The sequence below is a fragment of the Oncorhynchus mykiss genome, chromosome 8 (genome assembly GCF_013265735.2).
Source record: "Oncorhynchus mykiss isolate Arlee chromosome 8, USDA_OmykA_1.1, whole genome shotgun sequence".
Lineage (NCBI taxonomy): Eukaryota > Metazoa > Chordata > Actinopteri > Salmoniformes > Salmonidae > Oncorhynchus > Oncorhynchus mykiss.
The window spans coordinates 29,004,688-29,148,866 of record NC_048572.1 but is presented as its reverse complement, the minus strand read 5'-3'; the positions used below and the strand labels follow the sequence as shown (position 1 = coordinate 29,148,866).

The following is a 144,179-nucleotide window of genomic DNA, read 5'->3' as shown; positions in this document are numbered from 1 at the left end:
GCTAACAGCACTGAAGGAGGAGAGACAGGAACATGGCTCAGCTAACAGCACTGAAGGAGGAGAGAAAGGAACATGGCCCAGCTAACAGTACTGAAGGAGGAGAGGAACATGACCCAGCTAACAGTACTAATGGAAGAGAGGAACATTGCTCAGCTAACAGTACTGAAGGAGGAGGGAGAGGAACATAGCCCAGCTAATAGTACTGAAGGAGGAGAGAAAGGAACATGGCCCAGCTAACAGTACTGAAGGAGGAGGGAGAGGAACATGGCCCAGCAAACAGCACTGAAGAAGAGAGAGGAACATTGCCCAGCTAACAGTACTGAGGGAGGGAGAGGAACATGGCTCAGCTAACAGTACTGAAGGAGGAGAGACAGGAACATGGCTCAGCTAAAAGCACTGAAGGAGGAGGGAGAGGAACATGGCTCAGCAAAAAGCACAGAAGGAGGAGAGAAAGGAATATGGCTCAGCTAAAAGCACTGAAGGAGGAGGGAGAGGAACATGGCTCAGCTAAAAGCACAGAATGAGGAGAGAAAGGAATATGCTCAGCTAAAAGTACTGAAGGAGGAGGGAGAGGAACATGACTCAGCAAAAAGCACAGAAGGAGGAGAGAAATGAATATGGCTCAGCTAAAAGCACTGAAGGAGGAGAGAAAGGAACATGGCCTAGCTAACAGCACTGAAGGTGGAGAGAAAGGAACATGGCCTAGCTAATAGAAATGGAGGAGGAGAGAAAGGAACATGGCTCAGCTAACTCTACTGAAGGAGGAGAGAAAGGAACATGGCCCAGCTAACAGTACTGAAGGAGGAGAGAAAGGAACATGGCCCAGCTAACAGTACTGAAGGAGGAGAGAAAGGAACATGGCCCAGCTAACAGTACTGGAGGAGGAGAGAAAGGAACATGGCTCAGCTAACAGTACTGAAGGAGGAGAGAAAGGAACATGGCTCAGCTAACAGCACTGAAGGAGGAGAGAAAGGAACATGGCTCAGCTAACAGTACTGAAGGAGGAGAGAAAGGAACATGGCTCAGCTAACAGCACTGAAGGAGGAGAGAAAGGAACATGGCTCAGCTAACAGCACTGAAGGAGGAGAGAAAGGAACATGGCCCAGCTAACAGCACTGAAGGAGGAGAGAAAGGAACATGGCTCAGCTAACAGCACTGAAGGAGGAGAGAAAGGAACATGGCTCAGCTAACAGTACTGAAGGAGGAGAGAAAGGAACATGGCTCAGCTAACAGCACTGAAGGAGGAGAGAAAGGAACATGGCTCAGCTAACAGCACTGAAGGAGGAGAGAAAGGAACATGGCCCAGCTAACAGCACTGAAGGAGGAGAGAAAGGAACATGGCCCAGCTAACAGTACTAAAGGAGGAGGGAGATGAACATGGCCCAGCAAACAGCACTGAAGAAGAGAGAGGAACATTGCCCAGCTAACAGTACTGAGGGAGGGAGAGGAACATGGCTCAGCTAACAGTACTGAAGGAGGAGGGAGAGGAACATGGCTCAGCTAACAGTACTGAAGGAGGAGAGAAAGGAACATGGCTCAGCTAACAGCACTGAAGGAGGAGAGAAAGGAACATGGCTCAGCTAACAGCACTGAAGGAGGAGAGAAAGGAACATGGCTCAGCTAACAGCACTGAAGGAGGAGAGAAAGGAACATGGCTCAGCTAACAGTACTGAAGGAGGAGAGAAAGGAACATGGCTCAGCTAACAGCACTGAAGGAGGAGAGAAAGGAACATGGCTCAGCTAACAGCACTGAAGGAGGAGAGAAAGGAACATGGCCCAGCTAACAGCACTGAAGGAGGAGAGAAAGGAACATGGCTCAGCTAACAGCACTGAAGGAGGAGAGAAAGGAACATGGCTCAGCTAACAGTACTGAAGGAGGAGAGAAAGGAACATGGCTCAGCTAACAGCACTGAAGGAGGAGAGAAAGGAACATGGCTCAGCTAACAGCACTGAAGGAGGAGAGAAAGGAACATGGCCCAGCTAACAGCACTGAAGGAGGAGAGAAAGGAACATGGCCCAGCTAACAGTACTGAAGGAGGAGGGAGATGAACATGGCCCAGCAAACAGCACTGAAGAAGAGAGAGGAACATTGCCCAGCTAACAGTACTGAGGGAGGGAGAGGAACATGGCTCAGCTAACAGTACTGAAGGAGGAGGGAGAGGAACATGGCTCAGCTAACAGTACTGAAGGTGGAGGGAGAGGAACATGGCTCTGCTAACAGTACTGAAGGAGGAGGGAGAGGAACATGGCTCAGCTAACAGCACTGAAGGAGGAGAGAAAGGAACATGGCCCAGCTAAGAGCAATGACGGAGGAGAGAGGGGAACATGTTCCAGCTAACAGTAGTGAAGGAGGAGAGAAAGGAACATGGCCTAGCTAACAGCACTGAAGGAGGAGAGAAAGGAACATGGCCTAGCTAATAGTAATGGAGGAGGAGAGAATGAAAAATGGCTCAGCTAACAGCACTGAAGGAGGAGAGACAGGAACATGGCTCAGCTAACAGCACTGAAGGAGGAGAGAAAGGAACATGGCCCAGCTAACAGTACTGAAGGAGGAGAGGAACATGACCCAGCTAACAGTACTAATGGAAGAGAGGAACATTGCTCAGCTAACAGTACTGAAGGAGGAGGGAGAGGAACATAGCCCAGCTAATAGTACTGAAGGAGGAGAGAAAGGAACATGGCCCAGCTAACAGTACTGAAGGAGGAGGGAGAGGAACATGGCCCAGCAAACAGCACTGAAGAAGAGAGAGGAACATTGCCCAGCTAACAGTACTGAGGGAGGGAGAGGAACATGGCTCAGCTAACAGTACTGAAGGAGGAGAGACAGGAACATGGCTCAGCTAAAAGCACTGAAGGAGGAGGGAGAGGAACATGGCTCAGCAAAAAGCACAGAAGGAGGAGAGAAAGGAATATGGCTCAGCTAAAAGCACTGAAGGAGGAGGGAGAGGAACATGGCTCAGCTAAAAGCACAGAATGAGGAGAGAAAGGAATATGCTCAGCTAAAAGTACTGAAGGAGGAGGGAGAGGAACATGACTCAGCAAAAAGCACAGAAGGAGGAGAGAAATGAATATGGCTCAGCTAAAAGCACTGAAGGAGGAGAGAAAGGAACATGGCCTAGCTAACAGCACTGAAGGTGGAGAGAAAGGAACATGGCCTAGCTAATAGAAATGGAGGAGGAGAGAAAGGAACATGGCTCAGCTAACTCTACTGAAGGAGGAGAGAAAGGAACATGGCCCAGCTAACAGTACTGAAGGAGGAGAGAAAGGAACATGGCCCAGCTAACAGTACTGAAGGAGGAGAGAAAGGAACATGGCCCAGCTAACAGTACTGGAGGAGGAGAGAAAGGAACATGGCTCAGCTAACAGTACTGAAGGAGGAGAGAAAGGAACATGGCTCAGCTAACAGCACTGAAGGAGGAGAGAAAGGAACATGGCTCAGCTAACAGTACTGAAGGAGGAGAGAAAGGAACATGGCTCAGCTAACAGCACTGAAGGAGGAGAGAAAGGAACATGGCTCAGCTAACAGCACTGAAGGAGGAGAGAAAGGAACATGGCCCAGCTAACAGCACTGAAGGAGGAGAGAAAGGAACATGGCTCAGCTAACAGCACTGAAGGAGGAGAGAAAGGAACATGGCTCAGCTAACAGTACTGAAGGAGGAGAGAAAGGAACATGGCTCAGCTAACAGCACTGAAGGAGGAGAGAAAGGAACATGGCTCAGCTAACAGCACTGAAGGAGGAGAGAAAGGAACATGGCCCAGCTAACAGCACTGAAGGAGGAGAGAAAGGAACATGGCCCAGCTAACAGTACTGAAGGAGGAGGGAGATGAACATGGCCCAGCAAACAGCACTGAAGAAGAGAGAGGAACATTGCCCAGCTAACAGTACTGAGGGAGGGAGAGGAACATGGCTCAGCTAACAGTACTGAAGGAGGAGGGAGAGGAACATGGCTCAGCTAACAGTACTGAAGGTGGAGGGAGAGGAACATGGCTCTGCTAACAGTACTGAAGGAGGAGGGAGAGGAACATGGCTCAGCTAACAGCACTGAAGGAGGAGAGAAAGGAACATGGCCCAGCTAAGAGCAATGACGGAGGAGAGAGGGGAACATGTTCCAGCTAACAGTAGTGAAGGAGGAGAGAAAGGAACATGGCCTAGCTAACAGCACTGAAGGAGGAGAGAAAGGAACATGGCCTAGCTAATAGTAATGGAGGAGGAGAGAATGAAAAATGGCTCAGCTAACAGCACTGAAGGAGGAGAGACAGGAACATGGCTCAGCTAACAGCACTGAAGGAGGAGAGAAAGGAACATGGCCCAGCTAACAGTACTGAAGGAGGAGAGGAACATGACCCAGCTAACAGTACTAATGGAAGAGAGGAACATTGCTCAGCTAACAGTACTGAAGGAGGAGGGAGAGGAACATAGCCCAGCTAATAGTACTGAAGGAGGAGAGAAAGGAACATGGCTCAGCTAACAGCACTGAAGGAGGAGAGAGAGGAACATGTTCCAGCTAACAGTACTGAAGGAGGAGAGAGAGGAACATGGCCCAGCTAACAGTACTGAAGGAGGGAGAGGAACATAGCTCAGCTAACAGTACTGAAGGAGGAGAGAGATTGACATGTTCCAGCTAACAGCACTGAAGGAGGAGAGAAAGGAACATGGCTCAGCTAACAGCACTGAAGGAGGAGAGAAAGGAACATGGCCCAGCTAACAGCACTGAAGGAGGAGAGAAAGGAACATGGCCCAGCTAACAGTACTGAAGGAGGAGGGAGAGGAACATGGCCCAGCAAACAGCACTGAAGAAGAGAGAGGAACATTGCCCAGCTAACAGTACTGAGGGAGGGAGAGGAACATGGCTCAGCTAACAGTACTGAAGGAGGAGAGACAGGAACATGGCTCAGCTAAAAGCACTGAAGGAGGAGGGAGAGGAACATGGCTCAGCAAAAAGCACAGAAGGAGGAGAGAAAGGAATATGGCTCAGCTAAAAGCACTGAAGGAGGAGGGAGAGGAACATGGCTCAGCTAAAAGCACAGAATGAGGAGAGAAAGGAATATGCTCAGCTAAAAGTACTGAAGGAGGAGGGAGAGGAACATGACTCAGCAAAAAGCACAGAAGGAGGAGAGAAATGAATATGGCTCAGCTAAAAGCACTGAAGGAGGAGAGAAAGGAACATGGCCTAGCTAACAGCACTGAAGGTGGAGAGAAAGGAACATGGCCTAGCTAATAGAAATGGAGGAGGAGAGAAAGGAACATGGCTCAGCTAACTCTACTGAAGGAGGAGAGAAAGGAACATGGCCCAGCTAACAGTACTGAAGGAGGAGAGAAAGGAACATGGCCCAGCTAACAGTACTGAAGGAGGAGAGAAAGGAACATGGCCCAGCTAACAGTACTGGAGGAGGAGAGAAAGGAACATGGCTCAGCTAACAGTACTGAAGGAGGAGAGAAAGGAACATGGCTCAGCTAACAGCACTGAAGGAGGAGAGAAAGGAACATGGCCCAGCTAACAGTACTGAAGGAGGAGAGAAAGGAACATGGCCCAGCTAACAGTACTGAAGGAGGAGGGAGAGGAACATGGCCCAGCAAACAGCACTGAAGAAGAGAGAGGAACATTGCCCAGCTAACAGTACTGAGGGAGGGAGAGGAACATGGCTCAGCTAACAGTACTGAAGGAGGAGAGACAGGAACATGGCTCAGCTAAAAGCACTGAAGGAGGAGGGAGAGGAACATGGCTCAGCAAAAAGCACAGAAGGAGTAGAGAAAGGAATATGGCTCAGCTAAAAGCACTGAAGGAGGAGGGAGAGGAACATGGCTCAGCTAAAAGCACAGAATGAGGAGAGAAAGGAATATGCTCAGCTAAAAGTACTGAAGGAGGAGGGAGAGGAACATGGATCAGCAAAAAGCACAGAAGGAGGAGAGAAATGAATATGGCTCAGCTAAAAGCACTGAAGGAGGAGAGAAAGGAACATGGCCTAGCTAACAGCACTGAAGGTGGAGAGAAAGGAACATGGCCTAGCTAATAGAAATGGAGGAGGAGAGAAAGGAACATGGCTCAGCTAACTCTACTGAAGGAGGAGAGAAAGGAACATGGCCCAGCTAACAGTACTGAAGGAGGAGAGAAAGGAACATGGCCCAGCTAACAGTACTGAAGGAGGAGAGAAAGGAACATGGCCCAGCTAACAGCACTGAAGGAGGAGAGAAAGGAACATGGCCCAGCTAACAGTACTGAAGGAGGAGGGAGATGAACATGGCCCAGCAAACAGCACTGAAGAAGAGAGAGGAACATTGCCCAGCTAACAGTACTGAGGGAGGGAGAGGAACATGGCTCAGCTAACAGCACTGAAGGAGGAGGGAGAGGAACATGGCTCAGCTAACAGTACTGAAGGTGGAGGGAGAGGAACATGGCTCTGCTAACAGTACTGAAGGAGGAGGGAGAGGAACATGGCTCAGCTAACAGCACTGAAGGAGGAGAGAAAGGAACATGGCCCAGCTAAGAGCAATGACGGAGGAGAGAGGGGAACATGTTCCAGCTAACAGTAGTGAAGGAGGAGAGAAAGGAACATGGCCTAGCTAACAGCACTGAAGGAGGAGAGAAAGGAACATGGCCTAGCTAATAGTAATGGAGGAGGAGAGAATGAAAAATGGCTCAGCTAACAGCACTGAAGGAGGAGAGACAGGAACATGGCTCAGCTAACAGCACTGAAGGAGGAGAGAAAGGAACATGGCCCAGCTAACAGTACTGAAGGAGGAGAGGAACATGACCCAGCTAACAGTACTGAAGGAGGAGAGGAACATGACCCAGCTAACAGTACTGAAGGAGGAGAGGAACATGACCCAGCTAACAGTACTAATGGAAGAGAGGAACATTGCTCAGCTAACAGTACTGAAGGAGGAGGGAGAGGAACATAGCCCAGCTAATAGTACTGAAGGAGGAGAGAAAGGAACATGGCTCAGCTAACAGCACTGAAGGAGGAGAGAGAGGAACATGTTCCAGCTAACAGTACTGAAGGAGGAGAGAGAGGAACATGGCCCAGCTAACAGTACTGAAGGAGGAGGGAGAGGAACATAGCCCAGCTAATAGTACTGAAGGAGGAGAGAAAGGAACATGGCTCAGCTAACAGCACTGAAGGAGGGGAGAAAGGAACATGGCTCAGCTAAAAGCACTGAAGGACGAGAGAAAGGAACATGGCCCTGCTAAAAGCACTGAAGGAGGGAGAGGAACATAGCTCAGCTAACAGTACTGAAGGAGGAGAGAGATTGACATGTTCCAGCTAACAGCACTGAAGGAGGAGAGAGAGGAACATGGCCCAGCTAACAGTACTGAAGGAGGAGGGAGAGGAACATAGCCCAGCTAATTGTACTGAAGGAGGAGAGAAAGGAACATGGCTCAGCTAACATCACTGAAGGAGGGGAGAAAGGAACATGGCTCAGCTAAAAGCACTGAAGGAGGAGAGAAAGGAACATGGCCCAGCTAAAAGCACTGAAGGAGGGAGAGGAACATAGCTCAGCTAACAGTACTGAAGGAGGAGAGAAAGGAACATGGCCCAGCTAACAGTAGTGAAGGAGGAGAGAAAGGAACATGGCCTAGCTAACAGCACTGAAGGAGGAGAGAAAGGAACATGGCCTAGCTAATAGTAATGGAGGAGGAGAGAATGGAATATGGCTCAGCTAAAAGCACTGAAGGAGGAGAGACAGGAACATGGCTCAGCTAAAAGCACTGAAGGAGGAGGGAGAGGAACATGGCTCAGCAAAAAGCACAGAAGGATGAGAGAAAGGAATATGGCTCAGCTAAAAGCACTGAAGGAGGAGGGAGAGGAACATGGCTCAGCTAAAAGCACAGAATGAGGAGAGAAAGGAATATGCTCAGCTAAAAGTACTGAAGGAGGAGGGAGAGGAACATGGATCAGCAAAAAGCACAGAAGGAGGAGAGAAATGAATATGGCTCAGCTAAAAGCACTGAAGGAGGAGAGAAAGGAACATGGCCTAGCTAACAGCACTGACGGTGGAGAGAAAGGATCATGGCCTAGCTAATAGAAATGGAGGAGGAGAGAAAGGAACATGGCTCAGCTAACTCTACTGAAGGAGGAGAGAAAGGAACATGGCCCAGCTAACAGTACTGAAGAAGGAGAGAAAGGAACATGGCCCAGCTAACAGTACTGAAGGAGGAGAGAAAGGAACATGGCCCAGCTAACAGTACTGAAGGAGGAGGGAAAGGAACATGGCTCAGCTAACAGTACTGAAGGAGGAGAGAAAGGAACATGGCTCAGCTAAAGGCACTGAAGGAGGAGAGAAAGGAACATGGCTCAGCTAACAGCACTGAAGGAGGAGAGAAAGGAACATGGCCCAGCTAACAGCACTGAAGGAGGAGAGAAAGGAACATGGCCCAGCTAACAGTACTGAAGGAGGAGGGAGAGGAACATGGCCCAGCAAACAGCCCTGAAGAGGAGAGAGGAACACTGCCCAGCTAACAGTACTGAGGGAGGGAGAGGAACATGGCTCAGCTAACAGTACTGAAGGAGGAGGGAGAGGAACATGGCTCAGCTAACAGTACTGAAGGTGGAGGGAGAGGAACATGGCTCTGCTAACAGCACTGAAGGAGGAGAGAAAGGAACATGGCCCAGCTAAGAGCAATGACGGAGGAGAGAGGGGAACATGTTCCAGCTAACAGTAGTGAAGGAGGAGAGAAAGGAACATGGCCTAGCTAACAGCACTGAAGGAGGAGAGAAAGGAACATGGCCTAGCTAATAGTAATGGAGGAGGAGAGAATGAAAAATGGCTCAGCTAACAGCACTGAAGGAGGAGAGACAGGAACATGGCTCAGCTAACAGCACTGAAGGAGGAGAGAAAGGAACATGGCCCAGCTAACAGCACTGAAGGAGGAGAGAAAGGAACATGGCCCAGCTAACAGCACTGAAGGAGGAGGGAGAGGAACATGGCCCAGCAAACAGTACTGAAGAAGAGAGAGGAACATGGCCCAGCTAACAGTAGTGAAGGAGGAGAGAAAGGAACATGGCCTAGCTAACAGCACTGAAGGAGGAGAGAAAGTAACATGGCCTAGCTAATAGTAATGGAGGAGGAGAGAATGGAAAATGGCTCAGCTAAAAGCACTGAAGGAGGAGAGACAGGAACATGGCTCAGCTAAAAGCACTGAAGGAGGAGAGAAAGGAATATGCTCAGCTAACAGTACTGAAGGAGGAGGGAGAGGAACATGGCCCAGCAAACAGCACTGAAGAAGAGAGAGGAACATTGCCCAGCTAACAGTACTGAGGGAGGGAGAGGAACATGGCTCAGCTAACAGTACTGAAGGAGGAGAGACAGGAACATGGCTCAGCTAAAAGCACTGAAGGAGGAGGGAGAGGAACATGGCTCAGCAAAAAGCACAGAAGGAGGAGAGAAAGGAATATGGCTCAGCTAAAAGCACTGAAGGAGGAGGGAGAGGAACATGGCTCAGCTAAAAGCACAGAATGTGGAGAGAAAGGAATATGCTCAGCTAAAAGTACTGAAGGAGGAGGGAGAGGAACATGGCTCAGCAAAAAGCACAGAAGGAGGAGAGAAATGAATATGGCTCAGCTAAAAGCACTGAAGGAGGAGAGAAAGGAACATGGCCTAGCTAACAGCACTGAAGGTGGAGAGAAAGGAACATGGCCTAGCTAATAGAAATGGAGGAGGAGAGAAAGGAACATGGCTCAGCTAACTCTACTGAAGGAGGAGAGAAAGGAACATGGCCCAGCTAACAGTACTGAAGGAGGAGAGAAAGGAACATGGCCCAGCTAACAGTACTGAAGGAGGAGAGAAAGGAACATGGCCCAGCTAACAGTACTGGAGGAGCAGAGAAAGGAACATGGCTCAGCTAACAGTACTGAAGGAGGAGAGAAAGGAACATTGCTCAGCTAACAGCACTGAAGGAGGAGAGAAAGGAACATGGCCCAGCTAACAGTACTGAAGGAGGAGGGAGAGGAACATGGCCCAGCAAACAGCACTGAAGAAGAGAGAGGAACATTGCCCAGCTAACAGTACTGAGGGAGGGAGAGGAACATGGCTCAGCTAACAGTACTGAAGGAGGAGGGAGAGGAACATGGCTCAGCTAACAGTACTGAAGGTGGAGGGAGAGGAACATGGCTCTACTAACAGTACTGAAGGAGGAGGGAGAGGAACATGGCTCAGCTAACAGCACTGAAGGAGGAGAGAAAGGAACATGGCCCAGCTAAGAGTAATGACGGAGGAGAGAGGGGAACATGTTCCAGCTAACAGTAGTGAAGGAGGAGAGAAAGGAACATGGCCTAGCTAACAGCACTGAAGGAGGAGAGAAAGGAACATGGCCTAGCTAATAGTAATGGAGGAGGAGAGAATGAAAAATGGCTCAGCTAACAGCACTGAAGGAGGAGAGACAGGAACATGGCTCAGCTAACAGCACTGAAGGAGGAGAGAAAGGAACATGGCCCAGCTAACAGCACTGAAGGAGGAGAGAAAGGAACATGGCCCAGCTAACAGCACTGAAGGAGGAGGGAGAGGAACATGGCCCAGCAAACAGTACTGAAGAAGAGAGAGGAACATGGCCCAGCTAACAGTAGTGAAGGAGGAGAGAAAGGAACATGGCCTAGCTAACAGCACTGAAGGAGGAGAGAAAGTAACATGGCCTAGCTAATAGTAATGGAGGAGGAGAGAATGGAAAATGGCTCAGCTAAAAGCACTGAAGGAGGAGAGACAGGAACATGGCTCAGCTAAAAGCACTGAAGGAGGAGGGAGAGGAACATGGCTCAGCAAAAAGCACAGAAGGAGGAGAGAAAGGAATATGGCTCAGCTAAAAGCACTGAAGGAGGAGGGAGAGGAACATGGCTCAGCTAACAGCACAGAATGAGGAGAGAAAGGAATATGCTCAGCTAAAAGCACTGAAGGAGGAGGGAGAGGAACTTGGCTCAGCTAAAAGCACAGAAGGAGGAGAAAAATGAACATGGCCTAGCTAACAGCACTGAAGGAGGAGAGAAAGGAACATGGCCTAGCTAATAGTAAAGGAGGAGGAGAGAAAGGAACATGGCTCAGCTAAAAGCACTGAAGGAGGAGAGACAGGAATATGCTCAGCTAAAAGCACTGAAGGAGGAGGGAGAGGAAGATGACCCAGCTAACAGTACTGAAGGAGGAGAGGAACATGACCCAGCTAACAGTACTGAAGGAGGAGAGGAACATGACCCAGCTAACAGTACTGAAGGAGGAGAGGAACATGACCCAGCTAACAGTACTAATGGAAGAGAGGAACATTGCTCAGCTAACAGTACTGAAGGAGGAGAGAAAGGAACATGGCCCAGCTAACAGTACTGAAGGAGGAGAGAAAGGAACATGGCCCAGCTAACAGTACTGAAGGAGGAGAGAAGGGAACATGGCCCAGCTAACAGTACTGAAGGAGGAGAGAAAGGAACATGGCTCAGCTAACAGTACTGAAGGAGGAGAGAAAGGAACATGGCTCAGCTAACAGCACTGAAGGAGGAGAGAAATGAACATGGCTCAGCTAACAGCACTGAAGGAAGAGAGAAAGGAACATGGCTCAGCTAACAGCACTGAAGGAGGAGGGAAAGGAACATGGCTCAGCTAACAGCACTGAAGAAGAGAGAGGAACATGGCCCAGCTAACAGTACTGAAGGAGGAGGGAGAGGAACATGGCTCAGCTAACAGTACTGAAGGTGGAGGGAGAGGAACATGGCTCTGCTAACAGTACTGAAGGAGGAGGGAAAGGACCATGGCTCAGCTAACAGCACTGAAGGAGGAGAGAAAGGAACATGGCCCAGCTAGGAGCAATGATGGAGGAGAGAGGGGAACATGTTCCAGCTAACAGTACTGAAGGAGGAGAGAGAGGAACATAGCCCAGCTAACAGTACTGAAGGAGGAGGGAGAGGAACATAGCCCAGCTAATAGTACTGAAGGAGGAGAGACAGGAACATGGCTCAGCTAAAAGCACTGAAGGAGGAGGGAGAGGAACATGGCTCAGCAAAAATCACAGAAGGAGGAGAGAAAGGAATATGGCTCAGCTAAAAGCACTGAAGGAGGAGGGAGAGGAACATGGCTCAGCTAAAAGCACAGAATGAGGAGAGAAAGGAATATGCTCAGCTAACAGTACTGAAGGTTGAGGGAGAGGAACATGGCTCTGCTAACAGTACTGAAGGAGGAGGGAGAGGACCATGGCTCAGCAAAAAGCACAGAAGGAGGAGAGAAAGGAATATGGCTCAGCTAAAAGCACTGAAGGAGGAGAGAAAGGAACATGGCCCAGCAAACAGCTCTGAAGGATGAGAGACAGGAACATGGCTCAGCTAACAGTACTGAAGGAGGACAGACAGGAACATGGCCCAGCTAACAGTACTGAAGGAGGAGAGAAAGGAACATGGCTCAGCTAACAGCACTGAAGGAGGAGAGAAAGGAACATGGCTCAGCTAACAGCACTGAAGGAGGAGAGAAAGGAACATGGCCCAGCTAACAGCACTGAAGGAGGAGAGAAAGGAACATGGCCCAGCTAACAGTACTGAAGGAGGAGGGAGAGGAACATGGCCCAGCAAACAGCACTGAAGAAGAGAGAGGAACATTGCACAGCTAACAGTACTGAGGGAGGGAGAGGAACATGGCTCAGCTAACAGTACTGAAGGAGGAGGGAGAGGAACATGGCTCAGCTAACAGTACTGAAGGTGGAGGGAGAGGAACATGGCTCTGCTAACAGTACTGAAGGAGGAGGGAGAGGAACATGGCTCAGCTAACAGCACTGAAGGAGGAGAGAAAGGAACATGGCCCAGCTAAGAGCAATGACGGAGGAGAGAGGGGAACATGTTCCAGCTAACAGTAGTGAAGGAGGAGAGAAAGGAACATGGCCTGGCTAACAGCACTGAAGGGGGAGAGAAAGGAACATGGCCTAGCTAATAGTAATGGAGGAGGAGAGAATGGAAAATGGCTCAGCTAAAAGCACTGAAGGAGGAGAGACAGGATCATGGCTCAGCTAACAGCACTGAAGGAGGAGAGAAAGGAACATGGCCCAGCTAACAGCACTGAAGGAGGAGAGAAAGGAACATGGCCTAGCTAACAGCACTGAAGGAGGAGAGAAAGTAACATGGCCTAGCTAATAGTAATGGAGGAGGAGAGAATTGAAAATGGCTCAGCTAAAAGCACTGAAGGAGGAGAGACAGGAACATGGCTCAGCTAAAAGCACTGAAGGAGGAGGGAGAGGAACATGGCTCAGCAAAAAGCACAGAAGGAGGAGAGAAAGGAATATGGCTCAGCTAAAAGCACTGAAGGAGGAGGGAGAGGAACATGGCTCAGCTAACAGCACAGAATGAGGAGAGAAAGGAATATGCTCAGCTAAAAGCACTGAAGGAGGAGGGAGAGGAACTTGGCTCAGCTAAAAGCACAGAAGGAGGAGAAAAATGAACATGGCCTAGCTAACAGCACTGAAGGAGGAGAGAAAGGAACATGGCCTAGCTAATAGTAAAGGAGGAGGAGAGAAAGGAACATGGCTCAGCTAAAAGCACTGAAGGAGGAGAGACAGGAATATGCTCAGCTAAAAGCACTGAAGGAGGAGGGAGAGGAAGATGACCCAGCTAACAGTACTGAAGGAGGAGAGGAACATGACCCAGCTAACAGTACTGAAGGAGGAGAGGAACATGACCCAGCTAACAGTACTGAAGGAGGAGAGGAACATGACCCAGCTAACAGTACTAATGGAAGAGAGGAACATTGCTCAGCTAACAGTACTGAAGGAGGAGAGAAAGGAACATGGCCCAGCTAACAGTACTGAAGGAGGAGAGAAAGGAACATGGCCCAGCTAACAGTACTGAAGGAGGAGAAAAGGGAACATGGCCCAGCTAACAGTACTGAAGGTGGAGGGAGAGGAACATGGCTCTGCTAACAGTACTTAAGGTGGAGGGAGAGGACCATGGCTCAGCTAATAGCACTGAAGGAGGAGAGAAAGGAACATGGCCCAGCTAAGAGCAATGATGGAGGAGAGAGGGGAACATGTTCCAGCTAACAGTACTGAAGGAGGAGAGAGAGGAACATAGCCCAGCTAACAGTACTGAAGGAGGAGGGAGAGGAACATAGCCCAGCTAATAGTACTGAAGGAGGAGAGAAAGGAACATGGCTCAGCTAACAGCACTGAAGGAGGGGAGAAAGGAACATGGCTCAGCTAAAAGCACTGAAGGAGGAGAGAAAGGAACATGGCCCAGCTAAAAGCACTGAAGGAGGGAGAGGAACATAGCTCAGCTAACAGTACTGAAGGAGGAGAGAAAGGAACATGGCCTAGCTAACAGCACTGAAGGAGGAGAGAAAGGAACATGGCCTAGCTAATAGTAATGGAGGAGGAGAGAATGGAAAATGGCTCAGCTAAAAGCACTGAAGGAGGAGAGAAAGGAACATGGCCCAGCTAACAGCTCTGAAGGATGAGAGACAGGAACATGGCTCAGCTAACAGTACTGAAGGAGGAGAGACAGGAACATGGCCCAGCTAACAGTAATGAAGGAGGAGGGAGAGGAACATGGCTCAGCTAACAGCCCTGAAAGAGGAGGTGAGAAGGCGGAGGTGTGACATATCTGAGGGATTATCATGCTATAAACCAGCAGAACAGCCAACTCAGACCCGGACCCGGACAACAACCTCAACACCACATTGGGACAGACAACGCAGGACCCACCAACCCAACAAACCCCACCCCCTCCTAATAGCCCCCTTCTCAGCTCCCCCGACAAACTCCACACATTCATTGAGGACACACAAAAGCCAGATATTGTGCTCCTCATTGACCTAAATGGAAATATATATAAAGTTACACAAAGTTGCTAAAATCGGTGCCCAAACAATATGCATGCCCTGGAGCTGTTGTCAGAGGACAGACTCGGGTCCCCCAGCCACATCATAATTGACACGGGCAAAAACGACCAGAAGGCCCAGCAGGATAGGGTGGCCACAGCAGACAAGGGAGTGATTGAAAAAGCTTTTTCTGCTACGATGAAAATACTTTCACCCTGCCACCATACAGTGGGTTGAATACAATAATTTCCTGGGACTGTGCCTCAAAACCTAATGTCTTCCTGGCCCACCACTCCACCCTGCAATTGAACAGCCCCAACTTTTGCCAGGACCCTGAATGACGTCACCCTGAACCTCAGCCCCAGCCCCTCACACAGGATCAAAAGAGCAACGACACCCCGCCCAGACAAGCGTGACACCCTCTCAGAACTGGGAGACCCCCTCCTGAAGGACCTGCACCTAGCGAGCCCACGCCAAGAGGACCTACACCCAGACCACAGCATCATCAGCCACATCCCCCCCGACCCCAGATCAGACCTATGCCCCTTCTGCCCCCCTCCCCATGCCCCCCGCCCCTGCAGCAAAGACCTCAACATGACAGCCGCACATATGCCCAAGCCGTGAGCAGAGCAACAGCCCAACCCCCACTAGTACATTCTCCCAAGTCCCATCCTCCTACCTAAAAGGTATGTATCAGATGTTCAACATGCTCTGCTCACACCTACTGGAATGGTCTGAGAAACAACCACACAAAAACAACACTAGACACTATGGAACACAAAGCTTCTACTATCTCATCCCTGGAATATGCAAGGTTTGGGGTCATCTGCCTTTGGCCTAAGGAGCAGGAACCCATACTTCCTCAAAGAAATTGGGAATACAGACATTGTCATCCTACAGGAAACATGGTGCAGAGGAGACAGACCCACTGGTTGCCCTTTAGGTTACAGAGAGCTGGTAGTCCCATCCACCAAAATCCAAGGTGGGAAACATCAGGGGTTCAAAATGTAGAACCCAGTTGCTACATTTGAATATAAACATGGGTTTTATCAAACAAAACTATGCTAAAAAATTTCTCTGGCACCCTCAGGATGACAAATCAGAGCAATATAACTGATTGTTAGTACATCATTTACCTTCAGAAGTGAATGTATCAAACCAGTTGCCGTGATAAAAGTGTTTTTGTTGATGTGCACTCTCCTCAAACAACAGCGCAGTATTTTTCCACTGTAATACCTACTGTAAAGTTGACACTGCAGTTAGATTAACAAGAATTGAAGCTTTCTACCCATATAAGACATGTCTATGTCCCGGAAGGTTGTCTGTTGATTACAACGTCATTCTAGTCACATAAGCGCAACCGTCCCAGTTTAGGGACACAGATCCTGTAGAGGATGACATTTTCTCCCTCCTAGAGGGGGAGATCTACCACTTCCAGTCCCAGGGACATGTACATTACTAGTCTATGGTGACCTAAATGCCAGAACTGGACAGGAACCTGACATTCTCAGCACACAGGGGATAAACACCTACCCGGAGGTGACAGCATTCCCTCCCAAATATGTACCCCTAAACTATGACAAAACAGCCAACAAAAACAGGTCACAACTCCTGCAGCTCTGTCACACGCTGGGTCTGTACATAGTCAATGGTAAGGCTTCGAGGCGACTCTTACGGTAGGTACACCTACAGCTCATCCCTTGGCAGTAGTACTGTAGATTACTTTATCACTGACCTCAACACAGAGTATTTCAGAGCGTTGTACAAAAGCTGAAGAACATACGCACATCCAGGTACTTTCCACAGGTGCTGGAGTTGTAGGCAAACTCGTGGAAAACAGAAAGGAAAACGAGAGTTCACAGTCAGCCCACTATCAGATCACAGCAAAATCACAGTCTACTTGAACAGAGCAATACTCAATCATGAGGCATCAAAGCCAAAGGATCTGCATAATATTAAGAAATACTATAGATGGAAGAAAAGTAGTGTAGTAACCTACCAAAAAACATTTAGGAAACAAGAAATTCATTCCCTTTTAGACAACTTCCTGGACAAAATGTTTCACTGTAAAAGTGAAGTTGTAAACTTGGCAGTAGAACACATCAACAGTATATTTGGCCTTTCAGCTTCCCTATCAGCAGACAACCTAAAAAATTGACCAACAATGACTAATAATTTGATGAAGAATGCAGAAACCTAAGAAAGAAATTGAGAAACCTATCCAACCAAGTACATAGAGACCCATAAAACCTGTGCCTTCACTATGGTGAATCACTAAAACAATACAGAAATACAATACGGAATAAGAAGGAACAGCACGTCAGAAATCAGCTCAATGAAATTGAAGAATCCATAGAATCTAACCACTTCTGGGAAAACCACTTCTTCTGAAACATACTAAACAAACAACCACACAAAGAGTTATCTATCCAAAACTGAGATGTATGGATAAACCAATTCTGCAATCTTTTTGGCTCTATAACAAAGAACAAACAGCATAAACATATACATGGTGAATTACAAATCTTAGAATCAGCCTTTACAGACTACCAGAACCCACTGTATTCTCCAATTACATTTTTGGGTATTTGGTATTTTATTATGATCCCCATTAGCTGTTGCAAAAGCAGCAGCTACCCTGGAGTCCACACAAAACATAAAACATGACATGATACAGAACATTAATGGACAAAAACAGCTCAAGGACAGAATTACAATTTTTAAAAATTTCAAAAAATAAATAAAAAAGGACACTTAGCTTACATATCAAAACCAATACATACACACAAACTATCTAGGTCAAATAGGGGAGAGGCATTGTGCCGTGAGGTGTTGCTTTATCTGTTTCTTTTAAACCAGGTCTGCTGTTCATTTGAGCAATATGAGATGGACCGGAGTTCCATGCAATAATGGCGCTATATAATACTATACGCTTTCTTGAATTTGTTCTGGATTTGTGGACTGTGAAAAGATCCCTGGTGGCATGCCTGGTGGGGTAAGTGTGTGTGTCAGAGCTGTGTGTAGGTTGACTATGCAATGCAAAACATGTGGGATTTTAAACACATTAATGTTTCTTATAAAAATAAGAAGTGATGCAGTCAGTCTCTCCTCAACTCTTAGCCAAGAGAGACTGGTATGCATAGTATTTATATCAGCCCTCTGATTACAATGAAGAGAACGATGTGCCGTTCAGTTCTGGGCCAGCTGCAGCTTAAGGTCTTTCCTTGCAGTGTTCGACCACACGACTGGACAATAATCAAGATAAGACAAAATTAGAGCCTGCAGGACATGCTTTTTGGAATGTTGTGTCAAAAAAGCACATATCTTTATTACAGACAGACCTCTCAGCATCTTTACAACCATTGAATCTATATGTTTTGACCATGACAGTTTACAATCAATCAATCAAGTAATTTAGTCTCCTCAACTTGTTCAACAGCCACACCATTCATTATTAGATTCAGCTGAGGTCTAAAACTTAGGGAATGATTTATATGAAATACAATGGACTTAGTTGTAGAGATGTTCAGGACCAGTTTATTACTGGCCACCTATTCCAAAACAGACTGCAACTCTTTGTTAAGGGTTCCAGTGACTTCATTAGCTGTGGTTGATGATGGGTATATGGTTTAATCATCAGCATACGTGGACACACATGCTTTGCTTAATGCCAGTGGCAGGTCATTGGAAAAAATAGAAAAGAGTAGAGGGCCTAGAGAGCTGACCTGCGGTACACCACACTTTACATGTTTGATATTAGAGAAGCTTCCATTAAAGAAACCCCTTTGAGTTCTATTAGATAGTTAGCTCTGAATCCATGATATGGCACATGTTGAAAAGCCATAACACGTGTGTTTTTTCAACAATAGATTATGGTCAATAATATCAAAGGCTGCACTGAAATATAACAGTACAGCTCCCACAATCTTCTTATTATCAATTTCTTTCAACCAATCATCAGTCATTTGTGTCAGTGCAGTACATGTTGAGTGCCCTTCTCTATAAGCATGCTGAAAGTCTGTTCTTAATTTGTTTACAGAGAAATATAATTGTATTTGGTTAAACACAATTCTTTCCAACAGTTTGCTAAGAGCTGGCAGCAAGCTCATAGGTCTGCTATTAGTACCAGTAAAGGCCGCTTTATCACTCTTGGGTAGCGGAATTACTTTGGCTTCCCTTCAGGCCTGAGGGCAAATACTTTCCTCTAGGCTCAGATTAAAGACAAGACAGATAGGAGTGGCAATAGAGTCAGCTACCATCCTCAGTAGCTTTCTATCTAAGTTGCCAATTTCTTTCATTTCATTAGTTTTTTTATGCAAGAATACGATGGCTCACTGTTTGTTGTTGGCATTTCCTGCCTAAGTTTACCCACTTTGTCAATGAAGTAATCATTAAAATAATTGCCAACATCAAATTGTTATGAATAAGCCATCTGATTCAATAAAAGATGGAGCTGAATTGTTCTTTCTGCCCATAATTGAATTTAAACTACTCCAAAGTTTTTTTGCCATCGTTCTTTAATTCATTGATCTTGGTTTCATAATAAATACAGTTTCTAATTTGTTTTGTTGAGTTTAGTGACATAATTTCTCAATTTGTCAGACAGGCAGATGTGCAGCCAGACCTATTACCCACTAAATCCATGGAGCCTTAACAGTTCTAACAATCAGTATCATAACAGGTGCATGTTTAACAATCATTTTAATGTTTATTTATTTTTTATTTAACCTTTATTTAACTAGGCAAGTCATTAAGAACAAATTCGTATTTACAATGACGGCCTATCCCGGTCAAACCCTAACCCGGATGACGCTGGGCAAATTGTGTGCCGCCCTATGGAAGAAGCAATTTAATAAATGCATCAAGTGCAGTGTCTGGATGCTCCTTATTAATTACATCAGACCAACAAATATTTTTACCTTGATCCACATGAGTCACAGCAAAATCTTTTGTATGATCTCTTATACAGTATTTTAGGCCCAGTTTTTGGAACTGTGGCTTTCCTGGATACAGCCACAATATTGTTATCACTGCATCCAATGGGTACGGATACAGCTTTAGAACAAAGTTCTACAGTATTAGTACATATGTGATTGATACATGTGAATAATAATGTCCCTGTAGTGTTTGTAAACACCCTGGTAGGTTTATTAATAACCTGAACCAGATTACAGGCAGTGGTTACACTGAGAAGCTTCCTATTGAGCAGACAGATTGATGAAAACCAGTCAATATTAAGGTCCCCAAGAAAGTAGACCTCTCTGTTTACATCACATACACTGTCAAGCATTTCACACATATTATTTAGAAACTGACTGTTAGCACTTGGTGGCCTACAGCAACATCCCAAAAGAAAAGGCTTTAGATGTGTCAAGTGAACTTGCAACCACAACACAAATCTTCTCTAAGCATTACAGGGATATGGCTCTGAATATATACAGCAACAGATTCCCCATAAGTTTTTCTGTCTCCACAATAGATGTTATATCCTTTTATTCCTACTGCTGTATCATCAAATGAATTATCTAAGTGAGTCTCAGAAATGGCTAATATATGACTGTTATCTGACGTTAGCAAGTTATTGATTTCATTAACATTATTTCTAAGGCTACATATATTAATATGGTCTTTTCAGCCCTTTTACTCGGTAGCTTATCAGAGATAGACATAATATGGAAAAGATTAAACAAAACAAGAGAAAAAAAAAATATATAAAATCAGCAGTCCATTATTAACCAATTGGTGTGTGTGTGTGTGTGTGCGCGCGCGTGTGCGTGCCGTGCGTGTGCTGCGGGGTTGAAGCTACGAACACATAGGCTTGGCTCATTGAATGAACAACAGAGCAAAATACAAACCTTCCAAACCATAAACGCCTGTGGTGTTGATGGTATCCAAACTTAAATCAAGTCAAATCAAATCAAATGTTATTGGCCACATGCAAATCAAATCAAACTTTATTGGTCACATACACATGGTTGGCAGATGTTAATGCGAGTGTAGCGAAATGCTTGTGCTTCTAGTTCCTACAATGCAGTAATAACCAACGAGTAATCTAACCTATCAATTTCACAACAACTACCTTATACACACAAGTGTAAAGGAATGAAGAATATGTACATAAAAATATATGAATAGTGAATAGTGATGGTACAGAATGGCATAGGCAAGATGCAGTAGATGGTATCGACTACAGTATATACATATGAGATGAGTAATGTAGGGTATGTAAACATATAAAAGTGGAATGTTTAAAGTGGCTGGTGATGCATGTAGTACATCAAGATGGCAAGATGCAGTAGATGGTATAGAGTACAGTATATACATATGAGATGAGTAATGTAGGGTATGTAAACGTTATATGAAGTGACATTGTTTAAAGTGTCTGGTGATACATTTTTCCAGACATTTTTACATTGTTAAAGTCACCTTCTGGATGATAGCGTGGTGAACAGGCAGTGGCTCGGGTAGTTGTTGTCCTTGATGATCTTTATGGCCTTCCTGTGACATCGGGTGGTGTAGGTGTCCTGGAGGGCAGGTAGTTTGGCCACGGTGATGCGTTGTGCAGACCTCACTACCCTCTGGAGAGTCTTACGGTTGTGGGCGGAGCAGTTGCCATACCAGGCAGTGATACAGCCCGATAGGATGCCCTCGATTGTACATCTGTAAAAGTTTGTGAGTGCTTTTGGTGACAAGCCAAATGTCTTCAGCCTCCTGCGTTTGAAGAGTCGCTGCTGAGCCTTCTTCACCACGCTGTCTGTGTGGGTGGACCAATTCAGTTTGTCCGTTATGTGTATGCCGAGGAACTTAAAACTTACTACCCTCTTCACTACTGTCCCGTCGATGTGGATTGGGGGGTGCTCCCTCTGCTGTTTCCTGAAGTCCACGATCATCGCCTTTGTTTTGTTGACGTTGAGTGTGAGGTTATTTTCCTGACACCACACTCCGAGGGCCCTCACCTCCTCCCTGTAGGCCGTCTCGTCATTGTTGATAATCAAGCCTACCACTGTAGTGTCGTCTGCAAACTTGATGATTGAGTTGGAGGCGTGCATGGCCACGCAGTCGTGGGTGAACAGGGAGTATAGGAGAGGGCTGAGAACGCACCCTTGTGTGGCCCCAGTGTTGAGGATCAGTGGGGTGGAGATGTTGTTACCTACCCTCACCACCTGGGGGCGGCCTGTCAGGAAGTCCAGTATCCAGTTGCACAGGGCGGGGTCGAGACCCAGGGTCTCGAGCTTGATGACGTGTTTGGAGGGTACTATGGTGTTAAATGCTGAGCTGTAGTCGATGAACAGCATTCTCACATAGGTATTCCTCTTGTACCGATGGGTTAGGGAAGTGTGCAGTGTGGTTGCGAATGCATCGTCTGTGGGCCTATTGGGGCGATAAGCAAATTGGAGTGGGTCTAGGGTGTCAGGTAGGGTGGAGGTGATAGGGTCCTTGACTAGTCTCTCGAAGCACTTCATGATGACGGAAGTGAGTGCAACGGGGCGATTGTTGTTTAGCTCAGTTACCTTAGCTTTCTTGAGAACAGAAAGAAAGATGGCCCTCTTGAAGCATGTGGGAATAGCAGACTGGGATAGGGATTGACTGAATATGTCCGTAAACACACCCGCCAACTGGTCTGCGCATGCTCTGAGGACGCGGCTAGGGATGCCTTCTGCTCCGGCAGCTTTGCGAGGGTAAACACGTTTAAAGTTTTACTCACATTGGCTGCGGTGAAGGAGAGCCCACAGGTTTTGGTAGCGGGCCGTGTTGGTGGCACTGTATTGTCCTCAAAGCAAGCAAAGACGTTATTAAATGATAAAATATACAGACCACAAATTACATTTGGCTATAAACTCTTTAACATCATCCCCAGCTCTTGCATCGTCTCCAATATTTGGAACCAAGGACTGATCACCACAATCCATAAAAATGGGGACAAATTTGACCCCAATAACTACCATGGGATATATGTCAACAACAACATTGGGAAAATCCTCTGTGTAATCATTAAAAGCAGACTTGTGCATTTCCTTAGAAAAACAATGTACATAGCAAATGTCTATTGGATTTTTATCAAGTTACCATACGACAGACCACGTATTCACAATGAATGTTTGTGTGAATGTTTTTTTTGCTGATTTCAAAAAGCTTTTGACTCAATTGGCATGAGGGTCTGCTATACAAATTGATGGAAAGCGTTGTTAGGGGAAAGTCATACAACATTATAAAATCCATGTACACAAAAGACAACTGTGCGGTTAATATTGGCACAAAAAAAACATTGTGGTGTGAGACAGGGATGCAGCTTGATCCCAACTCTCTTGAAGATATATATCAACAAATTGGCAAGGGCACTAGAACAGTCTCTAGCATCCAGCCTCAACCTGTGACATCTGAAGTCAAATGTCTACTGTTTGCTGATGATCTGGTGCTTCTGTCCCCAACCAAGAAGAGCCTACAGCAGCACCTAGATCTTCTGCTCAGATTCTGTCAGACCTGGGCCCTGACAGTAAATCTCAGTAAGACAAAAATAATGGTGTTCCAAAAAAAGTCCAGTTGCCAGGACCACAAATACAAATTCCATCTAGACACCATTTCCCCAGAGCACACAAAAAACTTTACATACCTCGGCTTAAACATCAGCACCACAGGTAACTTCCACAAAGTTGTGAATGATCTGAGACACAATGCAAGAATGGCCTTCTATGCCATCAAAAGGAACATAAAATTCGATATACCAATTATGATCTGCCTAAAAATACTTGAATCAGTTGTAGAACCCATTGCTCTTTATGGTTGTGAGGTTTGGGGTCAGCTCACCAACCAAGAATTCACAAAATGGGACAAACACTAAATTGAGACTCTGCATGCAGAATTCTGCTTAAATATTCACTGTGTTCAACATAAAACACCAAATAATACATGCAGAGCAGAATTAGGTCGATACCCGCTAATTATCAAAATCCAGAAAAGAGATGTTAAATTCTACAACCATCTAATAGGAAGCGATGCCCAAATCCTCCATAACAAAGTCATCACCTACAGAGAGATGAACCTGGAGAAGAGTCCCCTAAGCAAGCTGGTCCTGGAGCTCTGTTCAGACCTCACAGAGCCCCAGGATAGCTACACAATTAGACCCACCCAAATCATAAGAAATTAAAACAATAATGACTTGGCACACTGGAAATAATTAATGGAAAGAAAGATCAAACTAGAATTCTATTTGGCCATAAACCGAGAGTAGACAGTGGCAGAATGCCTGACTGCTGTGACTGACCCAAAATGAAGGAAAGCTTTGTACAGACTCAGTGAGCATAGTCTTTCTACTGAGAGAGGCCGCCGTAGGCAGACCTTGCTCTCAAGAGAAGACAAGCTATGTGCACACTGTCCACAAAATGAGGTGGAAACTAAGCTGCTCTCCCTAACCTCCAAATGCATTACCATATTAGAGACTGTTACGTTCTGACCTTAGTTATTTTGTTATGTCTTTGTTTTAGTATGGTTTAGGGCGTGAGTTGGGTGGGTAGTCTATGTTCTTTTTTTCAATGTTGTGGTTTTGTGTTTGGCCTGGTATGGACCTCAATCAGAGGCAAATGTCGTTCGTTGTCTCTGATTGAGAATCATACTTAGGTAGCCTTTTCCCACCTGTGTGGTGTGGGTGATTGTCTTCTGTTCTGTCACCTTACATAACTGTTTCGTTTCGTTCTCCTTTGTTATTTTGTTTAGTCTTCTCTGTTGAATAAATGTAATGATGAACACTTACCACGCTGCGCTTTGGTCCTCACCTCATTCCAACGACGAGCGTTACAGAGACACATATTTCCCTCAGATTACACAGACCCACAAAGAATTTGAAAAACAAATCCAACTTTGATAAATTCACATATCTATTGGGTGAAATACCAGTGTGCCATCACAGTCGCAAGATTTGTGACCTGTCACCACAAGAAAAGGGCAACCAGTGAAGAACATTGTAAATACTTAAGTCGTTTTTTGGGGTATTTGTACTTTACTTCACTGTTTATATTTTTGACAACTTTTACTTTTTGTACACTACATTCCTAAAGAAAATAATGTACTTGTTACTCCATTCATTTTCCTTCACACCCAAAAGTACTTGTTACATTTTGAATGCTTAGCAGGGCAGGAATTGGTCCAATTCACAGACTTACTAAGACAACATCTCTGGTCATCTGTACTGCCTCTGATCTGGCGGACTCACTAAACAGATACTTTGTTTGCAAATCATTGTCAAAGTGTTGAAGTGTGCCCCTGGCTGTCCAATCCTGCAATCTGATTTGCTTAATATAAGGAATGTGAAATTATTTATACGTATACTTAAGTATATTTAAAACAAAATACTTTTAGACTTTAACTCAAGTAGTATTTAATTGGTTGACTTCACCTTCACTTGAGTCGTTTTTTATTAAGGTATCTTTACTTTTACTCAAGAATGACAATCGGGTACCACTGAGTGTCAGCATTTGTCCCCTATCACTTCACATCTCTCATATTCAGAATACCCTGATCTACTCAGTGGCAGTGATGCCTGATGTAGGACTGATGTAGGACTCTGGGGACAGGGCTCTCCTCACTATGTACAGGAGTAATATACAATAGGTTCTACAGGGAAGGCAAGCTAGCAGCTAAGGTGTTAGCTAAGGTTAGGGTTAGGGCTGGAGCTAGGGTTAGGGCTGGGGTTGTGGTTGAGGCTAGGGTTAGGGTTGAGCCGGGATGTGGACATGAAGCTATGGTTAGGGTTGTGGTTGTTTCTGGCTGAGGGATAGTGATCAGTTCTATTGAAACGATTGAAACTATTGGCTACTATGTTTCCTTGTTTACTTACTGGAAGTTGAAAGACAATGACAGTACTGTATCTCTCTTCTTAACTCTGTACAAGATTTTGCTTCCCACGTCTTATTCTCACCAGGAGTAAAACTCCACAGAGAGGCCTTACGTGAATTATAGTAAGTGACCGTAGGACTCTGCCAGTCCAAGAGCCAAAGCCTGAGCCAGACAGTCCATAGATAGTTAAGTAAACACAGCAAACAGATCAGTGAGAGAGTTAGAGAGAGAGGAGGAAATATATTGCAGCAGCCCTGGGCATTGCATCATTTCCCCCCACCACTGAATAGGATTACCATTGACCAAAAAGATAGTGTGCATCCCAAATGGCACCCTATTCCCTTCATAGTCCACTAGTTTTGACCAGGGTCCATAGGGCTCTGGTCAAAAGTAGTGCACTATGTAGGGTGCCATTTGGGATGCAGGCAAAGATAATCTCTGGCCCTGTGAATAGTGAAAAAGTGTTAGGCCAAAAAAGCCAATTCCAGAGTTAATTAGAGAGCAGTTCCCCGTCTGGCCCTGACTGCAGAGGGTAAAATAAGCAATGTGCTGCTTGCCGATAAAAACCTATTGGCGGTATTTATTGTTGTTTTCCCCGACCATTGGACTGTGTTTTTTTCTCTCTTTTCTATCTCTCAGAGTTCAATAATCAGTGATTGGTTGATTGTTTCATTAATCCAATTACCGACTAGTAAATAATAGTGTCATCATGGCCTCTGAATTATCTCTGTGATATCTCTACCAACTCTCTATTAAAGGCAATCCTATCACAGCCTATCAGAGCAGCAGAGACTAAGCATATTGTGACAAAGTACAGAGCTAATAAATCAATACAATTCGACACCAGAATCAGGACACTTATACAGTACAACCACTATACTGTACATTCACATGATGAATATCAAGGTATTTGCAACCGGTGTAGCACCACCCAAAGGTGGAATGATGCAATTGCAAAGAGCCTAATTTGGTTTAACATAAAGTCCTGAAATTAAAAATATTCCCTCTAAACTATAAGAATATACTTGACATTTACATGTGTCCCTTAGCATCTGTCCCAAATGGCACCCTATTTCCTAATTAGTGCACTACTTTTGACCTAGAGCCATATGGGCCCTGGTCAAAAGTAGTGCACTCTAAAGGGAATAGGGTGCCATTTGGCTGCGTACCCTATGTTGGATAATGCCTTGGCATGGGGGATATGGGTCTCTGTTGTCTGTTGTTACCCGCTAGAAGTAAGTGAAGTTGATATTGACTGTCAGTCTCTCTTCATACAATGAACACTGCTGTTGAGTGCTAATCAATGAGGCCTAATGCCTCTATTATAATCCATCTCTCCAATTAAAGCTGTATTGATCACCAGCAGACCTTGGTTGCCTCCAAAATGACACCCTATTTCCTATTTAGTGCACTACTTTAGTAGTAGCTCTGGTCAAATGTAGTGCACTTTTTTATGGAATAGGTTGCCATTTTGAACAAAGACCTTGTGTTACAGTGGAGCTGCCTGGGTCTGGGAGAAATCAAATGGAAAAGCTCCGGCCTGAATTAAATCTCCTTTAATATCCAACAGACTAGGGATGTGTTCCAAATAGCACCCTATTCCCTATTTAGTGTACTACTTTTGACCAGAGGCTTTTGGGCCCTGGACAAAAGTAGTGCACTACATAGGGAATAGGGTGCCATTTGGGACGTAGCGTAGTGCTTCAGCGACAATCACTTTAGAGTGGGAGTTTTTTTTAACATATTATTCACATGGATATATCCCTGAGGTTTTAAATATGCATTGTCTCGACTGGCTGGGCTGTGGGTAGAGGGGATATAAATATGTTATGTTTTTGATGTATTCCTTAAACACAGTACTGTGACTACTACACCATTTGTTCAATAACGAATCTGTTCAATAAATAATCTACTGTACTTATTTTTTCAAACACGCTACTGCATTGACAAAGCTGTGTCAGCTTTGAAAATACAACTTGTGTCATAGGAATTACATTAATGTCTGTCAGGCCATGTACGTTAATATTGATCTTCAGCTCAGCTTTCAACACCATAGCCCCCTCCAAGTTCATCATTAAAGTAACCGTCGAGTGCGTCCCGAGTTTTTATGAAATATGACATAGAATTATTACAATATGTGTGAAATACGTCATTTAAAAATGTTTTTTTAAATTAAATTAAGTTTGTTAAAAATGAGCTTTTCTGTGTTGGAATGCAGTGGGCGGACCCTGACAACAAAATGGTGTGGGCGTATACTGGTGATTGAAAATATTCATACAAATTGACCACTGATTGACCAGCTCAGCCAATGGGGCATGGTTACATAATTAGCAAGCATTTTTTAAATGGTCTGTTTGAGATTGTGTTTTTTCTCAAATGTATGCTTTGGACACAAAAACATGTGTAAGATGAGTCAACAACATAAACTGAGTATGAGTAAACAGAAAATGTACTTTTAAAAGTGAGATTTTCACTGGACAGTTCGGCTGCGTTTACACAGGAAGCCCAATTCTGATGTTTTTTCTAATTGATCTTTTGACTAATCACATCAGATCTTTTCTCATTAGATCTTTTTCAGGGCTGATATAATTGGTCAAAAGACCAATGAGTGAAAAAAATATCAGAATTTGACTGACTGTGTAAACGCAGCCATGCTTTAAGCTCAGGGCACTGGTTATAAACACCTCCCTCTACAACTGGATCCTGGACTTCCTGACGGGCAGACCCCAGGTGGTGAGGGTAAGCAAAAACACCTCCGATACACAACACAGCAGCTCCGAGGGGTGTGGGCTCAGCCCCCTCCTGTACACCCACGACTGCGTGGCCATGCATGACTTCAACACCATCGTTAAGTTTGTCGACGACAAAACGGTGGTGGGCCTCACGAGATAGCCCACAGGGAGGAGGTTAGAGCCCTGGCAAAGTGATGCCAGGAAAATAACCTCTCCCTCAACGTCAGCAAAACCAAGGAGCTGATCATGGACTACAGAAAACAGGGGGGTGAGCACACCCTCATCTGCATCGAAGGGGGCTGCAGTGGAGAGGGACAAAAGTTCCTCTGCATGCACATCACAGAGGACCTGACATGGACCAATCACACCAACACCATGGCGTAGAAGGCACAACAGAGGACCTGACATGGACCAATCACACCGACACCATGGCGTAGAAGGCACAACAGAGGACCTGACATGGACCAATCACACCGACACCATGGCGTAGAAGGCACAACAGAGGACCTGACATGGACCAATCACACCGACACCATGGCGTAGAAGGCACAACAGCGCCTCTTCATCCTCAGGTGACTGAAGACATTTGGAAGGGGCCCTCAGATCTTCAACAAGTTCTACAGCTGAACCATTGAGAGCATCTTGAATGGCGGCTGTATCACCGCCTGGTATTGCACACACACATACAACCACACAAACACACACAAACACACACACACACAGTCAATGCTGCTGTTCTATTATATACTATGTATTTAACTGTGCGGCCAAGTCACTATTCGCTTTACATTTGTAAATACAATCATACTTGACATAGCACATTCATAATCTATACTGTATATCCTACTGTGCACATATCCGTTAATTACTTTGCAAACTACCTTCTAATTACTTTATATTTTTAATTAGACTTTTTATTATTTATATTGATTATTGGATTTGATTTGATATTCATCCACAGTGAACCAGTTACCGCTCAACTCCATTACCATACAATTAAAATGCAATTACTAAGGTATATGTAAGAATACTTGATTTTTTACGTCACAGGTATAATAAGAGCAACTTATTGCAAACTGTTACCGCGTGTACCATGACTGAAAACCATTCCAAGATGAGAGGATGAGATGAGAGAATTCTCAGGCCGTTACTTTGACAAAGACATGCACCATTTGAATAATCTGCTGTGTAGATGTTATCTGTGGGACACAGTCTGTGATTAGATAAACTAACTGCGCGATGAGGAGGCAGTTGTTGTTTCTCATGCCCTGTCATCATAATTATACTGTCTCTAGTCTTATCACGAAGAAGAAGAAGAAGAAGAAGAAGACGGAGGAGGCAGAATTCACTATGTACATTTCCTATTTAGATATGGAAATCACATAAACATTGGCAGCATTCCAATATCCACACTTAGCATACCACTTAGAACGAATCAATGCATTGGGAAAGCATCTTAAGTGCTATACTTGTATAGACACTGGAACATAGCCAGCCAGTGGTGTTACTTCAACCCCAGAGAGGCAGCACTAGACTCAGTCTCCTCAGTCTCAAGTATGGCAGTGAGTATTATGTTCTTACCCTGCATGTCCCTCTCCTCAGTCTCTCCCCCTCTCTCTCTCTCTGGCTGGTGCCATTCATTACGATGAGAGCTCAGCGATAGATAACAGTTTATAGCTTCAGCATTAGTGCACAGACACACTCACAAACACACACACACACACACACACACACACACACACACACACACACACACACACACACACACACACACACACACACACACACACACACACACACACACACAACGATAGATAGTGATTTATAGCTTCAGCATTAGAGAGCCACATTCATCACAGCGTTGGCTGATGAGGTGTCGACATCACACTCCAACGTGATTAATCATCAGCTTCCTGCCAAGCTGCTTAGCCTGATAACGTCACCATACGTAACGCCATTTATGATAATACGTATAGCGAAATGGGGACCGGTAGTAAAAGTGTGTCAGTTTAAAGATTGAGGAAATGAACGGAAGTCATGCGGACGTCAAGCGATGGAATGATCTAAGGATAGCAGGTTATGTAAGCTAGGGCTCCATTAAATATAAGTTTTGCGTACAGTAGCATGGGAAAGGAATGACAGGGTCTGCATATCTATATGAATTAAATCAAATGAAACGTTATTTGGCTCATACTTCGTAGAAAACAGGTGTAGACGAACAGTAAAAATGGAAATAGTGGCTAAGTGAATAATTAAACAAAAATAAAGAATATAAATAACAATAACAACATACAGCATAGGGAGTAGAAAATAACAAGACTATATACTGTAACGCTCGTCGAAATGGGTAGACCAAGGCGCAGCGTGATTTGAGTTCATCATATTTGTTTTAAATGTGAACCAGCAACAAAATAATAAAGAGAAACAAACAAACGAACGTACAGCCTTGTAGGGCTCAAAAAGCAACAATACAAAAACAAGATCCCACAAACAACAGCTGGGAAAAGGCTGCCTAAATATGATCCCCAATCAGAGACAACAATAGACAGCTGCCTCTGATTGGGAACCATACCAGGCCAACCTAGAAACACAAAAACTAGACTACACATAGAAATAATAAACTACAACACCCCTCAGTCAAGCCCTGACCTACTCCACCATAGAACATAAAGGCTTTCTATGGTCAGGACGTGACATTACCCCCCTCCCAAAGGTGCAGACTCCTGCTGCAAAACCTGAAACCAAAAGGGAGGGTTAGGGGGATGTCTAGTGTCGGTGGCAGCTCAGGTGCGGGACGAAGAACCCTCTCATCCCGTGGATCCTCCAGCATCGGAGGCGGCTCAGGTGCAGGACCAAGAATCCGCTCATCCTGTGAATCCAGCCATGGACCCGGGCTGGACACTGTGCCTGGACAGGGCACCAATGCAGAAGAAGACTCTGACCTTGGAGCTGGACTGGACGCCGTGCTTGGACTGGGCATCGGTGCAGGGAAAGGCTCCGGCCATGGAGCGGGACTGGACGCGTGCTTAGACTGGGCATCGGTGCAGGGAAAGGCTCCGGCCATGGAGCGGGACTGGACGCCGTGCTTAGACTGGGCATCGGTGCAGGGAAAGGCTCCTGCCATGGAGCGGGACTGGACGCCGTGCTTAGACAGGGCATCGGTGCAGGGAAAGGCTCCTGCCATGGAGCGGGACTGGACGCCGTGCTTAGACTAGGCATCGGTGCAGGGAAAGGCTCCTGCCATGGAGCGGGACTGGACGCCGTGCTTAGACTGGGCATCGGTGCAGGGAAAGGCTCCTGCCATGTAGCGGGACTGGACGCCGTGCTTAGACTGGGCATCGGTGCAGGGAAAGGCTCCGGCCATGGAGCGGGACTGGACGCCGTGCTTAGACTGGGCATCGGTGCAGGGAAAGTCTCCTGCCATGGAACTGGAGGTTCTGGACTGTGGACCATCGCAGAAGGTTCCGGACCATTGACTGTCTCAGGAGGTTCCGGACCGTTGACTGTCTCAGGAGGTTCCGGACTGTGGACCGTCTCAGGAGGCTCCGGGCCGTCTCAGGAGGCTCCGGACTGTGGACCATCTCAGGAGGCTCCAGACTGTGGACCATCTCAGGAGGCTCCGGGCTGTGGACCGTCTCAGGAGGCTCCGGACTATGGACCGTCTCAGGAGGCTCCGGACTATGGACCGTCTCAGGAGGCTCCGGACTGTGGACCGTCTCAGGAGGCTCTGGACTGTGGACCGTCGAGGGAGGTTCCGGACTGTGGACCATCGAGGGAGGTTCCAGACTGTGGACCGTCTCAGGAGGCTCCGGACTATGGACCGTCTCAGGAGGCTCCGGACTGTGGACCGTCTCAGGAGGCTCCGGACTGTGGACCATCGAGGGAGGTTCTGGACTGTGGACCGTCTCAGGAGGCTCCGGACTGTGGACCGTCTCAGGAGGCTCCGGACTGTGGACCGTCTCAGGAGGCTCCGGACTATGGACCGTCTCAGGAGGCTCCGGACTGTGGACCGTCTCAGGAGGCTCCGGACTGTGGACCATCGAGGGAGGTTCCGGATTGTGGACCGTCGAGGGAGGTTCCGGACTGTGGACATTCGTTGGAGGTTCCGGACTGTGGACCGTCGTTGGAGGTTCCGGACTGTGAAACATCGGCGGAAGCTCTGGACTGGGAACTTTCGCAGGAAGCTCTGGACTGGGAACTGTCGCCGGAAGATCTGGACTGGGAACTGTCACCGGAAGCTCTGGACTAGGAACTGTCACCGGAAGCTCTGGACTGTGGAGGCGCACTGGAGGCCTGGGCACTGGGACCGGTACAGGTGGCACCGGGCTGATGACAGGCACCTTAGGGCGAGTGCAGGGAGGAGGCACAGGATATACTGGACTGTGGAGGCGCACTGGAGGCCTGATGCGTGGGACTGGTACAGTTGGCACCGGGCTGATGACACGCACCTCAGGGCGAGTGCGGGGAGGAGGCACAGGACGTACTGGACTGTGGAGGTGCACTGGAGGCCTGATGCGTGGGACCGGTACAGGTGCCACCGGGCTGGCTGATGACACGCACCTCAGGGCGAGTGCGGGGAGGAGGCACAGGATGTACTGGGCTGTGAAGGCGCACTGGCGACACAGTGCGTAGAACCGGCACAGGATATTCTTGTCCGAGGAGGCTCACTGGAGACCAGGAGCACTGAGCCGGCACAACCCTTCCTGGCTGGATGATCATTTTCGCAAGGCAAGTGCGGAGAGCTGGCACCGAGTGCCCCCGGCTGTAAATGCGCACTGGAGACACAGTGTGTAGAGAATAACATGACTATATACGGCATAGGGAGTATAAAATAACAAGACTATATACAGTATAGGGAGTAGAAAATAACAAGACTATATACAGTATAGGGAGTAGAAAATAACAAGACTATATACAGTATAGGGAGTAGAAAATAACAAGACTATATACAGTATAGGGAGTAGAAAATAACAAGACTATATACAAGGAGTACCATTACAGAGTCGATGTGCAGGGGTACAAGGTATTTGAGGTAGCTATGTACTGTACATATACTGTAGGTAGGGGTAGTGACTATCAGTGGTCTGTGTGTGTGGGCGTATGTAGTGTGTGTGTGTGTGTGTGTGTGTGTGTGTGTGTGTGTGTGTGTGTGTGTGTGTGTGTGTGTGTGTGTGTGTGTGTGTGTGTGTGTGTGTGTGTGTGTGTGTGTGTGTGTTGGGGTGTCAGTGTAAGTATATGTGAGTGTGTGGGTAGAGTCCAGTGTGTGTGCATAGATTCAGTGCAAGAGAGTTGGTGCGAAAAAGGGTCAAAGCATATAATCCGGGTAGCCATTGAATTAGCTATTTAGCTGTCTTTTTTAGAACTCTTTTGGCTTGGGGGTAGAAGCTGTTCAGGCTCCTGTTGGTTCCAGAATTGGTGCATTGGTACCGCTTGCCGTGCGGTAGCAGAGAGAGCATTCTGTAGAGATTGCATCATCCGTGGATCTGTTGGGGCGGTATGCGAATTGGAGTGGGTCCAGGGTGTCTGGGATAATGGTGTTGAAGTGAGCCATGACCAGCCGTTCAAAGCATTTCATGGCTATAGATGTATAGAGAGTGCTACGAGGCGATAGTCGTTTAGACAGGTTACCTTGGCATTCTTGGGCACAGGGACTATGGTGGTCTGCATGAAACACGTAGGTATTACAGACTGGGTCAGGGTGAGGTTGAAATGAAGACACTTGCTAGCTGGTCAGCGCATGCTCTGAGAACACGTCCTAGTAATACATCTCTATTGTACTCCACACTGCCCTTTCCCACTTGGACAGAAGGAACACCTAAGTGAGAATGCTGTTCATTGACTACAGCTCTGTGTCCTCCGGAACCAGCTGGTGCTCTCATGCATGGTTTAGTATTGTTTGTCTGAAAGCAAACATTGAAGGCATTTAGCTCGTCTAGTAGGCTCGTGTCACTGGGCAACTCGTGACTGGGTTTTGTAATCTTTTTGTAATCCGTGATAGTTTGCAAATCCTGCCACATCCGATGAGCGTCAGAGCTGATGTAGTAGAATTGATCTTAGTCCTCTATTGACGCTTTGCCTGTTTGATGGTTAATTTATTTTAAACGTTTGGGTTAATATCCCACTCCTTGAATGCGGAAGCTCTAGCCTTTAGCTCAGTGCGGCTGTTGCCTGTAATCCATGGTTTGCCTGTAATCCATGGATATGTGTGTGTGATATATTATGCTTTGTAAAGGATCCTACTTGAAAGGCACAAGAGGGGGCCATCTCTACAACATACACCAGGCATTCAGTGAGATGTAAGTTCTATAATGTACAGTGAGTGATATATTGTGTCGTCTATTGTCTGTGTTTAAAAAAGGATGCTACTCCGGGGCACAAGAGGGGTCTAGGGAAGGATGCTACTCCAGGGCACAAGAGGGGTCTAGGTCTCTAGTTTACAACATGCACTCTTCATTCAGTGAGATGTAAGGTCTACATGAATGAAAGTCACAGTCACATTTCATTATGGGTAATGTGTGTGGCTGGGCTCCACAGTGCTCCAGGAGAGTTGGCCTCCATTTTATGAGGCATTGTTCTTGGCAGAGGATGCCCTGATAAGATAACCCATGTGCACTCATGCAATAGTGTCTACGTCCCAAATGGAACCCCATTCCCTAAATAGTGCACTACTTTTGACCAGAGCACTATGGGCCCTGGTCACAACTAGTGCATTGTATGGGGAATAGGGTGAAATTTGGGATGCTACAATGTCACATAGAGCAAGTTCATGATGCATGCTAGCCTGGTTCTAGATCTCTCATCAACGGGTCTATCAATGAGTATGGTTACATGCACACAATTATGTGATTATTGTGACTAGTCAGATTAATATAGTAATTTAATTCAAATGTTTGCATGCTTGGCAAGAAGGATCTCTAATAATCCTGTTTACATGGACCTATCTGAAATCAGGCTACCTGATGGCACTCTGATAAAAGCAGAGAATCTGGCAATCAAAATAAATGTTCTACCACAGCGACCATGTTATTTTTGGGAAGCACGGTTGATTCTGAGTTCGGACATATAAAGTTTGTATGTGATAAGTTTGTATGTCGTGATGCATTCTTTATTCTTACTCTTATTATTATTCATTCTGATGCCTGGTCACTTTACCCTGCCTTTATGTACATTTCTCCCTCAAATACGTTGTACCCCTGCACATTCATCTGGTACTCCCTGTATATTGCTTCCTTCTTCTGTATTTTATGACAATTCCAAGTCCAATTTTTTCATTGGGAAGGGCTCGTAAGCAAACATTTCACGGTAAAGTCTACACCTGTTGTATTCGGGGCAAATCGATTTGATTCGATAACTATACCTAACATGAGTACTTTCAGTTTTCCCGAACTCACTTCCCTCGCCCATTAGAGGGAGTCTTGCGCTGCTGGTTCTGGCACATGCGCAGAAGAAATACACTGCTGGAACTCTGATTAAACTATTTACATGTCCTAATCATTTGAAATATTGCTCTGACAGCCAGGTGTTTTAATCGGCGTGTGCTCACTACGATTATTTTACTTATTTATTATTTTTTATTTCACCTTTATTTAACCAGGTAGGCTAGTTGAGAACAAGTTCTCATTTACAACTGCGACCTGGCCAAGATGAAGCAAAGCAGTGCGACACAAACAACACAGAGTTACACATGGAGTAAACAAACGTACAGTCAATAACACATTAGAAAAAACTATATACAGTGTGTGCAAATGTAGTAAGATTAGGGAGGTAAGGCAATAAATAGGCCATAGTGGCGAAATAATTACAATTTAGCAATTAAACACTGGAGTGAAAGATCTGCAGAAGATGAATGTGCAAGTAAAAATCCTGGGAAGCAAAGGAGCAAAACAATAAATAACAACATGGGGATGAGGTAGTTGGGTGAGCTATTTATAGATAGGCTACAGTGCCTTGCGAAAGTATTCGGCCCCCTTGAACTTTACGACCTTTTGCCACATTTCAGGCTTCAAACATAAAGATATAAAACTGTATTTTTTGTGAAGAATCAACAACAAGTGGGACACAATCATGAAGTGGAACGACATTTATTGGATATTTCAAACTTTTTTAACAAATCAAAAACTGAAAAATTGGGCGTGCAAAATTATTCAGCCCCTTTACTTTCAGTGCAGCAAACTCTCTCCAGAAGTTCAGTGAGGATCTCTGAATGATCCAATGTTGACCTAAATGACTAATGATGATAAATACAATCCACCTGTGTGTAATCAAGTCTCCGTATAAATGCACCTGCACTGTGATAGTCTCAGAGGTCCGTTAAAAGCGCAGAGAGCATCATGAAGAACAAGGAACACACCAGGCAGGTCCGAGATACTGTTGTGAAGAAGTTTAAAGCCGGATTTGGATACAAAAAGATTTCCCAAGCTTTAAACATCCCAAGGAGCACTGTGCAAGCGATAATATTGAAATGGAAGGAGTTTCAGACCACTGCAAATCTACCAAGACCTGGCCGTCCCTCTAAACTTTCAGCTCATACAAGGAGAAGACTGATCAGAGATGCAGCCAACAGGCCCATGATCACTCTGGATGAACTGCAGAGATCTACAGCTGAGGTGGGAGACTCTGTCCATAGGACAACAATCAGTCGTATATTGCACAAATCTGGCCTTTATGGAAGAGTGGCAAGAAGAAAGCCATTTCTTAAAGATATCCATAAAAAGTGTCGTTTAAAGTTTGCCACAAGCCACCTGGGAGACACACCAAACATGTGGAAGAAGGTGCTCTGGTCAGATGAAACCAAAATTGAACTTTTTGGCAACAATGCAAAAACGTTATGTTTGGCGTAAAAGCAACACAGCTGAACACACCATCCCCACTGTCAAACATGGTGGTGGCAGCATCATGGTTTGGGCCTGCTTTTCTTCAGCAGGGACAGGGAAGATGGTTAAAATTGATGGGAAGATGGATGGAGCCAAATACAGGACCATTCTGGAAGAAAACCTGATGGAGTCTTCAAAAGACCTGAGACTGGGACGGAGATTTGTCTTCCAACAAGACAATGATCCAAAACATAAAGCAACATCTACAATGGAATGGTTCAAAAATAAACATATCCAGGTGTTAGAATGGCCAAGTCAAAGTCCAGACCTGAATCCAATCGAGAATCTGTGGAAAGAACTGAAAACTGCTGTTCACAAATGCTCTCCATCCAACCTCACTGAGCTCGAGCTGTTTTGCAAGGAGGAATGGGAAAAAATGTCAGTCTCTCGATGTGCAAAACTGATAGAGAAATACCCCAAGCGACTTACAGCTGTAATCGCAGCAAAAGGTGGCGCTACAAAGTATTAACTTAAGGGGGCTGAATAATTTTGCACGCCCAATTTTTCAGTTTTTAAATTTGTTAAAAAAGTTTGAAATATCCAATAAATGTCGTTCCACTTCATGATTGTGTCCCACTTGTTGTTGATTCTTCACAAAAAAATACAGTTTTATATCTTTATGTTTGAAGCCTGAAATGTGGCAAAAGGTCGCAAAGTTCAAGGGGGCCGAATACTTTCGCAAGGCACTGTATGTACAGGTGCAATGATCGGTAAGCTGCTCTGACAGCTGATGCTTAAAGTTAGTGAGGGAGATATAAGACTCCAGCTTCAGTGATTTTTGCAGTTCGTTACAGTCATTGCCATCAGAGAACTGGAAGGAAAGGCAGCCAAAGGAAGAGTTGGCTTTGGGGAAATATACCTTCTGGAGCGCGTGCTATGGGTGGGTATTGCTATGGTGACCAGTGAGCTGAGATAAGGCAGGGCTTTACCTAGAAAATACTTATAGATGACCTGGAGCCAGTGGGTTTGGCGAAGAATATGAAGCGAGGGCCAGCCAACGAGAGCATACAGGTCGCAGTGGTGGGTAGTAGAGATGGGTGGGTAGGTGTGTGCAGCGATCAGTTGAAGACCATACATTTGGTTTTACTTGCATTTAAGAGCAGTTGTAGGCCACGGAATAAGTTTTGTATGACATTGAAGCTCGTCTGGCGGTTAACACATTGTCCAAAGAAGGGCCAGAAGTATACAGAATGGTGTCGTCTGCGTAGTGGTGGATCAGAGAATCACCAGCAGCAAAGCGACATCATTGATGTATACAGAGAAGAGAGTTGGTCCGAGATGTGAACCCTGTGGCACCCCTATAGAGACTGCCAGAGGTCCGGACAACAGACCCTCCGATTTGACACACTGAACTCTACCATTGGTGAACCAGGCGAGGCAGTCATTTGAGAAACCAAGGCTGTTGAGTCTGCCAATAAGAATGCGGTGATTGACGGAGTCGAAAGCCTTGGCCAGGTCGATGAAGACGACTGCACAGTATTGTATTTTATCAATGGCGGTTATGTGATATTGTTTAGGACCTTGAACGTGGCTGAGGTGTACCCATGACCAGCTCGGAAACCAGATTGCATAGCGGAGAAGGTACGGTGGGATTCGAAAAGGTCGGTGATCTGTTTGTTAACTTGGCTTTCAAAGACTTTAGAAAGGCAGGGCAGGATAGATATGGGTCTGTAACAGTTTGGGTCTAGAGTGTCTCCCCCTTTGAAGAGGGGGATGACGGTGGCAGCTTTCCAATCTTAGGGATCTCAGACAATATGAAAGAACGGTTGAACAGGCTAGTAACAGGGATTGCAACAATTGAGGCGGATCATTTTAGAAAGAGAGGGTACAGATTGTCTCGCCAAGCTGATTTGTAGCGGTCCAGATTTTGCAGCTCTTTCAGAACATCAGCTATCTGGATTTGGGTGAAGGAGAAATGGGGAGGCATGGGGAAGTTGCTGTGGGGGGTGCAGAGTTTATGACCTTACACTGATTAAGATAAGGTGTTTACATGACTAATGCCTTACTCGGCCTACTGGCATAGTCAGTATAATATAACATTATTAGTGTGCGTGTGAACATACTCCTTGCCATGCCAAACATGTATGGACATGCTACAAACATGGCAAAGACACATACAGATCTTCATATGTTTTACATCAAATTAAAAGCTAAGGGTCCTGAAAATGCTACAACCGGCACTGGAAAGAGAGAGAGAGAGAGAGAGAGAAAGATAAAGAGAGAGAGAGAGAGAGAGAGAGAGAGAGAGAGAGAGAGAGAGAGAGAGAGAGACAGCAGGAAAGAGAGAGAGAGAGAGAGAGAGAGAGAGAGAGAGAGAGAGAGAGAGAGAGAGAGAGAGAGAGAGCAGAAGAAAGGTGTAAGTGCATCGCTCTTTATTAGCTAGTGTTCAGAGATGGTTCGACACTCCCTAATCCGTTTACCCAAAAGGCCTCATTCAGCTGCTGCATGCCGCCCACAAAGTCACTAGTTATTACAGGATGTGAAACCATTCATAACAGGGACGCAACAAATGTCACTGCACCTGTTTATCCCATTGGACACCAGTTATCACGGGGATACAACACGTGTCACTACACCTGACACCAGTTAATACAGGGTTACAGAACCTTTCACTGGCTCACAATGTCACTGCTGATCCCAGAGGAAAGTAGTTATTACAGGGATGCAGAACATGTCACTCTACCTGAGTGATAACCTTGAAACACTGTTCAGTGTTCACTCACGCAGAAAGAAAAAAACAGCAGCGATTCAGGTACAACCTCCAATTCATGTCTAAGTGGTCAAGTGTGGAAATGTGGAGTCCCTCACTCCCATAGGAGTCATATGCTCTAACGCATTACAATGTAGGTCAAGGACAAGCACAGGCCCTGCTACACCTAGTCTGTTGTGGTCTGTTACAGTGCAATGGGCCATGCAGGAGTAGGAAGTAACATCATATGAACTTGATTGACTCTGCGGGAGTTGGTATTCAGAAAATAACATCAGCAATGACTTTCGCTGCAGGCCTACAGTAGCCCCTATTCCACCAGTGAGAAGAAGCCTTATAGAAGTTTCTCCTCTCAAGCTAATCTAACCTCCTGGTGGTTCTGACATATCTAATCATATGCATTTGATCTGTCAGCTCATTTACAGATTGATGTGAAAAGATACTACAGCGTCAATGCTATACTCACACACATTCACACACACAGCGTAAATGCTGCACACCCAGCCCAACGAGCGACGCACTGACATCAGGGGAGAGAGGGATCATGGTGGAGGAGAGGAGAGGGAGCTGTAGCTAATTTCACGCCCAGTATTTTCCTGTCATGCACTGCTAATTTCCCGTTCAGCCTTCGTGATGAAATATATGCCCTGTGATCCCTGGTGGCCACCAAGGCCCAGATCACATCCCAAATGGCAACCTATCCCCTATATAGTGCACTACTACCATAGGGCCCTGGTCCAAATAAGTGCATCATATAGGGAATAGGGTCCCATTAGGGACACACACACCCTGAGTGCTTGCTGAGCTATATCTTTATACGGGGAGGCCTTCCTCGCAAATCCATATTAGTGCCCTTTTCATATGGGCTTCCTAATTCATACAGAGCCAGATAAAACCATGCGGGAGACAGTGGTGGCAGTTTCATTTGCTCGCTCTCAATTTCTCCCTATCCCTGAGTGACACTGCGATGAAAATGGCTATAGCATCACATTCCCCAGCTCTGCTCTGCTCTGTTCTTCACCCAGTCTCCATGTGTAAATTAACACTTTTGAGAGCCTGCAGTGGTTCAATATTGTTCAATAAGTCCTGAAACACAGTTTAGTACAGTACAGTACAGTACAGGATAGAATAGGATAGGATAGGGTAGGATGTTAGGATAGCATAGGGTAGGATAGGATAGGGTAGGATAGGGTAGGATAGGGTAGTATAGGGTAGGGTAGGATAGGGTAGGGTAGGATAGGATAGGATAGGGTAGGGTAGGATAGGATATGATAGGATAGGGTAGGATAGGATAGGATAGGGTAGGATAGCATAGGGTAGGATAGGGTAGGATAGGGTAGGGTAGGATAGGATAGGGTAGGATAGCATAGGGTAGGATAGGGTAGGATAGGATAGGCTAGGGTAGGGTAGGATAGGATAGGATAGGTTAGGATAAGGTAGGATAGGGTAGGATTGGATAGGGTAGGGTAGGATAGGATAGGGTAGGATAGGCTAGGGTAGGATAGGCGTACCACTCCAACAGATCCACGGACGATGACAGTTCCACCTCTACTCACACGGCCGTAACACAGCTGGACAAGAGGAGCACCTACGTAAGAATGCTGTTCATTAACTGCAGTTCAGCATTCAACAATATTGTTCCCTCCAAGCTCGACAACAAGCTCAGAGCCCTGGGTCTGGACACCATCCTCAGCAACTGGATCCTGGACTTCCTGACGGGCAGACCACAGGCTTTGAGGATTGGCAACAACACCTCCTCCACACTGACTTAACACAGGGGTCCCTCAGGGGTGTGTCCTCAGTCCTCTGCTGTACTCCCTGTTCACCCACGACTGTGTGGCTTTGCACGACACCAACTCCATCATCAAGTTTGCTGACGACACCACGGTTGTTGGCCTGATAACCAACAATAACGAGTCAGCCTATAGGGAGGAGGTAAGTGAACTGGCATTGTGGTGTCATGACAACAACCTCCCCCTCAACATCAGCAAAACAAAGGAGTTGATTGTTGACTTCAGGAAGCAGAGGAAAGAACATGCCCCTGAACCACGTCAGCGGGATTTCAGTAGAGAGAGTCACGAGATTTAAGTTCCTCAGCGTCCACATCACCGAGGACTTGAAATGGACCAACAACACCACCACTCTTGTCAAGAAGGCACCGTCTCTACTTCTTAAGGCGGATGAAGAAATTTGGCGTGCCAAAGGACCCCACACACCCCACCCACAAGCTGTTCTCTCCCTTACTGTCGGGCAGACAGTATCACAGCATGAGGTATGATATCAACAGGCTCAGAGACCGTTTCTATCTACAAGCCATCAGACTGCTGAACACTTGAACTGGACTCACCACCTGCTCTGATTCTCCGCATTCTCATGCACTCACTCACACAAACACACAGACATACTGTACTTAAACACACATATACATTCATGCTACACACACATCACAACTGCTGCTACTAGACTCTTATTACAGCTCAATTTAAACACTTGCCCCTAATCCCCCCTTCCCCAATACATGTGTAAATATTGGACTATAAATTGTGCCTTCCAGTATTATACTGATGCTAAAACGTTTTCTATTCTACTGAGCCATTGACTTTATTTTCATATTCTTATATTTTCTTATTGGTGTTGCATTGAAGAGAAGGAACGTGCAAGTAAGCATTTTGTTGGACGATGTACCCCATACATACGACTAATAAAACTTGAAACTATATTACATACATACAAAGCTACTTTTCAAAAACACCAAATATCAAGTCTTCGGGGATATATATCCTGCTTTTTGAAAATACGAAGTAGGACTACATATCAGTTATTGATGCTGCCAGGTACACAAACATGAAGCAGTGCAAGTGTGACATCTCTGTCCTCAGGGACAGAAAATAACAAAACATCCCAAGCCCTCCCAAACAACCAAACCTAAGCCGATGCGGTCACAGCTGTGCACTCATCTCCTCCCCCTCCTCTCTCCTCTCCCCTCCTCACCTGTCAGAAGTAGTTACGGCGGAAGCAGCCCCCCCTCGCTTCGGTCAGTCCGACAGCTCCTCTAGTTGCCGTGGAGCCGAGCGATGTCCCCAGGTGAACCAATGGCAGCAGTCGCTATGATGATGAGCTCCGTTTCAGAGAGGTGGGCGCCACGTGGGAGAAGGGTTGAGGGGGGATATAGGGAGGGGTGAGTGGGAATGAGGAGAGATGATGGGAAGGAGAGATGGTCCTGTGTGGCTCAGTTGGTAGATCACAGTGTTAGCAATGCCAGGGTTGTGGGTTTGATTTCTGGGGCCACCCATATCTAAAATATATATACGCATGACTGTAAGTCACTTTGGATAAAAGTGTCTGTTAAATGGCATATATTATGGTAAAGGGGTGAGGGCAGGTGTGAGGATGGTGAGGGAGTGCTGAACTCAAGTACTACAACACTGGTTCTGAGCTCCAGGAGCGAGGGTTGAGGAGGAGGTTAGGGAGGTTGATTGTGGGTGAGGAGGGGGTAAGCTCCAGGGGCCACCTCCACGCTATGCTTAAAGATGAAAGCAGAGAGGCTGTGCTGCTCCAACAAATCGATCAGACAGTGGTTAGCGGGGCTGGCTGGCTGGACGGTGTGTGTGCGTGCGCGTGTCTGCATGGGCACGCTTGTGTACTATTCCGTGCATACACGTTAAGTATTTCTGTGTCTTCTCCTACATTACATTGCATGTACAGAACGTGTATGTGTGAACGTACGTGTGTGTGTGTGTGTGTGTGTGTGTGTGTGTGTGTGTGTGTGTGTATGTGTGTGTGTGTGTGTGTGTGTGTGTGTGTGTGTGTGTGTGTGCGTGCGTCAGATCCTCCGCACACCCTCAAGTCAGTCTCAAGAGGTCCCCTGGAGAGGAGAGAATAGGTGAAATGAGAGAAGAGTTGAGACACAGAGAAGGAAGCACGGACAAATCAGATGTCTTCCAAAACAGGTTAGAGAGACACACTTTGAAACTGTTCCCTCATGACTGGATCCCATTAATACAGTTGGCATACTACCACTGCTCTAGTGTTTTGATATTCTGGAATGGAGAGGTGTGCTCATTTTGCATCAGCGTTGTTTTGTAACTGAACTATCATCATGTATTTTGCAACGATAATTACACAGACATGAAACTATATGCACTGATGTTGACTATTGTGACATTTCCATGAAGATCATTAAAAAAGTGTCACTGTCAGGTGTTACGCTTCTCGACTACATATACAAGGACGGGATCCTCACGTCAGTGCTTGAAGCCGTCCTGAGAAAGTTGCCCGCCCTAGATAATGCCCACAGTGCTCTCCCTCTCTATGGTTTTATGGGTGAGCTCTCTGAGCAGTGATGGAGAAGAGTTGGGGCTTATCTTTGCCTGTGTGAGTTCCTTAGGGATGGACGAGAGGAAAGGAGAGGAAGCTGAGGAGAGGAGAAGAGAGAAGATTAGCTACTAAGGCTGCCTCTTCTCTAGAGAGAGAGAGAGAGAGAGAGAGAGAATGAGTGAGTGAGATGAGTGCTCTCCTGCCAGAGGACAGTTTTAACTCCCACCGGGCTGGATATAGCAGGACTACAATTGTTTATGGGGAAGTTGGAGGTGTTTCCAACAGTGATAGGCTACAGTACAACCATTCACTGTTTCAGCACAACATCCTCCACACTGTGAGTAAATAGGGAGCAGAACAGTGGTGTTATGTGATTCTGAGTACATCATGTCTTGTAACACTTGGGCTTCACTTACAAGCAGTAAGTGAGCTATCGAGCGACCGACGCTAGTTGCTCATTCTCAGGCACTGCCAATGAACGACATGCTCCATAGATTAGCTACGTGCTGCCTCCTTGCTTGGCTGCCACATGCACACACACACACACACACACACACACACGCTCACACACACGTACACACACACATACACACACACGGTCTGTCTTCTCAAGGTCAAAGCTCGATCAGCTCCACCACCACAAGCCCTACAGACGTGAAAGGAGGGAGGGAGGGAGGGAGGGAGGGAGGGAGGGAGGGAGGGAGGGAGGGATGAACATACGTAGCATGAAATGGGGTTATCAGAACAACAACTTTCTCTCTGTGACACCCACTGCGTGTTTATGTGAACGCAAGCGAGCAGTGGACTGAATAATTGCGTGGATGAGGGGAGGAAGAGGAGAGATGTCAATGTTTGCTGAGAGCATTCTAATTAGCCATCTCGTTTGCCTCTTAACGAGCTCTTGTTGAAGTGAAGAAACATTTTCAGTCTCGATTAGGAAGATGTGTGATTTCCTCCCCAAAGTGAGGGTCCTGTGTGTCGCAGTGTGTGTGTGTGTGTGTGTGTGTGTGTGTGTGTGTGTGTGTGTGTGTGTGTGTGTGTGTGTGTGTGTGTGTGTGTGTGTGTCTGTGTGTGTGTCACAGCATGACTGTTGGTTGTTTCAGAGCCTCCCTACCTCCCTCCCTATGCCCTAGATGGGATTTGCATTAGGAAGACAGTGTGAGTGGAGACAGTCCAGACTTACAGATTGGAGAAACAGCATCTCTCTCGATGCGTCCCAAATGGTACCCTATTCGCTATTTAATGTACTACTTTCTGATCAGAGCCCTATGGGCCTTGATCAAAAGTAGTGCACTAAATAGTGAATAGGATGCTTTTTGGCCTCTCCTCATAAACTCTAATGCTGTAATGCTCTAATGCTGGAACAGACACACACGTGCACACACATACAGTGCATTTGGAAAGTGATCAGACCCCTTGACTTTTTCCACATTTTGTTACGTTACAACCTTATTCTAAAATTGATTCAAAAATTGTTTTTCAATCTACACACATAATGACAAAGCGAAAACAGGTTTTTATACATTTTTGCAAGTTTATTACAAATTAAAAACAGAAATACCTTAAATGGAAGAAGTTTGCAACCACTAAGACTGTTCCTAGAGCCCTGCCAAGAGCAACAGGGGGAGAAGAGCCTTGGTCAGGGAGGTGACCAAGAACCCGATGGTCACTCTGACAGAGCTCCAGAGTTCCTCTGTGGAGATGGGAAGGCCTTCCAGAAGGACAACCACCTCTGCTGCACTCCACCAATCAGGCCTTTATGGTAGAGTGGCCAAATGCAAGCCACTCCTCAGTAAAAGGCACATGACAACCCACTTGAGTGGCACTGTGTACACAGAGGAGCGAAGGCAGATATATCTGCACGTGTTTCTTAGACGTTTACGAGCTCCACAGCACAATGAAAGCTTGCCAAAGGGAAGTGTGCATGCGTGCGTGCATGTGTGTATGTTTGCGGTGTCTCCATGCTATGTATGTACAGTACGTGTGTGTGTGTTAGTGCTGCCATCTACTGGCACATACATGAACTGTACTAACCATTCCATATCCTCCATCCCAGAATGAGCAGATGTATTAATTTGATTGGGTGATAAGCTGCTATGTGTTCTGCACTTATCGTTCTCTCCATCATGCTATGCTAATGCAACATGAAACTAGGCCACATGTCCATGCTATGAAGACGCTGTCTGCGTCCCAAAGGGCACCCTATTCCCTATATACTCCCCTGCTTTTGACCGGAGCCCAATTGGCCCTTGTCAAAAGTAGCGCACTAAATAGGGAATAGGGTGCCATTTTGCATCAGCTCAGGCATTTGGTATTCCAATTAGTCTCTTTACCCAGTAGTTCATGCAGTGAAGATTCTGTAGTAATTTGCTTCTAAAATGGTTCAATCTTTACATTACGATGCACAAAAGGGAATAGTTAACATCCATGTCTCTTTTTATCCTCCTTTTCATTGTTAATCCTGATGCTGAACATTCTGTCATTTCTGCGATATTTGGAACATTATAAACTGGGTAGTTTGAGCCCTGGAAGCTGATTGGCTGACAGCCATGATATATCAGACCGTTTACCACGGGTATGACAAAACTTATTTTTACTGCTCTAATTACGTTGTTAACCAGCTTATAATAGCAATAAGGTACCTCAGGGGTTTGTGGTACTCCACTTTGAGTTGTGCATAAGAACAGCCCATAGCTGTGGTATGTTGACCATATACCACCTTAGGGCCCATGAGACAGACACTAGACTAAGACATTAGGGGCTCAATTCAATCCGTAGCGTTGAAAATGTGCATTTCCGATTGAGCCGACATACAGATTACTGCCAAAATAATGAAAACGCTTGAGTAAATTAGGGATACAAAGTATATTAAAAGCAGGTGCTTCCACACAGGTGTGATTCCTAAATTAATTTACAATTAACATCCCATCATGCTTATGTTAATGAATACAAATGCTGGATAGGCCATTATTTTGCCCCCATCCACAGGGCACGAGTGGTCACTGAATGTTGTGATGAGCATAAAACCGATGTAGCCCAGATGTCATGACTGTCTCAGTCACCAGATCTCAACCCAATTGTACACTTACGGGAGATTCACCAAATTATGGAATTTCTCGTGGAAGAATGGTGTCAGATCCCTCCGATAGAGTACCAAACACTTGTAGAATCTACGCCAAGGTGCATTTAAACTGTTCTGGCTCGTGGCGGCCCAACACCCTATTAAGACACTTTATGTTGGTGTTTCCTTTATTTTGGCAGTTACCTGTATGCAGTGTTTACCATGGATGTAGTCTCCGCAACGCAAGAGCATTGCCTTTAAATCTCACTGTAGTGCGGATCTTCAGCGTTACAGATTGAATTGAACCCTAGGATTCCCACAGTGACTCTACTATTTTTACATGTAAAACCCCCATCCTCCATCTTCCGTCCCTGTTAGCTGCTTTACCATACGTCCTCTTATAAAACGTTTTACAGGTCCATCTGGGTCCGTTGTTCTCCCTCTCCACGCTTATTTACTCCTATAAGCTGCTAAAGCCTTCCATTGACCTTGGCTGGCACTGCAGTCGTACTCTCTACACAGTCCTGAGTGGCCATGCCGAGGTTCCCAGTGCTGTTTGAGCTGAAGGCCATGTTGTCTGCCCTCTGCTGCGGTCAATCATGGCCTGGCTGGCTTACTCAACTCTCCTATAATGGAGACACTAGGACTGTGAGTAAAGGTTTTAACTCTCTAAAGAGAAGCCGAGTGGGTTTGGTATCCATTAAAACACACAGATATACACAGAAGCTAGACAAATATAACTGTATATACAGTAAGACAGATGATTATCAGCTTTCTCTGCCTACCCTCGCCAGGTTCAGACAACAGAATGGGAGAGAAAGAGATGCGGAGGGAGAGAGAAAGAGCGAGAGACAAGATGAGAGAGCGAATGATATATTGAAAGAGAGAGAATGAGAGCCAGAGGAGAGAGAGAGCACTCCGTGTACCTGTCCTGTAGATTTATGGAGAGGAAAGGTGTGCTGGAGGTAGAAACACTCTGGGCAGACAGCAAACTCCCTGCTGTGTGTTTAAACCAGATTATACTGGATAGAGACACCCCTAGAATAACCAAACCTGAGAATAACACCAACTCTAGTGAATATAGGTAGGAATACTGAATACGTGGCCAAAGTATACAACTACAGGGAATAGGAAGCTAAATCAAGAAATTATTTCGTTTTTTAATTGCTTTGGTACTATTTTCATAAGTATGTGGTAAAATGTCACAACTCTTAGAACAAAACTCAAAACAGATCATCAAAAATGCTGTTTTTTTTTTTTTTGCTCGAAGCATATTTTCAATTGACTAAGTACAACACACAAAATCCCAGAGTAACTTTTAGTGTTTCATCTAGAAATACATTATATATTCAAAAGTATGGGGACACCCCTTCAAATGAATGGATTCGGCTATTTCAGCCACACCCTTTGCCAACAGGGGTATAAAATTGGGCACAAAGCAATACAATCTCCATAGAAAAACATTGGCAGTAGAATGGCCTTACTGAAGAGCTCAGTGACTTTCAACGTGGCACCGTCATAGGATGCCACCTTTCCAACAAGTCAGTTTGTCAAATTTCTGCCCTGGTCAACCGTGAGTGCTGTGATTGTGAAGTGGAAACGTCTAGGAGCAACAACGGCTCAGCCGCAAAGTGGTAGGCCTCACAAGCTCACAGAACGGGACTGCCGAGTGCTGAAGCACGTAGCGAGTAAAAATAGTCTGTCCTCGGTTGCAATACTCACTACCGAGTTCCAAACTTCCTCTGGAAGCAACATCAGCACAAGAACTGTGAAATGGGTCATGACATGGGTTTCCATAGCCGAGCAGCCGCACACAAGCCTAAGATCACCATGCTCAATGCCAAGCGTAGGCTGGAGTGGTGTAAAGCTCGCCGCCATTGGGCTCTGAAGCAGTGGTTACGCGTTCTTTGGAGTCATGAATCCCGCTTCATCATCTGGTAGTCCGATGGACGGATCTGGGTTTGGTAGATGCCATGAGAACGCTATCTGCCCCAATGCGTAGTGCCAACTGTAACGTTTGGTGGAGGAGGAATAATGGTCTTGGGCTGTTTTTCATAGTTCGGGCTAGGCCCCTTAGATCCTGTGAAGGGAAATCTTAACGCTACATTCTAGATTATTCTGTGCTTCCAACTTTGTGGCAACAGTTTGGGGAAGGCCCTTTCCTGCACAAAGCGATGTCCATACAGAAATGGTATGTCGAGATCGGTGTGGAAGAACTTGACTGGCCTGAACAGAGCCCTGACCTCAACCCCATCAAGCACCTTAGCGATGAATTGGAATGCCGACTGCAAGTCAGGCCTACTCGCCTGACCTCAGTAATGCTCTTGTGGCTGAATGGAAGGAAGTCGCCGCAGCAATGTTCCAACATTTAGTGGAAAGCCTACCCAGAAGAAAGAAACTGGTATATGTATATATGGATTTTGAGAACTAGGGAAATAGAATGTGTGTTTTTAAAGTATTGTCACACCCTGGTCGAAGTATTTTGTGTTTATCTTTATTTATTTGGTCAGGCCAGGGTGTGGTATGGGTTTTTGTAGGTGGTGTGTATGTATGGGGATTGTAGCTAGTGGGGTGTTCTAGCTAAGTCTATGGCTGTCTGAAGTGGTTCTCAATCAGAGGCAGGTGTTTATCGTTGTCTCTGATTGGGAACCATATTTAGGTAGCCATATTCTTTGAGTTTGTCGTGGGTGATTGTCCTTAGTGTCCTGATGTCATTGGGCTGTGTTAGGTTACACAAGTATAGGCTGTTTCGGTTTTCGTTAAGTTTATTGTTTTGGTAGTGTTTGTGTTTAGTGTGTTACTTCATTAAACATGGATTGCAATAGACACGCCGCATTTTGGTCCGACTCTCTTTCACATACAGAAAACCGTTACAGAATCACCCACCACAAAGGGACCAAGCAGCGTGTCAACAGGCAGGAACAGCCCAAAGTGGAGTACAGTATGGAGTATACGACTTGGGAGGAGATCGACAGGTGGGCGGCCGACCCAGGGAGAGTTCCGGAGCCCGCCTGGGATTCGATGGAGCAGTGCGCGGAAGGATATAGGAGAATGGAGTTTGCGAAGCAAGCAAGGCGGCGCGGACGGAGGCCCCCTAGTCAGCCCCAAAAAATTATTGGGGGGGGGGCTCAGGGAGAGTGTGGCAGAGTCAGGAGCCAGACCTGAGCCAACTCTCCCTGTTTATCGTGAGGAGCCAAGGAGGAGACCAGAACCAGAGCCGGTGTTGGAGGTGAGCGAAACAGAGACTGTGAAGGAGTTAATGGGGAAATTGGAGGAGAGAGAAATGAGGGAGTTGCTGTGTTGGTGCATTTTGCATAGAATTCGCCTGACGGAACGTGTCAGGGATTTGATGGCACCTGGGTTAGCGCTCCATACTCGTCCTGAGGTCCGTTTTAGTCGGCTGGTGAAGTTGGTTCCAGTCTCACGCATCAGGCCTCCTGTGCCCATCCCTAGCCTTGCACGTCCTGTGCCAGCACTACGCATCAGGCCTACAGTGCGCCCCGCCTGTTCAGCGCAGCCAGAGCCTTGAGCCAGAGCCAGAGCTGCCTGTCTGCAGGATGCCGCTAAAGCTGCCAGTCTGCAAGGAGCCGCCAGAGCTGCCAGTCTGCAAGGAGCCGCCAGAGCTGCCAGTCTGCAAGGAGCCGCCAGGGCCGCCAGTCAGTATGGAGCAGCCAGGGCCGCCAGTCAGCATGGAGCAGCCAGTCAGCATGGAGCAGCCAGAGCAGCCAGTCAGCATGGAGCAGCCAGAGCAGCCAGAGCAGCCAGTCAGCATGGAGCAGCCAGAGCCGCCAGTCAGCATGGAGCAGCCAGTCAGCATGGAGCAGCCAGAGCTGCCAGTCAGCATGGAGCTGCCAGTCAGCATGGAGCAGCCAGAGCTGCCTGTCAGCATGGAGCAGCCAGTCATCATGGAGCAGCCAGTCAGCATGGAGCAGCCAGAGCTGCCAGTCGACCAGACTCTCCCAGATCTGCCAGTCGACCAGACTCTCCCAGATCTGCCAGTCGACCAGACTCTCCCAGATCTGCCAGTCGACCAGACTCTCCCAGATCTGCCAGTCGACCAGACTCTCCCAGATCTGCCAGTCGACCAGACTCTCCCAGATCTGCCAGTCGACCAGACTCTCCCAGATCTGCCAGTCGACCAGACTCTCCCAGATCTGCCAGTCGACCAGACTCTTCCAGATCTGCCAGTCGACCAGACTCTTCCAGATCTGCCAGTCGACCAGACTCTTCCAGATCTGCCAGTCGACCAGACTCTTCCAGATCTGCCAGTCGACCAGACTCTTCCAGATCTGCCAGTCGACCAGACTCTTCCAGATCTGCCAGTCGACCAGACTCTTCCAGATCTGCCAGTCGACCAGACTCTTCCAGATCTGCCAGTCAGCCAGGATCTGCCAGCCAGCCAGGATCTGGTAGATTCATCAACCTGCCTGAGCTTCCCCTCAGTCCCGAGCTGCCCCTCAGTCCCGAGCTGCCCCTCAGTCCCGAGCTGCTCCTCAGTCCAGTGGGGTTCTGGGTGAGGACTACTAGGCCATGGTCGGCGGCGAGGGTGGACTATCCAGGGACGCGAGGAGAGGGGACTAAGACATTGATTGAGTGGGGTCCACATCCCGCGCCGGAGCCGCCACCATGGACAGACGCCCTCCCGGACCCTCCCTATTGTTTTGAGGTGCGTTCGGGAGTCCGCACCTTAGGGGGGGGGGTTCTGTCACACCCTGGTCGAAGTATTTTGTGTTTATCTTTATTTATTTGGTCAGGCCAGGGTGTGGTATGGGTTTTGTAGGTGGTGTGTATGTATGGGGATTGTAGCTAGTGGGGTGTTCTAGCTAAGTCTATGGCTGTCTGAAGTGGTTCTCAATCAGAGGCAGGTGTTTATCGTTGTCTCTGATTGGGAACCATATTTAGGCAGCCATATTCTTTGAGTTTGTCGTGGGTGATTGTCCTTAGTGTCCTTAGTGTCCTGATGTCATTGTTCTGTGTTAGGTTACACAAGTATAGGCTGTTTCGTTAAGTTTATTGTTTTGGTAGTGTTTGTGTTTAGTGTGTTACTTCATTAAACATGGATTGCAATAGACACGCCGCATTTTGGTCCGACTCTCCTTCACATACAGAAAACCGTTACAAGTATAAACATGTAAATGACATGTATGGTATCTAATAACCATACATAATGACTACTCGTTATTGCTAATTGATTTCACATAGTGGTAATCACAATTGGTCATCATATAGATGTGAAAGGGGGTGTGTGAACATTTGCAATTTCTTTCAACATGTAGCATAATAGACTGCAAGGGAGAGGAAGAAATCAAAGAGATTGTGGACAAGGAGCCTGTCAGAGAGCTAGGCATGGGCCCCTTTAAAGAGGTCAGAGAGGTAGGCATGGGCCCCATCAAAGAGCTCAGAGAGGTAGGCATGGGCCCCATCAAAGAGGTCAGAGAGGTAGGCATGGGCCCCATCAAAGAGGTCAGAGAGGTAGGCATGGGCCCCATCAAAGAGGTCAGAGAGGTAGGCATGGGCCCCATCAAAGAGGTCAAAGAGGTAGGCATGGGCCCCATCAAAGAGCTCAGAGAGGTAGGCATGGGCCCCATCAAAGAGCTCAGAGAGGTAGGCATGGGCCCCATCAAAGAGGTCAGAGAGGTAGGCATGGGCCCCATCAAAGAGGTCAGAGAGGTAAGCATGGGCCCCATCAAAGAGGTCAGAGAGGTAGGCATGGGCCCCATCAAAGAGGTCAGAGAGGTAGGCATGGGCTCCATCAAAGAGGTCACCGTCGTTGACCATGTGGTAAACAGAGACCTTACCATGGCCGAGGCTGCCAGATTAGTTCACCCCAATCTGAAAAGATTTGCCAATAAAGAACATTTTGCCAAGAAAACCTATAAGTCAGCAGGATATGCACTATGCTTTACCATTACATTTAAAGCAAATTACATACATGTATTGTAATGCATGTAAATTCACAAAACATGTTACAATATTCGTACAGTATGATCTATTGACAGTATACTCTGTTCTACCCTTAGAATTGACAGAAGACCCCATGGTGGTAGCCGTGTGCTGACCGACCAGCAGGAGTGGGCACTGGTGGAAATGGTGAGGTCCAGGAATGACACACGGATGTCCGAAACAAAGCAGGCTATTGATTGAGAACAATGACACCTTTGCCAATGTGGCATTCATCATTCTACCAACAATCGCCCCCACCTTTTGAGAGAAACAACGACCGGGTGAAACAAATGCTGGCCGAGTATGTTCAGGTACAGCACTATATACTGTATTACTTTTACTGTTAATGCACATGCTACTTCACAATATCATCCTGGAACTATACTGTAAAAATAACTAACCAAAATATATTTTTAGAGGGGGATGGTGCTTGATGCTGCTGTGAACCATCACAAGTATATCTTTCCGCCGCGGGCGGAACCTCGTCAGCCGACAGGCGACCGTCCAACGGCCTGGACAAGGTGGGAGATGAAGATGGTGTAGTAGGACGCAGGCCATTACTTGGATCCTGCAATGCTGCACATTGTGTTTCTCAATGAAATTGAGAAGGCCTGTCAAGGTGAAGGGGTCACTTATGTCATTGTGTGGGACAATGTCAGGTTCCACCCTGCAGAGGTGGTTCAGGCATGGTTTTGGGCACATCCCCGATTCGTGACCCTACAGCGCATTCAGAAAGTATTCAGACCCCTTGACTTTTTCCACATTTTGTTAATTACAACCTTATTCTAAAATTGTTTTTTTTTTAAATCCTCATCAATCTACATACTGACAAAGCTAAATGTTTTTTGGACATTTTTTCAAATTGATACAAATTTTTCAATAGAAATACCTGATTTACGTAAGTATTCAGACCCTTGTTATGAGATTCGAAATTGAGCTCAGGTGCATCCTGTTTCCTTTGATCATCCTTCAGATGTTTCTACAACTTGATTTGAGTCCACCTGTTGTAAATTCAATTGATTGGACTTGATTTGGAAAGGCACACACCTGTCTTTATAAGGTCCCACAGTTGAGAGTGCATGCCAGAGCAAAAACCGAGCCATGAGGTCAAAGGAATTATCCGTAGAGCTCCGAGACAGGATTGTGTCGAGTCACATATCTGGGGAAGGGTACCAAAACATTTCTGCCGCATTGAAGGTCCCCAAGAACAGTATCTTCCATAATTCTTCAATAGAAGAAGTTTGCAACCACCAAGACTCTTCCTAGAGCTGGCGTCCTGGCCAAACTGAGCAATAGGGGGAGAAGGGCCTTGGTCAAGGAGGTGACCAAGAACCCGATGGTCACTCTGACAGAGCTCCAGAGTTCGTCTGTAGAGATGGGGGAACCTTCCAGAAGAACAACCATCTCTGCAGCACTCCACCAATCAGGCCTTATTGGTAGTGGCCAGATGGAAGACTCCTTAGTAAATGGCACATGACAGCCCGCTTGGAGTTTGCCAAGAGGCACCTAAAGGACTCTCAGACCATGAGAAACCAGATTCTCTTGTCTGATGAAACCAAAATTGAACTCATTGACCTGAATACCAAGCGTCTGTCTAAAAAAAATTATAATCTAAAAACCTGTTTTCACTTTGTCATTATGGGATTATATAGATTGATGAGGGGAAAAAAGTAATTTAATCAATTTTAGAATAAGGCTGTAAGGTAACAAAATGTGGAAAAAGGAAGGTGTCTGATTACCTTCCGAATGCACTGTAAATGTCATATTTCCGGATATTTTGTAATACATTTGCAAAAATGTTGAAACCTGTTTTTGCTTTTTCATTATGGGGTAGTGTGTGCAGATTGATGAAGGGAAAAAAACAATTCATTTTAGAATGAGGCTGCAGCGTATCAAAGTGACTAAAAGTCAAGAGGTCTGAATACTTTCCGAATGCACCGTACACCTGCCACCGTACTCTCCTTTCCTCAACCCTATTGAGACTTTTTTTTCAGCATGGAGGTGGAAGGTGTGCTATCGCCATCCCCATGAGCGTGCAACCCTCCTGGCCATGGATGAGGCATGCGACAACGTCGATGCAGACCAATGTCAAGCTTGGATTTGCCATGCCAAAAGGTGTTTCCCGCTGTGCATGAACAATGAGGACATTCGCTGTGATGTGGATGAGAATTTATGGCCAAATGCTCAAGATAGGGATGATGCAAAGGAATGCATGATAAAGAGTAGGTTTTATTTTCATTCATTTCATTTTTTCATTTCATTTCTTACATTTGATTACAGACAGTAGACCGATGTTGCTATTCTATCTGAAAATAGAATCGTTGTATGAATGATTGTAGAGAATGCCTTCATTGAGCACACATTGGATAGATATTATGGAAATTATAGATTTTCTGTCAATTATAGATTTTTGTTGGATAATGTAAGTGTACTGCCGCATGTGAAAACTGTGTAATCTACTGTAATTTACAGTACTGTTGCATATTACTTTCAGTACTTCTAAGGGCAATTCAAAACACGTATCTTGCATTGTTTGCTATTGGATTAACTGGTTGTTCAAACGACTACATTGAAAAAGTGATGATTATGTTGTGTTTTGGTGATTAAACCAATGTTCTCATTACATTTCACAATCAACTTATATTTTGAATCAATGGTTGCGAGGTGAAAGATTTTTACAATCCAAATGAATACACAATGACAGGTTTTGAATGAAAGACTGGCTGCGTTACAAGCGTGACCAGTTTGGAATGTACCAAAGTGACAAAAAAATATATGTGGTATCAAACATGTTGTGGAGTCATTGAAGTTATAAGTAGGATCATGTGTGTGTGTGTGTGTGGCTGCTCCTGACCCACTTCAGCTTGTTTTCTTTCCTTTCGTTCTGCCATGTCTAATTACATGTAAATACAACAGGCTCTCTTTCTCTTTTGCTCTCTCCACCATGCTCTGTTTCTTCTCTACCTCCGTCTCTTTCTCTCTACCTCACTCTGCTTCTCCCACTCCATCACTGGTCCATTGTTGCTGCTGTGGGAACTGGGCTCTCTCTCTCCTCCATACTCTACCCTCACTCACTCCCTCTCTCTCTCTCTCCCTCCCTCTCTCCTCCATACTCTACCCTCACTCACTCCCTCTCTCTCTCTCTCCACCATTCCTTTTAAAACCTTCTATATTCAAGAGAATTAAGCTTGAGATCTTATCAATAGATACTTTAGGCTGGGCGTCGGTTGATAATTGTCCTTATCCATCAATGTGATAGGTTAACACTGGTTGATTGATTGATCATTCTAACTCGATTCATCCACTGCAGCCTGAAAACATCCTGCAGCATGCACACACATACATATGCCAAGTGAGTGATCTCACTTCAGCCCTGAAATGATCGCTCTTTCAGCCGAGGAGGCACTCCTCAGAGTGTTGTGGGACAGGGAGTGAGAGAGAGAGAGAGAGAGAGAGAGAGAGAAGGCAGGGGATATAGAGAGGAGAAGATGAGAGAGGGAGAGAGAGAGAAGGAGGAGAAGACAGCTAAAAAATGCCAACTGCCACCTGTGGCCCAGAAGAAGGAGGCTGGCCGGTGCCCACAGATGATTGGGTCTATTAAAAGCGTCCATCTGTACCGTGTCTCATTTCCTGCCTCCCAAATGGCACCCTATTCCTTACACAAAGCACTACTTTTGACCAGAGCCCTTATGGACCCTGGTGAAAAGTAGTGCACTATAAAGGGAATAGGGTACCATTTGGAAAGCAACCTTTGTCGTCCCCTGCCTGCCTGCCTGGGACCCAGTGATTGATCTCATCCGAACCGTCCTTTTACCCTCTGTCACATTAATAACAGCCTCTCCTACTCAGAGAGAGACTGACATACAGAGAGAGACTGACATACAGAGAGAGACTGACATACAGAGAGAGACTGACATACAGAGAGAGAGACTGACATACAGAGAGGGGGGGGATAAGGAGAGGCGGGATAGAGAAGGCGAGAGGAGTGAGAGAGAGAGAGGGGTTGGGAATAAAAGATGTGAGAGAGGAGAGAAAGAGAAATGAGGGAGAGAGAGAGGGGTTGCGATAGAAGGGAGATAGGGATTGAGAGAAAAGGGAGGACGAGAGCTGCAAGATACTCATTAGAAACCAAGCAACTCTAGCTTGTGAGCTGCTTGGTGAGTCTTTCTGCTGACAGGTTCAGGGCTCAGAGCAATCACTCCAGCAGCAGTGTGGCTACTGTCAATGCAATCATCAGTCATTCACTACTGAATATGACATTCACATGCAAATTGTCATATAATAATTATCTTTCTTCAACCCAAAACCCAATGTTTTCAGCAGCTTTGGCTGGCTTTCTAGCTCTGTTTGGTTAAACAGAAGTCCAATCTGATGGTTTAAACAGAGAGTCAGACACTGACAATGGCTAGAGGGCTCCCTCCAGGCTATTTTGCTTAGGGATAATGTCTTCTGTCCCTTCAGGTTAACCTGCCTCACTGCCCTCTGCTAGCTCCTTGTTCAACAGACTAGCCAATCAGCACACTCAGAAACAACCTAAGGAGTATGTGGAGGGAGAGAGGGATGGCGAGAGAAAGAGAGAGAGAAAGAGAGGGAGAGGAGGGGGTTAGCAGCTGAGCACTAAGCAGGGGACCAGAACATATAGTTTTTTACATCCTCCATGCATGGCGACACACACATACATCTGCACACACACACACGCACACACGCACACACGCACACACCGTGGCGGCCTCAATATGTGGTCACGGTTACGTAACCCTTAGTTTCACACCCTTTCAGAAACGTCCGTTACTGGAATAGTAACACTCAGAGAGGGGAAGAGGAAGGAAAACTGTGGAAATGGAACGATCCCTGCTTACCTCTTCATTGCCCACAGCTCAGGCAGTGAAGAGAAGATATTTTACACTTTACTGTAGAGGTTACTACTAGTACTGACTGAGTGGTAAGGAAGGGGGGCACTTAACCTTATGAATTGAAATGATCTCGTATTGTTTTCTTGAGCAGGTGTAAGTTAGTTAGAATCAGGTGGCTGAAACAGTTTGACAATTTTTTTTTTGGCGGGGGGGGTTATTTTGTTTATGCTTGTACTCAACAAGACTGAATTATGCAGAAAAACAATCTTAGTTTTTTTGGTTATTATCTTGCTTGCCCTTTTCTGTACCCTATCCAGTGCAGCTTAATGCTTCATTGTGCAGCCCACCAGCAACACACTGGCATACTCTAGGCATACTCTAGGCATACTCGGTGGTGTAGAGTTCCACGAGGTCATCAGTAGGAAGGCCATTTCTTGCCTTCACAAAGGCTGTGTGTGATGACGCAGTGCACATCAAAATACCTTTTACGGTTAAATGTACATGTACTAAATAAAGAATGCAAGGAAAATGGGTTTCCGCTGCATTTTCTAACTCGACTGAAGGTTTTCTCGCAACAAAAAATGCGTTACATAGTGAGTGTGCCTACTCTGGTATTTATTGGAAAGGAGCATCAAGCTCATCACCTTGCACTTACACAACCCTTTGAAGTTCGTCGTGATTTATTTTATCTGTAGCCTAATGAACGGCATGTTTTCCAGACGAGTCGTAGAGGGAGGACCACACACCACATACACCATATTATCGCATGACTCCAAGTCCACTTTGATATTTTTTGATATTTTTTTTAATGTTTTATTAGGATCCCTATTAGCTGTTGCAAAAGCAGCAGCTACTCTTCCTGGGGTCCACTAAAAACATGACATAATGCAGAACATTACTAGACAAAGACAGAACTACATAAACATAAAAAATAAAAGGCACATGTAGCCTACATACCAATACATACACACAAACTATCTAGGTCAAATAGGGGAGAGGCGTTGTGCTGTGAGGTGTTGCTTTATTGTTTTCTTAAAACCAGGTCTGCTGTTCATTTGAGCAATATGAGATGGAACGGAGTTCCATGCAATAATGGCGCTATATAATACTGTACGCTTTCTTGAATTTGTTCTGGATTTGGGGACTGTAAAAAGACCTCTGGTGGCATGTCTGGTGGGGTAAGTGTGTGTGTCAGAGCTGTGTGTAAGTTGACTATACAAACAATTTGGCATTTTCAACACAATGTTTTTTATGAAAAGAAGAAGTGATGCAGTCAGTCTCTCCTCAACTCTTAGACAAGAGAGGCTGGTATGCATAGCATTTATTTCAGCCCTCTGATTACAATGAAGAGCACGATGTGCCACTCTGTTCTGGGCCAGCTGCAGCTTAGCTAGGTCTTTCCTTGCAGCACTCGACCACACGACTGGGCAATAATCAAGATAAGATCAAACTAGAGCCTGCAGGACTTGCTTTTTGGAATGTGGTGTCAAAAAAGCAAAGCATCTCTTTATTATGGACAGACCTCTCCCATCTTTACAACCATTGAATCTATATGTTTTGACCATTAGTGTTTGACAATCTAAGGTAGCACGAAGCAATTTAGTCTCCTCAACAGCCACACAATTCATTACCAGATTCAGCTGAGGTCGAGAACTTAGATCTTACTTTTAGAGATGTTCAGGGCCAGTTTATTACTGGCCACCCATTCCAAAACAGACTGCAACTCTTTATTAAGGGTTTCGAGTGACCTTATGAGCTATGGTTGCTGATGCGTGTATGGTTGAATCATCAGCATACATGCTTTGTTTAATGCCAGTGGCAGGTCATTGGTAAAAATAGAAAAGAGTAGAGGGCCTAGAGAGCTGCCCTGCAGTACACCACACTTTACATGTTTGATATTAGAGAAGCTTCCATTAAAGAAACCCCTTTGAGTTCTATTAGATAGTTAGCTCTGAATCCATGATATGGAACATGTTGAAAAGCCATAACACGTGTTTTTTCAACAATAGATTATTGTCAATAATATCAAAGGCTCCACTGAAATCTAACAGTACAGCTCCCACAATCTTATTATTATTAATGTCTTTCAACCAATCATCAGTCATTTGTGTCAGTGCAGTACAGTACATGTTTAGTGCCCTTCTCTATAAGCATGCTGAAAGTTTTTTCTTAATTTGTTTACAGAGAAATATAATTGTATTTGGTCAAACACAATTCTTTCCAACAGTTTGCTAAGAGCTGGCAGCAAGCTCATAGGTTTGCTGTTAGTACCAGTAAAGGCCGCTTTACCATTCTTGGGTAGCGGAATTACTTTGGCTTCCCTTCAGGCATGAGGACAAATACTTTCCTCTAGGCTCAGATTAAAGATATGACAGTTAGGAATAGCTATAGAGTCAGCTACCATCCTCAGTAGCTTTCCATCTATGTTGTCAATGCCAGGAGGTTTGTCATTATTGACCGTTAACAATACTTTTTCCACCTCTCCCACACTAACTTTACAAAATTCAAACTTACAATACTTTTCTTTCATTATTTATTTTTTATGCATAAATAAGATGGCTCATTGTTCATTGTTGGTATTTCCTGACTAAGTTGGCCATACAGTTTTCCAATTCCTCAATTCCTCATCTATCCATGGAGCCTTAACAGTTCTTCACAGGTCTAACAGTCCGTTTCTTAAGAGGTGCATGTTTATCAATAATTGGAAGAAGCAATTTCATAAACTCATCAAGGGCAGCGCCTGGATGCTCCTTATTAATTACATCAGAACAACACATATTTTTACCATGATCCACGTAAGAGGCACAGCAAAATCTTTTGATTGATCTTTTATACACTATTTTAGGCCCAGCATTTGTAACTTAGGCGTTCCTGGATATAGACACTATATTTCGATCACTGCATCCAATGGGTACAGATCCAGCTTTAGAACAACGTTCAACAGAATTAGTAGAAATGTGATCGATACATGTTGTCCCTGTAGTGTTTGTAAACACCCTGGTAGATTAATAACCTGATCCAGATTACAGGTACTGGTGAGAAGCTTTCTTAGGGACCTCAATATTCAGGTTCCCAAGAAAGTACACCTCTCTGTTTACATCACATACACTATCAAGCATTTCACACATATTATTTACATACTGACTGTTAGCACTTGGTGGCCTATAACAACACCCCAAAAGGCTTTAGATGTGCCAAGTGAACCTGCAACACTTAATTAACACTTGACATAAGATCTTCTCTAAGCATTACAGCGATATGGCTCTGAATATATACAGCGACACCTCCCCGGTAAGCGTTTCTGTCTCTTCTATATACAGTGCCTTGCGAAAGTATTCGGCCCCCTTGAACTTTGCGACCTTTTGCCACATTTCAGGCTTCAAACATAAAGATATAAAACTGTATTTTTTTGTGAAGAATCAACAACAAGTGGGACACAATCATGAAGTGGAACGACATTTATTGGATATTTCAAACTTTTTTAACAAATCAAAAACTGAAAAATTGGGCGTGCAAAATTATTCAGCCCCCTTAAGTTAATACTTTGTAGCGCCACCTTTTGCTGCGATTACAGCTGTAAGTCGCTTGGGGTATGTCTATCAGTTTTGCACATCAAGAGACTGAAGTTTTTCCCATTCCTCCTTGCAAAACAGCTCGAGCTCAGTGAGGTTGGATGGAGAGCATTTGTGAACAGCAGTTTTCAGTTCTTTCCACAGATTCTCGATTGGATTCAGGTCTGGACTTTGACTTGGCCATTCTAACACCTGGATATGTTTATTTTTGAACCATTCCATTGTAGATTTTGCTTTATGTTTTGGATCATTGTCTTGTTGGAAGACAAATCTCCGTCCCAGTCTCAGGTCTTTTGCAGACTCCATCAGGTTCTTCCAGAATGGTCCTGTATTTGGCTCCATCCATCTTCCCATCAATTTTAACCATCTTCCCTGTCCCTGCTGAAGAAAAGCAGGCCCAAACCATGATGCTGCCACCACCATGTTTGACAGTGGGGATGGTGTGTTGAGCTGTGTTGATTTTACGCCAAACATAACGTTTTGCATTGTTGCCAAAAAGTTCAATTTTGGTTTCATCTGACCAGAGCACCTTCTTCCACATGTTTGGTGTGTCTCCCAGGTGGCTTGTGGCAAACTTTAAACGACACTTTTTATGGATATCTTTAAGAAATGGCTTTCTTCTTGCCACTCTTCCATAAAGGCCAGATTTGTGCAATATACGACTGTTATATACGATTGTTGTCCTATGGACAGAGTCTCCCACCTCAGCTGTAGATCTCTGCAGTTCATCCAGAGTGATCATGGGCCTCTTGGCTGCATCTCTGATCAGTCTTCTCCTTGTATGAGCTGAAAGTTTAGAGGGACGGCCAGGTCTTGGTAGATTTGCAGTGATCTGATACTCCTTCCATTTCAATAGTATCGCTTGCACAGTGCTCCTTGGGATGTTTAAAGCTTGGGAAATCTTTTTGTATCCAAATCCGGCTTTAAACTTCTTCACAACAGTATCTCGGACCTGCCTGGTGTGTTCCTTGTTCTTCATGATCCTCTCTGTGCTTTTAACGGACCTCTGAGACTATCACAGTGCAGGTGCATTTATACGGAGACTTGATTACACACAGGTGGATTGTATTTATCATCATTAGTCATTTAGGTCAACATTGGATCATTCAGAGATCCTCACTGAACTTCTGGAGAGAGTTTGCTGCACTGAAAGTAAAGGGGCTGAATAATTTTGCAAGCCCAATTTTTCAGTTTTTGATTTGTTAAAAAAGTTTGAAATATCCAATAAATGTCGTTCCACTTCATGATTGTGTCCCACTTGTTGTTGATTCTTCACAAAAAAATACAGTTTTATATATTTATGTTTGAAGCCTGAAATGTGGCAAAAGGTCGCAAAGTTCAAGGGGGCCGAATACTTTCGCAAGGCACTGTATATGTTATATCCTTGCATAGCTCTGTATCATCAAATTAATTATCTTAGTGAGTCTCAGAAATGGCCAATATGAATGTTATTTGATGTTAGCAAGTTGTTGATTTCATGAATCTTATTTCTAAGGCTACATATATTAATATGGGCTATTTTCAGCCCTTTCATGGGGAGATTATCAAAGATAGACATAATATGGAAAAGAGCAAACAAAGCAAGAGAAAAAATATAAACATTCAGCAGTCCATTAATCAATAGGTGTGTGTGTGTGTGTGTGTATATGTGTGTGTGTGTGCGCTGCGGGGTTGAAGCTACGAACCCATAGGCTTGACTCTCATCCCTTCCAGGCATCTGGGAGGGAGGGTGGACAATGAGCCTGTCATAGCGGATGAAAGCAATGTCCCCACGTGCTCTGGCAGCTTTCATAGCTGGGATAAGTTCTTTCCTCTTCTGGCGCACAGCTTCAGGATAGTTCTCGTTGAGGAAGATTTACGTTCCTCTCAAATTCTTGGCTCTTTCCAGAACAGCTACCTTGTCCTTGAACCTCAGGAACTTGACCACTATCGGGCTGGGCCTGGGAAGCCAAGATATTTTATTTTTATTTTTTATTTTACCTTTATTTAACTAGGCAAGTCAGTTAAGAACAAATTCTTATTTTCAATGACGGCCTAGGAACAGTGGGTTAACTGCCTGTTCAGGGGCAGAACAACAGATTTGTACCTTGTCAGCTCGGGGGTTTGAACTCGCAATATGATGGTTATTATATCAATATGTGCGCAGAAAAGCGTTTCTACCAACATTTCTCACACTATTCATTTTACTGACACAAAACAAACATGTTTTATGCGACATGTACTTTACTCGCATAAAAAGGTTGGATAGAAACTTGGTTATTCTCAAAAAATGGAGACACTTTCAAGCCTTTTCCACTGCCTGTGGGGACCAATGTGTTGGTCCCCACTGAGTTGGTTGTCCAAGTGGAAGCCAAGGTATTTTGTGCTTGTTACAACTGGAACAGTCCACCCAGAATTAGCGGAGCTGGTTGGGGAGGATTTTTAGTTTATCAGACTTCCCACTGGGCACAGACGTCAGTTCAAAGTCTAGTTTTGATTTATATTTGATTGAGTTGTTTTGATGTACATTTGGTTGAGTTGTCAACTAATCTGAATTCAATGTGAAATCAACAAAAAATGTCACCATTAGTTGGATTTGTGGGTAGTGAGGGTAGGCAACAACACATTTGCCACGCTGAACCTCAACACGGGGGCCTCTCAGCGGTGTGTGCTTAGTCCCCTCCTGTACACCCTGTTCACTCACGACTGCGTGGCTGCGTACGACTACAACACCATCATCAAGTTTGCAGACGACATGATGGTGGTGGGCTTGATCACCGACAACGATGAGGCAGCCAATAGGGAGGAGGTCAGAGACCTGGCAGTCTGGTTCCAGGACAACAACCTCTCCCTCTATGTCAGCAAGACAAAGAAGCTGATCATGGACTACAGGAAACGGAGGGCCAAGCACACCCCCATTCACGTTGACGGGCTGTAGTGGAGCGGGTCGAGAGCTTCAAGTTCCTCTGTGTCCACAACACTAAGGCTCTATCATGGTTCAAACACACCAACACAGTTGGGAAGAGGGCACAACAATGCCTCTTCCCCCTCAGGAAAAGATGTGACATGGGCCTTCAGATCAGCTGCAGCATTGAGAAAATGTTTTATATGCATTGACCCTTTTTGCACAAACTTTTTTGACTCATCACATATGCTGCTGCTATTGTACATAGCTACCTCAATTACCTCATACACATCGATTCGGTGCTGGTACCCTTTTTTTATAGCTAAGTTATCGTTACTCATTGTGTATCTATTATTACTTATATTATTACATGTTTTACTTTTCTATTATTTCTCTATTTTCTTGTTCTCTGCATTGTTGGGAAGGACCCGTCAGTAAGCATTTCACTGTTAGTCCATGGCTGTTGTTTACGAAACATGTGACAAATACAATTGGATTTGATTTGACTTAGGTTAAAAGTTGGGTAAAAAAAAATACAATTACTTTTTGCTATTTTAATTTGTTTTCCACGTTGATTCAATGTCATCACATTCATCTTTGGGGTTGAGAGGACATATAAACTTTGTTGATTCAACCAGTTTTTGCCCACTGCCCAGTGAGTTCTTTCCAATAAGAAGCATGTTGTTCCTCCAGTTGGTTATCCCTGAGCTGACAAGGTACAAATCTGTACCAAATCTTGCCGCTGAACAAGGCAGTTAACCCACTGTTCCCAGGTAGGCTGTCATTGTAAATAATAATTTGTTCTTCTTAGCCAGTGTCATCACATACTGTATGTCTCTCCAAGTGGACATGTGGAGCTGGAAGAAGTAAGGTGCGACAATCCCACCCTGTGGCACTCCAGTTATGTCTGTCCGTTATGATTGTTAATTAAATTTGCACAAAAGGACTTCAGCACCGCTTGTTTTAAATCTTTATTAGATGAGCTTGATGCTGCATACAGTGGCTTGATTCTCCACCCTTGCATAAGGTGGTTGAGTCGCGGGAAAGTACTGCAGCGATTTGTTGACTTGCTGCCCGAGATCAAATCATTTCTGAGTCACAAAATGAGTCCCAAACCTGGAGAAGATGTCACAAAACATTGGAAACAAAGATGCTTTTCTCCCACAAGAATTCTGCGCCCACCTGGAGAAACTGGCATCCGAATTCAACAGGTGTTTTCAGGAGTTAAATGACATAGGGGAGGTTGTTGCATTTATCTCAAACCCTTTCCTCCCCTTTGAGATTGGGGAGGTGTCCGCCAGATTCCAGCAGGTATTTGCTTTACCAATTGGAGTTGACATGGAGATAATTGAATTGCAATATGACATCGAGTTGAAAGCAAGATCAAGAGACAGTGACTTTTGGGGTCTTGTAAACACTGAAGTTTCCCCTCCTTTCATCCTGCGGCGCTTAAGGTGAAGGCCTACTTTGGGTGAACATATCTCTGTGAGATGGCCCTTTCACAGATGAAAAGAATCAAGTCAAAGAACAGGTCTTGTCTAACTAATCTCACAAACAGTGTCAGACTTGCTGTGTCTAAGTACGAGCCAGACTACAGAGCACTGGCTGAGAGTTTGCAATCACAGCCATCACATTGAATGTGTGTGGGGCTCTCATCAACAGCCATCAGAGTGAGTGAGTATTGCCAGTTTTAAATCTGTTGTAGGCTATATTGTTTACAAAAGGATATGATCTGTGCTGTTCAAAAAGGGAAACAGTACTGTACATGATTAGCTTAGGCTTGTAATTTACTGATTATTGAGATTATATATATTTTTTATTTACCTTTATTTTACTAGGCAAGTCAGTAAAGAACAAATTCTTATTTACAATGACGGGCTACGCCAGCCAAACTCAAATGACGCTGGTCCAATTGTGTGCCATCTCAGGCCATGCATCATGTAATGCAGCCTGGATTTGAACCAGGGAATGCAGTGACACCTCTTGCACTGAGATGCAGTGCCTTAGACTGCTGTGCCAGTCAGGAGCATACATGCGTGAATGGTGAATGAGTAATAGGCCAGTTGAAATATTGAACAATGTAATATGACTGTTTTAAAATGTTGAATGATAGTTGCACTTACTTCTGATTATACTATTTGTATAATTAAATTAATACTTTGCATGTGACTGACAGGTAACAAAATAAAGAATGTCAAATTGGAACTACATTGTGGCCTTGTTTTCCATCATTTTTTGCAAGTGGTAGATCTTGGTTTACATTTGGACTTGGGATGTGATCTTAGGCTTGAAAAGGTTGGTGACCACTGATCTAGACCAAATGCTTTCTTTGGACTGTCTTAGAAGAGCTTGTTTCATTTTTGAGTTATTCTTAATTGTTTAGGGTGTAAATCAGCTTTAATATTGCAGATAGATTGTGGCTTCCATCATTGTAATTGTCTGCATCATTGCCAACCCCTTAAAACCTGTTGCGACTCTAGGGGCAGTATTTTCATTTTTTGAAAAAAAACGTTCCCGTTTTAAACGGGATATTTTGTCAGGACAAGATGCTAGAATATGCATATAATTGACAGCTTTGGATAGAAAACACTATAATGTTTCCAAAACTGTAAAGATATTGTCTGTGAGTATAACAGAACTGATGTTGCAGGCGAAAGCCTGAGAAAAATCCAATCCGGCAGTGCCCCACATTTTGAAAGCGCTATTTTGAAAGCCAATTTCAAGTGTGGCCATAGGGCTGTTGAGCTCTAAGGATGGCACTTGAATATAAATAGATTACTCAGATTTTGTTTTGAGAATGTGCTATCAACCAGCTTGCACTTTCTACATATTCCCCAAGGTGTCTACAGCATTGTGACGTAGTTTTACGCATTTATGTTGAAGAATAGCCGTAGGCGGCTACATTGCGTAAGTGGTCACCTGATGGCTCCCAGGGTGACTCTCGCGTAAAATACAGAGGTAGCCATTACTCCAATCGGTCCTACTGAAAAACGAATTGTCCCGACGGATATATTAACAAATAGACATTAGAAAAAAACCTTGAGGGTTGATTATAAACAACGTTTGCCGTGTTTCTGTCGATATTATGGAGCTAATTTGGAATATTTTTTCGACGTTTTCGTGACTGCAATTTCCGGGCGATTTCTCAGCCAAACGTGAAGAACAAATGGAGCTATTTCGCCTACAAAAATAATATTTTGGGAAAAAATGAACTTTGGCTATCTACCTGGGAGTCTCGTGAGTGAAAACATCCAAAGTTCATCAAAGGTAAACGATTTAATTTGATTGCTTTTCTGATTTGTGACAAGGTTGCCTGCTGCTAGCAAGGCATAGCTAGCTATGCTAGGCTATCGATAAACTTACACAAATGCTTGTCTAGCTTTGGCTGTAAAGCATATTTTGACAGTCTGAGATGACAGGGTGATTAACAAAAGGCTAAACTGTGTCTCACTATATTTCATTTGTGATTTTTATGAATATTAATATTTTCTAGGGATATTTATATCCATTGCGTTATGCTAATTAGTGTCAGGCGATGATTACGCTCCCCCATGCGGGATGGGGAGTCAGTAGATTAAACTGGTATACTTTTTTATTCATCCCAATTTTATTTAACCGATTTTGTTCTTTAATACAGGGCCAACAGACAAATTCCTTACTTTCTTCCCCTTCCACTCACCTCTTCCATTTTTGCAGTAATGCTGCAATTAGGTGGTTGTAATTTTGGATAGCAGACATTTCCATATATTTTTGTTAGCTGCAAGTGAGACATAACTCCACCATAACTCCACCAGTCCTATTTACATGATTTACAAAAGTTTTTGTTTATCAAATAGTATATTTGAGTTTAAAGGAAATGGAAAGGGGATACCTAGTCAGTTGTACAACTGAATGCTTTCAACTGAAATGTGTCTTCCGCATTTAACCCAACCCCTCTGAATCAGCCAGGTGTGGTGAGCTGCCATAATCATTTGCCGATAATATTTGTTGTAATATTTGTTCTGTCTTTTCTGGTGGACTAAACTGAAATTGCCACCAACTTTCTATGGCTTGATTTAAAAATAGTGATATTTTGGAGACAATTTCATTTTCAAATATTGGAAAGTGTGAGGTTGAAATTAAATTAAAGGGAAAAATGCCATTCTTGGACATGGGGTGAGACATTCTTACTAAAAATGCCATTCTTGGACATGGGGTGAGACATTCTTACTAAAAATGCCATTCTTGAACATGAGGTGAAACATTCTAATCTGCTAGAGAACTAGTTTGGATTTAAGAATAACTAACTCTGAAGCCTTTAGTGAGAGGTCTAATGCTTTTATATTTAATCATTTCAGCCCTCCAAATTCATGTAGGACCGCCAGACAAATTAATTTAGTCTGGCTTGCCGTTCCAAATAAAATGGAATGTTATTTTGCTCATAAAATTTTAAAAAACAAGTCGCTAGGTGTAGGCAAGGCCATAAGCAAATAGATCAACTGAGATATGACTAAAGAGTTAAACATTCAAATACAATTTATAATACGAACACATTTCCACATATAACACACTATTACAAACATACATAATATACAAACATAATGACCCAATAAATACTCAATCTAAAAAAATATTGATTCTTCATCTACTATAGTCCCACAGCATTTCTATGTATTATATTTAAATTGTTTTAAAATAATGTTTAAATGCATATATTGAAAGGTTTCTGGTTTGCTCAGTTAATTTATTTCATGTATTTATTGCTCTAAATAAAGAAATGGCCCTCTGGCAGTCTCTATGGGGGTGCCACAGGGTTCAATTCTTGGACCAACTCTCTTCTCTGTATACATCAATGATGTCGCTCTTGCTGCTGGTGAGTCTCTGATCCACCTCTACGCAGACGACACCATTCTGTATACTTCTGGCCCTTCTTTGGACACTGTGTTAACAACCCTCCAGGCGAGCTTCAATACCATACAACTCTCCTTCCGTGGCCTCCAATTGCTCTTAAATATAAGTAAAACTAAATGCATGCTCTTCAACCGATTGCTACCTGCACCTGCCCACCTGTCCAACATCACTACTCTGGACGGCTCTGACTTGTATGTGGACAATTACAAATACCTAAGTGTCTGGTTAGACTGTAAACTCTCCTTCCAGACTCACATCAAACATCTCCAATCCAAAGTTAAATCTAGAACTGGCTTCCTATTTCGCAACAAAGCAACCTTCACTCATGCTGCCAAACATACCCTTGTAAAACTGACTATCCTACCAATCCTCGACTTCGGCGATGTAATTTACAAAATAGCCTCCAATACCCTACTCAATAAATTGGATGCAGTCTATCACAGTGCCATCTGTTTTGTCACCAAAGCCCCATATACTACCCACCACTGTGACCTGTACACTCTCGTTGGCTGGCCCTCGCTTCATACTCATCGCTAAACCCACTGGCTCCAGGTCATCTACAAGACCTTGCTAGGTAAAGTCCCCCCTTATTCCAGCTCGCTGGTCACCATAGCAGCACCAACCTGTAGCACGCGATACAGCAGGTATATCTCTCTGGTCACCCCCAAAACCAATTCTTCCTTTGGCCGCCTCTCCTTCGAGTTCTCTGCTTCCAATGACTGGAACGAACTACAACAATCTCTCAAACTGGAAACACTTATCTCCCTCACTAGCTTTAAGCACCAGCTGTCAGAGCAGCTCACAGATTACTACACCTGTACATAGCCCATCTATAATTTAGCCCAAACAACTACCTCTTTACCTACTGTATTTATTTATTTATTTTGCTCCATTGCACCTCATTGTTTCTATCTCTACTTTGCACATTCTTCCACTGCAAATCAAGCATTCCAGTGTTTTACTTGCTATGTTGTATTTACTTCGCCACCATGGCCTTTTTTTGCCTTTACCTCCCTTATCTCACCTCACTTGCTCACATTGTATATAGACTTATTTTTCTACTGTATTATTGACTGTATGTTTGTTTTACTCCATGTGTAACTCTGTGTTGTTGTATGTGTCAAACTGCTTTGCTTTATCTTGGCCAGGTCGCAATTGTAAATGAGAACTTGTTCTCAACTTGCCTACCTGGTTAAATAAAGGTGAAATCAAATAAATAAATAAATAAATCGGAATGTTCTTTTGCCTATTCTCTTTTCTGTCTAGATAACGCATAGATGGTGGACAATCTATTCCTAGTATTTACTGAATGTCTGTCTCTTACCAACTGAATACTGTTGTGAATAGAACTTGGCCATTTTAAATTATGTATATTATGAAATAAAATAAGCATGTTCCTTTCAATTATCTTATCGATTGATGACCAACCAAGAACATTGCGCATGACTGCAACAGAAGAACCATATCTCCACCTTAAAACAATCCTTGCTGCTTTGTTCTGTGCATTCTGCAGCCTCCTAACTTCACTTGATGATGCATTTCCCCAGACCACAGAACAGTAGTTCACCTGACTCTCAATTCATGCTTGTGTTATTTGCTGAATAATTTTTCCTGGTAAATATTTAGCTATCCTTCTGATTATGCATGCTGTTTTAATACTTTTTTTTTTTACATAGATTGGTTATTTGAGACCATGATAAGCAGTTGTCTAGCTGCACTCCCAATAGTTTGGTTTCTTCCACTTCTTCAATTTGTACTCCTCCTATACTTAATTGTATCCCATGCTGTTTTGGCCTTTTCCTAGTGGAACAGATCAACATAACTTTGGTTTTCTTGGTGTTTAAAACAAGTTTGTTTTGGCAAACCCACTCCCTAATATTCTCCAAATCTCCTTGTAAAGCTTGAACCGATTGTCTTGCTGCATACATTTTAGTATCATCTGCAAATATAGTAGCTTGAGTTTCAGCTAAGGCATAGGGAAAGTCGTTGGTATATATTAAATAGAGAAGTGGCCCAAGGCAGCTGCCCTGCGGTATTCCACAGTTTAACACATGAGGGGAAGAAAATTAATCATTGATATAGGTGAACTGTTTCCTGTCAGTTAGATATGACTGTACCCAATTCAATGCTACCTCCTTAAAACCATAATGCATTACTTTTGTCAAAATAATTTCATGATCCACTGAATCAAATGCTGCACTGAAATCTAAAAATAGTACACCCACAAACTTGCCATTATCCATAGCATTGAGCCAATGGTCAGTCATGTCAACCAATGCAGTGGTAGTGGAATGTTTTTTTTGCGATAAGCATGCTGATTGGCTGTAATCAGGTCATTCTTTTCCATGTACTCCCATATTTGTCTACTCACAATACCCTCCAATATCTTACTGGGTGTAGGGAGTAGACTAATTTGTCGACTATTGGCAGGAGTAATGGGTTCTTTGCAGTCTTTTGGAATAGGACACAGTTTTGCATGCTTCCATACACTTGCAAACATCCCCTTTTCCAGTGACCAATTAAATGCGTCTCAGTGGAACTGCAATCTGCGGAGCAGCACAACGAAGCAAAAAATTGTCCATAAGACCATAACCTGTAGATTTACCATCAGGTAAGGACTTCAATAGGTTTAACACCTCCTCCACTGACACCGTTTGCAGACTAAAAGAGCAGATCTTGTTGCTCAAAATATGATCATCAATCCATTGGACAATAGCTTGTTTCGAAGAATGTATGTTTAAATTTCTTGCTCAGTAAATACATTTTCTTTGTAAAAAAATCTGCAAAATGATTGTCAATATCAGCTGGTTTTGTTATTATTCTCCCGTCAACCTCCACACTAGATGGGCGTGATGAGATAGATGTACCAAGTAAGCCCTTAACTGTGTTCCATACCTTTATAGAATCATTTTTCCAATCAATTAAAGCATTGCCATATTTCTTTGAGAAAAAGTCTCACCCAGTTCCTTCATCAATCCATGGAGATGGACGGGCACCAACTGTACTCTTTCTTATAGGGGCATGATGGTCCATTACCTCAGTGAGAAAATCAATAAAACATTCTGTAGCATGATTTAAATCATCCTCTAGATAAATCAGCTCCCAGGGTACAGTAGCCAAATCATTTAGAAATAGCTCATGATTAAATGTTTTAAAATTTCTCTTAACCACAATCCTAGGGGGTTTCTTTGGAACCTTGGTGTTCATGGTTATGGTCACAATATTATGGTCTGTCCAGCCCACTGGCATTGATCTGGCTTTTAAGCATTGCAATGGTATATTACAGAAAATCTGATCAATGCATGTGTCTGAACGATGACCCAACTTAATTGAAGATCTAGTAGTATCATTAACCATTTGTTTCAAACCACAGTTCTTGGTATATCTCATCAATTTTGTTCTATTCGAGTTATTGTGATCCTTCCAACTTATATTAAAATCCCCCAAGATAAATACATCTCTGTTGCTATCTGTGGCCTGGTCAAACCTAGTACATAAGTTACCCAGATAGCACACCTTAGAGCTAGGAGGTCTATACACACATCCTACCAATATGGGTGCCTGGTGAGGCAGATGTACTTGAGCCCATAGTGCCTCTATTTGACATACATTAAGGTCATCCCTTCTCTTAAAATGTATATGATTCTGAATGTACAGTGCTCCACCCCCACCATTCCTATTCCTATCTCTTCTCAGTAGACTATATCCATGAATGTTAGTTTGCCCATCATTTACAGATGCATTTAAATGTGTTTTGGTCAAAGCCAAAATATATAATATTTATGTAGACCAAGTTAAAAACCTCACGTATTTTGTTAGGAAGGCTTATGCAACCCTTTCCTTATCAAGTGAAGATCAATAGAGCATGTATTCGTTATAGTTTAAGTTGTCATACACTACAACAAGCAAACTCAAATTTGAACATTAAATTAAAATAGCCAGGAAGTTACTCCAGAGTCCCGATACAATCTGGTTAGAGCCAGTTTGCGCTGTTCTGTGAAGGGAGTAGTTCACAGCGTTGTACGAGATCTTCAGGGTTTTGGCAATTTCTCGCATGGAATAGCCTTAATTTCTCAGAAAAAGAAAAGACTGCCAAGTTTAAGAAGAAAGTCCTTTGTTTCATTTTGAGCCTGTAATCGAACCCACAAATGAGGATGCTCCAGATACTCAACTAGTCTAAAGAAGGCCAGTTTTATTGCTTCTTTAATCAGAACAACCGTTTTCAGCTGTGCTAAAATAATTGCAAAAGGGTTTTCTAATGATCAATTAGCCTTTTAAAATGATACACTTGGATTAGCTAACACAACGTGCCATTGGAACACAGGAGTGATGGTTGCTGATAATGGGCCTCTGTACGCCTATGTAGATATTCCATTAAAAGTCCAGCTACAATATGTCAGCAGGAGCAGTTGCCCCTGGTATAGGGGTTTAGGAGCGCGTCCGGGAGCACGCGGCGATGCTCCATCATCTCGGCGCCGCCATGGACCGCATCCCTCGACCCCTATACCAGGGGCACCTGCTCCTGCTGACTCCACATTGAGCGTGTGAAATTCTGTCAGTGGGTGGGTGTAGCTGGTGCATGGAAGTCAGGCGCAGGAGAGCAGAGATGAGTGGACAAAGCACTTTACTCAGGCAATTATTAAAACAGGACGCAACCGCGTCACAAAAAGCAAAAACAATGGTCCTCAGAGAGAGAGAGAGAGAGAGAGAGAGAGAAAAGGAGAGAGCGAGAGAGAATTAGAAAGAGCATACTTAAATTCACACAGGACACCGGATAAGACAAGAGAAATACTCAAGATATAACAGACTGACCCTAGCCCCCCAGACACATAAACTACTGCAGCATAATTACTGGAGGTTGAGACAGGAGGGGTCAGGAGACACTGTGGCCCTGTCCGGCCCCCGGACAGGGCCAAACAGGCAGGATATAACCCCACCCACTTTTCCAAAGCACAGCCCCCACACCACTAGAGGGATATCTTCAACCAACTTACTATCCTGAGACAAGGCCGAGTATAGCCCACGAAGATCTCCCCCACGGCACGAACCCAAGGGTAGGCGCCATCCGACAGGAAGATCACGTCAGTGACTCAACCGACTCAAGTGACGCACCGCTCCTAGGGACAGCATTTAGGAGCACCAGTAAGCCAGTGACTCAGCCCCTGTAATAGGGTTTGAGTCAGAGAATCCCAGTGGAGAGAAGGGAACCTGCCAGGCAGAGAATTGGAGTAATATGATCCATTTCTTGGTTCTACTCATGATTCTAGCAGCTGTGTTTAGCACTAACTGAAGTGTATTTAGTGCTTTATCCAGGTAGCCGGAAAGTAGAGCATTGGAGTAGTTTAACCTAGAAGTGACAAAAGCATGGATACATTTTTGGACAGAAAGTTTCTGATTTTTGCAATGTTACGTAGATGGTAAAAAGCTGTCCTTGAAACAGTCTTGATATGTTCGTCAAAAGAGAGATCAGGGTCCAGACTAACGCCGATGTCCTTCACAGTTTTATTTGAGACGACTGTACAACCATCATGATTAATTGTCGGATTCAACAGAAGAGCTCTTTGTTTTTTGGGACCTAAAACTAGCATCTCTGTTTTGTCCGAGTTTAAAAGAAGAACATTTGCCGTCATTCACTTCCTTATGTCTGAAACACAGGCTTCCAGGGAGGGCAATTTTGGGGCTTCACCATGTTTCATCGAAATGTACAGCTGTGTGTCATCCGCATAGCAGTGAAAGTTAACATTATGTTTCCAAATGACATCACCAAGAGGTAAAATATATATTGAAAACAATAGTGGTCCTAAAACAGAGCCTTGAGGAACACCAGAATTTACAGTTGATTTATCAGAGGACAAGCCATCTACAGAGACAAACAGATATCTTTCCGACAGATAAGATGTTAACCAGGCCAGAACTTGTCCGTGTAGACCAATTTGCTCCAAAAGAATGTGGTGATTGATGGTATCAAAAGCAGCACTAAGGTCTAGGAGCACGAGGACAGATGCAGAGCCTCAGTCTGACGCCATTAAAAGGTCATTTACCACCATCACAAGTGCAGTCTCAGTTCTATGATGGGGTCTAAAACCAGACTGAAGCATTTCATATACATTATTTGTCTTCAGGAAGGCAGTGAGGTGCTGCACAACATCTTTTTAATTTTCTTTTTAGAGGAATGGGAGATCCAATATAGGCCAATAGTTTTTTATATTTTCTGGGTCAAGGTTCGGCTTTTTCAAGAGAGGCTTTATTACTGCCACTTTTAGTGAGTTTGGTACACATCTGGTGGATAGAGAGCCATCTATTCTGTTCAACATAGGAGGGCCAAGCACAGGAAGCAGCTCTTTCAGTAGTTGGAATAGTTAGAATAGGGTCCAACTATGCAGCTTGAAGGTATAGAGGCCATGATTATTTTCATCAATGTGTCAAGAGACATAGTATTAAATAATAGGATTGGGGGACCATTCCATTATGATATCATGATAAATAAACTACATGTACATCTCATATCTGCACACAATTGAAAGATCTCTACAGTATGTCAGAACTCCTGCTCGCAGACACACGTGGGCTCTGGCATTTGCAACCATTTTCCTTTTACACTCAATTAACTCCTGTTTTATTTGTCCAATGCTGCATTTTTCTCCTTCCCCAACAGGTCTAGGAAGAGGAAAAAGAGTGAAGCATTCGAAAAGTATTCAGACCTCTTGACTTTTTCCAAATGTTGTTACAGCCTTATTCTAAAATGGATTAAAGCCTTTCCAAAACTGATTTGAGCCTTTCCCAATCATGTCCAATCAATTGAATTTACCATAGGTGTATTCCAATCAAATTGAAGAAACATCTCAAAGATGATCAATGGAAACAGGTTGCACCTGAGCTGAATTTAGAGTCTCATTGCAAAGGGTCTGAATACGTATGTAAATAAGGTGTTTCTATTTTTTGTTTTTAATACATTTTCAAACATTTCCAAAAACCTATTTTTCCTTTGTTATTATGTGGTATTGTATTTATTTTTCTGAGGAAATTGTTTTATTTATGTCACGTTCGCCGGAAGCTCTGTACTGGGAACTGTCGCCGGAAGCTCTGGACTGGGAACTGTCGCCGGAAGCTCTGGACTGGGAACTGTCGCCGGAAGCTCTGGACTGGGGAGCGTCGCAGGAAGCCCGGTGCGTGGGACCGGCACTGGTGGTACTGGGCTGGTGACACGCACCTCAGGGCGAGCGCGAAGAGCAGGCACAGGACGTACCGGACTGAGAAGGCGCACGTGAGGGAGAGTGCGAGGAGCAGGAACAGGACGTACCTGACTGGGAACACGCACTTCAAGGAGAGTGCGTGGAGCAGGCACAGGACGTACTGGACTGGGGAAACGCACTTGAGGGAGAGTGCAAGGAGCAGGCACAGGACATACCTGACTGGGGAAACGCACTTGAGGGAGAGTGCGAGGAGCAGGCACAGGATGTACTGGGCTGTGGAGGCACACTGGAGAACTGGTGAATAGAGCTGGCACAGATGGTGCCGGAACAATGACACACTCCGCACGGTGAGTGCGGGGAGTTGACACAGGATGTATTGGGCTGGGAAGGCGTACTGGAGGCCTGGTGCGTATAGCCGACATCACTTGTACCGGAACTTTAACACACTTCTCAGGATGAGTACGGAGAGCTGACTCAGGTGGCTTTAAATCGATAACACGCTCCTTAGGGCAAATGTCGTGCATCCTCCACCAATTCATTAACTCTCTCATTTCTATCTCCTCCACATTCTCCCTCTTCTCCCAGACTGGCTCTGGTTCACTCCTCGGCTCCGCCGACTGCTCCATGTGCTTCCCCCCCCAAAATGTGGGGTTTCTGTGGCCTTCCTCCCCGACTACGTCGCTGTCCCTCCCTCGCTGCTTCTGCCTGCTTCCATGGCAGGCTCTTCTCTCCTGCCATTATGTCGTCCTAAGTCCAGGATGTTCTCTCCCTGATCTCCGCCAAAGACCAGGATGCCATCTCCTCCCGGGCACGCTGCTTGGTCCTTTGTTGATGGGATATTCTGTCACGTTCGTTTGTATAGACGGACCAAGGCGAAAGTGAAAATTTGCAAAACAAACAAACTAAACAACACACCGTGACAACAGAGGTGCTACATACACTTACTCAAAACATTATCCCATAACACACAGGTGGAAAAATGCTACTTAAGTATGATCCCCAATTCGAGACAACGATAGCCAGCTGCCTCAATTGGGAATCATACTAACACACCAACATAGAAAAAACAAACTAGAACCCCACATAGAAAATATAAACTAGACTAAATCCCTGACCTACTCTACCATAGAAAATAAAGGCTTCCTATGGTCAGGACGTGACAATTTAATACATTTTAAAATAAGGCTGTAACGTAACAAAATGTGGAAGAAGTCAAGGTGTCTGAATCATTTCCCGAAGGCACTGTATGTGTTAACATATACATGTATGTGGCAAAACACATTTGAATACATGATTGAGGTCATTTTCCTACATAGATATGGTATTTGAGACTTTAGAAGGATTCGTTTACATGTCTCTAATGTATGTTTTTCATACAATACATGCAACATATAAGTTGGATATTACAAGAATCTTCAGTGAATCGTGTAAGTGTATTTGCTGCCATTATGTATCACTTCCAAGTTCCAGATAGAACACTTAAGAACCTTGTTAATACATTATTCTATACATTTTCCACACGGGATGTGACCCTCTGTTATGTATTAATACAATACGTATCCTATAGGAGAAAGTCTCAAAGAGGGATTTCCATTCAGTGGAACGTATTAGAAAAGAACTGCACAAAAGGTCAACAGTATTGAAGAGGCACTTAGGCTATTGCTATTTTGGTCTTTATTGTGTCTTCTTTTGGCGAATGGACACCTAATGAAGTTTGATCTGATGCGGAAATGCTGTGATGGATGTGAGCTGACAGGGTTTGGAGGAATAACACTGTCAGAGGATTGCGGATGAGTGACAGGGAGATGAATGAGACAAGGCAGCCTTTATCTTTTGGGTCATCGATGCTCTTTCTGCCATCTTCTCAATAGCCTAATTCGGATCATTTTGAGGCAGTTACAACAGTGTAGAAAGCTAGGCCTAAAAAAGGAGGTTCCACTTTTTCTGACTTCGCCCTATATATTTTACATCTAATAGCCTATCGATAGATTTCATAAGCTATTTCACCTTGGACATCCTTGGTGATCACTGATTAATGTGCTATCTAGTCTTAAATGTTTGGCGTGAGTTGCTTTGTTGCAGGGGCTCCTCATCTGAATTGTCTTTGCTGGGCCGTTAGCAGTGGGGTAGCATTTTTCCCTCCCATGATTTTATTTCAAGTAGGATAGCAGCCTACCCAAAAATATAACTGATATTGATAACCATACTGTAGATGTAATCTTGATACAAACATACAGTCTACTACTCAATGGGGAAGGCATGAATGGCAACAACACTGTGCCCTTCGCTCCCGCTTGACAAGTTACCGAGTAGCCAAATCATTGTAAGCACACGCATAAAACTTATGAAGAAGCAACACTGCAGCCATCATCAAATCAAATTGTGAAATGCTTGCTTACAAGCCCTTAACCAACAATGCTTTAAGAAGTTTTTTTTTAAAAGTGTTAAGTAAAGAATAGATAAGTAGAGAATAGAAAATAAAAGTAACAAATAATTCAACAGCAGCAGTAAAATAACAAGCGAGGCTATATACCCGGGGTACCGGTACAGAGTCAATGGGCAACGGTTAGTCGAGGTAATTGAGGTAATATGTACATGTAGGTAGAGTTACATGAGCAATTTTAATAAAAAATAAACATATAACTTTATAACTGAAAATGTATAGTGAAATACTACTCATCCTCAGACTCATCCTCTGGTAGCTCAATGTAAAATAAAAAAACACAGCTCAATCAAAACCATCTAATCTATAGCAGAGCGCTTTCAACACAACCACTCCTTTCCACAGGCCCACTATTTTCCTTTCAACACAACCACTCCTTTCCACACGCCCACTATTTTCCTTTCGACACACCCACTCCTTTCCACAAACCCCTACTCTCCCATACAACAGTTTCCACTAGATAGCACAGCCACAAAGTCGAAATTGGCTTTATCCAATTGTATATGTATAATTACGAGATGCTCAAGTCTCCGCCCTAACAACAGGAGTCATTGTCCCAAAGGTGGGAAGCCAGGTGGCAAGCTTAGGTCCTAAATTAGCACATATTTTGGCTAGATTTTGGCGGCCCTGTTTGATGGCTATGACCTCCGGCAAGCCATCAAACAGGCAAAGCGTTAATAGAGGACTAAGATTGAACCCTACTACGCCGGCTCTGGCATGATGGATGTGGCATGGCTTGCAAACTATCATGGATTACCAAGAAACCCAGCCACGAGCTGCCCAGTGATGTGAGCCTAACAGACAAGCTAAATGCTCACTTCAAGGCAAGCAACACTGAACCATGCATGAGAGTACCAGATGTGTGTGCTTAGTCCCCTTCTTTACTCTCTGTTCATCCATAGAGGGAAGTGGCCACAGACCTGGCAGTATGGTTCAAGAACAACAACCTCTTCCTCACTGTCAGCAAGACAAAGGATCTGATCGTGAACTACAGAAAACTAATGGGCAAGCACGCCCCCATCCACATCGATGGAGCTGTACTGGAGCGGGTCAAGAGCTTCAGGTTCATGTGTGTCCACATACAGTAACTAAGGAATTAACATGGTCAATACCCACACAGTTGTGAAGAGGGCACGACTCTTTATCGTTATTCACTGTATGTGTATTCCTTGTGTCACTATTTGTATTCTTATTTTATCTTTATCTTAAACTCTGCATTGTTGGAAAAGGACCCTTGAGTAAGCGTTTCACTGTTAGTCTACACCTGCTGTTTACGAAGCAGGTGACAAATACAATGTGTTTTGAGAGTGAAACCTCTCACTTTGACCCTCTTCCTCGCCCTTTTCAGAAAAACGTTGAAGCAAGCATTGCGAGATCATAGACATTGTGGAATAAACAAGAATGTCACTTATGAAGTGAGTATTGTGGAAAGGCCTTATTTTTTGTTACAGAATGTAAAACAATTCCAATCAGGCGTTTAAGTGATAAAATGTCATGTTAAGATTATGTAAAGTTACTAAGGTTTTACTGCCATATTATTGCTTTGAAATCGATGTTTTGTTCGTTAGCTTATAGCTAGCTATGGCTAACTCCTGAGACGAGTCCTGGCCTTTCCATAACGTTAGTTAGTTACTCACTTAGCTAGCAAGCTAACCTTAGCTGGTCTCCTTCACCAGTTTCTTGTTTTGGTGTTTAGCTAATTATTGTATCGGGGTCAGGTTTATTAGGACCTGTACGTTACTACTGCGAACACAAAATCTTCTGTTGTGTTTCAAAACTAGTATTTGCAGCTAGCACATGCACCGCCCACATACGCTACTGTAACTACGTAAGTAAGGTTAACTACGTTATCCTAACGTTAGATGGCCTTGTTTACAGTTGAGATGTTGGAAGTGGAAATCTTAGCAAATGGTGCAAGAAGAATGACAATTTCCTACCGGCGCCGACTCAGTTGTCCCAGGACCAGCTGGAGTCCGAGTAGAGAGCCCGGACAAAGAGGTCCCACTCCACCGCCCTCGTCTCCTCCCGCAGACAACCTCCTCCCTACGGCTACAGGAATAGCTGCATGCCCCGCTCTCTGGAAGTACTAAGCTTTACTCCATACCCAGTTTAATGGATTCAATGAAGCTGTGTTATTGTTGGTGTTGTGTTAGAAATGACGCCCTGAATATTCAGAAAAGCGATATCATGGGATATAGCTTTTTCCTCTCAGTTTGTGTGTTGGACTGTGTTGTAGGACAGTGGAAATGGGTACATCTGCACATTGCTTCTTACTATTAGTCTCTCAGTGTTTGACAACCTTCCTTGTGTTGGAGGACTTTTGAGATGGCTTTGCGTTCCCTGAGATCCACGTGGCACAGTTCCCTCTGGAGATGGGAAGGAAGAAGAAGCACTCCAAAACCCTGGCTGTACAGGTGGACGGGGAGGCCAAGATCAAATACGACGCCATCGCCAGACAGGGACAGGGCAAGGACGTACGAGACATTCTCATATGAATCTAAAGTAAATCCATTGGTCCTTCTCATGTGGATTTATTTTACATTATTTACATTAGTCATTTAAGATGCTTTTATGCAGAGCGAGTGCATACATTTTCATACTTGGAATTGAACACACAATCCTGGTGTTGCAAGTGTCATGCATTACCAACTGAGCCACATAGGACCATGACGCTGGGGACCATGATTCTGGGGACAAAATTGCCTATGAATCGCTGTGCCCACATCTTTATTTTATAGAGCAGTGGTCTCCAGACTCCTTCCTGTGCTGTGACCCACCATGTTTTTGTTATTGTCATCTAGTTACCAAGTAAACAAAGCTGTTTCTTGCCACAATCCTGTATTAAACAGAGAGCCATCATTTGAATAACTACTGTCACGGAGGACCTGTGTACAGTTCAGTTTCTATATATTCAGCTGTCTCCTCTGTTGTCTCTGTGCAGGTGATTTTCAGTAAGTACTCAGACCTGCTTCCTAAGGAAGTGCTGAGCGACTATGCCCCAGAGTTGCAGAAGCCTGACGAGGAGGCTGTCAAATAGCTGACGGAGAAGACCCGCGATGCTCTGCTGAAGCAGGTCTCTCAGAAGATAGCTGCAGCTATGCCTGTGAGGGCAGCTGACAAACAGGCCCCAGCACAGTACATCAGGTATGGATTTTGAATGTGATGGATGATGCCAACTGTTGTTTATGAGTTTCTCCCTTTTCAAAATGGAAGATAATACAGGGTGTTCACCCATAAAATGCTTAATTCATTCAAGGTTTTTACAAGTATGTCCATTCAATAGAACATTTTGTTAGAAAAACAATACTCCAAACCTCATGTCTCTACCATATATGGTTCCAAAAGTTACCAACGATTTACTCTGAGAATGTAGCACGTTTAGAGTGAATGGAACGTCATCAAGGGCATGATCAAAAAGTGGTCAATGCTCAATAGAACTCTGGCGCTGCTCCGCAGCAGAACGGCACTAACGTCAACTGAAAAGCTAACTGGTGACTGCCGGTTCGGGAGTTAAAATATGGTATTTTTCTAAATTAAATCCGCTAAATACAATACTAAATACAGGTATATATTTACACTACATGACAAAAGGTATGTGGACTTGTCGAACATCGCATTCCAAAATCATGGCCATTAATATGGAGTTGGTCCCCCTTTTTCTGCTATAACAGTTACCTCTCATCTGGGAAGGCTTTCCACTAGATGTTGGAACATTGCTGCAGGGACAACTCCACAAAAGCATTAGTGAGGTCGGGCACTGATGTTGGTGAATAGGCCAGGCTCACAGTTGGCGTTCCAATTCATCCCAAAGTTGTTTGATGGGGTTGAGCTCAGGGCTCTGTGCAGGCCAGTCAAGTTCTTCCACACCAATCTCAACAAACCATTTCTGTATGGATTTTTCTTTGTGCATGGGGGCATTGTTATGCTGAAACAGGAAAGGGACTTCTCCAAACTGTTGCCACAAATTTGGAAGCACAGAATGGTATAGAATGTAATTGTATGCTGTAGCGTTAAGATTTCCCTTCACTGGAACTAAGGTGCCTAGCCTGAACCATGAAAAACAGCCCCAGACCATTATTCCTCCTCCACCAAACATTCCTGGCATCCGCCAAACCCAGATTAGTCCGTCGGACTGCCAGATGGTGAAGCGTGACTCATCACTCCATAGAACGTGTTTCCACTGAGTCCAATGGCGGCAAGCTTCACACCACTCCAGCCGATGCTAGGCATTGAGTAGGCTTGTGTACTACGGCTGCTCGGCCATGGAAACCCATTTCATTAAGCTCCCGACGAACAGTACTTGTGCTGAAGTTGCTTCCAGAGTCAGTTTGGAACTCGGTAGTGAGTGTTGCAACCGAGGACAGAGGATTGTTATGTGCTTCAGCACTCTGCAGTCCCGTTCTGTGAACTTGTGTGGCTTACGACTTCATGGCTGAGCCGTTGTTGCTCCTATAAGCTTCCACTTCACAATAACAGTACGTACAGTTGACCGGGGAAGCTCTAGCAAGGCAGAAATTTGAGGAACTGACTTGTTGGAAAGGAGGCATACTATGACGGTGCAAGGTTGAAAGTCTGAGCTCTTTAGTAAGGCCGTTCTACTGCTAATGTTTATATATGGAGATTGCATGGCTGTGTGCTTGATTTTATACACCTACACCTTTATTTGAAGCTACTCATTCAAGGGTTTTTTCTTTATTTTTACTATTTTCTACATTTCAAGCAGTTTAAGTCCAGTGAATAACCTGAAATGGTACAAAGGTAAGCAATAAACTGCCAGAGGTTTAAAATAAAGTTTAGGTTACCAAAAACTGAAAATTAGTGTACATTCCAGAGTTGTGAAAAAGGGCCTTTTTCAGGGAACAAGTAATGGGTTAACAACTTACAGCTGTTCTGCAGCAATGGAAGAAAATTAAGCCTTGAAAGTTGATGTTAACAGTTCCTACGGGTGTCCCAACTTTTGTTGATTACTTACAAACCCGCAGTCTATATAAAAGCCGTGTTGGAACAGACTGTGTTACTACACCCTCTTAAGCATTATTTGGACAGTACTGTACTGCAGGAAGTAGTATATTGCTATCATAATGGCGAGGGGAAAAAGCAATTAACAAAGGAAGACAGACCATTATAACCCTTAAAAAAGTGTAGGTCTTTCCTTTAGAGAAATTGCCAAGGTGTCCGTGAGTACAGTTTCCTACACCATCAAAAGACAGACCCAAAGCCACAACAGAATCGGAAGACAAGATTCTGAGAGTCAACAGCTTGCGTGATAGGTGGCTCACAGGACAACCGCTTCAAGCACAGCTTAACACTGGTCAACTTAAGCAAGTCTGTTTCAACTGTGAAGAGAATACCTCGAGCTGTAGGTTTGAGAGGTTGAGTGGCAGTAAGAAAGCCATTGCTAAGATGGCAAAATAAGAAAGAGGCTTGCCTGGGCCATGAAGCACTGCCAGCGGACAACTGAAGACCTCAAGGAGGTCTTCTGGACTGCTGAATCAAAATGTGAACTCTTCGGTTCATCACGCAGTGTTTTTGTACGCCGTCAAGCAGGCGAAAGGATGGTTCCTCAGTGTGTGACAGCAACTGTCAAACATGGAGGAGGAAGCGTGATGGTCTGGTGCACTTTTGCTGGATCCAGAGTTGGCGACTTGCACAGAGTGAGTGGCACCCTGAACCAAAACGGCGATCACAGCCTTTTGCAGGGGTTCATCGTACAGCAAGATAATGACCCAAAACATACCTCCAGGCTATGTCAGAACTACTTTAGAAGAAAAGAACAAGACAGTAGGCTTCAAATCATGGAATGGCCAGCACAGTCTCCAGCCTTAAACCCCATGGAGCTGGTTTGAGATGAACTGGGCAGAAGGGTGAACGCAAAGCAACCTACAAGTGCAACACATTTGTGGGAACTTCTGCAACAGTGTCGGGAAGAACTTTCCCAACAATATTTGATTTCCATTGTAGAAAGAATGCCACAAGTGTGTTTGGCTATTATGTATGCAAAGTGTTATGTTAAACAAAATGATTCCATGGTTACATTTATTTTTGTCTCCAGTTGTTTATTTGTTCTATGCTTTAATTTCAGAGTACATTAAGACATTAAACTGTGAATTTCAATAACAACTGGGGAAATGGTGGCGTTCTAAAACTTGTGACCTGTAATGTGTGTGTGTGTGTGTGTGTGTGTGTGTGTGTGTGTGTGTGTGTGTGTGTGTGTGTGTGTGTGTGTGTGTGTGTGTGTGTGTGTGTGTACATTGTACATTGTAGCAGTGAGTGAATGCCCTAGATAATAAGACTAGGCTATATAAATCCTGTCATCATGGGCGGTATAGAAAGCATCAGGAGCACTAGGGCATACTTAGAAAATACATCCTCCACACACTGTGCTGTGTGGGCGTGGACTTCAACTCGGGGGGACAAACGTATGGTGGAGATGCAGAAGGACCCCATGGAGCCCCACGCGTCAAGTAAGTACATTCCCACCAGCGTCGCTGACTAAACTCATAACTGACTAAACTTTAAAACATCACAGAAACAATGCGCACATTTCAATGGGGCATGTGTTATGTGATTCTGGGGGGGCTAGATATTTATTTTTCCTTTATTTAACTACGCAGGTCAGTTAAGAACAAATTCTTATTTTCAATGATAGCCTAGGAACAGTGGGTTAACTGCCTGTTCAGGGGCAGAATAACAGATTTGTACCTTGTCAGCTCGGGGGTTTGAACTTGCAACGCTCTAACCACTAGGCTGCCCTGCCTAGCTAGCAACAATGACAAGAAGCTGCCATGTGGGGAATCGTGGGTGGCTCATTTCAGCTAGTTTTATCTTGTTCTTGATACCATGTCTTGTTTTGACTGAATATTCGCTGGCTAGCTAACAAGCAACTGTAACAATGTATTTGAGAGACGACGAGTGGTCCTTGTACAAAATATAGCTTACATGTTGTCAACCGTCGAAGCCAACCTCGTCTGTTTTGTCCTATAGCTGTGCACTCGTCGGTTTTGTTGCTAAACAGCCAACCTGCCTATGTGCTAGGATAACTTGAGTCATGCACATCTGCTAAATAAAGCTAGAAGCACACTCGCTTATTTTGTCATCTAGGATGTGGTGTGTCAAGGTTCCTTATTCCAGGATCAATAAGAAGATTCCTGGTGGACCTCCCTCCCCTCCTGCACCTGCCATGCACTCGCCAAGCAGAAAGGTACCGTTGGGGTTCAGACAGACTTAACTGATCTCGAGATTTTAAGTTGCCAATAGTGTTTTTATTACTTTTAATAATGTGTAAAAGGATCAGCTCAACTCAACACCTTTTTTCGTGTCCAAATGAAATGTACTCTCTTCTCTAGCTGTGTTGATGTGTTGAGCAAAGATGTGATGCGTTTTCTCTCTCTGTCCTACCAGATGACAGTCAAGGAAGATTCCTCCCTGCATCTCAAACTGGAAGAACGCAAAGATATACCAACTCTGCTCTCTCCTTCTGGAGACACTGACTCAATGGGAGGTTGTGTTTGTTTGAGGTCAGGATTGCTGACATTGTAAGTACACTCCTGTGTTCTATGACTAGTGGTTTTTGTGATTGCCTAAAGCAAAGTTGTGTAATGCACTATATTTCTATTGTAAGGCATTATACAACTGGTTGGTTTAATCCTGAATGCTGATTGGTTAAAACCGCATTCCAGTCTGTGTCTATTCCACAAGTTACCACCGGCTAAATCCTATGACGTTAAAATGCCTATTTACTCTGTTCCATCTGACTGAGCAATCCACTGTCTCATCAGCCCAGCCAGGCACTTCATTAACTTGATCTCCACTATTAAAAGCATATAGACAGTTTCGGGGGATGAGATAGACAGGCAGCGTTTCTCAGCCATTCGAAGTTATGAGTCAGCTGGCATCATTTTATGGATATGTATAAAAAATAAATAAAAAAGTGAAAGGAAGTGCAGCTTGTTTGATGTCTTTCCAGGTCAGTTTGAAGTGATTGTGTTAGCTGTGTTGTTGGCTAGCTCCTCTGAACGACAGTGTCCTGACGAGTGAGCACATTTTCTATGCCAGGTGAAATCACGCCTCATTAGGTCATTGTTATGGATGTATCCAAATAAATGTCACTAGAAAACAGCTTATGCAAATGCGGCGACTTTGCTGTTATTCTGGCTGCACTTTTTGATGTGACTAAGTTAGCTGTAGTTGGCTAGCTAGCAAGCAAGGGATAAGAAAGTTGCCAGCCAGTATGGCAATGGAACATTTAGAATGAACGACTGGATCGCATCTCTAGCAACCGAACCGATAGAACGAACAACCAGCCGGCATTGGTAGCAACCCTAGATGTGTCGGGACTATATCTTGTGGAAGGATGAAATGGTATGAAAAATTGAAATATGTCTGTCATTATTTGAATATGTTGGTAACCTGTTCTTTAAAAGTGACAATGCCCTCGAAGCCGGTGTTTGGAGGATATCTTGGCACGGTTCGCCGACCCGAGATAAAGCCTAACCAGACCTGTGCCAGTATATCCTCCAAACACCGGCTTCTCTGGCATTACCACTTAATTATGTGTGAGTGTGTGTTTCATAGAAAGTGTTCCCAAAGTTGAGTCCTATGTTCTGGGTTTGTCTTCTCGAGTTACACCACCCCCCCTGGACAAGCATCTGGAAGCGTACGGTAGAGGACTGCAGACCGTTCACATCAATGACAACTTTGCCAAACTGTCCGAGGCCCTCTACATTGCTGACAGAAAGGTACACTGTTTGTGGTTTTGAGAACCAATGTTTGTTCTGTGATTAGCGATTTCTTCTCCGAGTCTCTCTGAAATATATATATATACACATACATACATACAGTGGGGAGAACAAGTATTTGATACACTGCCGATTTTGCAAGTTTTCCTACTTACAAAGCATGTAGAGGTCTGTAATTTTTATCATAGGTACACTTCAACTGTGAGAGACGGAATCTAAAACAAAAAAAACATTTTTAAGTAATTAATTTGCATTTTATTGCATGACATAAGTATTTGATACATCAGAAAAGCAGAACTTAATATTTGGTACAGAAACCTTTGTTTGCAATTACAGAGATCATACGTTTCCTGTAGTTCTTGACCAGGTTTGGGATTTTGGCCCACTCCTCCATACAGACCTTCAGATCCTTCATGTTTCGGGGCTGTCGCTGGGCAATACGGACATTCAGCTCCCTCCAAAGATTTATTGGGTTCAGATCTGGAGACTGGCTAGGCCACTCCAGGACCTTGAGATGTTTCTTACGGAGCCACTCCTTAGTTGCCCTGGCTGTGTGTTTCGGGTCGTTGTCATGCTGGAAGACCCAGCCACGACCCATCTTCAATGCTCTTACTAAGGGAAGGAGGTTGTTGGCCAAGATCTAGCGATACATGGCCCCATCCATCCTCCCCTCAATACGGTGCAGTCGTCCTGAAAAGAAAAGCATCCCAAAGAATTATGTTTCCACCTCCATGCTTCACGGTTAGGATGGTGTTCTTGAGGTTGTATTCATCCTTCTTCTTCCTCCAAACACGGCGAGTGCAGTTTAGACCAAAAAGCTACATTTTTGTGTCATCAGACCACATGACCTTCTCCCATTCCTCCTCTGGATCATCCAGATGGTCATTGACAAACTTCAGATGGACCTGGACATGCGCTGGCTTGAGCAGGGGGACCTTGCATGCGCTGCAGGATTTTAATCCATGACGGCGTAGTGTGTTACTAATGGTTTTCTTCGAGACTGTGGTCCCAGCTCTCTTCAGGTCATTGACCAGGTCCTCCTGGGTAGTTCTGGGCTGATCCCTCACCTTCCTCATGATCATTGATGCCCCACAAGGTGAGATCTTGCATGGAGCCCCAGACCGAGGGTGATTGACCGTCATCTTGAACTTCTTCCATTTTCTAATAATTGCGCCAACAGTTGTTGCCTTCTCACCAAGCTGCTTGCCTATTGTCCTGAAGCCCATCCCAGCCTTGTGCAGGTCTACAATTGTATCCCTGATGTCCTTATACCCTCTCTGGTCTTGGCCATTGTGGAGAGGTTGGAGTCTGTTTGATTAAGTGTGTGGACAGGTGTCTTTTTTACAGGTAACGAGTTAAAACAGGTGCAGTTAATACAGGTAATGAGTGGAGAACAGGTCTGTGAGAGCTGGAATTCTTACTGGTTGGTAGGTGATCAAATACTTATGTCATGCAATACAATGTATGATTTTTAAGTAATTAATTTGCATTGTATTGCATGACATTCACATTGTATGATTTTTAAGTAATTAATTTGCAATGTGAATGTCATGCAATACAATGCAAATGAATTACTTAAAAATCATAAAATGTGATTTTCTGGATTTTTTCCGTCTCTCACAGTTGTAGAGTACCTATGATAAAAATTACAGACCTCTACATGCTTTGTAAGTAGGAAAACCTGCAAAATCGGCAGTGTATCAAATACTCCCCACTGTATATATTTTTTGGGGTGAATGGTCATCTCTTTGTGTCAATTTCAAAGCCGACTACTTTTCTGTATGATATTGGCCCTAGCCTTTAGAGTGATTCTCTCATCCTAAAATTAAGATTCTGTGTTTTCTTTCTCTTCGTTGTGCTGTGTCTAAGCCTATATGCCTCCAAGCCACATTTATGATTGTATCCTAAAGTTTAAAATGTGATGGTGATTTAAATGAATGTAAACTAACTCTGTGTCTACTGCATCCAGGCCAGAGAGGATGTGGAGATGAGATCCCAGGTGGAGAAGAAGATGGCCCAGAAAGAGAAGTAGAAGAAGGAGGAAAAACTCAAGAGAGCTGGCTCAGATGGCGCGAGAACGCAGGGCAGGGATCAAAGGTGACAGAGGTCAGTCCACAACCTCTTCCTGCTTGAACCTAACCACAGATCTAGGATCAGGTCACCTGTTTGTGATGTCGTGTTTTCCTGTACAAGGACTGCCAATGTAAAGTGTTGTAAAGTTGTGTGGATGGTCTGTGACATATCAATCAATATATTTGAAATGAAATATACTGACGGGGTTTAACCGAATGCAGCATTGAGGAACACAAACCCCTAGACCATTCTCAGAATCTTGTCCAAGTAGCTCTGTGCACGCAGAGAGCAGACTACTCAGCTGTCAGTCCTGATTATGTGTGAGTGAGCTGCCTGGTAACACCCTTGCTCCTTCTCTCTCGCACGCTTTCGCCCTCCATACCTCCCCTCTTTCTGTCGTCACTCTGTAACTCTCTCTCCCCTCTCTCCATCCTCTCACCCTTATTCTCCTCTCTATCCTCTTTCTTCTACGCCACCTCTCCCTCCCGCTCTCTCTCCTGTGGCAGGTGGCGAGGACGGTGAGGCCAGAGAGCGTGACGAGATCCGCCATGACAGGAGGAAAGAGAGACAGCACGACAGGAACATCTCCCGAGCCTCCCCGATAAGAGGTACATACATTCACACACACACACCCTGCTGAATCATTCATGGTTCATTCGGAGCGCTGAAGGAACGCAGCTGGCCACAGCAGCACCCAGCCCAGACCCCCTGACCGTCCTGTCTGCTACAGCTGCAGTGCTTCAGAGAGTGAGAGGGAGATAGGGAGACAGGCCGAGAGGGAGACGGGCAAAGAAAATGAAAGAGCAAATTGGTGAGAGGCAGACATAGAGATTAGGCTACTCTGCTCCAGTTGTCTGTCTCTGCAGTGGAGCTGTCAGATGATGGCAGGGGGAAAGGGGGAGAGCAGTAGGAAGAAAGGATAGGGAGACGGCCACTGATTACAACGACAGGCCTGACTGCTGGTTGTAAATGGCCTCATTATGAAGAGCCGGTTAGCCCAGAGCGTCTACTTAACCTTGCAGTCGCTTCTGCTGGATGTGATTATCTGCAGATATGTTGGGATTGTGATAATGTTAGCAGACAGTGACGTGCTATGTTTGGTGCAGCAACTCATTTCACACACAAGCTACAGAGGTGGGGTGCTCTACTAAACACCAAGCTCTCCCGTATCCATATGTTGTCTCTCTCTCTCGCTTTCTTTCTTAACTAACCGTCTGGTTTGGTTTATTCCCATCATCAGGTCGAAGCTACAGAGAGACCAGGACAGGGACGTCAGTGAGCTCATCGCTCTGGTTCAGCCCAACCCTAGAGCCTCCAGTGAGGCTCAGTACGACTATTCAACCAGACCAAGGTGACACACACACACAAGCACCTGCTGTGCTGTCAGAGGTTCTCCTATAGTGGTGTTTCTACTAGAGTGACTTAAGATCTCACCTGTTACACTTTATCACCTGTTTACACCTCCCCCCCCCCCCCCCCCCCAAGGGTATGGACAGCGGTTTTGCAGGCGGGGAGGATGAGATGTACAATGTGTACGACCAGCCGTTCAGGACTGGCAGAGACATGGCCCAGAACATCTACCGGCCCACCAAGAGCTCTGACAAGGACATGTATGGAGACGACCTGGACAAGCTCATGCAGAGCAACAGGTACCACCTCCGTCTGTTAAATGACCCTGCTGACTATAGCTTATACCAGGGCTCTCCAACCCTGTTCCTGGAGAACTACCCACCTGTAGGTTCTAACTAACCTGCTTCTGCTTGTCAACAGGTTCATTATTAGAATTGAGTGTGCTAGATCAGGGTTTGGAGTGAACCTACAGGACAGGTTGTTCTCCAGGAACAGGGTTGGCGAGACCTGGCTTATACTATATCCATATGCAGTATATTACTGTATGTTGATGACCTGGTCACTCGTGTGCAGAGCATCAGGTATCGTAGGCCGTGTGTTTCCCTGGCGCTGCTTCCTCTCTGGGGAGAGATATATTGAGCGATGCAGTCGACTGCTGAGAAATGCAATGTTTAAGCCTCATTTTGTTACCCTACGTATGCAATGCAAGGACGCTGCAGTCTGTAGTGTAAGGGCTGTAGTGATGTGTACTGTAAGGGCTGTAGGGATATTGCACCAAAGCGAGACATGCAGGCGTCTACAGTATAGTGCGTATACCAGAGCAGAGCAGCTTGCTTAATCCGTAGTATCCCTCCCCTAAGGTACATTATCTCTACTGAAATCCACTCTCAGTTCGTTGTACTGGCTGGTTTATAGGTTAGGATTCTTTATTGGGTTTTCTACAGATAACCCAGTCACTAACAGGGACTGGTGGTGGAATGCGATACTAGCTATAGCCTTCTAGACACTACAGAACAGTATTTGTTATCTGACAGATTGCCGTCACTGACACATTCTACCTGTTTCGATCACATTTCTATTGGGGGAAATAATACACTGAGAAAGTTCAATGGACAGCATTCCAAACAGTACACATCAATGCATACAGGTAATTGCCAAAATAAAGGAAACCTCAATGTGGTGTCTTAACCCCCTAGTGTCAATGTCCCCTTGGAAATCTAATTACATTAAACTAGAATATCTATCTAGATATCACATTTCTGCATGGGCTGCGTCTCAAACCTCTGCATCTGCCGATGTCGCCCTTTCGCATCTGCGTGAAAGGCGGCAGAGCTAGAGCAGTGTTTGTCAAACCGTGAGACATCGCGGGAAATCGGTCTTCTCACAAAATTCTCTGTAGCGTCCCAACAGTTTGGCCAACAAACTATTATGACCCCTGTCATGACGTTGGCCTCTTTGGGTATAGCAACCCCATCCCCCTCTCTCTGCCTTCCCCTTGCCTCCTTCAACTAGGCTGCTGTGGTCAGAGGTTGTAAATTCCTGAGAATACCCTGCCACATAGTAGAGAGAGAGTACATTTTCATAGAGGACTAAGGAAATCCTTCCACCTCACAGAACTTGAGGTATGAACAAATTTCATGTTCTGGAGAAAGTATAAAAGATCGGTGAAGAATCCAGCTACGAACTGGTCCGTTTGTCACAACTTGGGAAGCTCATGGGAGACGGTGTGGCCACATTACCATAACACTGTTTATATAATAGCCTCAGATATGAGGTTTACATCTAATTGTTGTATAAGATGAATGAGTGAGTATGATACTGTTTGTGTAATATGATTCCCTTTTGATTTGAACTAAATCAGAGGACCGCCCCTGAGCCAAGTTAGGGTCAGACATCCTGGAACAGCCCTCTTCGGCCCTTCCGAATGAAACCCCCACTCTGGTTTTCGATCAGCAGACCGAGCTTACCTCAATTACCAGATGGCTAAAGGTTGCAGACCATGTTTTTCTCCATTAGGAGGACAAAGGTTGTAGACCATTGCTGAATCTTTTAACCATACCACGTGGTAAAACTCTTAGACTATCGTTACCAACAGAATAAGAACAAGTCTTTGATAATAATTACTAGTCTGCAGCTAGGAATTTGGTATCATTGAACGCGAAGAACGACAACCGCCGAAACATTCATTCTATAACGAATGTCACTCTGAACAATCCCCTCTAACCACAACCGAGGGAGAGAGACGGACAATTCTACAAAATAAATGAACTTTTCACCAGCGATCAAGACGACACACTGAGCGTAAATATATATATTGATTGCAATTGTTCCCGAATGAGTGAGCGTTCATGTGTAAAGGATTAGCATTTCAATTGTTATAATTATCACTCTGTAGTGACTTCTTAGTTGACCCCCACTTTCCCCTTTTGTCTAACAAGCCGCCATGCCGGTTTAGGCCACTAGGGCACATTCTCCTATCATTTCATGTAACCACATTTACCATGTTTGTTTGTTTGTTTATGCATTTCTGTGAATTACTTAGTTATTAATAAATGATTTAAGACAATTGATGTATGGATGACTCATAGTGAAGACTGGGTTCGTGCAGATAACCAACAATTTACGACGTTTGGAATGAGACTAACGTGAGGTAAAGTAAATAATTAATTAATTCGAAGACTAATTGATCAGATAGAATATCTGAAAAGTTATTTTAGGAAATGATAACTTTGTAATCTGAATATTTTTCCTTGCCCCGACTTCCTAGTAATTACGGTTACATGATTAATCAGTCTAATCGCGTAATACAGTGCCTTGCGAAAGTATTCGGCCCCCTTGAACTTTGCGACCTTTTGCCACATTTCAGGCTTCAAACATAAAGATATAAAACTGTATTTTTTTGTGAAGAATCAACAACAAGTGGGACACAATCATGAAGTGGAACGACATTTATTGGATATTTCAAACTTTTTTTTTTTTTTTTCATCTGACCAGAGCACCTTCTTCCACATGTTTGGTGTGTCTCCCAGGTGGCTTGTGGCAAACTTTAAACGACACTTTTTATGGATATCTTTAAGAAATGGCTTTCTTCTTGCCACTCTTCCATAAAGGCCAGATTTGTGCAATATACAGCTGTAAGTCGCTTGGGGTATGTCTCTATCAGTTTTGCACATCGAGAGACTGAAATTGATTGTTGTCCTATGGACAGAGTCTCCCACCTCAGCTGTAGATCTCTGCAGTTCATCCAGCGTGATCATGGGCCTCTTGGCTGCATCTCTGATCAGTCTTCTCCTTGTATGAGCTGAAAGTTTAGAGGGACGGCCAGGTCTTGGTAGATTTGCAGTGGTCTGATACTCCTTCCATTTCAATATTATCGCTTGCACAGTGCTCCTTGGGATGTTTAAAGCTTGGGAAATATTTTTGTATCCAAATCCGGCTTTAAACTTCTTCACAACAGTATCTCGGACCTGCCTGGTGTTTTCCTTGTTCTTCATGATGCTCTCTGCGCTTTTAACGGACCTCTGAGACTATCACAGTGCAGGTACATTTATACGGAGACTTGATTACACACAGGTGGATTGTATTTATCATCATTAGTCATTTAGGTCAACATTGGATCATTCAGAGATCCTCACTGAACTTCTGGAGAGAGTTTGCTGCACTGAAAGTAAAGGGGCTGAATAATTTTGCACGCCCAATTTTTCAGTTTTTGATTTGTTAAAAAAGTTTGAAATATCCAATAAATGTCGTTCCACTTCATGATTATGTCCCACTTGTTGTTGATTCTTCACAAAAAAATACAGTTTTATATCTTTATGTTTGAAGCCTGAAATGTGGCAAAAGGTCGCAAAGTTCAAGGGGGCCGAATACTTTCGCAAGGCACTGTAACTAATTACAGAGAATCTTTGATAAAAACTATCAGTCTTCAGTTAATGAGAGTAAAGACACGACACCCCTCTATGGAGAGACGAGACTCTCACAAACACGATGCCGTTGGTTTTACTCTAGGGCGCCAACAAGCCTCAAGACTATTCTGAAGGGAGCCGGGTACCAGTTGAAAAACAGAGTTTAGTGCCTATAATAAAGCGTTAAACCCCCTTTTGAGACCTCTCTTTCAAAGTCACCGAGATCTCCTCTTCTAAACATGGTATCCAAAATAATGGAGAACAGACTTTTTATTCATGACCCATAGAGATCCATTGAGGGCTTCCACCATTTTTTAAGTAGTCATCGGTGGTGATTCCTATTGTTTGGGAACCAACATCCAATGATCAGCGCATTGTCTTCTTCCAATTGGGTCCTATGGTTTGTAAATGGCATTAACATCGCCATCTAGTGGCCACAATAAATGAATGACGCAATATTTGGTTCAGGATTCAGGCACTGCAGGTTGTGGATCACCAATATAAGCTTTGTACTTTTTTCACAAAATAAGAAAATGTACTACTTTAAAATTGATGGCCTCAATGGCACTGCCCATGCTGTCACAGATGCCATAGTGGTACGGACACAATGATGAGGCCTCTTTCCATCTCTATGACATTGATGGGAGGATAATTGCACCTGCTTTCAATATACTTTGTTTCCCTTATTACTAAAGTGTGTCTGTCCTTTATCAAATCACATTTTACCTTACAGTGAAATGCTTACTTACAAGCCCTTAACCAACAATACAGTTTTTAAAAAGTCCTAAACAAACTAAAAGATGATATAAAATGATAATGAGGATACATACAAGCGGTACTGGGTTAATGTGCAGGGGTACGGGTTAATTTAAGGTAATATACATCAGTTGAGGCTGCTGAGGGGAGGCTGGCTCATAATATTGTCTGGAATGGAGTACATGGAATTGCATGTGTTTGATGGATTTGATACCACTCCACCTATTACCATGAGCCCATCCTCCCCAATTAAGGTGCCACCAACCTCCTGTGATGTACATATAGGTAGGGGTAGAGTGACTATGCATAAATAATAAACGGAGAGGTGTGTGTGGTTAGAGTCCAGTGAATGTACATCCAGCCTCTGCAAGAGAGTCGTTGGGAAAAAAGGATAATAAATGGAAATAAAATTAGGGGTTCGATGCAAGTCGTCCAGGTAGCCATTTGATGAACTGTTCAGCAGTCCTATGGCTTGGGGGGTAGAAGCTAGTTTATTTATCTAGTTAGCTATATATTTACATATACCTGTATAAATAAACCATTAAAGAAAATATTCCCTGAATTACACTTTCTATGGGTCATTATTTTTTTTGCAGCAGCATTTTGTCTACTGTTTCAGAAACAAAACATATCCTGACTCTCTCCTTCCCCTCTCCCAGGTTTGTTCCTGACCGTGAGTTCTCTGGTACGGATCACGGTCCTCGTCGTGACGACCCGTCCAGTTTGAGGAGGATCCCTTCGGTCTGGACAAGTTTTTGGAGGAGGTTAAGCAGCACGGGGGCTCCACGAGACCCTCCACCAGCAGAGGCTCCACGAGACCCTACACCAGCAGAGGCTCCAAGAGAACCCTCCACCAGCAGAGGCTCCAAGAGAACCCTCCACCAGCAGAGGCTCCAAGGACTATGACCATGACAAGAAACGCAGGAAGGAGTGATTGGAACAAGACGGAGACCCTCGGTCTGATGGGAAGGGAGGGTAGCGTTCAGTATGCATAAAAAATTCAGAAGTCACTGAATGTGTTTTTTCACTTGAACGTAGGCGTCACCTGAACGCATCCAATGAGAATGGGCCTTTTTGTTTGAAGCTGTTTTCTCCTTTCTGTACCTACTGAATGTAACCCTGGGTTTTTGGGAGGACGTGAGGGAAAGTTGTGGAGGAGAGGGAGGAAAAGTTGTGGATGAGGGAGGGAGAGTTGGGACCCTGACCTCTGTTTGTGTGTGTTGTATGGCTGAACACGCCCCCCCCCCCCAGGAACTAGCAGGGATTATTTGATGATAATGACGTTTTCCTTTACAGCATCCCTTTATCTTTATGTACAGCACCATCCTGCCTGTAACGTGAGCTTTAAGTAAAGCCCCCTAGTATTTCTAAGAAATATTATTATTACCCCGGAGAAGTCTGTGCTAGTAAAAATGTTATAAACCTTTGTGATCAGATTTTACAGTGCTATGGTGTCATACAAAATGCACTAACAGAATGCAATCGTCGAGGTTATTCAACACCAACCAGAAGAGAACCCACTGCAACTGGGAGGGACTACCTGACTCATCCAATAAGTGTCTTGTCTGTTTCTAAACATGTTCTATTGCATACCGTAATGAACATGACCCAGATGCATTCTCCTCAGTCAATGAATGCAGACCCTCTGTTAGGTCTATTCCAGTTGTAATCGTTTTATTTAGAGTGCCACAGTTTCCCCTGATTTTTATTTTCATCACATCTTGAATAATGCCTCGCGTTTACATGAGATGAAAGACCCGAAGTGGCGGAGGACCCATCAATTCCCAAGCGTTACCAACGGAAATATGAGGCGCATCCCAAATGGCACCCTATTACCTACATCGGGGTATCCCAAAGTCGGTCCTGCACCACCGGTGTTGTTACAACAAAACGTGCACCCCTTGGGGTCCACAGGACTGAGTTTGGGAAACCCTGCCCTACATAGTGCACTACCTTTGTCCCAGTATAAGGCTCTAGTCCTGTAAATATTTGTGCACTGAATAGGGTGCCATTTGGGCCGCAATCCAAACTGTATGGGAGATTAGAGTTGATTAGAACAAAACTGGTTCCATTAATTATAAATCTTAATGATTTATGGAGCTACATCCAGGCCTCAAAGAAATAATCAACAGGACATGATACAGTCCAGCAGACTGGGGATTTCTCAGTATTACGCTGTGTCAGCCGGCCCTCATGCTTGAATGGTGGGTAGCTTAGCAGAGGGTTTACTCTATAGATGTATTTAGTTCAATTGAAATTAAGTTGTGGATTTCTACATTTAGCTCAGGCTTTTGTATACTCTGTCAGAGGTAGGTCATTATCAGTCCAATAGCGCAAACTTAAATACTGTTGTCAGTTGTAGAGACAAATTCTGTAGGGTTGTCAAGTGCAGAATAAGATGAAACGCCAAAATCAAAAGCTGCGACGTGTCTTCATTTCAACTTTATGTCAACGTCTTTCTCTTTCACATAACTGTTTACCCCGCGTTTTCTTCTACCTCCCAGGTGTACTGTAATTCTATTTGCGGTTGAACTACATTTTCTCCTCCCAAACACTACAATCTGGCCCCTAGAGTTCCTACTCAGACAGAAAAGACCAGACTGATACCAGAGCAAAGCAATAACTACAGCATCATCACAGGATGCCAAGTTCAGCAGCTTAGATGGGAGACTGTTCTCTGACTTTATTTCGCCCCCCCGTGCCGATTCTCCGATAGACAGTTTTCACACTCCACTTCACCAGTGTGTCACTTCAAGGCTTCGCCACCTGTCTCTAGTCACAGCTCTTATGTTGCCATCAGGATTCATTTCCTCCCCCAGTGAGAGGTCGGGCTGAACGTGATGCGCTCTTACGAACACTACACCAAGACACACACACACTGTTTGTTTACAGGCTTCACAGGGATGACATGGTGTGTGTGTGCCTGCGTGTACTCTTGTCTCCACAGCCCTCTGAGAAACATTAAAGCGTGACTAGCTTCATTTGTAAAGTGCTGCGTTTTATTGTGTTGACCTTTAGCATGTGGAGAGGAGCGGAATCGGGGATTGTCATCTGATAGCCTCTCAGAGGGAGATGCTTTTCAGGCCACGATGGAGACAATGGACTCGCTGTGGAGGTGTGAGACAAGCCGTGGGGTGAGAGAATCAGGCAACAGCAATATATTTATTGTGGGTTGTTCAGACACAAATATGCACCCTTGATCTGTAATGTTGATGTGTTGACATCATAGGTCACAGGACTAAGAGATATCCTGACAAAGTGACCTTGACCTCTGAGCCTTTGTATTGTGCTATACAACTCCGGCTCAGTGTTTCCTAGTTAGGCTGTATGGTCAGGGAAAGACTCCTGGCACAAATGATGGTTTAAAATGATATCTACCTGGAGTATTATAATGGGACTGGCCAAGCCCTTTACACAACAATATCAGGAACACCTCAGCCTTTATGATGATGCTATGGTCTACAAATTTAATTTAGCTGTTGAAGCATCCCACTGGGGGGGAAATCAATGTTGTTTCTGTCATTCTGTCAACAAAAATCTGATGACGTTGAATATGGAAAACGTGTGTTTTCCATATCAATGAGTTGAATCGATATGGAAAACTGATTGGGTTTGGAAAATAGCCATCAACATAATGGAATTGATCTGAAATCCAATGACATGGTGAATTTGTTGTTGAATTCAACCAAATGTACATCAAAATTAGATGTTGAACTGACATCTGTGTCCAGTGGGTAAGCCCTACCACAGACACCCTCAGTGTACAGTATTCCTTCAATTCTCAGTTGAGCTTTGACCATTATTGTTGAGACTGTGAGGTGTGTTTAATTTTCTCAGACAGCTTGATAATGGCTCTTCACTACTCTGTTGTTTGGGTTGTGAATGTGGAACAGTGGAAGACGAATGGGTTTCTTATTCATGGAGGTAACAAAGAGGAAATTGGTTCCTTTGGCTGGCTTTTGTTTGGCTTTGAACATAAACAGCCAAATACTATTGTGCCCTTCCATAATGGAATCTTCAATGTGCAGACAGAACACATACATGATTGATAGGTTCTTATCTTTGCTCCAAAATGGAGCAAAATCCAGAAAGGAACAATATTGAGTTGTACAGGAAATATGTATTTATTTCGCTGTAGTCACTTAAAGGGGGGTTTCTAGTTATTTGCAATGTGTTTCTGTGCTATTTTTCTTTCCTGTTAATAGTGGGTAGGCGAAAGCGATTGGGTTTAGTGATAAATGGGTGTGCTCCACGATCATTTTGACCTGTCTAAAGTTCTGGACAAAGATCTTACAATGTAGATTTGTTTTCCCACTGCTTATAAGGTCATGCTGAAATCCATCTCTTTGTCCCTTGCTCTTTCCATATAATTGCCACCTCTGTTTTTAGAGTTTTGAATCAGTCTGAGTATGGACAATTTGATTCTACTGTCAATGTAAATGATAAACAGAAGGACATTCTCATTCAGTCCCCAGATAACCTACCATCTAAGGAATCCTGTCATCTTCAGCCAGTCACTTTCTTTTCGTTAGGTCTTCCATGTTGCCTGAATTGCATCATTCACTCATCACATTGCCAGACTAGCCCTGGTAGTCTAGGTTCTGAGCTTTAAACTCATTGGATTAGTCTCACTTGACTGACATTCATGTGGCTTGTGATTTGGCTATTGCTCGCGAGACTAGTCATTTGATGACTGAGCAGTCAGTCAGGGAGTGGGTATATAGCCGAGGCTACCCTCTGAGCCCTGGAAAGCTGCAGAGAGAGTCTCCGTTCCTCAGCAGTGGCCCATGTCTCCTGTGTGCCACAAGACTGTCTTAGCCCACTGAGTTAAAGCCTAATCATTACGCAAGACCTCAGGCAAGGTTACTCATCAAGCAAGTGTGGTTACGAACCACCTCTGTTGCACTGGGACAACCCTGTGAATCCTGGAGAGCTGAACAGAGCCTCTCTCCTCAGCTCCAGTCCTTTCCTCTCATTTCTGCTTTTCAGTATTATACTAATGCTAAAATGTTTTCTATTCTACTGAGCCATTTACTTAATTGTCATATTCTTATATTTTCTTATTGTAGTCGCATTGTCGAGAAGGAATCTCCAAGAAGCATTTTGTAGGATGGTGTATACCATGTGTATCCCGTACATACGACTAATAAAGCTTGGTACTTCAAACTCTCTTCCCCTCCCTTTTCCTCCCCTCCCCTCTCCTCTCTTCCCCTCCATTTTCCTCCCCTCCCCTCTCCTCTCTTCCCCTCTCCTCTTCCATTCCCAGGGAGGATAATCCATTATAAGGAGAAGGTTTAGACAGCCGTAAAAACACTCTAATGGTTGTGTCAGTCAGAGACAACCCTCCCCCCAACACACACACACACACACACACAGTGGCTGAGAGAGAGGCATGGCTGCCTGGAATTCAGTGTTTAGCAGACTGACAGCTCAGGAATGTGTTGTGAAGTGTGATTGAGTGATGGCTGGGACAAAGTCTTCATTTAATAAAAGACCAGCTGTGTTATTGTGGGGCCTAATGGCTAATAGTAGTGTCCTTTGGTTTTCAGATGGTGGCGATGTCTACGATGATGATTTCTTCCACGTTTCACTTGCTCCTCTTTGCTTCCCCTCCCTATCTTCTAACATTCCCTGGTAAATTATAATAGGCAATGATTCTAAGATCTTCAGAAATCATCATCCCCCATTAACCATACACATACAGTAAATTGAAATGTCACATTGTTAGATGTAGTTGATATGGGGCATTTTTTGTCCTCTGCAATGTATTGACCGACAATAACATTTGAGATGAATTCATCCATCTCCTGGTTGGGAGGACCTTAGCCGGTGCCGACAATGTGATTTGTAATGCTTAGGTTTATAAATAAATGGACTGCCAGGTGATCATCTATTGTCTTTCATCAGCCTGTATATTAGAGCTTATTTCATCCATTATTTGTTCATTTATTATTAAGTGCATGGCGTTAAAGTATGACAAATGACGTTGAATTATGCGTGTGTGTGTGTGTGTGTGTGTGTGTTATTTTGTCGAAACATCGGTCTCTAATAGGCTGTCTAGGGTGTATAGGGAGAGATTGATGCCCCTTGATGATTTCATTAGATCACATCAACATAGGGAAATGACTACAAAGGCTATGAATATATCATCTAGGCATTAGCCTAGATCATTAATCAATAGGCAGGTAGCATAGTGTTGGGCCAGTAATCGAAAAGTCACAGGTTCGAATACTCGAGCCGACAAGGTGATAAATGTCAATGTGCCCTTGAGCAGGGCACTTAACCTTAATTTGCTCCAGGGGTGACCCACTACTACCACTGACCCTGTAAAACAACACATTTCACTGCACCTATCCAGTGTATGTGACAAAACTATTTTTTAAATCTACAGTAGGGAGTAAAGAAACCCATTAATTGAATGTAAAACACTGCCACGCTCTGACCTTTAATATCTCTGTTTTCTTTATATTTTGGTTAGGTCAGGGTGTGACGAGGGTGGGTATGCTAGTTTTTGTATTGTCTAGGGGTTTTGTATGTCTAGGTATTTATATGTCTATGGTGGCCTGATATGGTTCCCAATCAGAGGCAGCTGTTTATCGTTGTCTCTGATTGGGGATTATATTTAGGTGGCCATTTTCCCTTTTGTGTTTGTGGGTTCTTATTCTATGTTTAGTTGCCTGTCTGCACTATCCGTATTAGCTTCACGTTTTGTTAGTTTGTTCAGTGTTCAGTCTTATATTATTAAAGAATGTACGCATACCACGCTGCGCCTTGGTCTCATTCGTATAACGAGCGTGACAAACACAGCCAACAACATGCGTAAGGGGCAGGAGAACGAACTTGGTATAAACAGAGCTGTTTAATAAATGCTGACAAAACTCCAAAACAACCAAAACAACAAAGTGGGTAGAAAACCTGTCGCACACCAACACTAAATAGCACATCACATACAATCTCCGACAAGGACATGAGGGGAAACAGAGGGTTAAATACACAACATGTAATTGATGGGATTGGAACCAGGTGGGAAGGAAGACAAGGCAAAACCAATGGAAAATGAAAAATGGATCAGTGATGGCTAGAAGGCTGGTGACTTCGGCCGCCGAACACCGCCCGAACAAGGAGAAGGACGGACTTCGGCGGAAGTCGTGACAGCAGTACATTACCAAGGACATGTTTACCTGTTAGAGGAGACACACAATAATGAAGTGGTTGTTCCTATGTGGATATTTAATTTAGGGTTGATGCATGTTTACAATTACAGATACGTGTAGTCTAATCTGTCATATTGTGGAGATTGTTTTGCAGGGATTTAATTTAGCAGGAAATTAATTGGGTAATGTATATCTACTGGTCTCTTACCTCAGTGCCTCATCTGCAACAACAACATTATCTATGCATCTCTACATTTGCATACATGAGTAGCGATAACAGATCAGTGAAAGTGTTTTACCACAGGCAAATTAAATGCTGATATAATAGTGGCTGTGTATATTTGACGACTACATATCCGATCACAAAAATCATACCGAAAATGCAGACCTCTAAATAACATTGAAAGGTAATTGATCAATGTGTGTTGCCAATAATTTGTTATTAATTCTATTCCATGATTAGTCTACTGGAGAAGCTTATATTGCCAAAGAAAATACCCAATCAATCAGAATTGATTATGTTTCAATCACTACTAAATCTACTCACTGTAACAACACTGTGGCAAAACTGTAACAACTCTGTGGCAACACTGTAACAACACTTGGCAAAACTGGCAACACTGTAACAACTTTGTGGCAACACTGTAACAACTTTGTGGCAACACTGTAACAACTCTGTGGCAACACTGGCAACACTGTAACAACTCTGTGTCAACACTGGCAACACTGTAACAACTCTGTGGCAACACTGTAACAACTTTGTGGCAACACTGTAACAACTTTGTGGCAACACTGTAACAACTCTGTGGCAATACTGTAACAACTCTGTGTCAACACTGGCAACACTGTAACAACTTTGTGGCAACACTGTAACAACTCTGTGGCAACAGTGTAACAACTCTGTGGCAACACTGTAACAACTTTGTGGCAACACTGTAACAACTCTGTGGCAACACTGTGGCAGCACTGTAACAACACTGTGGCAACACTGTAACAACACTGTGGCAACACTGTAACAACTTGGTAGCAACACTGTAACAACTCTGTGGCAACACTGTGGCAACACTGTAACAACTCTGTGGCAACACTGTAACAACACTGTGGCAACACTGTAACAACACTGTAACAACTCTGTGGCAACACTGTGGCAACACTGTAACAACACTGTGGCAACACTGTAACAACTTTTTGGCAACACTGTAACAACTCTGTGGCAACACTGTAACAACACTGTGGCAACACTGTAACAACACTGTAACAACACTGTAACAACTCTGTGGCAACACTGTGGCAACACTGTAACAACTTTGTGGCAACACTGTAACAACTCTGTGGCAACACTGTGACAACACTGTGACAATGTAGTGTGTCATCTATTAGATCCACAGCATCCTCCCACTTAACCCTGTCCTTGATCTTATTAAAGCTTTACAGTGTTATCTCCACTCTCAACTTAGGAAAAGCTCTAAGGCTCCCTCCCAAATGGCACCCTATTCCCTTTATGCACTTATTCTGACCTGGACCCATAAGGCTCTGGTCAAAAGTTGTGCACTTTGGAAGGAATGGGGTGTCATTTGGGACGCACACTACTGGTCTTAACGACCTCTATGCAGGTTGGCAGGGCCAGACTAGATCATTTATTATAGCACAGTGAATGGTATATAACCTTGTATAGAGTACAAACTCTCCCGTTGAAAATCAATCGGACAGAGAATCAATTGGTTTGATGTTATCAGTAAATAAAATGTCTTAATCTCAGAGTTCACATTGTGTAAGAACATTGCTGTCGTATATTGAGGTATACAACAGTGGTATTAAGCCAAAGAAAGACTTTAATATTTGGTGATATGAGGGTAAGTTTCCTTTAAACTATTTCTATGGTTCCACAGTGCCATCTAGTAGGGTAAGAAGTGAAATACTATTCAGTCAAACTCTTACCAATTGATATGTTCCCAACCAAGTTACTGGTTGTTATTGTATTGATCCCACCGTGTAGTGTGTTCACAGTTGTGTTTGATGATTCAATTTAGCCTTTGGCAAACCCCATAATCCACTTTAGTTTACTGTGTCAAGAGAGCACACACTTACCAAGTGTGTTGTTGTTTATAGCATCTGAAAGACAGACTTTAATAATGCATCAAGGAGAAGCACGGTTTATCTTCCAGCACTATTTATATGTATCTAGAAGACCTCAAGGCTGTTGTAGCGTCAATTGTATTGTGTGTGTGTGTGTGTGTGTGTGTGTGTGTGTGTGTGCGCGCGCGCGCGGAAACAAAGGTACAAAGGTGTGTGGTGTGCTAAAATATATTGACCAAACAGGAAGAGATGTTGTAACATGACCAGGAAGGCTTTTAAAGCTCTACTTCAGAGTCCTGCACTTGACTTCAGGAAGAAAGGTCTATTGTTTTAAATTCACTATCTGACATTCCACTGATTCCACAGATCAGCAGTGTTTGTTTTCTGTTCCAGGAATGTCTTAGCCGGCAACACTAAGCAAAACAGGCTATGTCTACTGAGCTCGTAATGTTCCACCTTGTACTGGTGTAATGTTTATGAATGATCTTACCATTTTAACCAACAAATGTTATCTGTTTATTAATGATTTATAGTGTCTCCATTGACGGCCAATAAACAAATGATGAACCCTTTATGATCAGTATTCTAAAGAGTTCCCAATAAGGGATACTTTATAGGTAGAAAAAAGGCCCATTGATAGAGGAGCGGATAAGGATCAGGTCACACAGGCATGTCATTGTGAGAGTATGTTGCTAGCTATATGTTAGTGCGTTCAAGAGTTGGCTTCTAATATGGTCAATCATAACAAGTCGATTGTGATATGTACTTGACTCACTTTGTTTGAGTCCCAATTAATATCCCTTTCCCTATATAGTGACCTACCTTTGACCAGAGCCCAATGGGCCTGGTTAAAAGCATTGCAATACAAAGGGAATAGGGTCCTATTTGGGACACACTCTTTATTGTGGGTAAGCTAGGTCTTATGGTGAGTGGGTGAGAAAACATATCCTGTGATCAGTGATTGTCTGTATCTATTAAAGGGATAATCTACTCCACAAAGGACAGTGATGAAACTGATAGTCTATGTTCTATGAGTGAATCAAATTTGACTGGCTACCCGTCCACACGCCAGGCTCACTAACATTAGCTCTCCACGATGAGTCTGGATTTGATCTCCTCCCCGAATGCAAACACATTCAAACCGTTCTGATTGGTCCCAGAAACCAATAGGTTAGGCCAGAGTCTGAAAACACATGGGTTTTATTGTCACATACAGTAATACCAGATAGATGCAGTGAGATGTGTTGTTTTACAGGGTCAGCCATAGTAGTACGGTGCCCCTACAATGGCAGTCTTAGACTAAATATATGTAGCGATCAATAGAGCAACTGAATTAAACTCTGTATGAGCCATCAGGAAATGGTAAAATAACTATTTTTACTATGATTTAACTTCTAAGTGACCCATCTGGGAAATCAGGGCTGCATTCAGTATGAAATAAACAGTGTGCAACATTGAATTAAACAGAAACGGTACTGTACTGAACGAGCAGTTGAAGAACAGAGAGATTATAGTGGCCCTGAGGGACATTGTGTAAGGTGTCTGCTGCACGAGTTTTGCGATTTCAAATGGTCACACCCATGATATTGATAAGCCACACCTCGCCACACCCACCAGACACGAGCAAACGTACCTCAAAGGCTGTTGAAGAACAGTGCGCACCGTTATGGGGAAACATGTCGCTCAGTAGAAACCATCACGCAATGTAGCAAATGTTGAATGGAACTGAATGCACCCCTGGAAATCATGTTGTGCTGCATCATCACGAAAAGGTTCTCGTCACTAGAGATAATTTAGAGTTCAGAACAACTGGGACCTCGGAAATCTCAGACTTCTGACTTCAGTGCATTCAAGACAACTGGGAACTTGAAAAAAAAACTAGCCCTGATTGGGAAAAATCGTTTTGAATGATACCCAGCTAGCGCATAATGTTCTGAGAATCAAATGTGTCTTGGTGAGAGTGTGGTTGTGATATTGTTATTTTCAGGGGCACAACTTTCACTGGCGACGGGGGGGGACATGACCCCCCCCACATTCTGAAATTACATTTTTGTCCCCAACAGTTTTATAATTGCGCTGTGATATAAAACGCAGCACCAGTGAGCTTTAGGACCATGCAGACTCCTCAGAGCAGTCAGGTAGGCTATTTGCCAGTTTGAGCAGGCTGGATTTAGGACCACACAGACACCACAGAGCTTGCTGAGAGGCTGTGTGATGACAAAGCTTCTGAAAGGCTGGCGTATAGGACCAGCACGGGAAAGATGAATAAAGGCAGCTGCTGTCTGTGGTGCACTTTTGTTTGAATTGTAAAAGCAAGCAGAGCAGAAACTGGCTACTCTTTAGTTGACTGATCTAGCTAACACAGTAACTGCTGTTTGACAGAAAAATATATATACAGTTGAAGTCGGAAGTTTACATACACCTTAGCCAAATACATTTAAACTCAGTTTTTAACTCATTTAATCCTAAAAAAAAATTCCCTGTCTTAGGTCAGTTAAGATCACCACTTTATTTTAAGAATGTGAAATAACAATAGTAGAGAGAATTATTTTTTTCAGCTTTTGTTTTTTTCATCACATTCCCAGTGGGTCAGAAGTTTACATCCACTCATTTAGTGTTTGGTAGCATTGCCTTTAAATTGTTTATCTTTGGTCAAACATTTCGGGTAGCCTTCCACAAGCTTCCCACAATAAGTTGGGTGAATTTTGGCCCGTTCCTCCTGACAGAGCTGGTGTAACTGAGTCAGGTTTGTAGGCCTCCTTGCTCGCACACGCTTTTTCAGTTCTGCCCACAAATGTTCTATAGGATTGAGGTCAGGGCTTTGTGATGGCCACTCCAATACATTGACTTTGTTGTCCTTAAGCCATTTTTCCGCAACTTTGGAAGTCATTGTCCATTTGGAAGACCCATTTACGACCAAGCTTTAACTTCCTGACTGATGTCTTGAGATGTTGCTTCAATATATCCACATAATTTCCCTTTCTCATGATGCCATCTATTTTGTGAAGTGCACCAGTCCCTCCTGTAGCAAAGCACCCTCACAACATGATTCTGCCACCCCCGTGCTTCACGGTTGGGATGGTGTTCTTCGGCTTGCAAGCCTCCCCCTTTTTCCTCCAAACATAACAATGGTCATTATGGCCAAACAGTTCTATTTGTGTTCCATCAGACCAGAGGACATTTCTCCAAAAAGTACGATCTTTGTCCCCATGTGTCCAGTTGCAACCATAGTCTGGCTTTTTTATGGTGGTTTTGGAGCAGAGGCTTCTTCCTTGCTGAACGACCTTTCAGGTTATGTCGATATAGGACTCGTTTTACTGTGGATATAGATACTTTTGTACCTGTTTCCTCTAGCATATTCACAAGGTCCTTTGCTGTTGTTCTGGGATTGATTTGCACTTTTCGCACCAAAGTACTTTAATCTCCAGGAGACAGAAAGCGTCTCTTTCCTGAGCGGTATGGCGGCTGTGTGGTCCCATGAGGTTTATACTTGCGTACTATTGTGTGTACAGATGAACGTAGTACCTTCAGGCGTTTGGAAATTGTTCCCAAGAATGAACCAGACTTGTGGAGGTCTACAATTGTTTTTCTGAGGTCTTGGCTGATTTCTTTTGATTTTCAAGCAAAGACGCACTGAGTTTGAAAGTAGGCATTGAAATACATCCACAGGTACACCTCCAATTGACTCAAATTATGTCAATTAGCCTATGAGAAGCTTCTACAGCCATGACATAATTTTCTGGAATTTTCCAAGCTGTTTAAAGGCACAGTCAACATAGTGAAAATTACTTCTGTCATTCCCAAAGTACAGTGGGAAGAACAAGTATTTGATACACTGCCGATTTTGCAGATTTCCTACTTACAAAGCATGTAGTGCAAATTAATTACTTAAATTACTTAAAATACAATCACATACAATGTGATTTTCTGGATTTTTGTTTTAGATTCCGTCTCTCACAGTTGAAGTGTACCTATGATAAAAATTACAGACCTCTGCATGCTTTGTAAGTAGGAACACCTGCAAAATCGGCAGAGGATCAAATACTTGTTCTCCCCACTGTAGATGTCCTATCCGACTTTCCAAAACTATAGTTTGTTAACAAGAAATTTGTGGAGTGGTTGAAAAATGACTTTTAATGACTCCAACCTAGTGTACGTAAACTTCCGACTTCAACTGCATATTCCCAGTGTTGAGCTAGTAGTGTAACTGACATGTTACAACGTTAACTAATGTTTCATCACCTCTCGACTGAAGTGAATGAACTACTAGCAGCTAGCTAGTAGCTACCACAGCCAGTTCAGCTCTAGTTAGCCTCTAGCTATCTGTCAGGTAGCAGTATCTAACAGCTGTTGTGTGAATGGAAATGTTTTGTAGCCTTTGTTTTGTCTTAATTCAACAGAAGTAAATGTGATGATGTACCATTAGCTAGCAGAGCTAAGTTGGTTAACGCTAACTAGCTCACAAAATGTTGATGTTATTTTGCCTCAATCACACTAGACCTGAATCAAACGACCATGCTTGACAGATAGCGTCAAGCACTCCAGCATATTTTCATTTTTTTTTCTCATGAATGTTCCGAACACCTCAAACTTAGATTTGTCTGTCCATAACACTGTCCAGTGTCTGTGTTATTTTGCCCATCTTAATCTTTCCTTTTTATTGGCCAGTCTGAGATATTGCTTTTACTTTGCAACTCTGCTTAGAAAGCCAGCATCCCAGAGTCGCCTCTTCACTGTTAACGTTGAGACTGGTGTTTTGCGTGTACTATTTAATGAAGCTGCCTGTTGAGGACTTGTGAGTCATCTGTTTCTCAAACTAGACAATCTAATGTACTTGTCCTCTTGCTCAGTTGTGTACCGGGGCCTCCCACTCCTCTTTCTATTCTGGTTAGAGTCCGTTTGCGCTGTTCTGTGAAGGGAGTAGTACACAGTTGTACAAGATCTTCAGTTTCTTGGCAATTTCTCGCATGGAATATCCTTAATTTCTCAGAACAAGAATAGACTGACGAGTTTCAGAAGAAAGGTCTTCGTTTCTGGCCATTTTGAGCCTGTAGTCGAACCTACAAATGAGGATGCTCCAGATACTCAACTAGTCTAAAGAAAGCCTGTTTTATTGCTTATTTTAATCAGAACAACCGTTTTTAGCTGTGCTAACATAATTGCAAAAGGGGTTTCTAATGATCAATTAGCCTTTTAAAAAGATACATTTGGATTAGCTAACACAACGTGCCATTGGAACATAGGAGTGATGGTTGCTGATAATGGGCCTCTGTACGCCTATGTAGATATTCCATAAAAAAATCTGCCATTTCCAGCTACAATAGTCATTTACATCATTAACAATGTCTACACTGTTTTTCTGAGCAATTATTTTAATAGAAAAAAATATGCTTTTCTTTCAAAGACAAGGACATTTCTAAGTGACTCCAAACTTTTGAACGGTAGTGTACATTTGAAAACACTCACGTTTAGCTTCTGTCATGGTCGCCAGCTTTTCTGGAGGAGCAAGCCAGAAAATTGAGCCAAATCAGTGGGTGCAGTTCCCCTTAAAGATTCAGGTGACATTTCAATTTATACATGCGTAGGCATACAGTAAACTCATGTTACTCCAAAAACAGCATGTTGTTCCAAATGCTAGCTACACTATATATGCAAAAGTATGTAGACACCCCTTCAAATTGTTGGATTTGGCTGTTTCAGCCACACCCGTTGCTGACTGGTGTATAAAGTAGAGCACACAGCCCTGCAATATCCCTAGACAAACATTGGCAGTATAGTGGCCTTCTTGAAGAGCTCAGTGACTTTCAATGTGGCACCGTTCAACTGTAAATGCTGTTATTGTGAATTGGAAACATCCAGGAGCAACAAATGCTCAGCCATGAAGTGGTAGGCCACACAAGCTCACAGAACGGGACTGCTAAGTGCTGAAGCGCGTATCCTGTAAAAATTGTCTATCATTAGTTGCAATATTCCCTTCTGAGTTCCAAACTGCCTATGGAAGCAACATCAGCAAAATAACTGTTTGTTGGGAGCTTCATGAAATGGGTTTCCGTGGCCGAGCATCTGCACTCAAGCCTAAGACCACCATGCGCAATGCCAAGCGTAGGCTGAGAGTGGTGTAAGGAGAACACCAGGGGAACGCTATCTGCCCCAATGCTTAGTGCCTACTGTAAAGTTTGGTGGATGTCTTAATGGTCTAGGGTTGTTTTTCATGCTTCAGGCTCCTTAGTTCCAGTGAAGGGAAATATTAATGCTGCAGCATACAATGACATTCTAGACGATTCTGTGCTTCCAACATTGTGGCAACAGTTTGGGGAAGGCCCTTTTCTGTTATGACAATGTCCCTGTGCTAAAAGCAAGGTACATACAGAAATTGTTTGTTGAGATCGGTGTGGAAGAACTAGACTGGCCTGCACAGAGCCCTACCCTCAACCCCATCAAGCACCTTTGGGATGAATTGGAATGCCAACTGTCACCCAGACCCTCCCCTATAGGTTCAGGTTTTGCGGCCGGAGTCAACACCTTTTTTTTTGGGGGGGGGGGGGTACTGTCACGCCCTGACCTTAGAGAGCCTTTTAATGTCTCTATTTGGTTTGGTCAGGGTGTGATTTGGGGTGGGCATCCTATGTTTTGTTATCTATGATTTTGTATTTCTATGTTATGGCAGGGCATGGTTCTCAATCAGGGACAGCCTTCTATCGTTGTCTCTGATTGGGAACCATACTTAGGTAGCCCGTTTTCCCTCCTTTCTTTGTGGGAAGTTGTCTGTGTTTGTTGGCACTATAGCCTTTAGCTTCATGGTTGTTTTGGCTGGTTTATTGTTTTTGTCGGCGTCATATGAAATAAAGGAATATGTACACGCACCACGCTGCACCTTGGTCCAGTTCATTTGACAGCCGTGACAGTTTGTAGATTGACTGAGGTGAAGGAAGCTACAGGAACCGGTGTGATACTGGCTGGAGTCATTTTTGCTTGTTTTTTGCTGTTCTCCAAATAGCCAGGGACCTCACCAAATCTCAGACCCTGGCTACGGACCTGGATGTGCTCAAACTAAACAGTGGACCAAATTATTCAAACGTTTTATTTTTTATTCAACTACCATCATGCAACACGATTTTCTCCTCTCCCTTCTCGCTCTGTGCGTGTGTGTGCCAATGACTGTATACATTGAGTGGACAAAACATTAGGAACAACCTCCTACTTTAGGGTTGCACCTCCTTTTGCCCTTAGAAAAGCCTCAATTCGTGGCTCTACAAAGTGTCTGAAGCATTCCACAGTGATGTTGGCCCATGTTGACTCCAATGCTTCTCACAGTTGTGTCAAGTTGGCTGGATGTCCTTTGGGTGGTGGACCATTGTTGATACAAATGGAATACTGTTGTGCATGAAAAGCCGAGTATTATTGCAGTTCTTGACACACTCAAACCTACTGCCATACCCTGTTCAAAGGCACTTAAATATTTTGTCTTGCCCATTCACCCTCTGAATGGCCCATATACACAATCCATGTCTCAATTGTCTCAAGGCTTACAAATCCCATTTTAATCAACATGTCTTCTCCTCTTCATCTACACTGATTGAAGTGGATTTTACAAGTGACATCAATAACGGATCATAGCTTTCACCTAGTCAGTGTATGTCATGGAAAGAACAGGTGTTCATAATGCTTTGTACACTCAGTGTATATGAATGGACAAAGCAATTGATCATGTGACACCATTCATTCCTATGTGAAGATTCAATAGCGCATTGAAGCCTAATGAGGTTGGTTAAGATGGCGTAACATGGAGACACAACATGGTCGTCACTAGTTACTACAGCCACAAAGTCATAAACCCTGCCTATTTCTTCCATTTCTGCAGTTTAAACCTAACCCTATCCCTAACTTTAACCACACTGCTAACCTTATGCATAACCCTAACGTTAAATGAAGACCAAAAAGCTAATATAGCCACTTTGTGACTGTGGTAACATGCTCAGTTTGAGCTACTTCAGGAAGTGACGCTGCAGGCTAGCTCAGTGCTGCCACCTCTCATTGAGTAACTCAAGTTGAATGCCAAATAGGGTATTGCAGGCTGCAATTAGCAACTACATTAGCCTTCCAACTTCTGTGTGCGATTTAAATAAAATCATTGTTTCAAGCACATACATGTGGTACCAATTATTGCATCTAATACACCATTGTCTTCTGAATTTGTATTTATTTACACGAAGATTGACCACGAAGATGGCTACTTTGCCATTCCATATAATGGAGGATTCCGTTTTCTGCCAACAATGCGGTACTGCGATCGGCCTTAAATTTACGTGGCTTCAATGACAGAGGGCAGTCGTTCTCCCCTGGTGTGTATTGTGTGTGGCCCAAACAGAATCTCTGTGGTATGGCCAAAGTGCTGTTGCCACAGCAACATCAGAGACTCCACTCAAGGAATTTAAAAGTACTTAACTCAGGCAGACAATCTGCAGATTGAACATGGTGAGATTGTAGACTCGTAAATTGATAGTGCAGTTTGTTTAAGAGAATTTACAGCTAGCTAGCTACTACACATGCTGATATTGACTTTGGTATTATTGTGTTTAGTTACGTTTGCTAGCAAACTACCTAGCTAGCTTAGCCCTGGTTGCCAGTCTCTGTAACATTCCACTCCTTGTTGAACTGGTTGCCAGTCTGTTTCGTTAACATTCCACTCCTTGTACTGCATGTCATGTGCCCAAGAGACTGACCTTTCGGTATTCTCAACGTTCAATATGCAGCTGGATTGTGTGTGCAGTCACTGAATTGTTGTTAACATAAATAATTCCATGCCAAAATGTGTGATGAATTTCTGTGTTCATATGTGTTAGAATTTGAGAGTTCCACCCTGGCAAGAGGAAATTCCCAGTCCCCCCTTATGATCCATGTGGGTAAAGGCAGGAAGCACACCAGGCGAAGAAGTTTAAGTACCACCTTTGCCCAATCCTGATACATCCAACTAACAGTGATGAAAACCCCAAAAACGGAACTAATAGTGCTCAGATCTCACATATTCCCATTCAGTCCAGGCAGATTCTCTCGATCTACATCCAGAATCTGCCCATTAGAATTATAACAACAAAGTCAAAAACAATCATTTCGCTGTTAACACTGCCATGTTGATCTGAGTTTTGCTGTTGGAAAACCACTACAGGGTCCGCCTTTCAGCTATCTGCAGATGCACCTCCCCCGACTTCCCTGGTCGACTTTAGTCTAAAGTCAGCTTTGTTAGCCTTACTACTCGAACACACCCAATGTGAGTCATTCATTAGAACAGTACTCCCTATGTATTTTATTCATGTATTTCTATTCAGTTTCCCCAAAATACTCTTTACACAAGCATCCTATTCAGGGACAACTTGCTCAGTGAGTGGATGTAAGGGAATCTTTTTTTCTAATTCAAATAGGAACTGCCTGTATGAGTCTTCTTGGAAAAATCCTTGACACTTTTCCTTTTTGCTAATTACTCAAGGCCAAAGTCCTCTATACACAGGTAAGGTAATAATAGGTCATGGGGAAAGAAGTCGTCACGGTTTCACCCACTACAGGGAGAGAGGAAGAGGCGAAGCAAGAGGGTTTATTCCTCCCATAATCTGTCCATGAAAATAAAACCACAAATTTAGGGATTTTTGTATGGAGGTCAATGAGAGTGTCAAATCTGGTCAACAAAAAATGTAATTGCTAATTTGCTACGTGAGGCTTATTTGATCGAATAGTAGTTTCGTAATGGTTAGGTTGTTACTAATGCAGTGATACACTGTAAGTGGAAGCACGTGGCATTTCGTCAACAACAAAAAAAGACTATCAAAGTTGTGCCTGTTGTTGACGCGGGTATCTGCCCTCTCATTGGCTATTATGGTCCCACCTGATCTCGCCTCCTTTTATCTGTGAGGAAATGCATTTCCATTGTTAGAGTAGTCACTCCTTACAGCGTCAATGACAGCATGGGTAGCGCCATTGAGGCTACAACCCAAAGAAATCCCCAACCAGTTGACTACTTTGAATACTTTCAAATGACTGGAAGCTGTCAATGATGCTGACCATACTAAAACGATTGTTTTGCCACAATATGACCTGTATCATTCTCTATGGTAATCTCATATTGCATCATTTGCAGTGGGCCACTTTTTTATTTATTTTTTTATTTCACCTTTATTTAACCAGGTAGGCTAGTTGAGAACAAGTTGTCATTTACAACTGCGAACTGGCCAAGATAAAGCAAAGCAGTGTGGCACAAACAACAACACAGTTACACATGGAATAAACAAACATACAGTCAATAATACAATAGAGAACGTCTATATACAGCGTGTGCAAATGAGGTAGGATAAGGGAGGTAAGGCAATAAATAGGCCATAGTGGCGAAATTATTACAGTATGGCAAATTAAACACTGGGGTGGTAGATGTACAGAAGATGAGTGTGCAAGTATCGGTACTGGGGTGCAAAGGAGCAAAATAAATAACAGTATGGTGATGAGGGAAGTTGGATGGGCTATTTACAGATGGGCTATGTACAGGTGCAGTGATCTGTGAGCTGCTCTGACAGCTGGTGCTTAAAGTTAGTGAGGGAGATATTAGTCTCCAACTTCAGTGATTTTTACAGTTCGTTCCAGTCATTGGCAGCAGAGAACTGTAAGGAAAGGCGACCGAAGGAGGAATTGGCTCTGGGGGTGACCAGTGAAATATACCTGCTGGAGCGCATGCTACGGGTGGGTGCTGCTATGGTGACCAGTGAGCTGAGATAAGGCGGAGCTTTACCTAGCAACGACTTATAGATGACCTGGAGCCAGTGGGTTTGGCGATGGATATGAAGCGAGGGCCAGCCAACGAGAGCATACAGGTCGCAGTGGCGGGTAGTATATGGGGCTTTGGTGACAAATCGGATGGCACTGTGATAGACTGCATCCAATTTGCTGAGTGTTGGAGGCTATTTTGTAAATGACATCGCCGAAGTCAAGGATCAGTAGAAGAGTCAGTTTTACGAGGGTATGTTTGGCAGCATGAGTGAAGGATGCTTTGTTGCGAAATAGGAAGCTGATTCTAGATTTAATTTTGGATTGGAGATGCTTAATGTGAGTCTGGAAGGAGAGTTTACAGTCTAACCAGACACCTAGGTATTTGCAGTAGTCCACATATTCTAAGTCAGAACCCTCCAGAGTAGTGATTATGGATGGATGGGTAGGTGTGGGCAGCGATCGGTTGAAGAACATGCATTTAGCTTTGTTTGCATTTAAGAGCAGTTGGAGGCCACGGAAGGAGAGTTGTATGGCATTGAAGCTCGTCTGGAGGTTTGTTAACAGTGTCCAAAGAAGGGCCAGAAGTATACAGAACGGTGTCGTCTGCGTAGAGGTGGATCAGAGACTCACCAGCAGCAAGAGCGACATCATTGATGTATACTGAGAAAAGAGTCGGCCCGAGGATTGAACCCTGTGGCACCCCCATAGAGACTGCCAGAGGTCCGGACAACAGGCCCTCCTATTTGACACACTGAACTCTGTCATGGAAGTAGTTGAGGCAGTCATTTGAGAAACCAAGGCTGTTGAGTCTGCCGATAAGAATGTGGTGATTGACAGAGTCGAAAGCCTTGGCCAGGTCAATGAATACAGCTGCACAGTATTGTCTATTATCGATAGCGGTTATGATATCGTTTAGGACCTTAAGCGTGGCTGAGGTGCACCGATGACCAGCTCGGAAACCAGATTGCATAGCGGAGAAGGTACGGTGAGATTCGAAATGGTCTTTACAGTGTCCATGGACTTTACAGTGTCCCAGAACTTTTTGGAGTTAGTGCGACAGGATTCAAATTTCTGTTTGAAAAAGCTAGCCTTAGCTTTCCTAACTGCCTGTGTATATTGGGTCCTAACTTCCCTGAAAAGTTGCATATCGGGGGGCTATTCGATGCTAATGCAGTACGCCTCAGTATGATTTGTGCTGGTCAAGGGCAATCAGGTCTGGAGTGAACCAAGGGCTATATCTGTTCCTGGTTCTAAATTTTTTTGAATGGTGCATGCTTATTTAAGATGGTGAGGAAAGCACTTTTAAAGAATAAACAGGGATCCTCTACTGACGGAATGAGGTCAATATCCTTCTAGGATACCCGGGCCAGGTCGATTAGAAGGGCCTGCTCGCTGAAGTGTTTTAGGGAGCGTTTGACAGTGATGAGGGGAAGTCGCTTGACCGCAGACCCATTATGGACGCAGGCAATGAGACAGTGATCGCTGAGGTCCTGGTTGAAGACAGCAGAGCTGTATTTGGAGGGCAGGTTGGTTAGGATGATATCCATGAGGGTGCCCGTGTTTACGGATTTGGGGTTGTACCTGGTGGGTTCATTGATCATTTGTGTGAGATTGAGAGCATCAAGTTTAGATTAGTTTCCCCAGCCCCGAGATTACCGTTCTCTTAGCAGCATTTTTTTTTTATATTGTATTATTTGTATGAGCCTTTCTTTTGAAAGTTTACACAAATAATGGTACAGTATGTTGAAAACTATTGTGTAGGCTATATTTAAAGAAATTAGCTTTTAAAACAATACAAATATATGTTCTTGGAATTAACCTACTCGATAGTCTGCAAAACTTAAATTGCTGTCTTGTGCTGGGCAACGGGTTTAATAGAGAATGCTGGTGACTCCTTACTCAACCCATTCATTCACTGCAATACAATACACTCTATATGGGAAATGTATTGAGTTGTAAAGAAACTACTACCTCATATAAACTGGGTTGGGAAACACTCAGTCGGGTCTCCACTAACCAAATACCTTTAGTTTTTGACGGGGATTGTGTCGCACGGCCCACTGCTGGCTTTTCGCTCCGCCCCCTCCATAACCCACAATGCAATTCACTGTTTTAGACTGTATATGGGATACATATTAGCTTGTAGAACTTTTCAACCTGTCTCAGCTAAAGTGGGATTAAAAATACTCATATGGTTAGTTTTTTAAGAGGGACTGTCGTGCATATCCAGCAGCACTTCAATCTCCACCCCCTCCATAGCCTACAATGCACTACACTATAATATGGGATACATATTAGGTTGAAGAGAGAACTTTTCTGCTTATTTCAGCTAAAGTGGGGAGGGAAATACTCAGTAGGGTCTCCGCTAACCAAATATGGTAAATTTTTTAGGGAGACTGCATCGCACAGGCTGCTGCTGGTTTTTCACCCAGCCACCTCCATAGCCTCCAAAGCAATCCACTTTAATAGAATGTACATGGGAATGGGATACATACTGGTTGCAGAGAGAGAACTTTTCTACCTGTCTCAGCTAAAGTCAGGTGGGAAATACTCAGTAGGGTCTCTACTAAGCAAATATGTGTCGTTTTGGAGGGGGACTGTTGTATGTACCTAGCACTTCGTTCTCCACCCACCCACCAATACAACACGATACACATCGTGTTTTAGAGAGAACTACCAACTTTAGCTAAAACGGGTAGAAAAGTTTTCTCTCTACAAGCCAATATGTAACCCATGTACTGTACCGTGTATTATGGTGTATTGCATTGGGGGCTATGGAGGGGGTGGAGAACGAAGTGCTGCTGGATATGTACGACACAATCGTCCTGCAAAACTACATATACAGTGGGGCAAAAAAGTATTTAGTCAGCCACCAATTGTGCAAGTTCTCCCACTTAAAAAGATGAGAGAGGCCTGTAATTTTCATCATAGGTACACTTGAACTATGACAGACAAAATTAGGAAAAAAAATCAAAAAAATCACATTGTAGGATTTTGTTATGATTTTATTTGCAAATTATGGTGGAAAATAAGTATTTAGCTGTATTTAGCTGAGACAGGTAAAATCTTTTTCTCTCTTACAGCCCAATATTCTCAACATACCAGTGTCAACATTGTATTTTTTCATTTTCATTATTGGTGTTAATACATTTTTTTCTTCATAAATGACTTATTGGATTTTGAATGAGTTATCCACTTTGCAATGTTTTGAAATGCGGCCTTTTATTTTGAAGGCTTCTTCATTACCATACGAATGTGACGTCGTTGTTTGTGCTGCTGGCAGAATGCTAGTTCCGGCATTAACTGAGAAGAGAAGAGTCCCTTGGTGAACAAGTATACAACCGGGATATTCAAGCGAATAAATGCCACCAAGTATGACTGAGAGCTCGGCGAATAAGTTGATAAATGGAGATGTTTGCCACCGGACCGCAAACGGTAAAAAATCTTCGGGAAGGAACGGTTTCGTGAAGAATCATTGTTTGTTCCAACAACCGCAACAGAAGAAGTATCGGCGCCCGAGTGAGAAGGTGAGGCCCACCCGTCAACGCTACCGCTACATAGGAATAGGGAAGAAACACTTGCCTTTGTTCACAAGTAGATTGAATAACCACAGCCCGACGAAGTATCAAACAGTTGAATAATTCGCTTCATTGTGTAGCTTTTATTACCTAGTCGTAGTTGTATTATTATAAGTTTGACAGGGTGGATGTTTTCTTACTAAACGATCAAGCCTCATAATTTGTGTACTGAGGGATAGGTTATGGGTGTTGTCAGATAGCAGCCTATGATTAGGCTATGTTTCATTGGTGAAAGTGAATAGGAAAGTTTACAGTACACAATCGACCACATCCTTGACTCATTTTGAACATTGTTTTTTTTTAGTTTTCCTCAGACACTTTTAAACTAATCATTGACATCATAAATTCACTCTTTTAAACTCAAAACACCTATAATGTTTGTTTTTTTACCTGATGACGTGATAATGCTGGTATGTGTGTAGTAGAACAGCATTTAGCAATAACTGTGTGTGTGTGTGTGTGTGTGTGTGTGTGAGAGAGAGAGATTGTAGAAGGGCTGGTCTCTGTTTACACTGACACTACTATGGAGAATACCAGTCAGCATGGGGAGGCAGAGCTTTTGTTGTGTAACAACTAGACAGGAGTACTTTGTCTCCCAGAAACGCACACACACCCCTCCCCGGGCAGCACACAAGCCTGCACCTGGGGAGAATGGCTGCTGGCTATGGGAGTGGGCCCTGGCAGTGCAGGAATGTCTCTGAGGAGAAAGATATGGAAGAGAGGGACGTGGTGGCAGTTGAGCCAAATTAGTCATTGAAGTTGTTAGGTTTGTGTCCCATCCTATATCCTGATATTACCAGGTTCTGACCACTAAATGGTGCTGTTCCTACTTTTAGGTGATATTTGTTATCAGTATAGTTCACCCAAATTACAAAATGACATTGGTTTCCTTACCCTGTAAGCAGTTTATGGACAAGGTATGACAGCGACCTATGCTTTGGTTTTGTTTACCTGGACACTGTTTATAAAGCTAACTTTTAAGCATGTGTGGCACAAATCCAATGCAAGTCTCTTTTGACCGTGTCTTTGGATTCCTTGTTTCTAACTCATTGTTTAAAAAAAACATCAAATTGTACGTCAGGTTGTAGAAGGGCTGGTCTCTGTTTACACTGACACTGCTATGGAGAATAGTTATTGAATATTATATGAATCCTCTAAATTAAAATGTCCAATTTGGGTGCAGTCAGTTAGCTTAATTTCTCAGAGGCAAAATAATGTTTCAGGAATGCTAATCTTATCTGTTTCTAACATACTGTACTGTAGGCTACATTTCCAGTTTCCACCCCAGGTTCAAAGCAGTCTCTTCTCACATGACAGTTGGTCTTAGGACCGTTTCTAATGCACAGCTATAAATGGTGCTCAAATAAGATCGGTCTGTTTTTAGTAGTCTGTGGTAGTGGACGTAGGGCCTAGGACACTAACTGCTTTCTCTGAAAGGCATTTTTCACTTTAAACATGAAGCAACTCTCTCTCTGTGCATTTCAGTTAGCCTAAAGGTCTAGTTGTTAGCAGTCAGACCTCAGGGTGTATGTTGATTAGTGGACAAGTTAGAGGGCTATTTCCTCATGTTTGTTCCCCGTGGGAGACAGACCCTGGTAGCCGGTTTGACCAGTTCTGAGCTCAGTTCAGAACAGCCTGTATGCGTGCAAACACATACACCACAAAGGTATTTCAGAGAGGAGCATGACTGGGTCACGTGTGGTTGCTAAGCAGCCAGGGGTTTAATGGGGGACGAGGCTGACTGACTTCAGGTCATTTGATTTCAGAGTATAGTTTTCAGGACAATAAACCACAGTTCAGCTCAGCCTCAATTGGAAACCTATGGATAACCCTCTGAGCCTAGGGGCTATGTAATCTGGCTTTTTATGGGGGGGAACAACCGCACTTATGTTTTTATGTTTCAAAAAATGTTTTATTGTATAACTTGAAATGGTCTTGGGTCTGTTTTTAGTCCCTCTGTGTTTTTAACAAACAATCTCTGAATAAAGAAGACCTGGGCCTATATTTCCTCATGTTTCCCTCTGAGTTGTTTTAATGTCCATAGAAAGGCTCGGCAAGCCTCTTAAATGTAGTTGTTAGACTCTCTTGATCTGGAAGCCAAGCTAAACACCTTTTTTTTTAAATGTTCACTCTCACAAATCACCCTAGATTCTATCCCTGGCCTATGTAATCAACGAGATAATAAGTTCACTCAAATGTCACTCGTTAATATTTTTCTCACCTTGGCTGTCACCCATGGGACAGAAGTAACTTCAACTGCCATTAGGGTACGCTTTGCTAAGCAACGACTAGGCCTACCCCAAAAACAATGGCGGTTCCGTGTCACCTTGTTTGGCGTTAACCGAATTTCGTGCAAAGATCAACACAAAATCTTCGTGCAAAGATCAACACAAAATCACTTTGAGGTAGTAACATCACCCACCGTCTTCTGTTGTCTGTGTATTTCTTCTTCTCCAGAACAACCATGTTGTGCGTAACACCAGCCTGTACAACCGGCCGTTTGTGGAGCAGTTTGAGGAGACTCCTCTGCTTGTGGCGGTTCTCACCTACGTGGGCTACGGCATCCTCACCATCTTCGGGTACCTCAGAGACTTCCTCCGCAACTGGGGTGTCGAGAACTGCCACGTGGCCAGAGAGAGGGACGAACAGAAGGTAAGAGATGCAGACAGTACTTTTGTTATATTTACTGTTGCGTTTTGGTCATTTAGCAGACACTCGTATCCAGAGTGTCTATACATTTTGTTTGTCTGTATTTTTCTAAAGAATAAGGTATTTGCCACTAACCACCTCACCGGCCCACCTTCCCAATCCTAACCTAATCATTAAGATCTGACCCTGTATCAGTGGATAGGGATAACTTCTACAGACTCCCTGCTCACCACTCTCACTCTGCTCCCACCCAAACTGACTTTTACTGGATTTGTTGCTTTGATGTAGACCCAACTATTACAATTCTAATATTTACTCAAGCGCTGTGTGAATAAGGTGCGTCTCCTTGGCGACAATCTTATTCGGATGTAGGAATATTAGACGTCTTTCAATTTGAACTTCATTGAAGTTGGTGATTACTACTGGTTTCAGATCTCAACACGAGAGAAATTGTCTGCCATGTTTTGTGTTCTGGTAAGGGCTCTGAGTGATGTCACGCACCCAAGAATTCTCAACCAATCACCCGATGGATAATGGCTTTTCTTCCGGCTATCCTACGAAAGGAAATGTTGCCATGTAACACAGGAATGTGTGAAAAAGCTAACTCAAGGCAGATTCCACAATATCTTTTTCACAACCTTTATGCTCAGTGCAACCGTTATGTCCTAACAATTACTCAAGGAAGGTTCCAGAACAGAGTAAGCGTTTCCCAAACCTGTTATTTGTAAACAGCAATGCTCAGTGCAAGCTATGTCAAACGAGCTCTCTGAAAGCTTGAAAGAAAGACACACCTGTGTTGCTTGGATTGATCCAGACCTAGCTAATCATTCTAACGTATGACAGTGATCTCTCTCTCTCTGTCTGTGTTGTAGGACTTTGTTCCGCTGTACCAGGACTTTGAGAACTTCTACACCAGGAATCTATACATGCGTATCCGTGACAACTGGAACAGGCCTATCTGCAGTGTCCCTGGAGCCAAGATGGACCTGGTGGAGAGAACCTCCAAAGACTACAACTGGACGTTCGAGTGAGTCGCGCACCCTAACAGGGCTTACTTATAGTGTGTGTGGGGGGGGCTACTACGAGACCATTTGTTTGGCGCTGTAGCCTAGGGCCCAGCCCTAGAAAATCATGGGAGTAGCTCGGGAGACAAGATGTGTGTGGATGGATGGGTTGGTTCTTCTATCCTTGTGGGTACCTAAAATCCCCCAAAAGAAAAACAAGGAAAATTCTCCCTTGTGGGGACATTTCCCACATCCCCATGAGGATAAAGGCTATTTTAAGCTTAGATTTAGGGTTACAATTAGGGTTACAATTAGGGTTACAATTAGGGTTACAATTATGGTCAGGGTGAGAGGAAGAATAGTGGTCATGGGTTGGGTTACTGGTTAAAGTTTAGAGTTAGGGAAAATAGAATTTTGAATGGAAACACATTTTAGGTCCCCACGAGGATAGAATACCAAAATGTGTGTGTCCTTACCTACCTACGTCAAAAAAAAAAAAAAAAAAAATTTTTTGGTAAGTTTCACTGGTGAGACTATTTTAACTTGACTGCTGAAATGCCAAACATTTTAGGACCGTATCAAAAGACTAATGGAAAGAAATATCAAAATATATATTTTTCCTCTTTTTGTGAGGGGAGACTGTCGGGACAGATGTGATGAATACAGTTGGTGGTTTCTATCCAGCACATGTTGACCTCTTTCACTCTTAGCTAGGCCCTATTTGATTTTATTAGCTTATTTTCCACAACCAAATGTAAGTGTTAGGGAACCCATCACGTCAAGATGCAGTTCAAAAACAAAACCTATTCAAACACGTTTAGCCAGTAGGGTATTTAATTTAGCTGCCTGGCAAAAATGAGAAGTACTGTATAAAACCAAAAAAACAAAGGAAACCCCTTCATATTGTCATGGGTTTGTTCTCTTTTTGACACTGGTTTGTTTAATACTTCCATGTCTTGTCAGAGTTGCTCAAAGTTGTCTCTTTGTCTGCCAGACACACAGGCAAGGTGGTGAAAGACGTGATCAACATGGGTTCTTATAACTACCTGGGCTTTGCTGAGAACACTGGGAGCTGTGCTGACAATGCCACAGGGTCAACACACAAGTACGGTGTGGGAGTGGGCAGCACCCGCTCTGAGATGGGTAAGACCTGGTTATAATAACCTTCTTGTGGGGGGGGGGACATTTGCTTTGATACACTCATATCTGTGGACCTCTGTAGCTCCGGTATAGCATGGTCCTTGCAATGGCTGTATGGTGGGTTCGATTCCCGATACCGCCCGAACAGTCAAATCAAATTTATTTATATAGCCCTTCGTACATCAGCTGATATCTCAAAGTGCTGTACAGAAACCCAGCCTAAAACCCCAAACAGCAAGCAATGCAGGTGTAGAAGCACGGTGGCTAGGAAAAACTCCCTAGAAAGGCCAAAACCTAGGAAGAAACCTAGAGAGGAACCAGGCTATGTGGGGTGGCCAGTCCTCTTCTGGCTGTGCCGGGTGGAGATTATAACAAAACATGGTCAAGATGTTCAAATGTTCATAAATGACCAGCATGGTCGAATAATAATAAGGCAGAACAGTTGAAACTGGAGCAGCAGCACAGCCAGGTGGACTGGGGACAGCAAGGAGTCATCATGTCAGGTATTCCTGGGGCATGGTCCTAGGGCTTAGGTCCTCCGAGAGAGAGAAAGAAAGAGAGAATTAGAGAGAGCATATGTGGGATGGCCAGTCCTCTTCTGGCTGTGCCGGGTGGAGATTATAACAGAACATGGCCAAGATGTTCAAATGTTCATAAATGACCAGCATGGTCGAATAATAATAAGGCAGAACAGTTGAAACTGGAGCAGCAGCACAGCCAGGTGGACTGGGGACAGCAAGGAGTCATCATGTCAAGTAGTCCTGGGGCATGGTCCTAGGGCTCAGGTCCTCCGAGAGAGAGAAAGAGAGGAGAGAATTAGAGAACGCACACTTAGATTCACACAGGACACCAAATAGGACAGGAGAAGTACTCCAGATATAACAAACTGACCCTAGCCCCCCGACACAAACTACTGCAGCATAAATACTGGAGTCTATTCACGCGTGTGCTAAATGGCATATGCTATCTAAAACGAAGCACAGATATGAAGCATGCACTAGTACAGACAAGCTGCTCCGCTCAATTTGTTGTTGGTCTTGTTTCTCCCATATTCTTTGTGGTTTTGTCATTTTTAAAGAAACAAGGAAACAAAAGGCACGTCCTCTGTTATTATGTACCACACAATGACAGAGCACCGAATATAATGACATGTTGGACATACACTGAGTGTACAAAACATTAGGAACACTTGCTCTTTCCATGAGCGTCTGACCAGGGGAAAGCTATGATCCCTTATTGATGTCATTTTTTAAATCCACTTCAATCAGTGTAGATGAAGGGGATGAGACCAATAATCTGAACTGAAAAGCACACATATTTTGGAATTTCTGTGCATCCTTGACAACCGCTAATCAATATCCAAAAACCGCACACTTTTTTTTTTCCCCCCCTTGAACTTGCACCTCATCTTCTCTCTTTTGGCAGGGGAAACGGTGTTGCGTTAGTCTAGTGTGTGGTGTGGGAATAATGACAAGCGACTCTGGAGAGCTTTGTGTTCACATTGCCCTAAAAAGGGAATCGGACCGCAAACTGAAATCCGACCACCTCCGAGATGGTCTCCGTTTGGGCTCTTTTGAGTGATCCGAGTTCATTTTGAAGTGTACACACTGCATAAAAATTGTCTGAAAGGGTCCAAGTGTGAAAACGCCCATAGAGCATCACTGTTACTGATATGGATAGTTATGTTCGTGCATCTTTATTGACGTCATGCACTTTACATTGACATGAACACTTGTTCATAGACTCAGCGATAGGATGTAGATGCAGTAAGTAAACAGCATAGTGGGTCAATTTCAACGTGGGAGGCTCAACTTCTCCTGGTGCCCTGGCTACCACACTGTGAACCTGTGCACGTGCGTAGATACTGTGTGAGAGAGAAGTCTTGCATCTCACTTATCTCAATATCTGCGGTGCTGCTGGTGGCAATGTCATTTAGCTGAGTTGACCTTTTTACAGTAAGGCCTTATTCTATTGGCATGTTCTGCTGTCTCAAGGTAACCTGGACATCCATGAGGAGTTGGAGCAGCTGGTTGCTAGGTTCCTGGGGGTGGAGTCATCCATGGCGTTTGGGATGGGCTTCGCTACCAACTCCATGAACATTCCTGCTCTCGCTGGGAAGGTAGGAATTCTGCAGGAATGCCTCGCCACATTTCCATCCACAGTTTTAATGCAAGTAAAGTACAACCATATAAAAAAACTTTTAAAAACACGAAAGCTGTGATGGAAGTTTTGGTACACTCTTTTTATGTCGGTAACATTCATTATGCGAGAAATAGCGACGTAAGCGCCTTTATGCTCAAATATTTATTTAATGACCATCAAATCGAAGTAAACTTTGAGTCACGCGATCTGGTGTGTAGTACGCTTACTACGATTCAGGAAAGCATGCAGTTTATTAGGCTACAGATTAAATACATTTTGATGAACTTCACGGGGTGGTGAAAGTGCAAGGTGATGAGCTTGATGCTCCTTTCCAATAAATATCGAAGGTTTTATTCTGGTGACATGATGATCAATGCTTTTCCATAATAATCTCATCATGTAGACTCCGCCCACAGCCTATCCGCCCACAGCCTATCCGCCCACAGCCTATCCGCCCACAGCCTATCCGCCCACAGCCTATCCGCCCACAGCCTATCCGCACTGTAACTGCAAGCTGTTGGCTCGAGTGACGTTACCAAGGCCGGAGTAGACACAGTTGCTAATTAACGCCACAGTTTTTGTGACAAATCTATCAGTATGGTTGAAACGTGCATATTTCTTTATGCGGATTGTAGGATATTTGCATGAAAATCTGTCGCCAATTGGATGTAAACTTAGCTTATGTATCACTTTTATCCGTGTGTGTGTGTGCCTTTCTCACTTTCTCTCTCCCTCTTTCCTCTCACTTTCTGTAAGTCAATGTATTAAAGTAACTTTTCCTTCCCTGAAATGATCGCTGTTGGGCACACAGCGTATTTCCTTTTGGTGGTGAAAACATGTTATGTTTTCATTCACCAGTTGTACGTTGGTCTTAAAGGGTTAACGCCATTCCAAAACAATCTAGTTTCCTCCATGTGTTCTCAAAACATTGAGATACGGGGTAGTCAATTGTCATAATGCCTGACGACACCAATGGCCCTGAGGGTAGTAGCATATGAAGTAGTGTCGGGAGACTTTATGATAGCATCGTCGATCAACGATGATTGACAGCCATTGTCGACGGTGACGACTTTGTGATGTGACAGACAATAGTTTAGCCTATTTGAACTTGACTGGCGCTGCTCAGTAAAAAACGGAGTCTCGGATTGCACAGCAGGGCAGTACACAAGATACAGTTGAAGTCGAAGTTTACACACCTTAGCCAAATATATTTAATCTCAGTTTTTCACAATTCCTGACATTTAATCCTAGTAAAAATTCCCTGTTTTAGGTCAGTTAGGATCACCACTTTATGTGGAATTAGAGGTCGACCGATTATGATTTTTCAATGCCGATGCCGATTAATCGGCCGTTTTTTATTTTATTTATTTATTTGTAATAATGACAATTACAACAATACTGAATGAACACTTATTTTAACTTAATATAATACATCAATAAAATCAATTTAGCCTCAAGTAAATAATGAAACATGTTTAAATAATGCAAAAACAAAGTGTTGGAGAAGAAAGTAAAAGTGCAATATGTGCTATGTAAAAAAGCTAACGTTCCTTGCTCAGAACATGAGCACATATGAAAGCTGGTGGTTCCTTTTAACATGAGTCTTCAATATTCCCATGTAATAAGTTTTAGGTTGTAGTTATTATAGGAATTGTATAACTATTTCCCTCTATACTATTTGTATTTCATTAACCTTTGACTATTGGATGTTCTTATAGGCACTTTAGTATTGCCAGTGTAACAGTATAGCTTCCGTCCCTCTCTTCGCTCCTCCCTGGGCTCGAACCAGCAACACAACGACAACAGCCACCCTCAAAGCAGCGTTACCCATGCAGAGCAAGGGGAACAACTGCTAGAAGGCTCAGAGCGAGTGACGTTTGAAACGCTATTAGCGCACGCTAACTAGCTAGCCATTTCACTTCGGTTACACCAGCATCATCTCAGGAATTGATAGGCTTGAAGTCATAAACAGCGCAATGCTTGATGCACAACGAAGAGCTGCTGGCAAAACGCACGAAAGTGCTGTTTGAATGAATGTTTACGCGCCTGCTTCTGCCTACCACCGCTCAGTCAGATACTTAGATACTTGTATGCTTGTATGCTCAGTCAGATTATATGCAACGCAGGATACGCTAGATAATATCTAGTAATATCATCAACCATGTGTAGTTAACTAGTGATTATGATTGATTGTTTTTATAAGATAAGTTTAATTCTAGCTAGCAACTTACCTTTGCTTACTGCATTCGCGTAGCAGGTAGTCTCCTTGTGGAGTGCAGCGAGAGAGAGGCAGGTCGTTATTGCGTTGGACTAGTTAACTGTAAGGTTGCCCCGAGCTGACGAGGTGAAAATCTGTCGTTCTGCCCCTGAACGAGGCAGTTAACCCACCGTTCCTAGGCCGTCATTGAAAATAAGAATGTGTTTCTAACTGACTTGCCTAGTTAAATAAAGGTATATATTTTTTAAACCATTTTTTTTAAATCGGCGCCCAAAAATACAGATTTCCGATTGTCGACCTCTAGTCAGAATAATAGTAGAGAGAATTATTTCTTTCAGCTTTTATTTATTTCATTACATTCACAGTGGGTCAGAAGTTTACATACACTCAATTAGTAATTGGTAGCATTGCCTATAAATTGTTTAACTTGGGTCAAACGTTTCGGGTAGCCTTCCACAAGCTTCCCACAATATGTTGGGTGAATGTTGGCCCATTCCTCCTGACAGAGCTGGTGTAACTGAGTCGGGTTTGTAGGCCTCCTTTCTCGCACACGCTTTTTCAGTTCTGCACACAAATGTTCTATAGGATTAAGACAGGGAATTTAAATGTTAGGAATTGTGAAAAACAGAGTTTTTAAATGTATTTGGCTAAGGTGTACGTAAACTTCCGGCTTCAACTGTATCTCCTACTAGGCCTATCATAAAAGCCTTAAGACAACTTAAAGTTATGAACAGTAGCTCATTTCCCCAATTTTCTAGGCTACGAAGGCGTTGCCCTAGAGTTGTTGTGGCTTTCAAGAATGAAGGGCTATAGCCTAGGCTTCTCAATCACAGCTTTATGAGAGATGGCACAAACAATTAAAGGCCATGATGTATAACTTAACTCGCTACGGTAAGACTGTTCCTCATCAGACAGTCACTGCTCCATCATGTGCGTGCCACGCACACACACACCTGTTCTGCAATTCCACCAGAAAGGAATATTCGAAAACATTTGCTATTGCCTGCACTTAGCCTCTTCCCAAGCTTTCAACATCATCTTTCGCCATGATTTGTCCAGTTAAATTTGATTTTGCGCTACAGCCTAACTGTCTTTTTAGCAGAGCTTTTAGGTTATGTTTGAGTTGTTGTATTTAAATGGCCAATGGGGGCGATAGCATCGTATATCACTGATTTTTATGGTACATAATCATCATAGGACAAAGGTTGACATCGCTGAACCCTACCTCCTTGCTCTGACTACTGCTAGCTACGTTATTGAGGAAAAAATGTACTTTATGTGCCTGTGATAAGTGGTTGTCCCACCTAGCTATCTTAAGATGAATACACTAATTGTAAGTGTCTGCAAAATGACTACAATGTGAAAAGTAGGAAGCGCTCTGTGTCAGACACATTCACTCTCTCGCTCTGTGTGTGTGTGTGTGCGTGCGTGTGTGAGTGTGTGTGTGTGTGTGTGTGTGTGAGTGTGTTGACAGAAAGTAAAATGAAATTACCCCAGGGTACTTTAACTGTTGACTTTTCGGGAGACTAAAGAAAAAATGAACACTGTTTCTGTGTAAAGCTGATAGATGTATGAACGGGACAAACAAACAATAGGCTTACGTTTTACCATGAGCCAATTGGAAGGGAAGCTGGGGATGGTTAGGTGGCCGTGATGGTATGAGGGCCAGTTTGGGAATTTAGCCAGGACCCCGGTGTTAACACCCCTATTCTTATGATAAGTGTCATGGGATTTTTAGTGACCACAGAGAGTCAGGACACCTGTCTAACGTCCCATCTAAAAGACCACAACCTACATAAGGCAATGTCCCCAATCACTGCCCTGGGGCATTGGGATATTATTATTTATTTTTGGACCAGAGGAAAAAGTGACTCCTACTGGCCCTCCAACACCATTTCCAGCAGCATCTGGTCTCCCATCCAGGGATGTAGTGCCGCGCGATCGCGCAGTCCATATTTTTGGTGCGTATAGCTGTTTTGTGTTCAGCTACTCTTCAAGTGCGCGTTTTGTCTGACTAATGTGAACAAGCCCACGTGGGCATTTGAGTGTGTAAATAGAATGTGTTGTACCCTCTCTTACACACACGTGGTCGTCCTCGTGAGAGTAAGAACACACATTTCCTGTCCTGACGGACATCGGAACCACTGGTTAGAGAGGAGGTAAAGGTCCAGAATTCTTAAACCCAGTCGGTCTCTCTCTCTCGTTCTTCCTCCTTTCCTCACTTCTTCTTGTAAATTGTGTCATTGAATAATGAGCTCATTCTGCTCAATCATTCATTCACTAGATGATTAAATTGTGTAACCTGTCCTGCGGTAACTATGCAACGGTGTGTGGTGTCATGTGATGGCCGAGGTGTCACTGACTGTGAGACTGTCTGTAAAGCCCTCCCCTTCAGGGAAGCTGTCCTGTATACCACTTTAGTTCTTCAGTATATTATATTGCTGTGTAAATACATTTGATTGATATTAAGTGATTCTAGGGCTGTTTGATGTAATATATTGTATGAGTTACTTGATTTAAGACAATGGCTCCTATAAGGAGTCTACGCCATTGAATGTCCTCCATCGCTCTGTAAGGGGCAAGTTTGAATATGTTGTATGAAAATACCTTCTGTAAATTTATTTGTTATTTCCAGGGCTGTTTGATTCTGAGTGATGAGTTGAACCACGCCTCTCTGGCGCTGGGGGCGCGGCTCTCTGGCGCCACCATCCGCGTCTTCAAACACAACAGTGAGTACACTTAAAACTAGTTCCACTCAACTAAGGCCACTACACACTGGGGGGAAACTAGACAATAAGAATTCCACAAAGGCTGTGTTTTTGGTGTGTTTTTACCTGGCACCAGTAGTGGGTGTGCCCGTCGGCGACACCTGTCACACACGTTTACCGTTCCATAATCTACTGTTCCTCCCTTGGTAATCAGTTCGGTGTGTCACGTAATAGAAGCATTACCAATAGTCTGCTCCTTGTTCATGCCAAGGTTTTTGTTTTCGACTCCTCTGAGACTGGGTGTCAGTCTGTGTTTGTCAGCTGGTTGTCTTATCACGGATACAATGTAGCGTTGTTGAACGTCAAAAAAAACATTCAGGTATTTCCCAGCTGCATTATTCACACCCTGTCTATGTCCTAGTCTTCTCTAACACCGTTCTGTCGGTCTCTGCTCCCAGATATGGTGAGTCTAGAGAAGCTGTTGAGAGATGCCATTGTTCACGGCCAGCCTAGAACACACAGGCCCTGGAAGAAGATGCTCATTCTGGTCGAGGGAATCTACAGGTAGTCTACCTTTTTTTTTATTTTTTAGAAAGACTAACAGATTCTAACCCTTTGAACTCTCATATGTAGGGCAAGATGGATTCTGTGGAGGCATGTTATTTAAAAAAAAAAAAAAAATTTTTTTTAAATCCAGATGAAATTAATCAAACCGATTTTATGCGGATACGCTGTTTCTAGCACCCTGAATGGATTGATGTAGAGTGAATCATACTGCGGTGCATTCAGACTTCGCATAGAAGTGGACATAAAAAGTGTCTGGCTTGAGTTCTTCGTAAGGTACTTACCGTAAAAAGTCAACCAATCCATAATGATCAATATGGTTGTTAGTAAAGCTGCCTCTCCCTAATCAATATAATTCACTAATGTGTAGTTAAAATGGTCTGACACACCCTTAGGGAACTTAAGATAAACAGTCATTGTCTTCCCACTGCAAACAAAGATCAAGGAGCTGCAAATAAGATGCACTCGGTGGCTAATTTATTTGGTACACCACGCCGTTCCTACAGAAGGAGTCATTGTGGCTGAGGCTTGGTATATAAAGCAGGCAAACAGGCATGGAGGCATTCAGTTACTGTTCGTTGGAACAAGTGACTTTAACCGTGGTATGATAGTCTGTGCCAGGCGCGTCGGTTCCAGTATCTCAGAAACGGCCTCCTGGGCTTTTCACGCACGACAGTGTCTAGGGTTTACCGAGAATGGTGCGACAAACCAAAACGCATCCTGTCAGTGGCAGTCCTGTGCCTGAAAACAGCTTGTTGATGAGCGGTCGAATCAGAATGGCAAGAATCGTGCAAGCTAACAAACGGGCCACAAACAGACAAATAACGGCACAGTACAACAGTGGTGTACAGAACAACATCTCCGAACGCACAACTCGTCACGGATGTCACTCCTTGTCACGGATGGACTATTGCAGCAGATGACCACACGAGGTTTCACTCCTATCAGCTAAAAACAAGAAGCGGGGCTCCAGTGGGCGCGCAATCACCAACACTGGACAATTGAGGAGTGGAAAAACATTGCCTGGTCCGACAAGTTCCTGTTGCGTCATGCTGATGGCAGTCAGGATTTGGCGTAAGCAGCATGAGTCAATGGCCCCATCCTGCCTGAGGTCAACCGGTACAGCCTCGTAGCGGTGGTGTTAACGGTGTGGGGAATAAACATCCTGCCACACGTTAGGAACATAATTCAGGCTGTTCTGGAGTCAAAGGGGGGTCTGACCCAGTACTAGATGGGTATACCTAATAAACTAAACAATGTAGTGTACACTCAGTGGGCAGAGATTATACCTAGGGTGAACTAATCATCTGTATTTCTAGGTGAAGTAACATAAGGTGAAAAGTACAGTTAACTGACCCATCGTTTTAGTGTGCATGTGTCAGTCTTGAACGTGTATGTGTCTCTCTCTCTCTCCTCCCTCCACCTCTCACCATTCTCCTCTCCTCCCCAGTATGGAGGGCTCTATAGTACGTCTGCCTGAGGTGATAGCCCTGAAGAAGCATTATAAGGCCTATCTGTACCTGGATGAGGCCCATAGCATCGGAGCTCTCGGACCACGAGGTGGAGGGGTGGTGGACTACTTTGGTCTGGACCCCAAAGACGTTGACATCATGATGGGAACATTCACGAAGAGCTTTGGTGCTGCTGGAGGATACATCGGAGGGAAGAGGGTGAGTTTGTTGTCTGCTCTAAAGCAACCTTGATTTCCTGCTGTCTTCACACCTGCCAATTCTGGTAACGGAGTGAATACGAGACTAGGAAGTAAGGCAGCCTGTGACTCTCTCCAAATGGTCACGGGTTAGGAGAAATGTTCTTGGCAGGGTACCAAGGTCCCCAAAGCTATGTTCAGGGCAGTAAATGTTTTAAAACATTCCATTATAACAAAGCTGTGTGTGTGTGTGTGTGTGTGTGTGTGTGTGTGTGTGTGTGTGTGGATAATAGGCACTGACATGGGACATCATATTTATAATGATAAGATTTCCGGGGATGGTTTCTGATACAGTTTACTAGGACAGTTTAGGTGTGGAGGTTTAGTCATCAACAAGACGAACTGGTTTTATCATTGCCCCATGATGTGGGAAATTATCTAAGGGCTAAATCCTGTCTTGAGATCCTAACTCAGATTGTCACATATATCATGCTTTCACATCAATAGGAGACTTTCACGATCTGAAGTTCAACCTTTATGTAGTATTATTGTAACTACGAAACCCATTTATATTGACAATGGTGTTTTATTGTATCTCTCCCCCATAGGAGTTGATAGACTACCTGCGGTCCCACTCCCACAGTTCAATCTATGCCACGGCCATGTCCCCTCCCGTGTCACAACAGATCATCACCTCTATGAAGATCATCATGGGAGAGGACAACACCACTCTGGGTGAGTTTACACAGCAAGTCTCCACTTCAGCTGGTACCACACTGTGTTGTTGATTGAAAACTAGTTTAGTGTCTGTTTAGGTAGTTATTTTCATCTCTGGTCCTGGAGAGCTACAGGGTATTATAAACTGGGTAGTTTGAGCATTGAATGCTGATTGGCTGACGACCATGGTATACCACGGGTGTGACAACTTTTATTTTTATTATAGGCGCGTGTTCTTGCCTGGCACTGAAAAACATGATTCAATCATCAAACGTTTGATGTGTTGAATCTAAGCCAAAGGGTTGATGACTGCTATACAGTACAAAAAGTATTTCGCTAGCATTAGGCAGTAACTGACACCACAGTGTCATTACCATCAGTAGCCACAAGATGGCAGTAAAGACCTGGAAAGCTTAGGAGCTGTTTTGCCCACTGTTGAGTTGACCTAAACCCTGCTGCTTGGTTAATCTTGTCTCGTGAAGTCATTGCCCTCTCCAACAGATGACAGCTCAGAGGTGGGAGCTTAATGTCATGTAGGGTTTGTATAGATTTTCCTCACCAGCTTTGAACTGGTCTGATCTGTACTTTGACTCAAGGAGTGGCAATTACTCACCTACAGCCAAGTGATGAAGGCTGCATAATACATTTCTAAGTGGCGAACAGAGAAAGGTAAACAAAGGAGAGTCTGGATAATAATCATTCTACTATGGCACATATAGTTGCCATGGCACTATTTCTGTTTGGACTCCCCCGACACACATACACACAGCCTTATTGGTGACTAAAAGTAAAAGAATCAATTTCCCTGTTCAATAACAGCAGATTTTTAGCTCATCTCACTCAGGCAGGCATTAGTTGTTGATCTTGTTGTTGTTTATGTGCATAGGCAACTGAGGGAGAGAGCGCCGACCTGTTCATTGTTGTTTGATCCATAGGATTGTGAAGTTCCCTAATGTAAAGAGGACTGTATTGGTATTTTCATATTTTCAGGTGTGTTTTGGCGATTGCTTTCTAATGATTTAAAGTCGTGCTCTTGCTGCTGCCTGTAAAATGTCAGGAAAACGGATTATTTGCATATAGGCCTACTGTAGCTCTGATTGGTTATGACGTGCTGGTCCTGGACAAGACAGATTTTTTCATTTCGTTTAATTTACTGCAGTGTCTATTAATTGTCCAAACGCAACGCCGCTTTCCCACTCCATATAGCTATAGAATTTTCACAAATGCCTGACTATGCATCATTCCCAAACATTCTAGGATTTTTTATTATCCCTGGGGTGTGTGTGTATAGGAACAGATTTTAATAAGATTACATGGTAGCAATTAAAAGGGAATTCTTTGGAAAATGATTAGACTAAAGGTGAGGACCCACCAGTCCACCTGTCACAAGACTGAATCCAAACATTACACTATTGATTTGATGCACATTTTACATTTACTGTACTTTTTGCCTCATTTGATAACGAAATCTGAAAATACTGAAGATGAGTTCAGTAAAATGATAAGAATATTCTTGGAGAATTTTGGGGTAGGTGTCACACAAGGTAAAAAAAGGTTTGAGTGAGAGGTCTAACTGGTGTCTCCAAGTGGCCACCCACCTCTCCAAAGTGTGAGCAGTTCCTAAGTCATTCCAATACACTTTTGACTCAAAGAAGTTTAACTATAAGGTACTTTTTTTACTTACATTTTTTTAGCTCTCCTAGCTCTGTCGTTAAGGAAGTAGATCAAGCACACTTGTAGTTGTTTTGTTTGGAACACAGCCCTGCATCCCCGCCTTAACATAATTACCGTTGTTTACGCTATCCAAAAACTGTGCATTATAAATCGCAGTCTGGGTCAGGGTGGGCATAATTTGAAAGTTTGTTCTATTGCCAACATGACAAGGCAATTCAGAGTACCAAATTGTATACTGAACAAAAATATAAATACAACATGCAACTATTTCAAAGATTTTACTGAGTTACAGCACAAGGTGCACCTGTGTAATGATCAGGGATGTAAACAAATTTGTGCTCAATTTGAAATGAGCTTTTTTGTGCGTATGAAACATTTCTGGGATCTTTTTTATTTCAGCTCATGAAACGACACTTTACATGTTGCGTTTTATAATTTTGTTCAGTTTAATGTTGGTGCGTGTAGAATGGAGTCGCGAGTGCATTCAGATGCCTGTTTCACAGATTCATTCTGTTCAGGACAACTGTCAACACAACCCAGTGTATAACGCCATGTTGTCTTGTAACAGGACATCTAAACATGGTGATCATAAACGTTGACACGGTATATGGACATGTGTTTTGTGAAATGGAAAGGTGAAGTGCACATTTGAACTCATGGGTCTTTGGCTTGCTTGTATGACGTCAAAGCAGTATTTATTATAATCCTCAACATGTCATCTTTCAAAATACTGTACATCGAGTCCTCAATGTACAGAATTTCCCTGACTCAGACAACAAAACATTAGCAAAAGTTGCCCAATTAGCGGGAGAGATTTGGGCTACTTCTTGTCACGCGCGGTGCTCAAGCGCTGTGAAGCGTGGAGCCTGAGGTCTGACGTCATGTATAGCATGTTACTGTGAAGCCACTGCATTCCAACTGAGGCGCTTATCAGTGTCCAAATCTGCCATTTTCAACTCACATACAGGTACGAGTGTAAAGGGCTACGACCACCAACTATCACTCAAAAACTAAAGGCAATGCATGTTAAAAGGAGTGGAGTTAAGGAGATCAACTGTGTTGACAGTCACTCCTACACGCACAGCAGAGCACATCCCCCTCTCAGTAGCACCAGGCTGGGTTAAAACCTCTGGACAGTCCCCTGCATCCCTCAGAGGGCTCTGGGTGATTGAAGCCTGTGAAGTGGTAGCATGGACTTTCCCCACATAGAGCTTTTATAGGTTTCAGATGTCTGTGTGTTGGAGTGTTTGTCTTTGCACCTTCTAGCTGGGTACAAAGCGGCCTGCCGCTGGGGGGGTTAGCGTTCTAGGTGTCTCCCCTGACCTTCAGGGCTTCAGAGAACGAGCTGTGGTAAAACAGATTCAAACAAACACACACACAGCCCAACGGTGGTCCGGGTCACTCCAGGGTTGTTACTCTAACAGGGAGGTTCCTCCCGTCTCCCACCAAGGTAGAAGTTGCGTTTAACCACAGATCTAGGATCAGATTACTCTATAGCCCAACATTACCCATTTGAGGGATGAAAACATATATCTCGCCCGGTATCAGTGGATAGGTCCCTCCCAGGTGGGCCACAGAACAGCAAGGTTGTATTCATTAGGGCATGCAATGGGGAAACGTTTTACAACGGAAAATGAACCATTTCTTATTGGATCAAGTCCAAATAGGGCCTCACAGTTTCAGTCCACTTACTTCTGTTTGGTCCTCAATGAATATGAGCCTGATCTAGCAGATATGTTGAAACCATCACAATGCTCCATACCATTCTCTGACAAGCAGATGGATGGAAATGGCTGATCTCACGGCCTTGTCTGAATCACTTGACAGTTTTTCAGGAAAGAGTAACATTGACAGTTCGATGATTCCCAGCTCCATGTGGGTTTGAGATTCAAGCCTTTGAAGTGTAGTCACTGCCAATAGCTGCATAACTAGTAGTGGCATCGAGGCTGCTAACGTTTTGGCCGGTGTGTCATGTGCCAGAATGACTGACTGGGGTTCGATGCTTGGAGACTTAATAAGTCTTGAGTGTCTCAGGCAAGGTTGCTCATCATATCGAGTGTGGTTCAGGGAACCACCTCCCTAACACAACCAGAATTACTTTCTCTGGTTTGAAGCTCAAATCAAATATGTGGATGAGACCGGAGACAGACAGGACATTCCTACCATGGAGCCCCTCGATATGAAAGGAATTTCAAACAAGTGGAACGCAATTCCTTCTCCTGAAAGCACCACTCTCTTTTTTTTTTCAGCCTATACGTTTATCATTCTCTCAGAATGGCTTTGAATTCCAAAGCCAGGGCCCAGGGGAAACGACTGTCTGAGTGAAATTAATTTCATTTCAGACTTAAGCCTGGAATGCTTTACGTTTTCAGCTCTGTGTTTCAAAATGAAATGGCAGATGCTGTTTTTCTGAGTTTGAGCACCTAGATGTATCCCTTCCTTTCAGTCAACAAGGAAGTTAGGCCTAAGGTGGTGGGCTGAAGTAGTGTGTAAATGCCACAGTCCTTTCAATGGTTGTGGTTTACCTGTTCATGTTCTTACTAGTTAATGGTTGTAATCACTAATGGTTTAACAGGTTAATAGATTAATTAGCTAATGGTTTAACAGGTTAATAGATGAATTAGCTAATGGTTTAACAGGTTAATAGATGAATTAGCTAATGGTTTAATTGGTTGTTAATGGTTTCAGGGGCGGAGCGTCTAAAGCAGTTGTCAGAAAATACCACATACTTCCGAAGGAAACTCCGAGAGATGGGATTCATCATCTACGGAAACAATGACTCTCCTGTCGTACCCATGATGCTCTACATGCCCGCCAAAATAGGGTAGGTCTGGTAACCGCTAGTTCGTGATGTTTACAAAAACACAAACCTCAGCTAAGATGGAGTAGGTTTGATCAGTCAGCCAAGTCACACATCTTGGTCAACTAACACCAGTTGTTGAGTAAATAACCACAGTGAACATGATCAGATTGTTTATGTTGTATTCACTTTTCTCTCACACGATCAACATGACATTGCTCAGTCAGCCAGCCAGCCATAGAATAAGCAGATTGTTAACACATTGGTCACGTGGTCCATAATCCTGATCTCTGATTGGTTCGCTCTCAGGGCGTTTGGCAGGGAGATGCTGAAGAGGAACATTGGGACGGTGGTGGTTGGCTTCCCTGCCACACCCATCATAGAGTCCAGGGCCAGGTTCTGTGTGTCTGCCGCACACACCAGGGACATGCTGGACACGGTGAGTCACCGATCAGAGACGCACACACACATGCACCAGACATGCTTGACACAGTGAGTCAACTAATCACAGTACAGAGTAGTCAAAGGACTCCTCCCTCTCTCCATGGAGCCATCTCTATCTGGCTCTCGCTGGTACTTTTTCAAAAGTGTAGCCTTGTTTTGTCAGTCTGTCTCACTCCATAGGATTTGTGTTCAGAATTATTTATATTCTATTCAACTCTCTTTTATCTTCGTATAGGATGAACGGAGGAGGAAGGATACTGAGGAGACTACATTTATGTATTGAGATGTACCCAAAGTTTCTATGTGGTCCTAGAATTGGGTCCAGTCCAATTGATGTGAATGGTTATGGTTAGTTACAATAGTAGGTGCATTGTTAGAATGTATGGTGAAGACTTTATTTTTCCCTTGAGACATCACCATCATCCTTTGATAGCTGATGGAATTCCTCCACATCTCTTCGTCTCCTCAAAGTAGTTAGTGACTTGACTGACTGTCTCCCAGCAGTGAGTCAGTCATGCCTGGCTTCTGACTGTCAGGGCTGATGTGCTGCAGGCATGGAGGACAGGAAAGGCATTTCAATACATGCTTTATTAGAGGGGCGGGGGTGTGAGAGAACACCTGGGTTCAGCAAGTGTTTGTTTTCTTCAAATACTTAAGCTGAGCTCGCCTGGCGCAACAGAACCAACAAAATCATCCCATAAGTGCTAACCCCACCCATCTGGCAATCCCAGGGAGGCTCAATTATGTGTTAAGTATTTGGAAGAACACAAATACTATTTGAACTCTGGTGTGGGAGTCTTGGAAGGAAGACCGCACAGTGCCATAACTATGGTGGAGCAGCAAGCTCAGATTTAGTTTTCTTTGGGCATGTGCGTTGTCTGTCCAAGGACAGTCATTTATGTTTTGGAAGAGCATGTCAACACTGTTTTTAATGCTCAATTTTTAAAGCACATCAGCTTCACTTTGTTAAAATGCATGAAGCCACTTTTTTTCGTCTTTGGAAATCTCTTCTCCCTCTTTACTCAAAGTTCAGAGAAGGTGTTGTGAAAAAGAGAAAATCAAGGAAGGTAAATTGTTTCCAGGTGGGTTGCGGACCGATGGTATCGCAACACAGAAAGTCTCTTGTGGAAAGTGGTGTAGGCCAATTTATTTTGATTTTTTTGTGCTCAGTTGTGTTTTAGTTTTACGCAAGTAGACTCTGTTTTTCTTCACTAACAATTTCCTCAGGTGAATGTCATGGTTCAGCAACCCTCACGATGGTGTAAGAAGCACACCTCTCCCCATTCAGTCTCTATGATCAGCAGGAAATACTCATGGTTCTTAATACTCACAATATGCTGCTGTTGTGAGCTACTCAACTCTCCCCTCTTTCCTCAGTATAGAATCCCACTTCTGACTCCATGTGTAGTAAACATAAGGTCTCCTGTTGTTATCTCTCCTTCCTCCCCCCCCCCCCCCCCCCCCCCCCCCCCCCCCCCCCCCAGGCATTGGAGGCCATCAGTGAGGTTGGGGATGTGTTGCAGCTGAAGTACTCCAGACATCATGATTTCCCCTCGTCCCTGGATCCATGGTCCTCTGCGGAGAGTCTGCTCCTGGAGCCCAGCCACGTCAAGCCTTCTTGTCATATAACTAACTGAACCAGCTACACCAGGCATACTTGCACCGTTGTTTGTTTTTGCACTTACCTGGTGCACCGGCCCTAAATAAGTCCCTGACTAAAGAATGGAAATGTAGAAGTGGAACTTAGGGGATTTGAGTATCTCTTGACCTACACTACAGTGGGGTAGGGATAAAAAAAAAGTCACCAAGGTCCTATCGTGTGTGTTCGTTTCGAAGTGTGTAAGCCCCTATCGTTGTCTTAATGTATCTTAACTTATTGTGAATTCATTTTTTTGTGTTGGACCTAAATGTTGAATCTTATTTCCGTGTTCCAACTGCATTATGGGGGCTTCTAGTGCAATAATAACAAGATGGGGAGGAAGAGTTTTTCTATTGCCATTAAAATATACAATTTGTTTGGTTGTACCAATGGAGTTAACGAATCAGAGAAATGGAATCCCTAGAACCGCGATCTACATTTTGTTCTAGGGATTATATTTCTAGGATAACAGCAGAAGTTATAATGCAAGAAAGAAGTAAATAAATAATATATAGCATTCATGACTAATAGGGCAACATATAGGCTTCATATCAAATGAGGTACACCGTCAAGTGTAGCTTATTATTGAACTTTCCACTCTGATCGGTGTGTTAGGCTTTAATATTGTCATGGGGGTTCTTTCCCTGACCAATGTTGACATTATCTGCTGTTTACACAGTAAATGAACAGGTAAAATCTCAATGTCTTGGACCTATTATCAGAGCTAATCCTCTCTCGCTCTCTCTATCTCTCTCTGTGTGTAAGCTACATATTTCACCAGTTTAGAAGAATAGGGTAAGAACCCTTTTGAAGAGCTGCCATGTTGTGAATATTTCATATATATATATAAAGAGAAAAAAAAGCTGTAATATATATATGCATGTGTGTGTGTATATATATATATATATTACAGCTTTTTTTCTTCAGCCTTTAATATTTAGTGTTTATGCCTGCACTCGAATGACTTAAGCCCAAATGTCTTAAACATGTCTATACTCTCTAGCGTATTTAACATGTCTATCGCTGAAGAGTCTTTAATATTTCTATAAGCTTCATAAGAGCCATGTCGTGTGAAGTGTTTCTCTTGGGGTTGGTATCATGGACACCGATTTTTAGGCTAGTCCTGGACTGAAAAAACGATTTGAATGGAGATTCTTGGCTTAATCTGTGTCCGGGAAACTGACCGTTACCGAAGAACCACGTGGTTTGAGTCTCTAACTGTATATCTTCTAAGTGCTTATCTTAATAACCAGCGTTGATGTCTTCGTAAACTATGACACCCTGGTCATAATATGACCCACCTGTTTATCTGTATGTATGAAGATGATGCATCCTAGCCATGCTTCTCTGATGTACAGATATGTCCTTATTTGGTAAAACTTCCTATTGATACCTTCTTCACAGTGCATTATAAGTGCATTTATAGTGCCTATATATAATGCACGACATAGACATACAGGAAGTGTTACGCCTTTATTTATTACAAATGTCCTATTTTTTTTCAATCTGCTCTATTTTGTGGAAGATGTTTCTAATATAATGTCTCTGTGGCAGCTCTAAATGAAGACACCTAAAGGGTTCTTTGGTTATTTCTGTATAATCCTTTTTTGGTTCCAGGTAGAACCCTTTTTTTTGGGGGGGGGGGGTCCAGAACCTTTAACCAAAAGGTTATTTTGCGGGTTCTTTGTTGGGTGAAATAGTTCTGCCTGGAAGCAAAACGGTTCTACAGGGACAGCAAAAGAAACCTTTTAGGAAGACTTTTGATGGAGTATGTCTTCATGTCAGACGGACCACATCTTCAGTGCTAGTACTACTGACAGGCATTGGTAACATACAGATGATGTAGCCTCACTGAAATGACAGGCTTTACGGCTGGCTAACTGACGCTTGGTTTAAACAAAGCATATTTTCCCGCCAGCGGTCTCTCACAACGATTCTTCTCTAATATGGCATTCCAGAATTGGCTGATTTTGTGTTTTAATTTGAGTTTGTTTTGTTTAAATGTTATGTTTGACTTTCCATGGCTCAATTTATGGGTCAGTTCAAGTATAATATTGTCTTTAGTCAAATATCCAGTTTGTAGTGTGTGTGAGTGTACATATTTTTTATTTGTATTGGAAGTAGAAATATGTGGAAGAGAGCTGCGGTTAGCACTGTGATCATTCCACTACTACAAACTCCTTATTACACTATGGCTGAGATTTTAAAGTGTCTATAATTTGTCCAGACGTAACATTTTAAACTTGCTACTTTTCTGTTGTGTTTAGTTAAATCTGGGTGGGCCCATGTAGTCTGTCTTCATTCCAAATGGCACCATATTCCCTATAGTGCACTACTCTTGACCAGAGCCCTTGTCAAGATGGTGCACTATCTAGGGAATAGGGTGCTATTTGGGATCACCCTCTGTATCCTGTTCCCATCTCCTTTCTATTGAGGCATGATGTGATTGCTGACATCCAGTAACATGACCATTTATCTCAGGAAGGCTGTTTAGATTTCAATAATACTATAAACATATGTGATTAATCATTTATCTAACTCAAAGTAAATGTTTTTTAAATTAAAAGATTCAAAGGCCCTTTGATGTAACATTACATCGTTTAACTTGCAATGGAAAGAGAGATGTGATCTGACCTACTCTGTAAATGCATATACACCTGTATGTTATCAGTAGGCTTTTACTCTTGGCAAGTTCAATGTTTGGAGAGAAACCACTTGATGGGGTTTTTGAAACTATGGTTTGTGTTGACTGCTGTTGGAAACAGTGCTGAGATTAAATCCATTTTTGTTTGTGTCAAGCTCTTGGTTAGATTTGTCTTCTACAAAGGTCTATCTGCATACAATGTGTAACATAATCTATCGGGAAGACTTTACACAATGAATAGCATTAAATGACTTCCAACTTTCTATCTTAAAGAAAGCATATAGTTTATCCTGTTTATATAAAAGTACACACGCAGCAAAGAGCGGTAGGGAGAGAGTGGACACACAAGCCGATCTCTGAAATATATTCATATAGTTAAATAGGTGAATAACTGGGGCCAATATCGGCATGTAAAACTGTATCTGTTACTGGAGAGTGACGCCTCTTGCCGTGAAGTTTGCATTGACGCACCATATTTTTACATGAAGGGTAGTGTGAAAGTAGACCTATGATCAGCGCCTTTGCTCAGGGGGAATGTTTTCTTGACGTGTGACACCTAATGTGCCTAATGGTGTTGGCTCCCTGGTAATCCATTTAATCCAGTCTACAAAGTCACTTATCTCCTCTCCCATTATGCGCGTGCCAATTATCAGTCGTTTCTGTGTCCCGGTCACATCTCCAAAGGGCTCTCTCCCTCTCTATTTGGATAACTAGATCCGCGAGACACCCCCTCTTAAGCATCAC

General features: G+C 43.8%; 2 protein-coding genes and 1 pseudogene across 2 annotated transcripts in view; all 3 read left to right on the top strand.

The window, feature by feature from the left end:
* Positions 1-52,831: 52,831 nt before the first annotated feature.
* On the top strand, positions 52,832-102,444 carry LOC110529223 (annotated as a pseudogene).
* Positions 102,445-119,150: 16,706 nt separating this feature from the next.
* lcb2 (Serine palmitoyltransferase 2) lies at positions 119,151-123,584 on the top strand. Its single transcript, NM_001165131.2, is given in 3 exon segments — positions 119,151-119,393; positions 121,902-122,096; positions 122,966-123,584. Coding segments are annotated over 3 exon segments (519 nt in total). The 5' UTR covers positions 119,151-119,228; the 3' UTR covers positions 123,125-123,584.
* Positions 123,585-143,706: 20,122 nt separating this feature from the next.
* The window catches only part of LOC110529757 (isthmin-2), a 14,904-nt gene continuing 14,431 nt past the window's right edge, over positions 143,707-144,179 (top strand). The window contains exon 1 of the mRNA XM_036985241.1: positions 143,707-144,179. This exon is cut by the window's right edge and continues 804 nt beyond it. The gene's annotated coding sequence lies outside the window, so the exon portion shown is untranslated.